Consider the following 144,179-nt stretch of genomic DNA (forward strand, 5'->3'; position numbering starts at 1 on the left):
TTCCAGACCAGCCTGAGCAAAAGTGAGTCCCCGTCTCTAGCAAAAATAGAAAAAATTAGCTGGGCACAATGGCGCGTGCCTACGGTTCCAGCTACTCAGGAAGCTGAGGCAGGAGGATCAGTTGAGCCCAGGAGTTTGAGATTGCAGTGAGCTATGATGATGTCACTGCACTCTACACAGGGGGACAGAGCAAGACTCTGTCTCAAAAAAAATGGGGAGGGGGTAGGACATTAAGAAATAAGCCCAGCTGTTCTCTGTTCTCTTCACCTTACAATAAGCACACATCACAATATTTGCTGTATCATTTTACTTCCATGTCTTTGCTCATACTATTCCCCTCTCTCCTGAAGTTTCCCTCATATGTTAAGCTTCTGCAAACCTCCAGTGTCTCCTTTTTTTGCAATTACTGTTGACATCATAGGATTAATGATTTACTCTAAACCGCCTTATATTTTGATAGTCTTCACTACATAATTCAATCATTTAGATAGCTGAAGGATCTTTGAACATCTGAAACATCCTAAAGAAGTCTGTAGGGATGTCAGATAAAGAGAATAAACTGACCTCACACACACACAAACACAAAGCTTTCCCATATGAAATTTCGTCTCAAATTACAACAAGTTTTTCAGCCATCTAGGGTTATCTTGTCCCAGGATACTTAAAAATGGCTCAGATTGCTATCGCCTCAGTGGCAGGAAACTTATCACTCCCCTTCATACCCATGTCAATATTAACAAGGAATATACAAGAAATGTTAAAATTTTTAGAAAACTGATTTACTCATTTCCTACTTAAACTAAATTATTGATCTTTCTCACATACCACCTCATGTAAAACATGTGGGTTTCTCTGACCCATGGTGATTGAAATGGAAAACAAAGCTCCTTTCATGTTACCAATGTCCAGCTATATCTAAATAAATTATATAAATATTTCTTCAAATATTGGAATTTAAAATATAGAACATATATTTTAACTTTAAAACTTTAGAACATACATTTTAAAACAGGCATTTCTATAAAGTAAAATGTGAAAATTTTTTATTCCTTACCTCCTAATTAATTCCCCAGCATACTGTGTGTGTGTAGGGGAGTGTATGTGTATGTAATATCAAATGGACTTGACATTGTACAAACAATCAGGAAATAATCATCTTCGTCTCCCACTTTTTTTCTTCCAACCTGCTCTCCTTTTATTTGAGAAGTCTTGCTTGATTTTTGGAACATAAGATGGCCTTCCTTGCCTTAAAATATAAATATTTTCTATTGTGTTCTGACAATATTATTTCATGTGTTAAGTAATTATGGACATTATTGTTTTGGAAGATGTGACAGAGGTCTAGTTTTAGTATTTGAAAGATTCAAACCTGACTTTTAAAATTTTTTAGATTTATAAGATATTTTGGTATTTGGTAGAATAAGTCTTCATCTTTTTTCATTTCCTAAGTTGATCTTGCAAAGCCAACATATTAATTATAGAACCAACTCGCCAAGTTCCATGAAAACACTCCAGAATAATTTTGATTGAAATTGTAATAAATCTATAGCTTGATCTGAAAACTGATATTTTTACAATATTTATTTTTATGAATATGGGCTATTTCTATTTTTTCCTTATTTATCATTTATAATTTTCTCAAAATGTATTTATCCATTTCTGGTTCAGTTTATACAAAGATATCTTATAGGTTTTGTTGCCATTTTAAAGGGATTTGGAGTTTTTGCATTTTATAATTAGTTATTGATGTTTTATAGGAGAATTTTTGGTTTTCATATATTGAATCTTATATCTTGCCATTGTTTGGTACTTTCTTAAAGGACCTTGAATTTATTGAAAATATTTCTAATGTTTCACAATATAATTTATTTTGCTTGCTGAAGGTTTTAGATAGAATCATTAAATTAGATATTATTTCTTTCTATTCTTTGTATGTCAAGTATTTTCATCAGGAATGAGAGGTGAAATTTAAGAAATACTTCTTTGGTATCTGTTAAAATGACAGTGATGCCTTTTTCTTGAACATATTCCTGTGTCTAGTATGGAATGGACACTCTAATTATCCAAGCCTTGGGAAATGTGTCCAATACTGGCTGACATGGAGGGAAGAGACATTCTAACCCAAATCATATAGAATGGATTTTCCACAGAAAATAGAGTCCCATTAGTCAAAGCAGAGGAAGAGTGTTGGATGGATACAATCAACAAATGTGCATGATAGTCAAAGTGTTAGAGATATACAGCAAGGCATATTATGGAGGGTCATTCCAAAGTATAAAAATTAATTTAGAGAATTAAATTAAATCACATTTTTATTATCACATAAAACAATTCATGTTTAACATTCCAGATATGGGATCTCATAAATTTATTAAACAGATAATTAATAGATACTTTTTTAGTACCTAATTGCACTGGGAACTGGTTTGGCTGTTATAATTAGAGCACTGAATAAGACACAAAAGAATTCTACCTACACAAAGCTTACAGTATTTTAGGGTACATTAATACTATTTTGGTTGCAAAAACTAGAAACTCAATTTCTACTCAAGAAAAAATGAAAAATTTGTTGGTAAAGTGGGATTTTCCATAGACTTTAGGACAAGGATGTGGCAACCTTAAAATGGAACCATGGCCTGGATTAGCATTAGGAAAATCAAAATTCTTCTCTATTTCCCACATTCCTTCTCCTCCTAGTATCTATTGTATTTTCAATTTCCTATTGCAAAGTGACTTCTGTTTCCCAGATCTTATAGGAGAAAATGGCCACCACAAACATGTCCCTAGTTTCCTTGTGACAGTCCAGGCACCCACATACTTTCCAAAATCCAAAATTGCCAGAGAATAGACCTTATGACTCAGCTTACAATCTCTGCCCCTATGGCCAGAGAAAGGGGCAAACATCAGGATCACTGCAGCTACTGCTATAAACATACAGATGTGAATAATGAGAAATTACCAGAAAAGTCTGCTGGGACCACCATCTAAAAGATATCCATTACACAAGAAAGGCAGAAACTATTTTTGTGGTGTACTTTGTGATAAGGAAAACATGGGGTCTTTAGAAGTATTCAGTGCAGAGAGAAGAAGAGGCCTTATTTTTGTTTAGGGAAAAGTGAACATCTCCCAGTTGAAGTAATGTTTCTGCTAAGTCTTCAAGAAATAAGTAGCCTATCTAGGTGTTCTAGCTTGTGATCAGCCTGAGTCTCACAGAAGAATCTGGAAATTAGAGAACTTTGTTCATATACAATTCTAGAATTAAGTCTTTTCTAGTGCAGTGCTTCTCAAACTTAAAGGTGTGTAAAGACTTCCAAGGAAGTCTTGCTAAAATGAAGATTCTATTAATATTTTTGAAGGTCTACAGTGGGGATTCTGCATTTGTGCAAGCTCCTAGGTAGTGCTGCTAATGCCAATGCACAGGCTACACTTTGAGTTACAAGTTCTAGTATATTTTAAAGGAAGATTTATGTCTTAGAGATTAATATGATGCTTTATTCCTTAAATCACAAAGAATATTCACCATGTAATGAGTATTGGATGAATGGATCAAGTGATAAGACAATGGAACATAATCAGAATTTGGTTTTTTTTTTTAAGTAAAATGTCAAGTGTCTGAAAGATGGTAAACTGAATGATTGCAGTTGATACTATGTCACATAAAATAGCTTTTCTTTAACATCTGAGAGATCCACTGTAAATATTATAAAGTAATTTTATACCATGTTTTTTTATATCTGATTTATGGCCATTTGGTGCTTTGCAATTATCTTCAGTGTCCTCTAGTCATCTTCTGAGGAAAAATATATAATCCTCTGGAGTTCACACAAACACCTACTACAATTTCCCTTCAATTTTTCTGAGCTGGATTAGTGAACCTATGAAGCTAATTTGATAAGATCAGCATAAATATATGCACACACTTGCATTCAAAGGTCAATGTTTAACAAATTGGAAAATAAGATTATAATATCTTCTTATATACTATGAAGTTCTCTACATAAAATAAGACCAGGAATAGAATAATAATGTTATTTAAGTCATTTTGCACTAACAAGTCAAAACTAATTTATAGTTTAAATTTAATGCAGTAGGTCTGATTTCCAGAAAATAGACTTCAAGCTAAAAATTTGCATGCAAGTTTTTTTTATTGGAGAATACTCCAGGGGTGGGTGTGTGTCAAAACACCCATAAAGCGGTGAAGGAAGAAGAAGTGAGCAGAGAGAGAAGTTGAACAGTGTGACAGATACAAAAGACTTCAGCAGAGCCTCAGTGGTAGTTCGGAAGCTGGCACCTCCCAGACGTTCTGAAATGAACAAGAGGATGGACTTTTGTTGTTCTGCTCATTGTCTGAAGGCAAGTATCTGGGCAGAACTTAGCTATGATCCATCAACTACCAACACTCCCAGAGGTTGTGGGAATGAGTGTTGGAATCAGACGACACAGCATCCACCACAGAACACCTCTTGCGCCACACATACTCATCATCTCTCCTCTTCTGCCCATGCAACATACAGTTCTCGACAACAACATCACTGGCCTAGTTACTTGCCTGGTGAGTGATCCATACAATCATCCCTGAGGGTCTGAGCGCTGGTACCATGTCCTTTTCAGGCTGTGACAATTGCACTTCTTGATTATTGTCTAAATAGGCCATGATAATACCAAATGAGGTCCCAGTAGATTGCCTGCATGCTATGAACATTCTCTCCTACTCTTACTTTATAAGAGCAGCCCCACCTCCTCCTGATGGTCAGGGTTAATTGCCCTGGCCAGATTAATGACTCTATTCCCTGTGCTGGTTTCTTGGTGACCAGGTAGCAACTACAGCTTAAAGTTTAAGGAGATTCTTGCTGTGTCCTCTGGTAGAAATATTCTCTCTCTGAGAGTCTGTACAAATGTAATGTATTAGAGCCTAGAATTGTGGTGATGGAAAACACATTTGTGCTCCACATGGGTCACTGCAAATAAAGCTAAGAGGGACTACTACAACTTCTACCCCTTGTTGCCTAAACCCATATATTCATATCTAGGGGATACGATATAAACTTATGGTGTATAATTATTATCTTCATGTGTGTACTGTGTTCTGAAAGATGTCACTATATCTTTTCAGAATATCATTTGCAAGTGAGAGCCCTAGCTGTATCTTCTGAGCATGTTCTATCACTCTGTCTCCCCAGAAACTCCCTGATGATATGATATGTATGGAAGGATGGCTGTTGCCAATGGTCATATGCCCACAATTCTTGTCCTTTGCTGTAAAGTTGGTTCCCTGTTTGATGTAATCTTATATAGGATCCCATAGTGATAAATCAAAAACACTATAAACCCTGGAATAGTAGTTTGGCCTAGGCCCTATAGACAGGAAAGATAAGTCCATAATGGTATTATAATATGTAATGATTTAAGTCTAGCCAAACTGCTGCCCCTTCCAAAATGGAGTGATACAATGTTGTTAATTTGCCACAAAGTGGCTCCTGAGTCTCCTTGGAGATAGGGCTGAATTATAATCTCAGCTTTGGTCTCTGTTGATGGCATGTTGGAAATTGGATAGCAAAAGTAGTTAAATCAAGATTGGTTAGTGGCAACCCATTATGTTCAGCCATTTCCTGCTACTATGACTATTCTGGTCATAAACTCATTGTACCAGCATTTGAGAGGCAGGCTGAGGGCTACTAGCAAAACCATTCTTTCTATTTGATTGGTGAGTCCCTCTTTCATAGAGAACGCAATTTAGTAGGTCCTAAAATGTGATACACAGACCTTCACATTCTGTGCCCAATCTCGTCAGTCCATCAATAGCCAGAACTTCCTATGTCTAATCTTTTAATATTTCTCCTCTAGGCCCATGAACAACCAAGCAAGCCATTTTTCACTTCCCATGCTTTAAATTCTAACCTCAGGCCACTTTTCTTTTTGTACAAAGTGGATGACTGGGTACAACTCATAATCTCTATTCATTAGAGAAGTTTCCTGCACTGTCTTTCAGCACTAACCCTGCAGTAGCAGTAGCAGTCCATTTATGGCTTGAGTTCACATACCAGCCTGACCTATCCATGAACTAAGGATAGCATTTTTTCTTTTCTGCCAGCTGTCCCAGAGGGAGATATAACCCCATACGCATGAGCTAAAGGGAGATGCACCAGTGTAACAGTGGTACATGAGATGGAAGTCAGCTTTCTTGTGCCCAGTCCTCCAACTATAATATTTCCTCAACTCAGTGCACATACATTAAAATAGCCTAAGTTCTGTACTAATGAATATTTCAATCTACAAATTACACAGCATCAATATCCAAAGATAATTTATTATTGATGACCGAAATGCATCACTCTTTTGTAATGAATAGGAATCTATTATTGCATGTTATTTTCAACTTACAGGGAAATACATTCAGTGAAGAGGATTCCTCTTAATTACTTCCCAAATGATAAAGAGACTTTAGAAATAACTATAAAATAAATGCTAACAACAGCAAGTTTTTAAACTTAACTTTTACTCATGTGAATTTCTCTGAAGTTCTTTTCACTGGAGTTTGATTTTAGGACAAATTGAAGCTTTCAAATGGCACCATCTGGTCATCTATTAGACAGTGATGCACAATATAGCAGTTGCAAAATGAAAAAGAAATGAAGCAATGTTAAAAAGTAAAGGCAAAATGGTTTCAATTTCCTAAGATTTCTGAATTGACAGAAGACTGATTTAGTGACTGTACAAGTGGGAGAATCATATTCTATCCCAGAACCATAATAAACCTAAAATTCATGTTTCAGTAGCAGAAGTGAAAGGTGTATTATGTAGTCATTCTAACTGCCTAAAAATAATACACCAGAGTCTAATAGTCTACAAGGAGCCATTTTATACTATTAAAACTATTTTTCAAAAATGTGTAGGTGTGTCATAATTAAACCAATAAACTAATTGTTAAATTATTTAAAAGTGTATGTGTCTGGGTGGAGAATGTACAGAGGTGATAGCAACCACAGATTTTAGTAACACTCATCTAAAATCTTTGTATGTACATATCTGTGACATAAGAATGAAATCACAACAGGCAATATAACTTGGCTGAAAAAAAAAAAATACAATCTAAGATGTAATAAAACCCCATGGAACAGGTTTGCTCACTGGAGCATAAGTGGATCAGTAATTGCCTCTGGCTATAGAATGAAAATTCTTTCAATAAATTAACTAAACCCTTTCCAAGTAAGATCTTTTAAAAAATGTTCTTATAGAATGGCCTTTATCAAAAAAACCCAAAACAACACATGTTGGCGTGGGTGTGGAGAGACAGGAACACTAATACACTGCTGGTGGGACTGCAAACTAGTGCAACCTCTGTGGAAAGCATTATGGAGGTATCTTAAACAGATTCAAGTAGACCTGCCATTTGACCCAGCAATCCCATTACTGGGCATATACCCAAAGGAAAAAAGGTCATTCTGTAACAAAGGCACGTGTACCCAAATGTTTATAGCAGCACAATTCACAATAGCAAAGATGTGGAAACAACCCAAATGCCCATCAATACATGATTGGATTAGTAAACTGTGGTATATGTATACCATGGAATACTACTCAGCTATAAGGAATGATGAAGATACAACATCTCTATGGTTCTCCTGGAGAGAGTTGGAACACATTATATTAAGTGAAGTATCCCAAGAATGGAAAAACAAGCATCACATGTACTCACCAGAAAATTGGTTTCCTTGATCATCACCTAAATACAAATCTGGAAACGACACCAATTGGACATCAGACTGAGATGGGGGGTGGGGGAGGGGATGGGGGTATGCCTACACAATGAGTGCATTGCGCACCGTTTGGGGAGTGGTAACACTTGAAGGTGCTGACTCGGGAAAGGGGGGGGCGGGGAAAAAATATGAAACTATTGTTTTTAACTTGCACTGTTCACTTAATAATTTATCATGAATATTTCCCATATTATTTCATATCATTGTACAAGAAATAATGTATACATTATGAGGACATACTGTATCTAACAAGATATACTGTTAGACTCTTTGATTCTGTAAAATTAAATAAAAAAAATAAAAAAATAATAAAAAAAAAATGTTCTTATAGAAAACATCAAATACACAAATGTAGCAATAGAAGTATAGTGAAACTTCATTTTTCCACTATCCAGTGTGAACAATATCAACTCTTGAGCCATCTGTTTTTCTTTTCTATACCCAACTCACTTTCCCAGATCCCTAATTATTTTTAAGCAAATGGCAAATATCACACCTTTGCATAGATATTTTAATATAAATCTCTAAAACATAACATCTCTTGTTCTAAAATAAACATAACAACATTATAGTATCTGAAATTTAACAGTAAGTCCAAATTATCAAAATAAATATCTAGTGTTTACATTTCCCAACTTTCATAGCTCGTTGTTTATTTGTTTGTTTGCCAATTACAGTCCAGATAAGATTGATGGTTTGCACTTGGTTGATATGTCTCTTAAGTTTGTTTTAATGAAGGTTTATTTTCCATTATATTTATTTTTTCTGGCAATCTTTTCTCAAAGAAATCCTGTAGTTAACCCTAGATTTTGGTTATTTCATCACTTTGGTTTTACATAATATATTCATCTGTCTCCAATATTTTCTGTAATTGCTACTGAGGCTCAATAAGATTTATGTTTTCGTGTTTTCTTTTGTTTTGTTTTGCAAGACTATTTCATAGTTGGTCATGCTCACTCCCATTAGAAGGTATATATTGCCTGGTTTACTCTCTTTTTGTCCTATTATTTGATGATCATTTCCTAGGTCCACTAATTAATTAGAGATTGAACAATGGTGATACTGTAATTCCATTATTTCTTCTTCATTTTTAACTGTTTACTTCTATAAAGGGAAAATTCCTTTGTGTCAACCATTTGGTTAAATGAAGTACAAATGGCATAGGAAATACAATAAAATGCTGCTTTCTCTCTGTTTACCAGTGTTAAAAATAATGAGCCAACTGCCTCCCATCTCATCTTCCAAATATGAGAATTTTTTATAGCAAAATTTATATTATGTATGCATGGAGTTAAACTGGATTTAAACATATTTTATGTCTTTTAGTCCACTGCACTATTCTTGTGTGTGTGTGTGTGTATGTGTGTGTGTGTGTGTGTGTGTGTGTGACAGAGTCTTACTATGTTGCCCAGGCTACAGTGCCGTGGCATCAGCCTAACTCACAGCAACCTCAAACTCCTGGGCTCAAGCAATCCTCCTGCCTCAGCCTCCCAAGTAGCTGGGACTACAAGCACATGCATGCCACCACACCCAGCTAATTTTTTCTATTTTTTAGAGATGGGGGTCTCACTCTTGCTGGTCTTAAACTACTGACCTCAAGCGATCTTCCCACCTGGGCCTCCCAGAGTGCTAGGATTACAGAAGTGAGCCACAGGGCCTAGCCTGCAGTATTCTTTATGTAGACACTCAATGACCCCATCTTTGATGAGTGGAAACCACTTTGGCTTCTGTTTCCTTTTGGCATGACACCGGTAGTCTTTGATAGATGCATTTCTTAGTGGTATGACAATATACTCCAGGCTCATCTAGTATATTTCCTGCTCTGACCTGATCAGCAATTTTTAAATTTTTTGTGTGCAAATCTAGAGACCATAGTGTGGGTATAGGATTGCTATCATTACTATGAGATTCATCATTATTTCCTGGCCTTTTAAGTGGAGAGGGCTAGAATATGTACATTATTTCATTTGTAAAGTATATCATGAGTTTACATTGATACTTGTAATTCAAATTCAAGGTAACAGTTTTATTTAACTTCATTGATCTTACATCTGTATCTCTTTTTCTCCCGGCCAAATATTTTATATTTCAATGACACCAAAAATTACCAATTTACTTTATATTCTAAACTACACACAAAATAGTTTCAGAATAATAATACACTATCACATCAATATGCTTATGAAGAGTTTAATTCTTAATTTTTTTCTTCTGTATATTTCCAGCCAGAGATGTACAGTTTATTACTATATTTTAACACCATTAGATTAGTTCTATTCTGTGTAGAAGTGAAACTAACTCTTTATTTATCTAGGCTAATTTGTTTCATTTTATTTTTAAATTTTGGGAGACATTTTTAATAATATTACTTTATGACTTTAAAATTTATGTGGTTCCAAATTCAAATCTACCATGATATATTCAAAGAAATCTAGTTTCCAACCATGTCTCTTCCAGTTTATATCATTAGCTTATTAGTAGCAACCTTTAAAAAAAATTATGATTCATCTTTTAAATTTTGAAATACAGTCATATGTATTATTTAGAAAGTGCTATTTATATGTTCTAATTTCTACCTACATACAGTGCCTTTATGTACCACCCTTACTCCCTCATTCCCACTTTTTTATTTTTTGTCATCTTTTATTTATTATTTCCCAAATATGTTTATTACAAAATGAGCAACCACAACTTATCACATTGCCAATTAGTAAGGGTTGTTCAGGAAAAAAGAACAAATAGGATATGTATATTTGTATATATTGGGAGGCCCTAAAACCAGGAGAGCCAATGGTATACTTTTGAGCCTGAGTCTATATTTTCTAAAATTTCAGAATACTATGGGGGTACAAACATTTTGGTTACATAAATTGCTTTTGCACCACTTGAGTCTAAGTTACAAGTGTGCACATCCCCCACATAGTGTGCATTGTACACGTTAGGTGTGAATTTGCCCATCCCCTTCATCCCCCTCCTACCTACTTGATTCCCAATGAATGTTACATCCATATGAGCACATAGGTGTTGAATGATTAGTTCCAATTTAATGGTGAGTATATGTGATGTTTGTTTTTCTATTATTGTGATACTTCACTTAGAAGAATGGTCTCCAGTTCCATCCAGGTTAATACAAGAGGTATTAGTTCACTATTTTGTATGGCTGAGTAGTATTCCATGGTATACATATACTGCACATTATTAATCCACTGACATACTGATGGGCACTTGGGTTCTTTCCACATCTTTGCAATTCTGAATTGTGCTGCTATAAACATTTGAGGCAGACAAAAACATACATTGGGGAAAAGATTTTATATTCAGTAAATGGTGCTGAGAGAACTGGATAGCCACATGTAGAAGACTGAAACAGGATCCACACCTCTCACCACTCACAAAAATCAACTCATGATAGATAACAGACTTAAACCTAAGGCATGAAATCATAAAAATTCTAGAAGAAAATGTTGGAAAAACTCTTCTAGACATTGGCTTAGGCAAAGAATTTATGAAGAAGACCCCAACGGCAATCACAGAGAGAAAATTAAATAAACGGGACCTAATGAACTTAAAAAGCTTCTGCACAGCCAAGGAAACAATCATTAGAGCAAATAGACAACCTACAAAATGGGAGAAAATATTTGCATGCTATACATCCGATAAAGGGCTGATAACTAAAGTCTAGAAAGAACTCAGGAAAATCCACAAGAAAAAATCTAACAGCCCCATTGAAAAGTGGGCAAAAGACACGAACAGAAACTTTTCAAAGGAAGATAAACTAATTGCCAATAAACATATTAAAAAATGTGCCACATCTCTAACCATCAGGGAAATGCAAATCAAAACCACCATGAGATATCACTTAACTCCAGTGAGAATGGCTTTTATTAAAAAGTCCCCAAACAATAAATTTTGGCATGGATGTGGAGACAAAGGAACACTCATACACTGCTGGTGGGACTGCAAACTAGTACAACCTCTATGGAAAGTAATATGGAGATACCTCAAAGAACTAAAAGCAGAACTACCATGTTGTTCTCTTTTAATAGTTTGTACCATGAACAATATTGATTTTAGCGGGTATCCTTTTTATCTCCTTTGACTCCCTCTTCCCACTATCTGATTTAAAGTAATACCTTACTACTTCAAAAAAAATCTAAAAGTCAATCAATCAATGAACATCCTACTTTTCACATAATTTTCTCATTCTCCCCCAATGTTTAGTAATTTTACAATGTATACTGTGAGACTGTATAGCCATCACATTTAATAATAATTTTCTTATAATACATCATTAAATCCTAGATATACAGGTAAATATATTCAGTATCAACACTGGTTCTCATGTTGATGGTTCTTTAATCATTTAGGTTGTCTGAACTCATAATTAGAGAGCTCAGGAATTATTCATGGGAATGATGCTCCCTAAATTATTGCATGTTCATAGAAGATTGCTTGTGGACTTTATGTTTGAAGTGTTTGGGGTTGAAAATTCACGTTTTCTTTTCTTGAGCATCTTGAATGATAAATTTTGTCTAGCAAAAATTGTTGCTTTCAAAAGGTCTGATGGCACTCTCTCTATTTTTTCTTTGTAATTGGTCTTTTTGTCTGAATGTTCAAAATAGTTTCTTTCTTTCCTTTTCTAAGTCCAGTACATGTAAGAGAATACATCTCAATGTTGGAAACTCTGGTTTCATTTTCCCAGATATGTAGATATGCCTCCCACTTAATATGTACCTTAACCTCCCTTTTAATCAGAAAAGCTTTCTGGAATTATAATTTTAAATATTTATTCAGTTCTACTCTTTTGGTTTTCTTCTACAGGAAATCCTATTATTCATATGTTCAATCTTCTTTGTGTAAATTCTACAATTTTTTTACTTTCTGTCATATTCCTTTTATATCATAGTTTCTTTTGATTTTTAAAATATTTATCTTTTGTTATAATTCTCATGATTTTATCTATATTGTTTATGTATTCCCATGTATCTTATACTTATTTTATTTTTGAAATGTTTTTTTTTCATTTTAATTATCTGACTTTTGACTTCTCCTTTTAAATTTTCTGTTTTTCTAATAATCTAATTTTTAAATTTCTAATTTATGTTGCTTTTTCATAGCTCTTACTCAGTTTCTTCACTTCGTTCTGAAATAATCACCTATATTTTTTCTGCAAGGTGTCATTCTATCTGTTTTTCCCTTTTCCCTTAAAATAATTTGCATAAAATTTAACCAAGATGCTTTTCTGTTGCTATTTTTAAGTAAAATGGGTTTTTCTATATTTTTCAGAGGGAGAGACAGACGAGAATAATATTCTGTTATCTTTACTGAAGCAATAAAAAATATACCTATGTTCTTTCTGAGTTCTGTCTCCTCATCTTCCCTCTCCCACCTTTACCTAGATATTTTCTTCCCTCTTTTCTATTATTCCTGGTCTGCTGAATTTGTTTTCTTTTCTCAACATTTTCCTCTTATGTGGACTTTCTACTAGAAAAGAGCTTTAATGTGTTCATTTCAAGCGTTCACAAGGCTCAAACTACTTCCAGAAGCTTTAGACCTTCTGATAATCCCTGAAGCCACCTGATAATTGGAGTCTGCATCCCCCTACCATTTATGCTGCTGTTCTCAGCATGAATTGGTGCACATTTCACTGAGTTCCTGATGACAACTTTGGGGTTTTTCTATTCTCAGGGCCTCCACTTGCTCCACACATATCTCACTTGAGTCTAGTAGCTGTTGGTGCTTCATCCCCAACTGCTTAGATTTTGGTACCACTTAGTTTTGCTGTATCCATTTTTCCTAAGTTTGGTCTTTACTATCCTGGTTCCTCAGTGTGTTTTTTATGAAAATTCAGGGAGATTAAAATACTACTGTTGACACCATCTCCCCCAAATCCAGCAGAAATATCATAATAAATATTATTAAAATCTTAAAATGATATAGTAAATTCCCAAGATATATATGTAGATCAAGAGTTGGAAAAAGAAGGAATTAGATTGATATTAGCAGCAATAGATTATTTACATATTTTGAAATGACAGCTTTGGTCCTATAAAATAACTGTAGAACAGTGTATTATGTTGAATGCACACATAATCACACATATATTTAATACAATATTGTTAGCTAAATTAGCAATAACATAAAAACATTAAGTTTTAAAAACAAAAATTAAATAAACAAATAAAGGAAATAAATGAGCCAATAACAGGCTATGATATCTAAGTAGAAAAATAAGTGGCTACTGGAAATGAAAGAATAAAAGATTAGATAATCTTATAGCCAAACATAGGCTGTCTCAGAAATGATATATGGAAGAGTTGCTAGGAATCTCAGAGATCTAATCTTAAACTCACCTGATGCCTAAGTGATTTTCTTAAGTTTATCTAGTGAGTACATCATGTTCATTTCTCAGTTTAGCATTATGGTGGATTGCAATCAATATAAAATTAAAATATTTCATTAATGATAGAGGATAGCCAAAAGTGTCTTTTCCTAACTACACCCCAAAGAAATATTAACAAAATGTTATAAGTAACCTCATAATTTCATATGACAACACAGTACATTTTTATGACTTTTTAAATTAATACCTCACTCTCAATTCCTAATTTTCTTTTACTTTTCTATTACTTTGTACTGCCAAATATTGGGGACCTAAATGTAAGCCAAAATGAGTTGATACAATCATTGACAAATGGTAAGAGTGAAGCTGGGAAAAATAGACCATATGTATGAAGGGAAAACTGTAAAATGGTACAACTTTTTATGACCCTCAAAATCCTTAATCGTTCACAACTACTTTGCAAAATAGTTAGATAAATTTTATGTTCCTAATATATTCGTTTTCTGAAAGCCAAAAGCACTTTCTTAAGGTTAATATGCACTTAGGGTCAATCACCCCACTGGGATAATGGAAAATAGGACCTAGTATTGGGAATGACTTTAGAAATCAAGTTGTTTTTCAAATATTACTAGCAGTATAAGCCTTTTTTTCTCCACAAATTAAAAGGTTTTGGGAGCATCAGTAAATCAGAAGAGAGCAGAACTGTGTTGGATAAATTTGACAGGAATGATTGGAAATCCCAAAATTTGACCTCAGTCAGCACTTGTGGAAGGTATCTGGATAATTATGACTGCATATTATGGCTTTCTCATAGTTTGGAAATCACACATTTAATTTAACTATTTCATGGTGCAGATGAGGAAGTTGAAGTTAAATGATTTCCCTAAGTAGACCAGTTAATTAGTAGCAGAGCTGATGTTATAATAAGGAACTTGAGTCCAATTACAGTGCCATTTGCATTATACATGATATTCTGAACTTTCCCAGAAAATATATTAAAGAATTTTACTTTTATTTTTCCATTTTGCTTATATAACTATGTCTCAGTTTGATTGATGATGCAGTTTAATTAAAGTGTTATAAGTTGAATTATTTAAATGAAGTAGTAGCACCCACAGTTTCCGAAAGACCTTAAATTAATCTTTGTGAATCAAAGAATTTTACTGACTACTTCAAAACCATATAATCATTTATCTATTTTACAAACTCTGACTTATTGTATATAAGCAAAACTTACAAATGCACCTATGGAAAAATGGAAAATGCATATGGGGGAAAAATAATGAAACTATGTGGAACAGGTATTGTCAGTAATAACCAAAAACTACTGAGGAAGTAAAATAGTTTAAAATGATGTGGCCGGGCGCGGTGGCTCACGCCTGTAATCCTAGCACTCTGGGAGGCCGAGGCGGGTGGATTGCTCAAGGTCAGGAGTTCGAGACCAGCCTGAGCGAGACCCCGTCTCTACTAAAAATAGAACGACATTATATGGACAACTAAAAATCTATATAGAAAAAAAATTAGCCGGGCATAGTGGCGCATGCCTGTAGTCCCAGCTACTCGGGAGGCTGAGGCAGTAGGATCGCTTAAGCCGAGGAGTCTGAGGTTGCTGTGAGCTAAGCTGACGCCACGGCACTCACTCTAGCCTGGGCAACAAAGTGAGACTCTGTCTCAACAAAAAAAAAAAAAAATAAATAAATAAAATGATGAGAGTCATCTCTCCCTAGTTTCTACTTTCTTTTTCACCTGAGCAGTTTATTACTTCCTTGGCTAAATGCCATATATTTTTATGGCAAACACCGGGACTGTAGTAATCTCTGATTATAATCCATATTTAATGTAAAATGAAGAAAAATATATTAACATTCAATATACTTGATGAAAATATAAACTTCGCAGGGAACAAAATATATAGCACTAATACTCTAATTTTTTTTTTATTTAGGCAAATTTTTATTTTTAAATAAATGACAGTGAGTTGGCCCTCAAAATTAGTGAAACAAAAGTTAACTAGTAATAGCTTTGAAACTTAAGTAGCTGATTATTCCAAAATAAAATATCAAAAATGATAATAATAGTAATAAAAAGATAGCTTTTATTTAACATTTTTATGGGAAGATACAGTACTAGGTACTTCATATGGATTTGTTTTATTTAATTGGTATAAATATTCTAGGAAATATTATCAGCATTTTGCAGATGAAGAAACTAAAGCTCATAGCCAATAAATATACTTTAGTCTTTATGAGCACAATGTTCAGTGTAGATAGAGACCTGGGTCAAAAATCTAGCTCTGCTACATATGAACTGTGAGACAAAAGGCAAGTTATTACATCTCTCTGAGTTTAGAATTCCTACTCCAATAATTTGGGTAATCATACTTATCTGGAAAGATTATTATTAAGAGATTATATATGAAAGAACCTGATAAATATAAGCATTAAACATGTTGGAAATAATATTTTACTGCTTTACTACTTGTATAACTGTTATTTACTAGTGTAACTCTTGTTATACTATTATTATACTTTATACTGTTCCCATTTCTATCATCAAGAATACTTTGATTTTTAGTATTTCAAATTTTTTTCTTTCCATGTAACTGAAATGGCAAAAAAGTGCAGTAATCATAATTGTAAGTAGCACCATAAGCTACTTGTTCAGAGATGACATTTTAAAAATGACCTTATTTCCAAACTGAGTCTAATCTCTTGAGGAATTAGTAGAGTATGTAAGAAGTTCTACACTGCAGAGATTAACAGCCCCTGGCCATTTCTAAAAATGTAGGAGACATTGAAACAAATTACTATTTATTTTCCTAAAACTGACATTTCCTGAAACTAGCTAATAATTGTTAGCTAATCCAAAAGATAATCACTCTCCATAATTGCCCCATTTTTAATAGTTTTGGTGAAATCTTCAGGAAAAGGTCACTCACTATCACTCCAAGGAAAGGATTCTAGGTGTCTAACAATTCTCTCCTCAGAGTGAGATTATTCTCCCCATTAACCTTTTAAATACAATTACATGAGTTTATTAACAAGAGAAAAATCTATTTGTTAAAACTCAAGAGGATTTTTATGACATATGATTTGTCATTTTAAAACATATTAATCCCACTCACCCTACATCACAACCAACCCAGAACAATATTAGGCAGTTTATTTGCCATTAGCAAGCACAAAACAAAGGTTTATTATTACCACATAATAATTTTAATGATTTTTTAAAATGTCAGTAAACTCCTATCTAATCAATTTGTCTTCCCTAACTCCATTTATCATTATTAGCAAAGGTAATAACATTTGGAATAGTGGCCTGTCAAATGCAAGGATCATTTCACTCAAAATCAATCATTACTTATTATTTCCCTATAGTATTAAATAGTATAAGTCTGCTAAGTACTTCTTACAAATCACCTAGAAATTTATATGAATTAAATTTTTAATGGTAGAATTAAATCAGTAAATTGGTCTTTGTGATGTTATGTTCATACGGTAAGTTTTTTGAACATTGAATAATATAAAAATGTTATTTTAAAAAAAGTACTTGAGCATTCATTCATTCAAACAAATACCTATTAAATGCCCAATTGTATTCAGTCTTACTTATTCAGCTTCACTTTGTATTGAGTAGTCTTCTTCCAGTTTTCTAAGCCACAATTTATAGTTATCAAAATAATTTTCCCATTTCTAAACTCCTTGCTACTATTACATTAATGAACCAATTATTTTCCACCCTAAAAATACTTTCCATATTTAAACTGCATGTCATCTTCCTCCTCCATAAGGGCAGCTCCACCTCACCATTAATTAATGGAATCTTAGATGTTCCTCAAAGACACTTTAAATATAGTCCAAGAGTGGCATCTTCCTACAGAAAATTGCTAGAATTAAGATAAAGAATACTTTTACAGCTAAAATGAATAAATGTCAGAAACTTCCTTAGAAAAATCATAAACTGTATAGAAAAAGGAATACCAGTGTGTGCTTTCCATGGGGAAATGACCAAACTATTTCCTTTCCACTTCGGGGGTGGTCACACATTTGAAGGACTCAGATACATATATTCAATGGATACCAATTTAGTGTCTACAATATGCCAACACGCTCTGGAGTTCGGATGGTAAGACAGGCAAACTTACACTCTAGATAGAGGAGAAAGATAATATACAAAAGCAAACAAATAAATGAGCATGACAAATGTAGATGACACTAAACCCTAAGGAAATTTTAAAAATTATAAAGTGCTCCAGTGTCGTGGCTACTTTTAGATGGGGCAGTCAGGGAAGTCAGTTCAAAATATGTGACATTTAAATAAATAAATAAATGTAAAATTAAACAAGAAAAGAGTAACCAAATGGCAGAAACAAATTGATTAGAGTCTAAATTATTCTTAAAATCTCCACTTTCTCAGCTGACTGCTGTGGCTCCTGTAGTCCCAGCTGCTTAGGAAGCTGAGGCAGGAAGCTCTTTTGACCCCAAGAGTTTAAGACCAGCCTGGACAACATAGTGAGATCCTGTCTCAAAACAAAGCAAAACAAAACAAAACAAAACAAAACAAACAAACCCACCATCTTTTTAAATGGATGTGCTCTCCATCCACCAGGGCTCCAAACTGGATTGAAGGTCAGAAGAGGGGCCTCAAGGACTTATGCATGATCCAGGAAATTCAACCCTGAAATTGGTGCCAGTGAGACAGATGATTTTTTTAATTAGTTAACATATTAATTTAATTAGATGTTTAGTACTACTTATTATGGGCAAAACACTGTTCTATGCATTTTATTATCAGTAGATAAGTCATTTGCCAGAACCAGGACTGGATTAAGATATCACAAACTAAATTGTTCAAAGACTAATACATTCAGCAGAGATTTACTGAACTTCATGTACTTGGCTAGCGTTAATAGGATTTTAAAATTAACCTACTCTTCATAATGATACATAAAAAAATGTTTTTGACATCCTCACCTTGACATATTAAAGCAAAAGGTTAAACGTCAGACTCATAACACTCTTGCCTTTCTTCTCCCAAAATGTCACCACTCATTTCCTTTAGCATTACTAACCACCTTGACAATACTCGCAGTAAAGCTATGACTTGCTCTCAAATACTTGCCTGAGTCCAATGAGCAGGATTCATCAATGGTTACCCAAAACCAAAACCCTTTTTGAAGGGCCATTATGATAATTTTTTTAAGTGGAAAGTTTTCCAGCATACTAAATACTTTCAAAATGAAAACACAATATTTATGAAACAGATCAAAAGTGCTTCAGAAAAATTATTACAGGGTAGTGAGTCAATAAATAACGAAAGCCTATTTCAGAAATAAAGCACCTTTCAGCCAAAGTGCTTTATGTATGGAGATAGCTTCAATCATTCTCTCCAAAGTAGAATACACTTTATATCACAGCCATTTATGATGGGAAAAATAAAATGGCTGTACTTCACTTAATACACAAAGAGTGTGTCAGATGACAAATTGTGATCAGTAAAATGCACCTAGTTTAGGATGGCAATACTCAAGCCAAAAGTTTCCTGAAAATGAGTTTCATCCTCAAATCAATTATGAGAAAGTAGTCCAAATTATACAATCAGTATAAGGACAGTCATAAGAACAGACAAAACTTACATTAAGTTAACTGTCAATATTCAGTACATTGACTTAGATATTTTCTTGTCATAAGCCTCTGTGTGTCCAAAGCAGCTGAGATTTTACTGGGAAAAGCAAAACATACAAACAAAAAGCCCAAGCTAAACAATATGGTGACTATTTATTACATGACCATAAAGCTCAAAGTAAACAGGTAAATACATATTGAACTATAGAAAACTAACTTTTAATATAAAAATCAAGCCAAAACATGGGTTTCTCTCTATTTGAATTAGACTTCATCAAGTAAAGTATAATTGTTTATAAAGAGGAACACCTTGTTTAAAAGTGCCTTTACTTATGATATGGTTGCTTTTTATATCTGCTCAGGAGATATGGTTGCTTTGCATGTCTGTTTGGATTTCATGAATAACTGTGCCCTGCAATTCTCCTCTTCTTATGTTTTGTCATTGTTATTGTACATTCTCCTGGTATATAAAACTTTCATATTGAGAGGATGATTTGCCACTGCTGACTTAACTATTTTTCTAGGGAGACTAGAAACTAGTACAGTATAAGCTCAGGTTTTTATGTCCATTCAAGAAGACTGGAAGTTTGCCATCCTGTTTTATTTTATTGTTGGATAAAATTGTATTCTGGATTCAAGTGGTTGGCTCAGGTTTTTATAAAATATTTTGATATATTCTATTTAATCACATTAATTATGTTATGATAATTCTATATAAATAGAGATATAAACTTCAAGACTAGACATCTTACAGAAATCAACCCCATTTTCTTGGTGCCCTAAGAACATGAGAAAAGCAATTCGGCATCATACTGTTAAGTATCTCTATGAAGTCATTCTGTATATGTCATAGATTATAATTTTCACAGTTATAGATTAATCCCTATATAATGACAACTCCAATAGTTTACTACTGAGTCAAGATGTTTACAGAATTATGACAAATATTTCATCAATAATTCTAACTATTGATACACTATTTCATATATAGATGAAGCATAAATTTAATCTTTCTTTAAAAATGATTTTGTTATATGGAACTAGAAATCTCCATAACTTCGGATAGCTCAGATTAGTATTTGAGATAATTCTGTGAATTCTACAAGTTAATTTTGTTTACTTATTTGCTATGCTTCATTTTTTTTAAGAGACAAGAGTCTTGCTCTGTTGCGCAGGCTGGAGTGCAGTGGCACAATCATAGCTCACTGCAGCCTGTAGCACCAGGCCTTCAGCCAGCCTTCTGCCTGAGCCTATCCAAACACTGTGACACTACAGGTACAAGCCACCATGCCCAGCTCTATGCTTCATTTTTTTCTCTTCCTACAAACTCTCTGATTTTCATTGTCTGCATCATAAATATTATTCCTCCCCACTGCTTTCTATTTTTATCCTAAATATTCTTTTTTCTTACATCAAATATTTGTATTTTCTACTATGTGTTCAGAACTGTCCATGCAGTAGTAAAATCTACTTGCTTTCTGTATTGCCATTACTAAACTTTTTCTTTAGCTCCAGTTGTACATTTTCTTATTTTATATTTTCAGCTATTTATTGATCATTAACTTCTGCTTATTCCAAAAGTTTCTCAAACTTAACATTTTAAATGAAATAAGCATCTATTTCAAGTAATATGTAAAAATAAACAGAGTTGCTAAAAATAGCCAAATATACACATCCCTTTCTAAGATACAGCAACTTTTAAAAACTCACAGATGATTTCTTGCAAACTTGAAAAGTTGCTCATCACTAGCCAAGGCATATGCTAATGGACTTTCATCTTTTCCCTCAGTAATTCATACAAAATAACATATGAGATAGAAGCAACTCTGTATGAATGAAATGATACATCATAATTATTCTAGCCTTTCTTAGGGATGCAAAAATATCAATTAATGTAATAAACCTCAAAAGTGATTATAGGAAAAAATATGTAACCATCTCAATAGTTGCATATTAGACTTATGAAAGTGGAAATCTAATCAATGTGTAAAAACATTTTGAATAAATATGATATAATTCTATATAGATAGGGATCTGTTTGTATAAAAGTTACTTTCTTCTAGGCAATTACTTTATTGTTTTTTTAAGTGTTAAATCTTACTTATAGTTTATTGATTTCTATAATAGGAAAGTCAAAATAGGCAATATATACAAAGGACTTTCATCATCTTTATTTCTACTTTTTAGTCAAGTAGGAAGGAGTGGTTAAATATGAAATACTGCAGATAAATCAAGTAAGATGCAGGCTGAGAATTAACAGTGAATTAAGTAACTTAAAAATCATGAGTGACCTTAACCAGAGAGTTTCTGTAGAGTGATGCCTTTACAAAAGAATAGGTACAGAGGGACTGGAGATAGAGAGAATAGAAATCTCTTAAATGCACATATAGTAGTAACATTCATCAGGTGTCAGGCAGGTGGGAGGGGGGTGGAGGGATAGGTATATTCACATCTAATGGGTGAGGTGCGCACAGTCTGCGGCATGGACACGCTTGAAGCTCTGACTTGAGTGGGGTAAAGGCAATATATGTAACCTATATATATGTACCCCTGAAATATGCTAAAATAAAAAAAATTAAAAATTAAAAAAAAAATCTCTTTAAAGGAGTTTTGTTGCAGAGGAGAGCAAAGACATGGTGTGGTAGTTGATAGAGGAAGTGGGATCAAGAGCAGAGTTTTACTTTTTTTTAAGATTAAAGAAATAATGGCACATTTACATGATGACTAGAATCAATGCAGTAGGATAAAAACATTAATAAAATAGGATAGATGAAAGCATTAGGTTCCCACTTAAACATCATGGCCCTCAACTGAGGTGAGGCCAGTCGACACTGTTGTGTGTTTCTCTCACTCAGCTGCACATCACATTCTGATGGACAACGTTGGGTTTAACTGGGAGATGGCTTTCCCAAGACCTTAGTACAAACTGGATAAATCCTGTAGATCCCTTGCCTTGTCCTTGCAAGTAAGAATACATTATTTATAATAGCAATAATAATCAATATAAATAACAGTAAGATGCAATATTTAACATATCAATGATAATAAAATGATAATAATAAGTGATTATTATTTTATTATCACTTACCATCACTTACCATCACTTTTATAAAGTGCTGCCTGTGTTCTAGATATTGTTTCAGCATCAAAGAACATTATCAATAATCCTTGCAAATATTCTATAGAATGAGTATTATCAATTTCAATTTTCAAAAGAGGAAACTAAAGCTTGGAGCTAGTAGACAGTAATTCTAAGTCTTTTAAGTTTTAACATCAGGTTATGTAAACTGGCTACCATGATATCAATAACACTGAACGTTCTCAGAGAGAGACAGCCTGCATTACTTATGTCCACTACACCATTTTCCTAGAGAATATCAGAAAGAGAACAAAGAACTCTGGTCAATAAATGTTTTAAAATAACCAGATACCTTTGGGGTAGGCACCATGGTTACAAAGTGTTTCCAAGTTGTTAGTAGATAACATTGTGCTGGGTGACCAGGGATCTCTGGTCCTCTTTATTTCTAGGCCAGATGCAAAGTGAAGAAGCCTCATCTCTATAAATGACTGTTTCTCTAGTTTCATTGACCTTCTGTATTTCTCTTTATCCTCTATACCAAGATATTTAAGCAATTCCAATCCAGTTGTATGACACAAAGAATTTGCAAAGGTCCCTCTTCCTACTCCCTACAGAAACAGGCTGCCATAAACAGATGGAGAAAAATCGACATCTACTAACTGAGGAGTTGCTGCTTTTCTTTCACAACCCCAGCAAAATAATCTCTTTGTTACCAGGGATTCACCATATGAGCTATGAAACCCAGCTACTCTTTCTAAAGAGAGAAGGAAAATAAGTCTCTCAGTAACTTACATTTTAAATTAGGGCTGTTTCAAAAGACAAATAATCTTCTGGAACAGTAAGATTTATCCTTGAAAGAATTTCTTCCAGAACCAAGAGTGACAGAAACTTATAAATCTTATGGGAATAAAAGAAAACTTTTAAAAAGGTTTCTGAAACCCTCAGGACATTTTCTACAGAAAAAAGGACAGGATGTTAATAAACTTACAAAGAATTTTATGAGTATATGCTCTTCTTAATATATTTTAAAGGCAAAAATATTCAATAGGGGATGTAGAATATGGGGAGAGAATGAAGTTTAGAATTATTTTGAACTCTTCTTTAATTAGCCTATAAATGATCAAAAATATTAAATACCAGTATAACAATTTCCAAATGTTTAATATACAAATATTTATTTCACTTATTTAATTTTTCTCTACTTGATCCTTTTGTACCATAATCAAGAAATAACAAAAACTGTGTTTCTGGATCTTTTTTAAAGAATCCATATTATAAAAAACTATAACATTTTTTAAAAGATAGAATTGATTTATTTCTTCCTTGGTAGTAAATTTCCAAAAGTGTTTATTTTCCCACTTATCTTAAAAAGTTAAAGTATAATGCTATATATTTTGTAAAATATATGACTCTTCTTATCTAACTGATTTATAACTCTAGAAAACATACAAGAAATCTTATGAGAGAATGCACAGGCTTCATGAAAGACACATACACACTTAAAAAATAATAAAAACACTATTAAAATAAAGTAAAGAAGTGGGGAAATAAAAGATCTTCTTATAACTTGGGTCTCTCACATGGTCCAAATGTGTCTTCCCAAAATTCGTATGTTGAAATCTTTGCTCTCAGGGTAATGGTGTCAGATGTGGGGCATTTGGAGGATCTTTAGGTCATGAGTGCAGAGTTCTTATGAATGAGATTAGTGCCCTCAACAAAAGAATCCCCAGAGAGCTGATTTGTCCCTTCCACCATATGAAGACACATTGGGAACATGTCTATGAGGAAGTGCACCCTCACCAGACACTGAATTGGTCAGCACCTTGATCTTGGACTTCCCAGCAGTGAGAAATGTGAGGAATAAATTTCTGTTGTTTATAAGATACCCAATCTATGGTATTTGTTATAGCAGTCTGAATAAAGTAAGATAGTTTCAAAAATAAAAAATTCTCACTGAAATCAAAAGCTGAAGAGTGAATTTAAAATGGTCTCACCTCATAAAAATTGATAAGGAAGAGGCAAGCTCTATTTTTAGTTGATATGATTATATATCTGGAAATGTAAATGGAAAAATTATCACAATAAATAAATTTAGTAGTTTGTTACAGAATAAATGAAGATCAGTAACCTTCTTATATTAAAACAAAAAATATTGCCATTTATGTAATATTTATTACATATTATACATATAATTTTTATATATAATGTTTAAATATATAAATTAAAATTGTTACCCATGGTAAAGACAAAGGTGGTATGGAGAGGCATACATGATAGATTTTCTTGAATATATATAGCATTAAATTTGGATCCATATAAATATTTTAAATAATTATAAACAAAATTGATTTTATAAAAGCAATTCCTACTAATCTAAAATAAAATGAAATAAATAAACTGAAATCTGTATAGATGATGGCATAACCACTATCCCAACTTAATGTAAAATTGCAGCAATTTGGGTCTATGTCCCTAGTAAAATAGACCCAAAAGACAAACACAATTTCAAAAAAATCTTAATGTGTTTTCGTTAATCATATTGGTAGTATCAATGTTCTGTTATTGTTATTGTTTATTTTCTCTTTTCTGTGTGATAAAGGAAATGAGCAGCTATACTGGCATCTTGAGAAATAGGATTTTGGTATGGGGAAGAAGATGCAGATATAAGATAAATGGAGTAAAATTAAAATATGATAGTCCTAAATTTCATGTGTGTGTATGTATAAAATATTCTCTCTATATATTCTATTTGTATCCACCGAAAAGACTTAAAAGCAACCAATCCAGGACCAATTCCATCCCTAGCACTCAGATTGTAGTCTTTAACTACAATTTCCAGTAGGGTTTTTATTTTGATATTTTTTTTTTTTTTTTTTTTTTTTAGAAACAGCTGATTCCTGAGCCTAAAACAACTTGTCTTATCAGAAAACAAAAAGACTATAAAAGATTACCATGATTTGGTCAAAGTTTTCAAGAGATAACTTCAATAGGCCAAGAGGAACTATTTTAACATCAGTAATGATAATGACACATGGATTTAAATGGTCACTATGTTTAAAACCATGAGTTTATAAGGCCATTAAAAAAAATCTCATTGGTCATCCTGGGGGATGGAAAAGAATTAAAGTCATTATTTTGAAAACTACTAGGTAAAAGAATTGAACATTAATTCAGCTTTTCTATTCAGATTATATTCTTAGTAACCAATAGCAACAGTTGATGAGGGAAGTTTCTTTTTATAGAACTATTCCAACTAACACATATAGAATATAAATGAAAAAAAATTTACGGAAGGACACAGCATCACCTAAGAAGTGTTTTTGCACCCCAAATCAAACCTGAATCTGATAAAACCTCTAGATGTTGCTATAAGTTACGGAAAATTCAACCAGCAAAGTAGCATAGTAAATTACATCCAGACATGTATTCAGCAAAATTCATGCTTGGGGACACTCTACAAAACAAATGACCTTGTTTCTTCAACAAAAAGTTGAAAGAAAAAGGAGACGGAGAAGGAAACTATATTAAAAGAAACCATCATCAATTGCCATAATTTAGGCCTTGATTAAAATAAAGAAAGAAAAAAAAGACAATTGGGGAAATGTAAATATTATCTATTATCAAATAGATATTTTATAACCTTAAAGAGTAAGTTTTTAATTATTAAAATTTTATTGTGATTATGTTTTTTTAATAAAGAGTCCTTAACATTTACTGTTATATTCTAAAATATTTGCAGATAAAAGGATCTAATGTCTGGAGTTTGAGTTGTCTTGTATGAGTAGATGAATATTCATATATATGTGTGTGTGCATATGCATATGTATATAAATAAGTACATTAATGTGCTTATCTACTTGCATGAATAAATGAATATACATAGTAAGTATATTTTATATGACAGTTGACAATTTTATTTTAAAAATCAATATAGTTAGTTAAAAAAATCTCACTTTAGTATACCCTCTTGACTACCTTTTCCAATTATTGCAGACACTATATCGGAAGCACTATATACATATTGGAACATTATATTTCCCAACTAAAAAGAAAGGTAGTAAATCTAAAAATATAAATGTTAAAAGCTTATTTGTTATAATGGAAAGCAAAATATATATGAAAATAGCAGGATATACAAATTAACACCTGCAACAAATATGAATCATATTTAATATGATCTAATATGATTTAATATGCTAACATTAGCAATAACATTAAATAATAATATATTAAATAATTAGTAAGTGATTATAGGATGTGGGATTCTTATGAAAGATGGCCAGAAAGTAAGCCAAAGGAAAAAAAAAGGTGATTCAGAAGAGGAGAGAGATTAAAGTTCTTCCTGCAGTATCAGGAAAAGTTATCAATTTTATGTGTTTATATACAATGGGGTACAAAAAGCAAAATGGCTATCAACATGTGATTTTGTGATATACACTTTAAAAAATTGTTGATTCCAGTCTTCAACTTCAAAGTTACTGAATTGAAATTTTACTATAAAAAAGTGGCCTTTGGTCTTATAGAGTTGAGAACCACTGCTTTAAATATTAATGAAAAGAATGGTTGAGTGTCTAACTCACAGGTTTTAGAATATTTCAGGATAGGGACCATTCTATTTCAAGAACCAAAAAGGAACTCATCAAAATTAGTAAGATAGGAACTGATACTGTTTTTGAATACCTCCAAAGAAGTGTGTTCAATTTAATATTAATCAAATAATCAAGTATTTGATATGCTGCTCTATTCTTATTTGTATCACTGAAATAATTTTATGACAGTTGTGACTCATTTTCTCATATCTTATTCTGTGGTTCCTGGAGACAGGATGAGAATAGTTATCTGTTGAATAACTTTTCAGAAAAAAAATCTCTGTACTTGAACTTGTTCTAATAGACCAAATTTTCTAACCTGTTGCTCTTCTATAAATCCTGAACATCCAAAATTCAAGACAGTAGAAGCAAAATGTTTGAAATCAGATTAGTACTTTATTTCATTTCTTTATTTCCTTGTGAAGTATTCTTCCATCCTCACTAGTATCATAATTCAAATAAACTTTGATATATATTTCGGCATTCTTTATTTCTTCTTGTCTACGAAAATGTTCCAGAAATATGCTACGCTCTGTAGCCAATGTCAAGCACAGTTATGCCAGCTGGCTTAATTTATTAAATATTACTCAAAAAAGGGAAAAACTAAATAAATTCCATTTCTACCTACATGTAATTGAAAGTTCTGTGAAGTGTTAAGAGTGCTATTCACTTTCATTTCTTTACGATAGTCAAATGCTTTGTACAAAATAACAACATGGGGAAAAAATCTGCTTTCACTGGTTCACTTCCCAAGTTGACATGCATAGAGTTACTCAGTTTCCTCCAATAAAAACAGCTATTGTTGCTGTTTTCACTACTACTCAGTAAATAGATTTAATACCTATGGCATTGAGGCCAACTGAACACCAGAGTTATGTTAATTATATCATTTGTCTTATCCTTACTTCAGCAGATCTCCTTAATACCTGAGGCTTCTGTGAGTACCCTGAAGTTAAAGATTCCTAATGTATAGCATCTGCTTGCATCTCTTTCTTGAACTTCATACTAGTGTGCTTGGCTTACACATCTTACCTGTATATTAAAAACTCAAAATACAAAAAACTGAATAAAAAGTCAGCCTACATTATTCCCTCAACTTCCCCTCCCATCTTCATTTAATCATAAAGCAGCAGTCATTTCCTCCTAATGTAAAAATTAAAAAGAAATAGAACTTTCATACTACTTTCTCTGTTTCCGCCTCCGTTCTGTTAATCTTTATATCAAGTACCCTGAAGTCTTCCTTAAACTACTTAACTGGCCTCTTTAATAGTCTCTGTTTTACTTGTCTCATTTATCTTTCTCTAACATCCATATCTGATTATATCACTCTGTTATTTCTTCATTGACCCCCCCCACTATTAGATAAAGGATAAAATTTACAATTTAAGCAATTTAACTTTATGTTCATGGCACCTGCATGATTCTCTTCCATTCTTGCCTCCTGGTACAATATCATCTACCAAGCCAATTGCATTCAAAACTACAGCACTGCTAACATACTTGAAGTTATCTTAGCACTCTTGGATCTCTCCTCCTTCCATGTCTTATGTCTTTATTCCTTCCACTTTTTATATCATTCGACATTCTTCAACAAAAGTGGCAGACGTTGACTCTGGATGATTCAAGCAGAAAGGAAATTTTTCTGAAAGCATATCTAATACCACATAAAATCACTGTAAAGGTCCTAATAAGCAATTTTTTTTTAAATGGTAGGGACAAAAGGAGAAGAGGTCAGAGGTTGCAATTCAGCTTCTACCTTGACTGGACCGAGAATGGCCCCTGGCAGTGCTATTCTTAGAGAATGGATGTTGGAGGCACTGTTGCTGCTACTGTCAGGCCTGGGAGGGAAGGTCTAAATGGCCAAACCCCAGAGTCCAGCTCATTCACTCTTTCTCAGAGAGACTAGGAAAATGTGTCTCTCTTGCATTATTTGCTCCTATCTCAAACGGTGGAGAATTATCAAAATACAGAACAGACATTCTGATACTAAATAGCAAAACAAATAAAACTACTGTGTTAATTTTCTATTGCTACTGTAACAAATTATTATAGACTTAGTGGCTTAAAACAACACACATTTATTAACCTACAATTCCTAGACTTCATAAGTTCAAAATGAGTCTTATTGGGCAAACATCAAGGAATCAGCTGGGCTGTATACCTCTGGAGGCTCAAGGAAAGTGCGTATTTCCTTTCCTTCTCCACTCCCCTGCATTCCTTGGCTCCTGGCCTCATATGACTCAGATCCCTGCTTTTGTCATCATGTCTCCATCTCTGACTCTGACTCCTTCTTCAACTTATAAGGACTGGATAATCAAAGATGATCTTCCCACCCCAAGATCCTTTAACTTAATCACACCTACAAACTTCTTTTTACTGTGTAGGGTAACACATTCACAGGTGTCAGGGATTAGGATGTGCACCTTTTGGGATGGCTGTTAATCTTGCCTACCACAAACAAAAACTAAAAGAAACATGATTCCTCCTCCATAAAGCCTTTCTGGATTTCCTTAGACACACTGAGGCATCTTCCTTACAGGCTCATAAAGCGTATTTTGTAACACCCTATTGTTGGTGCTGATATTGATTGCCCAGTTTAGTCTACTAACTGTGTGCGTGCCACCTTCTTCTTGCAGGAACCAAATCTGCAGGTGGTAGATACAAGCCAGAAGGGCAGTTCCTAGGGGTAGAGAAGCTGGGGGCCAATCAAGGGAAGGGACTACAGGAAAACACAGAACACCAGACAATCACATATATCATTCATCTGGTAACATCCTATATCTCTCATAAGCCCTCCCCCGGACCAGGCCAACAAAAGGAAACCACCTGGGAGTCCTTAAAGTCTTTCTCCACTCGTAGAGACTTAGTCATTCCTGTCTCTAGAATGTATTTTCGCTTTGTGTAGCTTCTTACTTTTCTGCAATAAAAGCTGTATGTGTGGAATTGCTTCCCATCTGCATTCACTCCGTCACAATAGCCCTGCTTATGACTTTTCCAAGCAAGCAAGGAGCCAAAGAACCAGGACAACAGCCCACCAAGAGGCCAGACCTGACAACCTCTGTGTCTTCAATGATGATTAAAGGACTTGACACTTAGTAGAAATTAAAAAAATATATTAGCTGATTGACAAAGCACTAATCACAATTGAGATTAAAATTACAATATTATTATTATTTTTTTTTTTGACAGAGTCTCGCTTTGTTGACCGGGCTAGAGTGAGTGCTGTGGCATCAGCCTAGCTCACAGCAACCTCAAACTCCTGGACTCAAGTGATCCTCCTGCCTCAGCCTCCCGAGTAGTTGGGACTACAGGCATGCGCCACCATGCCTGGCTAATTTTTTCTATATATACTTTAGTAGGCCAGATAATTTCTTTCTATTTTTAGTAGAGATGGGTCTCGCTCTTGCTCAGGCTGGTCTTGAACTCGTGACCTTGAGCGATCCACCCACCTCGGCCTCTCAGAGTGCTAGGATTACAGGCGTGAGCCACCGCGCCCGGCCTACAATATTCTTAAATGGAGATCTTTTAACTGTTTCTCAATTGAAATGTGTTTATTTATATTAATATTTGGCTTCTAGAGATTAGGATAGCATAGCAAAAAAGATAAGTGAATTAGTCTACTCCAAAACTCGTCATTTGCAAGACTGACAATTGTTAGTATTAAGTCATGTATTCCCCCTCTTTGAGTGTTAGCTGATGATTTATTCTCATCTGCTTTTACCTGAGCCATCAATAATTTTACTGTATATATTGTAATAAAACATGTGAAATCATCTAACTTTTCATCTTTGAAAAATAGAGAATGGTCTGAAAACTACTATGTATTATATGAAATCTGAACCCTATCATTGTGGAAAACAATATGATATTTTCTTATAGCTATTTTTATTTATAAATACTGTATTTTAAAAATACTTTGGTCATGACATTAAGCTATAGTATAAACATATGAGAACTAGATTTCATATGTACTCTTAAGTTTTTTCCCCAAGTGAAAGAAAATTTCTCATTTGTATATTATTAAAAGCAAGAAAAAATAAATACAATATCCTCACAGATTTCTGTAGGTAAGGCTAATTTTCTTTAGGTAGGTAAAGAATACTGATGTTATTATGATCTCCATATCTATTAGTGAATCTGTGACATACAGTTTTCTGTGGAAAAAAAAGACAGCTTTTCAATGAGGTATTTATTAAGTCTGTAGCATGTTGCACAGATTTCAGAATAATTGAAGGGAATGGCACACATTTGATCAATACTACAAAAAATAGAGGGAGGGATCCTGAATAATTTACCACTAACTTAAAAGAATTTTCTTTGTATGCAATTCATCAGGAGCATTAGAGAGAAATAACAGGCATTAATGGCTACAGAACTGGGCACCGACTGTCAAATTTCAAGAATAGGATTAGATTTTATAGTTTAGCCTGGCCTCACCATTTCACTCCTTTGCCAGCCATGAAATGAAAGCAGCACCAATCTCATTAGATGTATCTTGGAGCAAACAACTGAGTGAGTCACAACATGAGACAAATGAAGACTAAACTCAGCATCTCTTTGCCCATTGGTGCAAACAATCTATGGATAATAATTGCCCAGTAGGTCAGCAGATAAGCATTGTATCTCTACAAATGTGAATTTATAGCAAAGTCAATAGACAGATGTTAGTGATGGTAACTAAAGAGAAACAGCAATTCAAATTTTTCAATTATAATGGAATAAATTTAATAACTACTGATTTTAGAGAGAAAAACATTTGCAAAAATCACTTTATATATCAGCAATATATATCAGTTTGTGCCCAAACTTCAATGTGCTAATAAATTAAGAGGAAGTTTGGCCTATGCAAATTAGAAATATGATCCTTCCATAACCAGAATGGCATTTTTGAAATTTCTGAATTTGGAAGTTAAATTCTTTAGAAACTCTACTGCTTGCTTAGAAGGAGATTAAATTCTCTCTATTACCTTTATATCATACATAAAACTAACTGAGATGTTTTCACTGTCTCTTGCCTCTTTTCATTTCTTTTCATTTTAAATGTGTGTGCTTTTTAATCCCAACATTTTTGAGACAAGACTCCTATGTTCTCATAGGAGTGAAATAAAAGACAATAATGAAGACACATTTTGCAGAACTGGTGATGCAGTCATCTTTTGACTGGCATTAGACAGCACAACAGAGTCATTGTTATGTTCTAAGTTGTGCTTTTTCCGTATATGACTCACCTAAGTGTTACTTTTCTATCATTCCTGTTCCTTTCTCTAATGACGTCCCATAAATCATGAAGGGCACGTTATTAACAGACTTCAGCGAGGACATTTGACAGAGGAAGCAGTCTTCACAGAGCTCACCACTGTACTTACATTAAATTAACCTGAAAAGGATAATATTTTTTCAAATGAATTTTCTTCAGTTAATGGTCCTGAGAGAAGAAAATTATCATTTTAGGAAAATCCAGCAAAGTGGGCTTTCTTCTATGTTAAAATAAGATGGGAAAAAGAATTTCACATAAACACGGATCCCTAAAGATCGTAATGTTATATATGTAAAAAGTGTAAAACCATTGTGTATGTACTTCTTTGGCAAAAATCAACTTTCCTTTAGTTTGGGGTGCATATGTAACTAATATTTGTGATACAAGCTGCCTTACCCTTCATAAAATGCCTCCTTAGACATTACTTAAATTAAATTATATGAACTTTTTTTGAAATAGATATAATATGACTGTCTGGAATAGAGAATCTGATGCTCAAAAGTCTTACGTTATTTAGCAAAAAGAGGAGTCTTTTACCTCCATTTCCTTTGTTCTTTCCATTAAACCCCAGCAAGTCTTATTTGTACTGAGCATGATGCTCTAAAAATGAGAGCCTTGGGATTTCTATCAGGATGTTTATCACTTTTTATTAATAAATTTGTACTCAACAAAGGAACATTCTTTAATTTGAAACAGTTACCAAACTGTGGGGTTAAAGAAATTTAAAAGACTGGGGTTAGAATTCTAAAAAAAAACAGAGAAGCTCTTATTAGAAAAAAATATTCCCAATTTTACACATAAACAACTTGGATAATTTAAGGAAAAATATAGTTGTAAAGTCCTAATCTAATCAAGAGAAATAATATTGATGTCAATACTATGGATTAGCTAAACACAAGCCATTCACAACCAAATTCCACCTTCCTACCAGCTGGAAGTGTAAAATATTCACTTTCCCTGGCTGCCTTAAAAGTAGAGGTAACCTGAAAACCACTTCTGACCAGGAAATGTGAGTATAAGTCACTGGGTAGGAGTTACAGGAAAGTTTTTCAAAGGAACAGATGAAGTCAGCCTGCTTGCCTTTATTTCCTCCTTTTTCCTCATGAAATGTAGATTTAATGTTTAAAAGTACAGAATCATCTTATGACCAGAATGACAAAAGTCACATGTACAGGATGGGCCATCAGGAAAATGGAATAATCTGTCTTTGAACAGTCACCCCAGGTTCTTTATTCAATGAGATATAGAAATCTTAGAGTTTTTGAACTTGCCTTTTTATAAGATTCCTACTATTTGTAACCAAACAAAATTTTAACAAATGTAAAATCTGTACTTGAAATTGGGATGCTGCAAAAAAAGAAAGAAAGAAAATATTGAGTTTACTAAGTGTAAAAGAGGTAGGACCCTGAGAGACAAAGTCCTGCCAATTTCTGGGTAGGAGGGTGCAGATTCTTGTTATGTGAAGACAAAACATTTGGTCTAACTATAAATAGCCTGCTATAGACCACAATCAGACTCAGGTTGTAACTTTTACAGAAATAATTTTTAAAAATTCAGAATGTTGGCCCATGCCAATTTTAGCACATCCTTACAAGAAAGGTGGGCCTTCCAGATTTGGTTTATCAAATTTGCAAATGGTAAGAGAGGTGCTCCTTGTTGGTGCAACCCATGTTGATTGATTCATGTAATTTGGAGCCTTTTCAGTGTTGAGAAGATAAACAATGTATTATTCAGGATGAGGGAATCAGGAAAACAGGAGTCTATGTATTTGAACTGGTTAAAATCTGAAGGTTAATGTCAGCCTTACAGGAAATAAGATTGGGTCTCAGGCATTTCTCTTGCTTGTTAAAATGCTCTGCCATTCAAAGTGTTGGAAGTGGCTGCCAAAAAAGGAATAAAAAATTTTACCTCACTAAAAGTTCCCATTTAAAAAAATTGCATCAAAGAAATTGCTTCAAATCAAATGCTAAGAGAACAGGTATAGTAGAAAGACAAACAACTAAGCGCCAAAGCCTCTGAGAGTTAAAACTAAATATGGATAAAATCTGTGAATACTTTCTTATAGATGTGACCAAAAACAATTTGAGCACTTTACTAATTTTAGGAAGAACTGAATTGTCAAATAATTCATGAATGTAGACCTCAAGAGCCAGTGAATGTTCCAAACTAATATAAATTCCAGGCCTCCAAACAGACCAAGAGAGGACAATTTGAGAAAGCTCCACACCTGTTAGAGAGGTCAGCATCCCCAATTCCTCCTCAGATAACACTAAAGAGAATAATAGATAAGGAAGTGGCTCCCAGGAACAGAATCAAGGGCTCATAGGAATTTTCTCCATCACCAGAGCAGAGTTCTCCCTATTCCTAAACAGCAGGATTTGTTCATAGTTATGGCTATTTCCTATTCTCCCTATTTCCAAATGAGATTTTTGTTGCTTAAATCTATGATTCTCCACCACTGTATATTGTATTGCTATAGTCTTTTAAACGTATATACTATCAGACTGTATCTGCATCTGACAGAAAAACTATACATCATCCAGATATCCTAAACCTGAAGCTAGATGCATAACTGAATCATACTTTTGAGTTGTATCTCTTGAGGGTGTGGGAGGTGAGTGCATAAACTATTAAATAAGAAATGCAGTATATCTGAATATTATGTGACTAAAAGACTGTGGCAGACATGGCAGATTACTTCCCCAAAAGGCACTGCTAATCCATTTTTGTTTTGCCTGTCCCTACAATAGCAGCTACAAAGAAAAATACCCACTTTCTCAGCCTATCTTAAGGATGTATGTGGTCATGATATCCTATTCTAGACAGAGATGTTTATTGAAGCTATTTTCTTTTTTTCTTGATGGGGGAAGGGAAAGGAGGGAGATGGAAGGGAAGCGGAAGGCGGTGTTGAAGCTATTTTCTGAGCATAAGAATGAAAAGCCATAACATAATTTTTGATGTAACAGGAATTATTGAAAGATCTGGCTGTATGAAAATATACTTGAAAGGTTCCACTAGTCTAGGATTTCCGTCTAAAATTCTTGTTGTATGAGGTAAGTAAACACCATAAATATGTTGGTTACCTATTGCTCAATAACAATGCTCCCCCAAACTCAGTGTCTTACCATTCCTGCATCTGTGTGTCAGTTAATGTAGAATATTCTCATCTGGGGCAGCTTGGCAGGGGTGGCGCTGCTTGTGATGTCTTTTGTCCTTTTTTTGAAACCAGCAGTATAACCCAAGTAAACTCTTCTCATGATAATGATAGAATCACAAGAAAGCTAATAGAAACCCCAAAGGCCTCTTTACACCTAGAAATGGAATGCTTTATTCTATTGACTAAACCAAGTCACACAGGCAACACCTAATCAAAATATGGGAAACAGGCTCTACTACATTTAGAGGAGAGACTTTAAAGTAATGTCACAAAGGGCAAATGGACTAGGTGACAGTGAGTATTTGGGGTAAATAATGCAATATTCCACAGCTGATGATGCTCAGATTTTCTGTTAGTTGCACAAAAATGCAAATTTAAGTTACCTATCTGATTTTTGAAAGGGTTGAATTAGCAAAGTAAAGCAACCAGTATAATATGAGGAACAAAATAAGTAATACTTAGTATTAATATCATGCAATTGTATCTCCAACACACAATCAAAATTGAAGTCAGCAAAGAAAAAAATCCTAAAGTTTTAAAATGCAACAATCATAACATTATATGATTTGGGGTTTTTTTTTGTTTTTCTTTTAGAGACAGAGTCTCACTCTTGCCCAGGCTGGCCTCGAACTTCTGAGCTCAAGCAATCCTTCACCCTGGACCTCCCAAAGTACGAGGATTACAGGTGTGAGCCACCATGCCCAGGCTATATGATTCATTTTTCACGTTTACAGATTTCATTTTATAATGACATGATTAAATGTATTTTAATTTTAGAAAAGACACTAACATAAAACTACCATAAGACTGGAGAAAAATATTCCTGATGATTTTTGAACTCTTTTGTTATCTCCTTGTTTAAACAATAGTCATAACACACAATAGCTTGCATTTCCATTCATAGCAAATAAAGATTGTATTGATGCCCAATCTCACTATAATGTACTCCTATTGGAAGTTGAATGTTGTATTGACCATTTTTAAGTCTTTATTAAAACAAATTAATTTTAAAAACTGTAAGACAATATAAATTAATAAGTAACACAGGATTTTAATGTATAAGAAGTGTGCATTAAAAACATTAACAATTTGCAAACATTCAACTCATAAGCTTTTTTCATACTTGCCAGCTGAAATTTCTAAAATTACAAGTAAAGATTGCATATCTGTGATACTAACTGCACATTTACAGTATTAGGGAACAGATGATAACAGCAGCCATCCAGAAAACAGAATAGTTGCACATGAACTGTCTGACTCTCAGACAATCATTACCCTATTGAGTGAATCCAGGCTTCCTGAAAACACAATAAATAAGTTCACAGAGCAAAGAGTCAGCCAGGTCCTATCTCATCAGAGCAAATCTGGTCAGGTGACTGTTTAGCAGTCCAGCTGTCCAGGTTCTTTTACTAAATTAAACCTAGTTGGATTAGTCTAGAGACAGAGGCTGTGCCTGTGCCAAAGTCATTGATAAAAAGGCCTCTGCATGTTCTGGGATCTACTCAGAACTCAGCATGTCATTATTGCACATTCTCACAACTGTAGGACTAAGAGAGGCCATTGACTTGGGTCCCATGCTGTAAAGGGTCTCTCTCTGTGTCTCTCTCTCTCTCTTTGTCTCCCTCCACCCCTGCCATCTTTCTTCTTTATCTTTGTCCTAATATATACGCACACAAATTTAAAATTAAATAAAAAAAAAAACACATGGATTGGTCTGTCAATTAGGATCCAATCTGCAGAAACCAGTATACAATTTCGGACACAACCAATAACTCTACATAGCCGCTGTTGTGATGAATGCAAATACCAAAGAAAAGGAAACACATCTCCTGCACAATGTCCTCGAAACAAAAGGCAATTGTGTCCAAATACCAGGAAAGTTTGTGGTTTGGGTTGTTGCTGACTATTTCAGAATTCCAGAAGGATTTCATTAGTGGGATGCTCAGGTAAGAAAAAAGACAAATGAATTAACATATAAGCCTTCTTCTCAAACAGAACGAATATAATAGATTTTTGCAAAATGGAGTATCATTTCACAGTAACCCCAAACAGCTATTTTCTTTTTCTCTTTGTGTCCAAAGCTCGATTCTGGAACTACTCAAGAATTATGTTTCCAAAATTATCAATAGCAAGAAGATAAATATTTTGCAAAATTAAACAATTCATATTACTCTCAAATGTATACATGTGCAGATCTAGATGAACATGAATAAAGCATGTATTAATTGTTCACATTACTAAGTATATGTAGATATTAATTTAAGAGAAGGCAAAAATCATTTTATAAGTGAGTTTGAATTTTCTGATAAAAAGTTAACTTTTCTGTAATAAAGTGATAATTATAATTTATCACACGTGGTTATTTTATAATGTTTAAATATGATAACTAAAATTCATGGTGAATTTCTGAGTCTATGGCTTTATGGAATTCTTGGTAATTTCAATTTAGTGATAACTTCAGCAGAACAAACTGTCTCTAAATTAATATGAATAAAACACTACATAAAAACTTTAATGACTCAAGAAAATTATTTAATTTGGCATTGCTGTAACAAGAACACAATTTATGTGAAAGCCATTATAGCAACATAATTTTGCATGAAATAAAAAAGTTTTTCGAAATACTAAATAAATTATAAATTACATGTGTCTACTTTATCATCTATCATTCAGCCAAACATTGATTGATCAACTGACTAATACTTAAATTCAATTGTTTTTAATATTTTGCCTCAATCATATGGCTTTATATATATATGTATGTATAATATATATACATTTTTAATTTTCCTATTAAAGATATCGATTCACCAAGGTAGGAGATCGAATATATTTTAGGAGATATAACCTGATTTATAGCTTTGAAATATATGAACATTTAATATGTGGGCCTCCATTTGTATTCTTGCCTTAAATCCCAACAAAATTTAGAAGTAAATCTGTCAAGAGATTTAAATTTGAAAAAGTAGGTTGAAAGTCTTAGGAGAAAAATTAAGTAAACTAACTCAGGTTGCATAATCCCTGAGAATTACATGCATGAGTCTATAACTGCCAGCAATAATTTTGCTATATAAAGAAATAGAAATATGGGGTTTTATGATTACCCTGAGTTTCCAAGAGTAATAAAAAGAGATAGTCTCTGTCTTAGAGGATAGAATAGAAGCCCTCTTATATAAGGAACACTGAAAATCAAATATACACATATACACATATGTACTCATACATAACATCATGTATGCACACACATAAAATTCAGAAAAGCTTTCTTATGCTAAAATATAACTGTCCTAGTAATCAGAGCATACTCGCATAGAATAACTAATCTTTTAAGTCCCAGGACAATTTAAGACAGTTAAAATGTATGAAGGAGAAAAAGGTGGACACTAAGGCTCCTGATAATTTTTTTCCATTGGATTGAGTTTTTTCTCATGATGCATCTAAGACATTGATACAAATAGATTTCTAGGAAGACCCTCCTTTTCTCCTCTAGGACATACCTGGAGATTTTGAATCTTTAGAATTTTATATTAGTGATACAGTTTCCTAAATAAATATTCAAAACAGTATAGCATTTGGATTTGGAAAACTTGGTTTAAATCCATGCTTCAATATTTACTATGCTCTCTTAGTGTATTGGCTATCTCCAGCTACATAACAAATCAAATCATTCCAAAAAGGAAATAACAGACATAAAGATTGTATAGGCATATAATTGTTCCCATTTGCAAATGACAGGATTGTCTATATATTTTGCCTTTATATTTACTGTATACTGGATACAGTAATGTACTACAGTTTTGCAAGATTTACCACTGGGGAACTAGGAAAAGGCTACATGGGATCTCTCTGTTCTGTTTGTTACACTTGTACATGAATTTAGAATTATCTCAAAATAAAAAATTAAATGAAAAAAGGACTATATTCTAAAAGTATTTAGTTGAGCATATTTGATTACGTATAAAAATTGTATAATAAAAAATCCTAAATATTCATCAATATGAGGATAGCTAAATAAATTATGACATAAATATTTTGGAATGCCACGCAGCTAACAACACAAATTTGCAATCTCTTTCTATACTAAGGAAAGTTCTCCAGAAGAGTCTTATAATATATCACCATTTGCATATTTTTATTTTAAAACAATGTATATTTGTATTGACTTGAATAAAATATCTAGAAATATAATAATATCCAAATAACAGTGGTTACTTGTTAGAGGAGATAAGAAGATAGGGAATTTAAGAGGGATGGAGATATTTTAGTACATATTTTTGACATTTGATCTATAAAATTATATTACCTATCACAAAACAAAATAATTTATTGAAAATGTTCTGTCAATACCAATATTCTAAAATTAAAAACTGAATGACATTAGCACAAAGGCCCAAAGATGGAACAATAAATAAATGGAGGATCAAAGATGGCGGAGTGGTGGTGACGGCCTGAATCTGCGCTCCCGGGAAGGAAGGCATCGATCCGGACCTGCCACAACGCTAGAAGACCGCTCCCACACAGGAACAGCGGTGTGAATCCACGGAGAATCAGCGTGGGACAAACAGAGCGAGTGAGGTCTGAGGTGAACGAATATTAGGAACGCGGGACAGACACTAGCCAGCGGAGCGCGGGTCGGATACACCCGCCCCCAGCCGGGGTGGGTGCAGCCTCTCGGGAAGGCGGCTTGCCCTCCGCTCCCAATTGAATAGAGCCCTGACCCAGGCCAGCGCAGAATCACTGAGGGATACGTGGCGCATTGCAGACAGGAGGCTTTTTTGCGAAATTACCTTAGAACCTGGGGGATCTCAGCTGAGACAGCGCTTGGCGAGGAGGGACGGATCTGCCCCAGGGCGGAAAAACACAAAAGACTCCCGGACAGCAAATAGCGTTGTACCCCGTGCTGCCTCTTTCGGCAGTTCTCCAGCCGGTCACCCCCTGTGCGTGTCCTTGCTGGACAGCCCCTGGGCAGTGGCGGTCTCTGCCTGCCGGGGAGCCGGTCCCCTCCAGCCCCGGAGCTCGGCAGGCGCCATCTTGAAAGCGAGGGCGAAACGGCTCGGGAGCCAAAAAGTGCCCAGCGGCTCTTTCTGCCTGTGCTGCCTTTTTCGGCGGTTCTCCAGCCGGTGACCCCCAGTGCGCGTCCTTGCTCGCCAGCCCCCGGGCAGTGGCGGTCCCTGCCTGCCGGGGAGCCGGTCTCCTCCAGCCCCGGAGCTCTGCAGGCGCCATCTGGAAAGCGAGGGCGAAACCGCTCGGGAGCCATAAAGTGCCGAGCGGCTCTCTCTGCCCGGCACCCTCCGCTGGTCTCTGAACCAACGCCAGGAGTGCGGGATATGCCGGGGCCGTGCTCGGGGTGAAGGGGCAGAGCTGCGCTAAGGCAAAAAAAAAAAAAAAAAAAAAAACCACGAACAAGAATAGGCTCACCGAACTGTATATTTTATTCTTGGTAAATTTCTTCTGGGTTTTGTTTGTTTGTGTTTGTGTTTGCTTTTTTTGGTTTTGGCTTTTGTTTTTTTGTTTTCCCCCTTTTCTTTTCTTTTTCTTTTTTTTTTCCGGCGGCTGACGAGCCGGACAGCCCCGGCGGGCACCTTTGCCCTCTGGGCCTCTGGCTGCCGCGCCTTTTTGAGCGCGGAGGTTGGATCCCCACCACCCTCGGAGCTGTGCGGGCGTGCAGACGCCATCTTGAAATCCACTGCGAAACCGCCCGGGACCCAGGCGGGCGGGCGTGAAGGGGCGGAGCTGCGCTAAGGCGTAAAAACAAAAACATCTAATGGCCGCTCCGGACCCAGCCGAGCGGAAGTGAAGGGGCGGAGCTGTGCTAAGGCGTAAAACAAACAAACAAACAAAAAAACATTGAGTCGCTGAATTATATACCTCAGATTTGTGTATCTTTCTGCCTTGCGGTGTGGTGAGGTGCTATGTAGTTTGTTTTTGTTCATTTTTGTTGGCGTTTTTGGTGTTTTTTGGTTTGGCTTTTTGCGTTTTTCCTTTTTTTCCTTTTTTTTTTTTTCTCTTTTTCTTTCTTTCTTTTTCTTCTTTTTCTTTCTTTTCTCTTTCGTTTTCTCCTCTTTCTTTTCTTTCTTTTTTTTTTTTTTCTTTTTTTTTTCTTCTCTTTCTCCTCTCTTTTCACCTTCTAAATGGGGACCCACGGTGAGCTTCGGAACGGGCCAGGTCCCTGGCTCTGGTACATACCGGATCCTGAGCAGTCACCCCCAGGGCCGGAGATCTGCGGGCACGCAATCGCCATTCTAGGGCCCACAGCCAAGTCACTGCGGAGCAATAGGGTACCAAGAGGCTCCCTGGATGGCCCTCTCCCCTGGTCCACGGACCTTATATAGGATCCCCGCCGAAGTGTAAACACTGAATACTTCTCCAAAAGCGAGAGTGTGGAACCTGATCCCTGGGGACATTGGGCCAAGATAGACTTTTGTCCGTGGGAAATACAGCAACTGGGGCGCTGAGCAAGCGAGGTCACCGTCCTCTCCCCATAGCTAGTATCTTGCCTGCAGATAGAGTCAGAAACCTCCCCTATAGAGGAAGAACCAAAGGGAAACAAACAAACAAAGAGAATTTCGGTCTACTATTAGTGTGGACCCCGCCTGCCTTCTGAAAGACCACAACACAGTGTTCTAACTCACCAAAGCGGTCTTGGATCACTCCAATCCTCTAGGATTGGACCCATCGGAAGCAGTCCCCCAACGGAAACAGAAAAATCTCTAAACAATACACAACAGTCTCCCCCTCTTGCCAAAAGAAGCAACATACCTAGACTGTTTCACAGCCTAAGAATAGAGCACAAAGAGTCCTGTTAACCAGACTAAATCTATAAGTAAGGATCCAACGATAAATCTAGATGGGAAGGGCCCAGCGAAAAAACACGGAGAGCACAAAGAATCAAATGGAAAGCTCATCCCCAAAGAGAAATACCAGCTCCCAACCATTTGACACAAACCAGACTCAAAACACCAACATGTCACAGGAAGAATTCCAATTATGGATTATAAACAAGCTGAATAATATACAAGAATCAATGGATAAACAACACAAGGAAAACACAAAAAAAATACAGGATTTGGAGGAAAAATTCACTAAAGAAATTGAAATATTGAAGAAAAACCAAACTGAACTCCTAGAAGTGAAGAATTCACTCAGAGAGCTACAAAACACTGTGGAAAGTCTCAAGAGCAGGGTAGATCAAACAGAGGAAAGAATCTCAGAAATTGAAGATAACTCCTTCCAACTAAATAAGTCAGTCACAGAGATAGATCGAAAAAGTAAGAGAAATGATCTGAGTCTTCAAGAAATGTGGGACTATGTGAAGAAACCTAACTTGAGAGTTATTGGCATTCCTGAGGGTGAAGAAGATAATAAGCAAGGGTTGGACAAGCTATTTGAAGACATAATCGAGGAAAATTTTCCAGGCCTTGCCAATACTCTAGACATACAGATTCAAGAAGCTCAAAGGACCCCTGGGAGATTCATAGCAAATAGGAAAACACCACGCCACGTAGTCATCAGGCTGACCAAAATATCCACTAAAGAGTCACTTCTCCGAGCTGTAAGGAGAAAGAAACAAGTAACTTACAAAGGAAAACCCATCAGAATTACGCCAGATTTCTCAGCTGAAACCTTACAAGCAAGAAGAGGTTGGAGCCCCATTTTCACGCTTCTGAAACAGAATAATGCCCAGCCTAGAATCTTGTACCCAGCTAAGCTAAGTTTTCTATACGAAGGAGAAATCAAGACATTCTCAGATAAACAAAGATGGAGGGAATTCACCAAGACAAGACCAGCCCTCCAAGAAGTACTCCAAAGAGAATTACACACGGATCAGCACAAGAAAGATCCACAAATGTAAAACTACTCAAGAGCTAAAGATCAAATTCCAGATACCACAATGGCCCAGGAGAGAAAACATCACAATGAAGTTCTACCCAACAAGCTGAACAAAAAACTGTCTCACTTATCAGTTTTCTCAATAAATGTGAATGGCTTGAACTCCCCGCTCAAGAGACATAGACTGGCCCAATGGATAAAAAAATACAATCCAAGTATCTGCTGTCTTCAAGAAACTCACCTAACCTGCAAAGATGCATTTAGACTGAAAATAAAAGGATGGAAATCGATATTTCAAGCAAATGGTAACCAAAAGAAAGCTGGTGTGGCAATCTTAATTTCCAATAACTTAGCTTTCAAACCAACAAAAATAATAAAAGACAAAGATGGCTACTACATACTGATTAAAGGCACAATTCATCAAGAAGCCATGACTATACTCAATATATATGCACCCAACCTAGGTGCACCTAGATTCATAAAGCAAACCCTACTAGATCTCAACCAAATGATAGATAACAATACTGTAATAGCTGGAGACTTTAACACCCCACTGACAGTACAGGACAGATCCTCTAAACAGAAAATAAACAAAGACATAATGGATCTAAATAGAATGCTAGAACAAATGGGCATGGCTGACATCTATAGGACATTCTACCCAAAGTCCACAGAATATACATTCTTCTCATCAGCTCACGGGACATTCTCTAAGATTGACCATGTCCTAGGACATAAATCATGTCTTCAAAAATTCAAAAAAATAGAAATTATACCATGCATCTTCTCAGATCACAGCGGAATAAAAGTAACAATGATCACAAACAGAAACTCTTACTCTTACTCAAAGTCATGGAAGCTAAATAACCTTCTCCTGAATAATTATTCTATAAAAGAAGAAATCAAGATGGAAATCAAAAATTTCTTTGAATTAAATGACAATGGAGATACAACTTATCAAAATCTATGGGATGCAGCTAAAGCAGTCCTGAGAGGAAAATTCATATCCATAAATGCCTATATCAAAAAGACAGAAAACATGCAAATAGACAACCTAACGAATAGACTCAAAGAACTGGAGAAAGAAGAACAGAATGATCCCAAACCCAGCAGAAGGCGAGAAATTACTAAGATCAAATCAGAACTAAATGAAAAGGACAACAAAGAAACTATAAGGGAAATTAATAAAACAAAAAGTTGGTTCTTTGAAAAGATAAACAAAATAGACACACCTCTGGCTAGACTAACCAAGAGCACAAAAGTAAAATCTCTAATAACCTCCATTAGGAACATGAAAGGAGAAATCACAACCGATGCTACAGAGATACAAGATATCATCTATGAATTCTACAAAAATCTTTATGCACACAAACTGGAGAACGTGGAGGAAATGGACAAATTTTTAGAAACACATAGTCTTCCCAGGCTCAACCAGGAAGAAATAGAGTACCTGAACAGACCAATATCAAGAACTGAAATTGAAACAGCAATAAAAAACCTTCCCAAAAAGAAAAGCCCTGGTCCAGATGGGTTCACACCTGAATTTTACCATACATACAAAGAAGAACTGGTGCCCATCCTACATAAACTATTCTCCAATATTGAGAAGGATGGAGTTCTCCCCAACACGTTCTACCAAGCCAATATAACATTAATACCAAAACCTGGAAAGGACACAACAAAAATAGAGAACTACAGACCAATTTCCCTCATGAATATAGATGCAAAAATTTTCAATAAAATACTAGCAAATCGAATCCAAGTACTTATCAAAAAAGTAATCCACCACGACCAAGTGGGCTTCATCCCCGAGATGCAGGGGTGGTTCAACATACGTAAATCTATAAATGTAATTCACCACATAAATAGAAGCAAAAACAAAAACCATATGATACTCTCATTAGATGCAGAAAAAGCATTTGACAAAATTCAACACCCTTTTATGATAAAAACGCTTAACAAAATAGGCATTGATGGAACCTACCTAAAAATGATACAAGCCATATATGACAAACCCACAGCCAACATCATACTGAATGGGGAAAAACTGAAAGCACTCCCACTTAGAACTGGAACCAGACAGGGCTGCCCATTGTCTCCATTACTTTTCAACATAGTATTGGAAGTCCTTGCGAGAGCTATCAGGCAAGAGAGCAGAATCAAGGGAGTCCAAATAGGGAAGGAAGAGATCAAACTCTCACTTTTTGCTGATGATATGATGTTATATCTGGAAAACCCCCAGGATTCAACCAAGAGACTCCTGGAATTGATTAACGAATACAGCAAAGTCTCAGGCTACAAAATTAATATACACAAATCAGAGGCATTTATATATGCCAATAACAGTCAATCGGAAAACCAAATTAAAGACACAATACCCTTCAAAATAGCAACAAAGAAAATAAAATATCTAGGTATATATCTAACTAAAGAGGTAAAGGACCTCTATAAGGAAAACTATGAAACACTGAGAAAAGAAATATCAGAACTTGCAAATAGATGGAAAAATATACCATGCTCGTGGATCGGAAGAATCAACATTGTTAAAATGTCTATACTACCCAAAGTGATCTACAGATTCAATGCAATCCCTATTAAATTACCAACATCATTCTTTACAGACATAGAGAAAATAATTATACACTTTGTATGGAATCAAAGAAGACCCCGTATAGCAAAAGCAATTTTAAGCAACAAAAACAAAATGGGAGGTATTAATTTGCCAGACCTCAAACAATACTACAAGGCCGTGGTTCTTAAAACAGCCTGGTATTGGCACAAGTGCAGGGACACAGACCAGTGGAACACAACAGAAAATCCAAATATAGAACCATCCTCATATAGTCACCTAATTTTTGACAAAGCGGGAAAGAATATACCCTGGGGACAAGAATCCCTATTCAACAAATGGTGCTGGGAGAATTGGTTAGCCACTTGTAGAAGACTGAAACAGGACCCACAGCTTTCACCTCTCACAAAAATCAAATCACGGTGGATAACAGATTTAAACCTTAGGCGTGATACAATCAGAATTCTAGAAGAAAATGTAGGAAAGACGCTTACAGACATTGGCCTAGGCAAAGAATTTATGAAGAAGACCCCCAAGGCAATCACAGCAGCAACAAAAATAAATGAATGGGACATGATTAAATTAAGAAGCTTCTGCACAGCCAAAGAAACAGTCCAGAGAATAAACAGACCACCTACAGAATGGGAAAAAATTTTTGCATACTACACATCAGATAAAGGACTGATAACAAGAATCTATTTAGAACTCAGGAAAATCAGCAAGAAAAAATCAAGCAACCCTATCAAAAAGTGGGCAAAGGACATGAATAGAAATTTTTCAAAAGAAGATATAAAAATGGCTAACAAACATATGAAAAAGTGTTCAACATCTCTAATCATCAGGGAAATGCAAATCAAAACCACAATGAGATATCACTTAACCCCAGTGAGAATGGCCTTTATCAAAAAAACCCAAAACAACACATGTTGGCGTGGGTGTGGAGAGACAGGAACACTAATACACTGCTGGTGGGACTGCAAACTAGTGCAACCCCTGTGGAAAGCATTATGGAGGTATCTTAAACAGATTCAAGTAGACCTGCCATTTGACCCAGCAATCCCATTACTGGGCATATACCCAAAGGAAAAAAGGTCATTCTGTAACAAAGGCACATGTACCCAAATGTTTATAGCAGCACAATTCACAATAGCAAAGATGTGGAAACAACCCAAATGCCCATCAATACATGATTGGATTAGTAAACTGTGGTATATGTATACCATGGAATATTACTCAGCTATAAGGAATGATGAAGATACGACATCTCTATGGTTCTCCTGGAGAGAGTTGGAACCCATTATATTAAGTGAAGTATCCCAAGAATGGAAAAACAAGCATCACATGTACTCACCAGAAAATTGGTTTCCCTGATCATCACCTAAATACAAATCTGGGAACGACACCAATTGGACATCAGACTGAGGTGGGGGGTGGGGGAGGGGATGGGGGTATGCCTACACAATGAGTGCATTGCGCACCGTTTGGGGAGTGGTAACACTTGAAGGTGCTGACTCGGGAAAGGGGGGGGTGGGGAAAAAATATGAATCTATTGTTTTTAACTTGCACTGTTCACTTAATAATTTATCATGAATATTTCCCATATTATTTCATATCATTGTACAAGAAATAATGTATACATTATGAGGACATATTGTATCTAACAAGATATACTGTTAGACTCTTTGATTCTGTAAAATTAAATTGAAAAAATAAATAAATAAAAATAACAAAAAAAAAAAAAAAGAAAGAAAAAATAAATAAATGGAACATGAAGGTGGTCTTCTGACCAGTAGAGAAAGAATTATTCACTATGTGGTAAGAAAAGAATTGGTAAAATATTTGATGTATGGTGGAATTGAGGACTTCTTAATATCATGTATGAAGCTGAACTACAGAGGAAATAAAGAATTGCATGCAGACCCATGGAAAATCTGAAGTATAGTGTCTGATATACTATATACTATACTTATCTGAAGTACAGTGTCGATGTGTGTTTTTCTGATTTAAAGATAACAGAGCTTCATAGTTTTGAGAAAAAAGGAAAAACTCACAGAGAAAGAAAAAGTATAGTTTACATTAAAAATAGATCACAGACAAGGAAATAGAGTTCAAATATTAGACTAAAAATTTGTTCATTATTAAAACAATATTTGATTTTACAGATAAATGTGCCCATCAGTATGTGTTTATGTGAATAGTAAATAACAATTTGAGCCAAAATAATAATTAGATTTATTTAATAATAGTTTTTTCCTATGATGGAATACAATTAAGCAAATATAAATCAGTGGAAATTAAATTAAATATTTTTATGAGTATGGAAATATATAACATAATTTATATGAAAGAAGCATGATAGATTAAAAGAGCTTCTAGAATGGTGGATTTCTATGTAACTTTCACTTCTTTTTACTTTCTATATTTTCCAAGTACTTTGCTGTGAACATGTGTTATTCATACAATTAGGAGATACACCGCATCTATACAGTTTTGACATCACAAATAAACTCTTTAACAATACTCAGTGGAAATCTGATTTTGCTCCAACATGTTAGGAGCTTGGAAGTTGTCCATGCCATAATCAGAATAAAAAATATCTGAACAAACTGAAATCACTGACTTGTATTATGTCCATCAGAGAATTGAGATCAGCAAACCTGAAATCACAGCTGAGATCAGCTTACCAGGAGCAAAAGTCATTAGAGTTACCAATTGGTAGGAGCATTTAAATAGTACTTTTTGAGAAATCTTTAGAGGCTGAGTGTGGACTAGCTTGATAGTTAAAAAAAAAAACAAACCCTGCAAACTGAGTCTTAGATGGGCTCCCAAGTCCTTATTTTTGTGGTTACAAAAAAAGGCAAGGGAGGGTACCCTCCAGGAGACTCACCAGGTTCTCATTATAAAGATCTAACACAAATTTTTTCAGACCTGGTGAAGGAACACTAACCATTTTGAAATATGCCCAGAGCATTCTCCATAACAAAGATCTGTCCTCTAATGGAAATTACTTTGCCACAGTATTATCTGACTTGGAGAAGGGCAGTGAGAGAACTCTAGTCCCTTCTACTCTTCTATTTCACTAAGGGGACCAAAAAAAGGCTAAAAATTTCTTCTGAAGGTTACAGCCTAGTGACTCAAGGCCAATTAAAAACTTAAGATTTAATCGTAATTATGTGATATATATGATTAAGTATATTATAATATTTACTATATGATTAGATCTTTGTTGATCATATCATTAATCATGATTATAATTATATAATGCTTCTCCTACCCCAGACTTACCAAAATATCAGCAGGGCTCCACTATAATAATAGTGGATTATGGGAGAGAGAGAGACAGCTGCAATGCACAAGCACAAATTAAGAAAAAATTCTTAGGGAAACCAAAATAGGGGAGAAGGAAAAAAAAGAAACTAGAAGAACCTGAAGTCTCTGGCACTCACAGATATAGAAAACATTAAACACAGCCTATCAGGGTGTATATTTATCCTAATGTATCCTGTTACCTGATACATCATGCCAGATTTCAACAAAAAGTTAAAAGATATGTTAAAAAGGCAAGAAAAAGCCTATATGAAGAGACCAAAAATAGCATCAAAGCCAGATTTAAATTTTATACAGATTTTGGAATTATCAGATAGGGATTTAAAAATAATAATTATTAATATGTTAAAGACTCTAGTGGAAAATGTAGACAACATGCAAAGATGGATGAGTGTAATATAAACAGAAAAATGCAAACTCTAAGAAATAATGAAAAGGAAATTCTAGAAATCAAAAAGCACTGTAAGAGAAATTAAGAATGTTTGATGGGATCAGTAGTAGACTGGATCTGGCTAAGGAAAAAAGTCAGTGAGTGTGAAGATATGTCACTAGAAACTTCTCAAATTGACATGCAAAGAGAAAAAAGAAAGAAAAATAACAGAACAATGCAGAAAAGCATTTGTAAAAATCCAACACTCATTCATGATAAAAAACTCCCAGCAAACTAAAAATGGAGTGGGGCTTCCTCAGTTTGATAAAGAATATGTACAAAAAGCCTACAGCTAATACCACACTTAATGGTGAGAAACTAGAAGGCTTTTTGCTAAGATCAGGAGCAAGGCAATTATGTTCCCACTCAATACTCCTTTACAACATCATACTGGAAATTCAGGATAATGCAAGAAGACAATTTTTTTAAAAAAGGGAAATAAAAGGCATACAGATTGAGAAGCAGGAAATAAAACTGCCCTTGGTCACAGATGACATGAATATCTATGTAGAAAATCCAAAAAGTTGACCAAAAAATTCCTGAAATTAACAAGAGTATAGTAAGTTTGCAGATACAAGGTTAATATACAAAAATTTATTGCTTTTCTACATACTAGCAATACACATTTTAAATCTGAAATTAATATACCATTTACACCAGCAACATTAAAAAAGAAAAGAAAGAAAAGTAAATACATAGGCATAAATGTAACAAACTACATACGGGATCTGCATGAGGAAAACTGAATTGCCATTGCTCCTTTGTCAAAGATTAGTTTCCGTGATAAAAGGATAGTCTTTTCAACAAATGGTGCTGGATCATAGGACATTGAAATGCGAAACAACCAAACAAATAAAACTAGACACAGACTTAAACCTCTCACAAAAATTAACAAAATGAATCATAGACCTAAGTGTAAAATGAAAATTAGAAAACTTCTAGGAGACTATGTAGGAGAAAATCTGTGTGACCTTGAGTTTTTCTATGTGCATACGGATGTAAAACCAAAAGCATGATCCAGGAAAGAAAAAAAAAAATTGTATCAGACTTTATTAAAATTAAAAATTTCTTATCTGCTAAAGAGATGAAATGTAAGCATCAGACTAGGATAAATTATTTGCCAAACGCATTACTAATAAAAGACTTACATCCAAAATATACAACTCTTAAAATGCAATACAGTAATATTAAAAAAACTCCATTAAAAAAATGGACAATTATCTAAGTAGACACCTCAACAAAGAAGATATTAATATACAGATGGCATGTAATCATATGAAAAGATGCTTAACACCATATATCATTACAGAAATTCAAGTTAGAACAACAATCAGGTACCACTATGCACCTATTAAAATAGCTAAAGTCCAAAACGCTGACAGCCCCAAATGCTGGGAAGCATGTGGAGAAACAGGAAATCTTATTCATTGCTGATGAGAATGAAAAATGATACAGCTACTCTGGAAGATACTTTGGCAGTTTCTTACAAAATTAAATATATCTTACCAAATGATCTAGTGATCTCCCTCCTGGGTATTTACCAAATTTATTTATTTTATTTTTTTTGACAAATGAAATTTTATTTAATTTTTTTTGTAAGATATATCTTTGTTTTTATTTCAGCATATTGCAAGGGTACAAATGTTTAGGTTACAAATAGTGCCTTTGTTCCACCTGAGTCAGAGCTTCAAGCATGTCTATCCCCCAGACAGTGTGCACCGTACCCATTAGGTATGTATATTTGGTTTAGTCTGTGTTTGTCAGTGTTAAGTGTATCTGTGATTTGCAAAAATAGTGCATTGAGAAAGACAAGCCAGTGTTTGAAATGAAGAGAATTATTTTTGATTCTTAGCCAGTGAAGCCTGAGCAGCTTCCTACTGTTTTGCTTTTCTAAAATAACCATTTATTTCAATATAAAGTATTCTGATTTTTAGTGCATATTTTTCAAATGGTATTTTGGAGTCTGTTTTTCTGTTTTCCCTTTGTTTTGAACATGACCGATTCTCAACTAAGGGATGCTTCACCTTGGTCAACTTCATATCCTAAGAAATCACACATTTCCTTTTTCCAGTTACCAATGAATAGGACACAGTAAGTACTCCCAACAAAAGCATAATTTTTTTATTTATTGGCTGCATTTTTAATCAAAATTTCTGTCTACTTTTGTAGCCCACTGACTGTAGCTCAGATATAACTATTTTTTTTACATTTTTTCCCCATCTCATATAAAACTTAGAGATAGCACTAAGTACTCAAATATGCACTTTCCCGGAGCTCTCTCAAAACAAAAGGCATGTCCCAGTTCAGGTTGAACCACTACATCAGGCAAGAATTAACAGAGTAGAAGAGAGGAATCTAAAAATGACCAAAGAATCTTGTTAAAAAACCTTAGTAAGAAAAAGATCCATTCAAAATTCAAGATAGGTCAAGAATTTTAATCTAACAGTTTGTTGACATTTTTTCAAATTATGTATGCAAACTTTTAAGAAACTACCATTTAAGATTTGTTTAGTAGTAAAACTATAAAAAAAATACAATTACTTGAAAACACTAATAAAATATTCTTACTTTTCCCATCAAGAGCTATAAGAATCTCTTACAATAGTTCAACCAAAGCTATCTTAGTAGGTATAAAAATTTAGCTTTTTACACAGACATTAAAGAGATTTTCAAAAATGTAAGTACTGTCATTCTTATCTCTAGTTTTTTTAATTTTGAAAGCTAATCATTTTTCTCAAATAAATGTTTTTATGTTAAAATACAATGAGTTTATTATTTTAAAATGAATTAATAAAACATTTCTCAATTTTAATTTCTTATATATTGTGTTTTGATAGGTATAGCATTTTGGAGTACTCAATCATTTTTAAGAATGTAAGTAGGTCATGAGGCCTATATCAAGTAGCTTAAGAAGCACTGGCCTATCCCGAGCTTTCCAGGTTTTAGTTGTGAAATGATGAACTCTTTCAGGTAAAAGATAATTCTCCAACAATTTACCTAAAACAAAACTTGCCAGCAGATATGCCCCGTGCCAAAGTCATTATTACATTTCCTTCTCAAGTGAGAGAGCCACCATAAACTATATCCATTTAAATAACAGTAAAAGAAACCCATGCCGCCTATTTAAAATACTATTGATTAATTCTAAAATACTTAAAGATTACCAACTTTCAGCAAACATTTGAGGACAACTAGCAGCATGAAGAAAAATAACAACTGAAAGTAATGCCAGAGAAAACAGAACATAAATAATTTAAAAACTGAAAAACTTTATATATACACCCATATATATATTTTTAAAAACTTCTTTAAAAAGATTTAAAAATATATGATATCTATAAAACAAGAATAAGATGGTAAATAAAAGAAAATATAAGAGAACAAGGAAGAATTTTTAGAGATATGTTTGTAATATATATCATATACCATTATATATGTGATATATATCATATATCATATATATGGATTATATACAATCACTGACATTTTAGAAAGTAATAAGAGTCAAGAATTTTTCACAGAGTCTGGCCAAAAAGAAAAAAAGCAAAGAATAAATCATAGTTAAAAGACGACAGGTTTAAAGGCTAAACCCAAATAATTAAAAAGAGAAGAAAAGAAACATGGAAAACAGGAAAATATCAAGGAAACAACAGATTTCCCAAGAGAAAAGGGAAACATGAGGCTTCACTCAAGATGGTCTTGAATTTACAAATGTACCCATTCATCTCAAATGATACTACTAGTAAACTTTTGGACAATTAAACTGAAGGGGTATAGCTTGTTCAAAAACCAGAAGAAAATTAAGTCACTGTAGGTTAGAAATTACAAAGCAAGCACTAAAGCCTCATATGTGTAAAGAGGCAGAAGCTGCCAGGTATCTGACTCCTGCAGAGCAACTGGGACCTGAGAAAGCCCCCTACAGATGATTTAGAGAGAAAAGAGCCAGGTTTACAATATGAAATCAGTGGCTGGAATGGACTTTCTCCATACATAAAAGACACTGAGAATAACTATAATTATTCCCTATAGCTATGACCTATGAACTTAATTTGGCAGAAGTCATGGAGACAGCCAATCAATCAAGTTGTATGCCAATCCAGTGGCTGTCTCCATGAGTAGCTAGGGGATATCCCCACTGTCATCATGAGACAGGTGCCAGAATCTTCAATATTCTTGATTGAGCTGGAGATTCGGCAGGTGGAGAAAAATAAAATGAGAGGACAAGAGAGAGAAAAAGAGAAACATAACAAACTAAAGTTAAGCCTCAAGATGAGCCAGTGAGTGAATATCACAAAAATCTGAAAAACAAAATAAAACAACTAAGAACTAGAGCCAACAAAATTAAAATTCCCGCCAATATGAAAATAATACCTTTGAAACAATAACTTCAAGGTAAATATTTTTAAGGTTATCAAAGACATGATATATTGAAAAAAATGACACCCATAAAAGCAAATGAGGCATTATGAGAAAACTAAGGAAGAAATTATTCAAAGCTAGATGTACATGAAAAAGAACCAACTAGGTACACAGCATATAAACCTTTTTTTATAAACAAATTTAAGGAATCAAATAGGAAATATCCTCTAGCCTGTTCAACAGAACTTTTTGTAATGATGGAAAGATTCAGTATCTGCACTGTCCAATATAGTAGCCCTCAGTCAGTTCTGGGTATTGAATGAAATACAGCTATTGTGACTGAAAAACTAATTTTTTAATTTTATTTACTTTTAATTAATTTTGTTTAAATAAGCATGCATACTTACTATCTACTTTTAGATAGCAGAGTAAGATAAAATATATTCAGATAAAGAAATCAGTTTGAAAACCAGCATTCAAGAACTTGTCCAGAAAGTTGTATAAAGAGATACACAAACATAAAAGTATTGATAAGGAAGAATGATAATATGTTGAGACTCTAAAACATATGTCCAGGAGTAGAATATACGGAGAATGCTGGAGAATCAATATGCAAAGAAATAACAGCTGTAATTACAAAGAAATAGAGGAGAGTTCAGATTGAAAACATGATCTATGATTGAGAAAATAAAGACACAGCTAAATATAGCCAGTGAAACTACAGAACAGCAAAGATAAAAAGAAAAAAAAATCCTAAAAATTACAAAAGGGAAAAGAAAAAGTACTCACAGATGAATGACAGCTGACTAACAGAAAACTGTGCACCAGAAATAATATTGGTCAAAATAAAGCAGTTATATTTTCAGAATGAAGAAAAATAAACTATAATCTATCATTCAATATTCAGACATACTCTTATTTAAATATGAGGGTGAAACAGTAATACTTTTCCAGAAAGAATACAAATAAATGTATTTAGGTCCCTTATGCCCTTCATGAAGGACGTATTATATTAAAAGATCCATCATAACACAAAGAAATGGTTACTCAAAGTGGACTGCAAGAAAAAGAAGGAACAGAGAAATAGGTTATAAGTAACAAACTTTCCAGTCAAATTATTTCATGAATACTAAGGGAATCTGCTCTGTCAAATAACTTAGAGTTCTGAGAAATATAAACTTCTAAGCACTTTCATCCAGTGGCTCTACAACAGACCCCATCAAAGACCCAGTTTCCCTTTATTTCTCATTTCTACTACCCACAAAGTTGTCTTTGTTCTAAAGGCAGACCCCTTGTAAGGGTGATACCCTTTGTAGTCATAGGATGAATACCAGAAATGGATTGTGTTACATGGTTTCACTTTCACACCCAGCAGGAGACTGATAGACTTCATTTTCACTAGGATTGAACGGTCTTAATATCAGTTACTGTGCAAAGTTCCATGTGCTGATTGTAGCACATTTGGGTTAACGGGACATCTAACAGTCTCTTGAGGGGCTAATCTACTTCTTAATATGGACAGTCACACCACAACTTTTAAGGCTTTCAAATGCACTCTTTATACTGCATTGGTATGGATATTAGAGAGAAAATGAATATATTCGTTTTAATTATTAACTGTAACAAATATAACATTCAATTTCTATGGTTGAAAACAGGAGGAATTAAAATTGTAAACTATAAAAAGAAAGATAGGTGGAGTACTTCAGTAGGTATTTTAAGAATAGTTTCTTGGGTTTTTTTGTGAGCATATAATGCTGAATCAATTTAGAATTGTTACAGAAGTATAAAGTTTGATTTGTGTGTTAAAAACTTAAAGATACACATAGAAGGCTAAAAATAAAATCTATAGTTTGCAATAAAGAAACAAATAGGTAACAAAGGAAATGTTTTAAATCTACCAAAATGCAAAAAATAAAGAAGTAAAAAAAGACATGATAAATTCAAAATTCAAAAATACTTGACTGAAATATGTTCAACAATATTAGTAACCAGAATAGATATAAATATATTTAATTTACCTATGAAATGACAAAGAACACATCATTTTAAAAATTCTAGTTAGGCATGAAAATCGCATTGGAAAAAAAACTACACAGAATACTTGGAAAAACTATATCTCACAAACATTACCCAACAGGAAAGGGGTATCATAATATGAACATCAGAAAAAAATAGAATTTAAGTTAAAAAATAGTAATAAAGAAAAAGGCATACTATCAAATAGTAAAAACTAATAATAAGGAGATATTTCAACCACAAACATCTATGACCTTTACAGATGCTTACAACTATGTAAGGCAAAATTAACAGAATCAGGAAGAGAGATTGTGTAATTCACATTCATGCTGGGGAATTTTTAACCTGGTTATCTCAGAAAATTATGAATCAGAAAATCACTAAAATTTAATTATCACAGAAGACCTAAACAACACTGTTGATAAACTTGTTAAATAGTTTTATATATAACTCTGTGCTGTATAAAAACATACATTCTTTTGTAACACATGTGCACATTGTGGAAGAATTAACCATGTGAAAATTATAAATATGACAAGATGCATATAATAAACCTCACTCTCTAAATAGAATATAGTTTACCTTAGCCATTGGGATCAATTTTTAGTAAGCTGGAACTCAGGAAAAGAGAAGAGATGCAGAAAATACTGACCGTTAGTAGAACCTGGAATCCAGCATCCTGGTGTCAGGACTAGCCTGTGGGCAGATGGCTAGGAATGGACTCGTTATAGAGCAGTAGATTGAAAAGTAATACAAAGCCTGATCATCAATTGAAATTATTTCATGTTTTATTCTATAATTGTTTCTTTTACCCTCAAACTTCAGTAAAATTCTTTAAAATATAACAAACATTTCATAGTGGTGCCTTGGAAAATAAAATAGGGATGAGAACACGCACCTTGAGGGGTAATATGGATGAAACCAAGCAGACTCTAGCAATAGGTAGAAGGAAAGAACAGATGGGCCCAGGTGAGCCCAGATGGAGCAACCTGGATAGATACCACAACATCATGTTTTCAGGAATATGGAAGAGGGATGACATAGACTTCTGCCAGTTATGGGGATGAGTGCTCAAATAGTTTTCTTAGAATAATAAATGAAACAGTAACCTGCTTGATGGGGACATTCAGGTTACACTTCCATAAAATCTCTTATTTACTTGAAGAACAAGGCTTAGTAAACTCAAGGGAAGCATGTTTTGCTGTAGAAACAGATTTTCAGTCTGACATGCCTGAAATAAATTTGCCACAAGCTGTGTCTTCACTATACATAAAAGTGTACTTCTATGTCTTTGGAGAACTAAGCCAAGGACACTGTGTTTCCTATTTAAGAAAGAAATGTAGATTTCTCATTAAAAGGCAAAGCCATCATTTAAAAAGGATGAATTGGAAAGTACTTTTAAAAAGAATTCCAGGTGGTTAAGGCACTTAAAATAAGTCTAAAAATTTTTTTTGGCTTAGGCCCATAGAATTTTAATTTGATTGTGAAGAGCATATACTTTTGCTTCTTAACTCTTGCTTCCTAAGATTTTACTCTTGGGGGTACACAAGGGTAAATAACAGTGGCTCAATAAATATTTTTAACTGAAGAAAAAAGTCCCAATTTTTGTCAATTCAGGGTGACCATGGAAAGCTAATACAGTTAATGTTCAAGAACAACCAGTATGTTGATATATTTATCAATTGATTTGAACTTCATCCTTCAAGTCTATGAAGTTTATTGGCAAAGCAGAGATCTATCAACACTAGTTCACTCTTGCCTAGAACTGGATTTTCATCCCTTTAGCAATGAACCTCATCTACACAACACTTATTCCAGAGTTGTAGAATTGATAGAATGTGGATCTACTACCTGGATCCTACTAGCTGGCTTATTGCTGTTCCCCTCTTTCACCTGAAAATAAAAAGCAAGCCCTCTAAGCAGTTCCAATTTTTCAATGTAAGAGTTTATAATACCTGAGAAATACCTAATCAATACTTCTGTACACCAAGATGGTAGTCTTTAAGAGATCTCACGACATTTGAACAAGTTCTAACCAGTTTAACACGAAGTGTTTCAAATTTTTTACACTTTCTTAAATATGCCAACTGACTTCATTCTGTTACAGGCCATTATTTACACAAACTTTTCATGAACTACTTGTGAGAGAATGTGGAAAAAAATCAGTGCACTTAACCATTACTGAAAAACTATTTAAAGGATATTTTCTACTTAGTATATTTGTTCCATAGTCAAAATGTCATCACATCTGAAATGGTTATATATTTTAATTGACTTAAACAAGATTTTAGTTTGTGTGCCCAAAATATTAATTTTCTGATGTGGTGACTCTAATGAGTCATAGAAGACAAATAATATGATGCTACATCCCACTGCTCACCATAAACTTCAATCAAACAGGGACTGCTCTCTACTATAAATAGCATCCAAAGCAGTTCACACAGACCAGAGGTAATCAATATTTACGAATGAATCAAGGAATGAATGGTTCTACAAAGACCTTTCAATAAATAGGACAATATGTACAGTAAATTCAAAGTGCTGTCACATCATTAATTAATTAATTAATTAAAATGTACCCTATTGTGGCTTAATACAACAGAGCAAAATCCAAGTCCATGCTCTAAAGATTACTGCTGAATAATTTTAGACAAATTATTTAACCTCTTGATTCATACCTTCCTCTTCTACAAAATGGGGCTAATCATAAAATGTGTCTCACTTACCTAACCATTTTATTACAAAAACAAAAACAAAAAATAGACACTGACTATGAAAAAGCCTTTTTAAATTACATAGTACTAAAAGACTTAATTTAATGGTCATTTCTACCATCAAAATAAGTTAAAAGTTATTTCTATTAACAAAGTAGGAGACTTGAATAGTTGTCATAACTCTCCTAATAGCTATGTGTATCTCTCTAATTAACCTAATTATAGTTGTTACTTTATAGAAAATACATCCCATTGATTTTCTTCTCCAACAGATAATATTTCTGGTTAAGGTCACATACCTAAAGAATGAGAAAAAATGTAAAAATATATTTGATATATTAAATGCCATCTAAACTCTGGAAGTAGAGCTAACCCTTAAACAACACAGAGGGTAGGGGCAGTGACACCCTGCTATGGAGTTGAAAATCCTTATATTCATAGACCAGTGGAACAGAATAGAGAACCCAGAAATAAATCCATGCATCTACAGTGAACTTATCTTTGAGAGAGGTGCCAAGAACATACAGTGGGGAAAGGACAGTCTCTTCAATAAATGGTGCTAGGAAAACTGGATATCCCTATACAGAAGAATGAAACTACATTCTTATCTTTTGCTATATACAAAAATAAAATCAAAATAGATTAAGGATTTAAATCTAAGACCTAAACTATGAAACTACTAAAAGAAAACATTGGGGAAATGCCTCAGGACATTGGTCTGGGCAATGATTTTTGATCAATACCTTCAAAGCACAGGCAACCAAAGCAAAATTGGACAAATAGGATCACATCAGGCTAAAAAGCTTCTGCACAGCAAAAGAAACAATCAACAAAGTGAAGCGACAACCTGCAGAATGGGAGAAAATATTTGCAAACTACCCATATGACAAGGGACTAATTACAATATATAAGGAGCTCTAACAACTCTATAGGAAGAAATCAAATAATTAGATTAAAAATGGGCAAATGATTTGAATAGACATTTCTCACAAAAAGATATACAAATGACCAACAGGTAAATGAAAAAATGCTCAATATCATTAGTTATCGAGATGTGTAAATCAAAACTACAATGAGGTATCATCTCACCACAGTTAAAATGTTTTTTATCAAAAAGACAGACAATAACAAATGCCAGTAAGGATGTGAAGAAAGGGGAAACTCTCATACATTTTTGGTGGGAATGTAAATTAGTGCAACCACTATGAAGAACAGTTTGGAGGGTCCTCAAAACACTGAAAATGGAACTACCATATGACCCAGCAATCCGATTGCTGGGTATGTATCTAAAGCAGGGGAAATCATTATGTCAAAAAGATATCTGTACTCCCATGTTTACTGCAGTACAATAGCCATGATTTGGAATCACCCTATGTGCCCATCAATGGATGAATGGATAAAGAAAGTGTAGTATCTATACACAATGGAATATTATATAGCTACAAAAAGAATGAAATCCTGCCATTTGCAACAACACAGATGGAACTGAAGAACATTATGTTAAGTGAAATAAGCCTAGCACAGAAAGACAAATCTCTCATGTTCTCACTAGCACGTGGGAGCTAAATATTAAAACAATTGATCTTATGGAGACAGAGAGTAGAATGATGGTTATCATGGTGTGGAAAGGTAGTGGGGAACAGGGAGATAAAGTGGGGATGGTTAATGGGTGCAAAAATATAGTCAGAAGAATAAACAGTATATGATAGCACAACAAAGTGACTATAGTCAACAATAAGTTAGAGTATACTTCAAAATCACTAAAAGAGTGGATTTGAAATGTTCCTAACACAAAGAAATGACAAATGCCTGAAGTGATGGATACACCAATTACTCCTATTTGATTAATCAACATTGTATGCCTGTATCAAAACATTACATGTACCCTATAAAGATATACAACTATTATGTACCCATAATAATAAAAATTAAAAATAAAACACAAAAAAAACAAAACAAAACAAAAATTCATGTATAACTTTTGGCTCTCAGCAAACTTAACTACTAGTAGCCTACTGTTGACTGGAAGACTTACTGATAAGATAAACACTTTAACAACACATATTTTGTATATTACATGTTTTACATACTATATTCTTACAATAAAATATCTAGAGAAAAATGTTAAGAAAATTATAAAGAAGAGAAAATATATTTATAATTCATTACACGAAAGTGGATCATCATAAAGGTCTTCATCTTCATTGTTTTCAAGTTGAGTAGACCGAGAAGGAGCAGAGGAATGGTCTTGCTGTCTCAGGAGTGGCAGAAACAGAAGAAAATCCACATGTAAGTGGACCTATGCAGTTCAAACTGTGTTATTCAAAGGCCAACTGTATAATTTCCCATCAACAGGATCCTAGAAAACACTAATTTTTTACCATAAGAAAGAGTGTGGTGGTATAGAAGAAATTAAGGTGTCCCTAACTTACTGAGGTACTGAACACAGAGTTCAAGAATTTGGAGGGTACAGGGATAGGTCTCAGAGGGTCTTTCTTCCTCTAAATTGGATATAGTAGGTTGTGTATAAGTGCATAAGTTTTTTCACATGAGAATACTCTTCATCTTTTATCAGATGCTCAAAGGGTTCTAACTCCTGAAAGATTATGAACCACTTGCTGAAAAACAATCAGACAGTAGACATACAAAAAATAAATCAGAAAAGTTGTCATTTCAGTTAATTGTTAAACATATTTATGGGATTTGGTGTTTATGGAAAATCTTTGAATAAAATACCGCAATACTCTATTATTTATTTATTTTACACTGTTTAGTTTATCTCCTGGTAGAGAATATTGAAGAAGTATAGTCTATGACAATACACAATGTTCAACAGAATTAATTTTATAAAACTATGGAAGAATTTTAGCCAGCGTTTCTTATAGTGTCCATAACTAAAAATTAAATTTTAATGACTAGCCCAATAGCCCTTCTCAAAGTGATGTAAGATTTAAATATTGCCTAAAACGTACTTAGAGTGCTGAAGGAATAATAAAAATACAAGAAATTACTATATTAACATTTTGTGCTATATACCTTTTTTGTTTCTTATGTTCTCCTTCATAGCTTTTGCTTTGGGAGTATAAAGAAACCAATAAAATTTGAACACTAAAAAATTAAGCTTTTTCATTTTAGAAATTTCCATATTTTGAGATTCAGAGAAGTTATTTAATAAAGCCAATTGATTTTTAAATTTTCCGTCTTAAGTCATTGTGTCCTCAGGTCATATCTTCTCAATTCTGCCTTTATAGTTTTACAGAAAGTCATAAAAAATTGTAAAACTTTTTTTTAGTTGGTTTCTGTATTTGCCTCTCACTACTGTTGGAAAAGCACCCAAAGGAAAAAAAGTTCAAACTTTGCTCTTTGTTTGAAAAGCTGGTAAATAAATAGAGTGAAGATTTTGATGATTGTTTTCCTTTATCACTGACTTATTAAACACAATAAAAATTGGTAAAAAAAAATCTAGTGAATTCACAAAAATATTTATAAAAGTAGGGTGCTCTTCTTTCATTTCTCCATGCATGAGAGAGAATATTGGTGACAGAAGGTTGGCAGTTGGAGCATCTTTTTAGCGGGTTTATTAAATAAAATATTCCATAATAACTGAAAAAGGCTGAAGATTTGCTGTGCAAACACCTCAAAAATAAGATTTGAGAAAATGTAGAAAACTGTGTGATCAATTTATGACATTTTTTACTTTCTTAAATTTAGTTTAATTTCAGAAATATTTAAGGTAATTATAATTAACATATTTTCTATTCAAAATTAGCTAAGATTGAATATCTGCATTTTTCAGAAATCCTTTAGTTTCAAGGAATAGAAATTCATTTAAATTCAGATAGGTTAGTTGTAGGTTCCAGGAGAGTCTCAGCATGTTAATTTTTTTTTTTTTTTGGTCTTTTTTTATTTTAAATTTTTTTAATTCAAAATATTATGGGGGCACAAATGTTTTTGGTTACATGTATAGATTTTTGTTATGCTTGAGTCAGGGTTATAAGTGTGCTCATCATCCAGATAGTGTTCATTGTACCTGTAAGGTAGGTTTTCACCCATCCCTTTTTCCTCCCTCCTCCTGCTTGATTTCCACTGAATTTTACTTCGCTCTGTGCACATGTGTGCTCATTGGTTAAGTTCCAGTTTAATATCCAGTACATGTGGTGTTTGTTTTTCCATTCTTTAGATATTTCGCCTAGGATAATGATCTCCAGTTCCATTCAAATTGTTGCAAAGGGCATTAATTCATCCTTTTTTAATATCATGAATAGTAATGCATGGTATACTTATGCCACATTTTTGTTAATCCACTCATAAATTGATGAGCACTTGTGTTGATTACACATCTTTGCAGTTGTGAGTTATGCTGCAATGAACATTCAAATGCGGGTGTCTTTTTGATGAAATCACTTCTTTTCCTTTGGGTAAATACCCAGTAGTGGGATTGCTGGATCAAATGGTAGGTCTATTTTCAGTTCTTTGAAGAATCTCCATACTGTTTTTCACAGAGGTTGTACTAATTTGCAGTCCCACATATAAGTGTTCCTTTCTCTCTGCATCCACACCAGCATCTATTGTCTTTGGTCTTTTTATTAAAAGCCACTCTAACTGGGATAAGGTGATATCTCATTGTGGTTTTAATTTGCATTTCCCTGATGATTAGTAATGTTGAGCATTTTTTCATATGTTTATTGGCCATTTGTCTATCTTCTTTTGAAAAGCTTCTGTTCATGTATTTTGCCCACTTTTTACTTGTTATTAACCCTCTATCAGATATATAGCTTGTGAATATTCTCTTCCATTCTGTAGGTATATGAAGGTAGTACATGAACTGGAAATTTGTCAGATGCATTTATTCTCTTGTCTCTCTTTTGATCTCTCCTTCTTTTAATAGTACACTGAATTTTGCTTCCAATGCTTTATCCTTTCTATATTATATCAGGTGTTTTTGACACACACCTTTGTAGCCCCTTCTATTATTGTGAGTTCAGTAAAGTTTTACAAACCCATAATGTCAAGGTTGGCCATATGCTTTAGCCAGTGACATGTTATCAAGCAGGTAGTCTGTTCATGGTTTGGATAATCTGGCCTTTTGACTTGGCGTTTAGTGCTTCTTTAATTTGCCCTAAGAGCACATCTCAGCGACTGCCGCATTAATCTGGGCCCCAGAATAAAGACACATGAAGATACATGGCCTGAAACACATCAGAAACCTGAGTCCAACCTAGCCTAGCCCTGCCTGGTCTGTATCAGGTAAATCACTGGCCATCTGAAAACCTGCATGCAGGAAAATAATAGTTATTATAAGCCACTGAGATTTTGAGGTTATTTATGGACAATAAAAATAGACTAATAAATTTTTCTGTTCTGCTTTTGTGTTTGCTCTACTATTCTCTTTCATTGAAAAATCTGACTTCTCTGTTTACTTTTTAGCATGTAAATTGTTAAAAATATTTGTAGTTCCAAGCCTTACATGACTTTACAGCTGTACTGCATGTCCCAGTACTACTTGACTTTCTATATCTCTGCTTTTTAAGTCAAAATTTAAAAGAGAATCTGATTGATACTAAAAATAGATTAGCTAGAAATGAATCACTTGTCAACTGGACTAATAGTTCTGTCTTGACTGCCTATTCTGGGATGTAAGCAGGACAAGGTATCTTAAAATTCTCATGAAAATGGTTTGAATATAAGATAGATGAAGGATTTTCCTAATACAATGTTTAAAGTAAGAATATACATTTTCAGCTAGATTAAGTATGTCATCCCCATGCTTCAACCTGTCCAAATTTCTATTTTATTTATATATATAAATATATATACATACACACATACACACATATATATTTTTTTCAACATAAGGAAAAATCATAAACACAAAATATTAGGTCTTATAGCTTTCATGTATGTGGTCATACTCTAGGAGATATTTCTACTAATATAACACTGATAGCAAGTTGAGTTAAAAAATCAAAATTAATAGAGTGACATGAGCAAGATGGCAGAGTAGACCTCTTTTCCCCACAGAAACAAGCCAAGATGAGCTTCACTGAAATGGGTAAGAAAACCCATTTCATTTCAACTGTATCAGCTCCTCCTCCAACCCAAGACAGCTTACAATTAGAAGGAACAGCCCAACTCTCAGCTTCTCACTCAGGGGGAGAGAGAAGAGCGGAATGTTCACTGGTGTTCCAGATTTGGGGGATGCTGTCCAATGGACTAGTTTCTGTCTCACCTTACTCAGAGCACTAACAGAACCAGCATACTTCGGATGCCTGTGGGATGCAGGAAAAGAAGAGAACTCAGTGGCTTGTGGCAGTAAAGGAAAACCTGCAGTACTGCAGACAAACATCTGAGGGAGCAAGAGACCACATACTCCTGAGAAAGAAGCCAGCAAATTCCCTAATTACGAAATTACATACACAAATTCAGAGAAGACACATTTCCATAAAAGAGCTGAGAGGACTCCCAAAAACTCTAGCTGGGCTGGTTGGTGAAGATGTTTCCTTGTATAAAGCCAGTCTGAATAGACTGGGAAAAGTTGGCTATTTTTTTTCAAATGCACAAATACAACAACAACAACAAAAGTAACAAGGCACAAGAAGTAACAGGGAAACATGGCTCAAGAGAAGAAACAAAGTAAATCTTCAGAAATTGACCCTAAAAATGGTCTTTTTAATTGCCTGAATTCAAAATAATCATCTTTAAAAAGCTCCATGTGCTACAAGAGAACATAAATGGACAACCAAAGGGATTTAGAAAAACAATGTTTGAACAAAAAAGAATATCAACAAAAAGATAAAAACCATAAAAAAGAAACAGGTAAACTCAGAAGGTGAAAAATACAGCTATAAAAAAAAACTCAGAAATTTTAGAGCTGACAAATACAATATCTGAACAGAAATATTCACAAGAATGGATCAATAGAAAATTTGAACAAGCAAAGGAAAGAATCACTTAACTTGAAGACAGAACATTTGAAATTATCAAGTCAGAGAAACAAAAAGAAAAAAGAATTTAAAAAAAGCGGAAAGTGAAGAATACCAAAGGATTCAAGAAACAGCATCAAGCAGACAAATATATGCATTCTGAAAATCCTAGATAAAAAAGACAGAAAGAATATAGCTGAAAGCTTATTTGAAAAAGATAAAGGGACTGCAAACTAGTACAACCTCTGTGGAAAGTAATATGGCAATATCTCAAAGAGCTAAAAGTAAAACTACCATTTTATCCAGCAATTCTATTACTGGGCATCTACCCAAAGGAAAAAAAGACATTCTATAAAAAAGACATCTGCACTAGAATGTTTATAGCAGCACAATTCACAATTGCAAAGATGTGGAAATAACCCAAGTGCCCCTCAATATATAAGTGGATTAATAAAATGTGGTGTATGTATACCATGAGTTCCACTCAGCCGCAAATAACAATGGTGATCTAGCACCTCTTGTATGATGCAGGATAGAGCTGGAGCCCATTCTACTAAGTGACGTATCACAAGAGTGGAAAAACAAGCTCTACATGTACTCACCATCAAATTGGTATTAACTGACCAACACTTAAGTGCACATTTAGTAGTAACATTCATTGGAGGTTGGGCAGGTGGGAGAGGGGAGGAGGGGCTGGGTATATACACAACTAATGGATGCAATGCACACCATCTGGGAGATGGACAAGCTTAAAGCTCTGACTTGGATGGGGCAAAGGCAATATATGTAATCTAAACATTTGTACTGCTGTAATATGCTTAAATTAAAAAAAATACCAAATATGAGGAAGGGAATATACATCTAAGTTCAAGCAGCTCAAAGGACTAAAACTTTGAAGCACAAATAGGCACATATCAAGACACATTATATCAAACTGTCAAAAGTAAAAAACAAAGAGAAAATCTTGAAATCAGCAAGAGAAAAGCTATTCATCTTTTGCAGGCTATTCATCACTCCCTATGTGAGTATCAGCAGATTTCTCAGCAGAAACGTTTTAAGCCAACATGGGGTGGAATGATATACACAAAATGCTGAAATAAAAAAAAAAATGCAAAGCAAAAATACTATATCCAGTAAAAGTATCATTCAAAACAGAAGGAGAAATAAATACCCTCCCAGATAAACAAAAGCTGAGGGAGTTCATCACCACTAGATCTGCCTTGTAAGAATTGTTAGGAGATTCTTTCAAGTTAAAATGAAAGGACCCTAGACAGCAACACAAAAGCATACAAAAAGAGGTACACCCAAGCGCGCGCGCGCACACACACACACACACACACACACACACAAATACAGATACGTAAATGCTGTAATAGTGTTGGGTAAGTCACTTTTAATTCAGGTATATAAATGAAAAGATGAATGAAATATATAAAACTATGTTAACGGATGCAAAATATAAAAAGATATAATTTGTGACATTGATAACAAAGCGTGGGAGGGAGATATAGAGAAGTAGACTTTTAGCATGTAGTTGAAGTTGCTGATGTATTTTGGATATCTGTCCCCTCCAAATCTCATGTTGAAATCTGATCCTCATTTTTGGAGGTGTTACCTAATGAAAAGTATTTGGGTCATGAGGGTGGATCCTCATGATAATGCATAAGGTAAGTTCTCACTCTATTAGATCCTGTGAGAACTGATTGTTAAAAAGAGCCTGGCACTTCTCTTCCCTCTTTCTTGCTCCCTCTCTCACCATGTGACACATATGCCCCCCTTCACTTTCCACCATGAATGGAAGATTCCTGAGGCCCTTACCAGAAGCAGATGCTGGTGTCATGCTTCTTGTACAACCTAAAGAACCATGAGTCAAATAAAACTCTTTACTTTATAAATTACCCAGCCTCAGCTAGTCTCTTATTGCAATGCAAGTGGACTAAGACAGTAGTTATCAGTTTAAAATAGTTATAACTATATGATGTTTTCTGTAACCCCCATATAGTAGCACAAAGAAAATACCTATAGAAAATGTACACCAGAAAAACTGACAAAGGAATCAAAGCACATCAGTACAAAACATCAACAAAACACAAAGAAAAACAGAAAGAAAGAAAATGAGGAAAAAAATACCAATAAGACTCATAGAAATAAATTTAAAAGATGGCAAGAGTAAATCCATCCCCATCAGTATTTACTTTAAATGTAATTAGATTAAACTCCCCATTCAAAAAATTTAGAATTATTGACTAGATAACAGCAAGATCCAGTGATATACTGTCTACAAGAGAATTGCTTTAAATTGGTGCAACCTCTGTGGAAAAGAATTTGGAGATACCGCAAAGAGTTAAAAGTAGAAATACCATTCGATTCAGCAATAGCACTATTAGACATCTACCCAAAAGAGCAAAAGACATTCTATAATAAAGACATCTGCACCCGAATGTTTATGGCAGCACAATTCACTATTGCAAGGATGTGGAAACAACCCAAGTGCCTGTCAATTCATGAGTGAATTCCTAAAATTTGGTAGATGTATACAATGGAATATTACTCAATTATAAGAAACGACAGTGATCTAGCACCTCTTATATTTTCCTGGATTGAGCTTGAGCCCATTATCCACAGTGAGGTATCAAGGTATCACAAGATCGGAGGAATAGCCTCCACATGTACTCGCTGTCAAATTGGCACTAACTGATCAACACCATAGTGCTCACACAGTAGTAATATTCTCCAGCGATTAGGGGATTGGGGGCAGTAAACTCACAACTAACGGACACGTTGTGCACTGTAGAGAGGAAGGACAAGCCTCTAAACCTCACTTGGGTGAGGCAAAGACATAAAATGTAACCAAAACGTTTGTACCCTCATAATATTTTGAAATAAATAAAAAAATACTACTCAAAGTTATCCATACATTCATTGCAACTCTATAACAATTCCAATGATATTTTTCTCAGAAATAAAAAAAATCCTAAAATTTGTATGAAATTACAAATTACCCCATCTAATCAAAACAATCTTGAGAAAGAAAAACAAAGTTGAAAGCATCATACTTCCTAAAAAAGAAAGAGAACTGCTTTAGATATAAGGACACACAAAGGCCGAAAGTGAAAGGATGCTAAAAGATATTCCATGCAAATGATAAACAAAAGATTGTAGGGGTAGCCATACATATGTGGTAAATTTTATGTGTTTTGACCATAAATTAAAAAAAAAAAAAAACTAGAGTAATAGTATATACATCTTTTCAGGTTTGAAACAAAGCAATTCATGGCTTAAAAGAAAATAAGAAGTCTGTCTCTCCCTCAGTACCCTGCACTGGTTCCCAATCCAACATGCGTTAGCTCCCAATCCCACACTTAGATTTAGAAAACAGGAAAAGAGGGACCCTTGCCCAGAGTCCGCCTTTTAGGAAGCCTAGGATTTCACAAACACACTGACTCAAAATGTTTATTACAGAAATGGGTCCTTTCTCACTGTGATTTTGGCACTCAGCATGGGCAGAGAACAAGCCCACAATCCTAAACATTAATTCTCATTACTAATGTTATTCAAGTAAGTCCAAAAGAAATGTATGTCCACATTTATTGCCCCCAAGTCTTCAAAACAAGAAGTATATTAGTCAGAATGCCATGAAGGTTTGTGGGAGTGGAAATGGAAAAGAGATATTCTTTCTTTCAAAAGACATAAATGCAATAGATTCTCATATAACAAAGTATGGCTTCTCAGTGGTGTTGACTGTTCATTGTCTTGCATTTCTTTGTGTTCAATTTAAGTTTTCAAACATGGTGTGTGCCTAGCACACTACAACTGCTGTACATGGAGGATGGAGGATATTTTACAATATTAACACAATTCACATTATTCCTAAATATGCATATATATACATATTAGATAACTACATGAAGCATGATTCTTATTCTTTACAATTACAGCCAGATGAATATTGAATGCTATATTGTGAATAGTTTTAAGTAAAATTTAAAAATAAAAAGTTGCAGTATTTATGACTATATAACTATCAATTAGAAAGAAAACCCAAATTATAATTTCAAAATATTTAGACTGTATATCGCAGCAGCCAAAATACTTGCAAAGATGACTAGTATTCATATTATGCAACATATCGATGCATCCCAGTCAACAAAATCATGCAAATATTCATAGGAGCTGAAAAATGCATTAAAAATTCAATCTTCAGTCCTGCAGCACAATTTGTTGAGAGGAATTAAAGGTGATACATCTTAAACCAAACAGAATTCACTAAAAATGAATTCGTACTGTGATATCATTTCTATTCAAAATGCTCTCTATCATCATTATTTAGTATTATATTTGGAAGAACTAGTTCAAGTATTATGGAAAATTAAAACTATGTGAGAGGTCAGGAGTGGTGGCTGTAATCCTAGCACTTCGGGAGGCCAAACTGAGAGGATCACTTGAGGCCAGGACTTGGAGCCTGCAGGAAGCTATGATGACACCACTGCACTCTTGCCCAGGCAACAGAGTGAGACCCTGTCTCAAAAACAAACAAACAAAAAAACTAAGTGAGAAAATTAAGATCATTCCTTTGATTGATGAGCATGAAGACAGGTTTCTATGATACTGGTCATAGAACCAAGCTAAGGACTTAAAGATAAGAAGGTGTCATTTGCTGTGTTGACTGATGCTACAAACATTATTACCGTGCTTCATTTTTTTTTTTAAAAAGTCAAGAATACTCAAAAGTACCCATCATTATTTAACATAATTCTAAAAGTTCTGGACAATAATTTATAAGTAGAAATAGTGGGGGAAATAATATCTCTGTAAATTATAATTATATATTCAGAAATCCCAGAAAAATTCAGATTTGTTAAAAGTTAAGCAAAATGGCTGAGTTTTTGAAAATACACAGAAACCAAATGATTTTATACCAGTCATTAATAGTTAATAAATAAAATAAAAAAACTGTTTCAAAAGTAAATAAAAATAATAAAACATTAGAAATAATCCTAATCAGAAATGGCTGTATGCAATTTTTAAAGTTTTCCCCTTTGGGACTCCTGACTACATAAAATTTATTGTCTTCTCAAAGTACATCATCAGTTCAACCACAATCTCAATTAAAATGTGTGTGTGTGTGTGAGAGAGAAGATAATGTATAAATTTTAAATTTCCTCAGGGACAAAAATTAGTCTAGAAGAGCTAAGAAACTGAAAGTTCAATTTATTAAAGCAAAGTATCCTTTAGCAAATATTGAATCGTATTACAAATTTACAATAAAAATAATTCATTCTATTATCACAAATGACACATTATAATCCAATGCGGAAATATTAGATAAAAATAACAAATGATGCTAAGGAAAAGTGACTATTTAAAAACATAAATGTGAATGTCTGTTCACTTTAATCACTCAAATTTTGAAATTAACTGTCAAAATTTTTAAAATAAAGATGATATTGAGTTCTATTTAACTGCTCACTAGACAGGCTATATTAAATGTGTTTTTAGTACTCACTAGATAGGATATATTAAATGTGATTTTAATACAGAGAAATGTTGTCAGGTTTGATTAGATAATATTTAAAAGAGCCTTGCTATTCAAGTATCCAAAAAAGGTTAAATTTTGAGGTATGCAATAAAGATGAAAGAAGAAAATAGTATATTACTTGTATAAAAAATTCTTCCAAATTATTATACAAATGGTATTCTAAATATGGTAGGATAGGCAAGTGATTTAAAAAGAAACACACAAATGCCTAATGTACACTTGAATAAAAAAGAAAAAAAAGAAGTATTTTCACCAATAAACAGGAATGCAACTATAAAGCAATAAGATACTACTTTTTTCACTAAGGAAATTTTTAGATAATATCAGAACTTACACTCAGTGCTAATGAAGATATAATAAAATGAGCTGCGAAGAGAGACTCCACCTTCCTTAAAAGCAATTAATCAAAATATATTGTGCTTTAAAATGCTTATGCTTTTTATGGAGAAATTGTTCTTCAAAAAGTCTTATCTCCAGTAAATAATCAATGTTGTTTGTTACAGAATTTTTATGGAACAAAACTTTGGAAACAACCTAAATGTTTGAAAATGTGAAATTCTTTTACAAATCATAATGCATCTAAAGGATGGGATATTATATAATATTTAATGCCATTTTCAATAAATATTTCTTATAGTTCTATAGTTAGAAATTCCTTCTTCAAGCTTCAGTAGAGAATTTTTTCTTGCTTTTTTCAATTTCTAAAGTACATCTGCATTCCTTGGCTCATGGCCCCTTCCCTAATTTCAATCTCTTGTTTCCATTGGCATATGTTCTACTCTTCCCTCTCATCCTCCTGCCTCCCTCTAATAAGGGCCCTCTGATTACATTGGGTCCACCTGGATAATCCAGTAACATGGGATGCCATCACAAGAATCTTAATCACATTTGCAAGGTTCCTTTTTTAACCAGGAAAGGCAACATTCACAAATTTGAGGATAAGGATGTGGACATCTTTGGGGAGCCATTAGTCAACCAGTCATTATAAAATGAAGTATAAAATGAAGATGACATGTGCTAATGTGTTATGGTCTGAATGTTTTTGTTCCTCTCAAAATTCATATGTGGAAACCCAATCACCAATGTGATTGATGGTATTAGGAGGAGGGGCCACTGGGAAATAATTAGGTCATGGTAGCGGAGCTCCCATAAATGGAATTAGTCTGTCTTAATAAAAGAAGCCCCAGAGAAAGGTCTTGACCTTTAGGCCATTTGAGGTTACAGTGAGAAGATGTCTACGAGGAAGTAGGCCCCCACCAGGCATCTAATCTGCCACCACCTTGATCTTAGACTTCCTAGCCTCTAGAACTGTGAGAAATAAACTTCTGTTGTTTATAAGCCACCCAGTTTATGGTATTTTCTTATAGCAGCCTGCGTTGACTAAGACAAAATGTAATCCTACTCCACTAAATAACGGAAATATTTGTGTGATATTCAAGTTTCTCCATTTTTTTGACAATGCAAATATAATACTATTATAATCAACATTTGTTAATGTCAGAAGCCAGAATCTTTCTTAATTCTTATCTGCTTGTATTGCCTCAACGGCAGTTGTAAAATCACATACCAGAAGGATTGATTTTAATTCTACTGCATGCTGCTTATAAAAATTCACTTTTCAGGTATAAATAACAACATCTGATTATCCAAACAAAAATAAATGAAGACACACACACACACACACACACACACTCTTCCTATTGTGTAGTTTGACCTTACTCCAAATAACAAATCTGTTCTGTTCACTGTTATTATCTTCTTGTTCTAAATGAGTATCTTTAATGCTTGAAAATCAAATATGTATTTATCCTTTGCATATAAAAAGAAAACAATAATAAAGTACATTTTTAATTCATTTTCTATTTCTTCTTACCCCTTGAAATATTATCATTTTGCATTGTTCATTTTTTGTAAATGCAAATTTATAGTGACTTGTAGGAAATTTCAGATTCTATTCATCATCTTGCCATATTCATTTAATATTAACATTAATTTTATACTGGGGGCTGGGTAGTTTTTATCACCAATTTAATTATTTTTATCAAAAACTATAAATAAGCATAATAAATCAATTCTCATAAAACTTAGAAAATGTTATTTCTTCTTTTAATCATAGTCTTGAAATTATAATTAATAGTTTTTTCCCCTTTATCTATTTTTTGGAATTTGATCAATTGCTCACAAATTTTAATTTTATTGTTAACTCTAAATACCCATGTTCTTTATTTTGTATTGCCAATTGAATGTCATTCCTCAGAAACCTGTATGAAATTTCTTTACAATTTTGTGCTGAGGTCATTAAGATGATTTTCCTCTGAAAGCAGCATTCAATAGCAATGCCACAAATTCCAATTATTTATAAAACAGAAAGATGAAAATTCAGTAATATTTTACTGCTTTGAATAATTTCTTAGAGCATCCAAATTGAATTTTCTCATATCAATTGTAATAATCTCTTCCTTGTTAGATGAAGCAGTGGTGTGCCTCTGCTCTCTGCCTTTGGATATTTCTATTTCATTTTATAACAATGGCAAGCCATCCTGCTGTGGAATTTATGAATCTCTTGAATGAAAGAAATTGAAAAAATAATGGCACTCATTTGGGTATTACCTTAATTATGCAACTCATAGAGTCTGTATCCTTCACAGTTTAACCTTTTCTTTCACCACTGGTGTATCATTTCTGTGTTCTATTTTACCCTGCTTTTTAGTTTTCCCACTACATCTTTGAGAACAAAGTGATCAGAAAGTATGGGCTGACTTTTATTGTAATTCAAGTTAAGCTGGTTATGTTAGCTTTCATTGCTGTGTGGTTTGGGTTTGTTTTGAGCACATTTAAATGATTCTCCTCTATGGCATTTGCTATTTCTGTCTGAAGACATGGTGCTTTGATACGGGGGTTCTTGGATAGCTCCAAGATGTCAATTGAAAATAATATTTCAATCAAATTCAACAACAAAGAACTGACCCTGTATGCTCATGGTGAGGATTTTGAATTCCTTTCACCTTATAATTCTATTGAAAATACATTTTATGCCACATGCACCATTTCTAAGCTATTGTTCTTGAAAAAAATAGGAGATAGGATGTAAAAAAGCTATTGATCCAAGTTAGCAAGTTTGCAGATTAAATACCTCATTAACTTCATTTTATGTGTCAAGTAAATCCTTTAGATTGATTTAAAGTACTTAATATGAGGTGAAAATATTTGTATTTTTGGTGGGAACTTACTATGTTGTGCTGGTTTTCCTACAAATACTACATTTCATTATTAAATTTTAATGAGCTCATGGTAGTGGGTTCCCAAGATTTCAAATGGATTTGTAACCACCTCTCGTCTCTTGACTTGTTTTTCTGTTAGCTATTCTGGCTTTGACTACTTCAGTCATGCATTCAAGGCTCTGGGCTTACCTCTAATACTAGCCATGACACTCAATGAGCTTTGAGACCATAATCATTTGATGTGGGAACCTTGTCAATACTCAGTGGCCCTCAGATACTTCACTCAATCTCTGGTTTTGGCAAAATATTCTTCAGCCTTGAAAGTACACACAGGTCCATATTTGCAGATTATAAATAATCCCAAACTCTTAAAAAATTTTACTTATTTTTATAGTGTAAACAAGTTTAATTCTTCAGGATTCTGTATGACATTTTTACTTATAATTAAAAATCAGCTTCCCAAATTGCACTGTTTTCTTAATTTTAAAAGTAATCTACTAGGAAATATAGGCAGTAAAGTAAATCTGTTTTGAATTTCAAAATGCTCTTCTGTCAAACTTTAAAACATTAAATTGATATAAATGTATGCACTATGGGCTGTAATACACAACAATTTTATTTACTTTTCAAACTTAAATTCAGTGATAGAGAACAATATGGAAACATAGATTATCATTTATTCAATAGATATAAGCATGGACATATAAATTTACTGTGGTAAGTTTTTGCCATAAAAAAAGTGTTTGTTTTTTTTCAGTCCAGAGCAATTGTATCTATGCTTTCCTGAATACATGAATAAACTTATTAATACACTAAGTTATCAAGCAATTGTTCACTTATTCATAATATGTACGAATACTGTATGGTCTGATATTTCAAGATAAAACATTCATTATTTTGATGCTTTTTATCTTCAGCAACTAAATAGATAATTATTTAGTAGCCCTGTTGTTACTCTTTTCATCATAAAAAATACATAAAATAATGTTAGGTGGAAAAAGTCTTTTCCATCACTTCAAAAACTTAATTTCTCTAATATATATAAGAAAATATTAATTTATGTTGAAAAATTTTTTTAAACTATTTCTCTCTTAGATTTGTTTTTACCAAAGGCGACATTTTAAAAAAAAATTTATAACAGTAAACAGCAATTTTGTTATATATTTGTGTTATTCACTTATATTAAACATTAGTCCACTAAAAACTTGGCTTATGTTAAAGTTATGTTTTTCCTCTAACAGGATAATGTTAAAAATTTGAAAATATTTTGTATCATTATTTAATAGATCCATCTTTGATTTTAGAGTAGAGGAGTTAATCAGTTCTAGAATCAAGCAAGAAATATTTTTAAATGGAAAATATTTAATATCTCAATGTTAGATCAATTTGTATAATTACATTTACATCATTAAAATGAATTACTAGGTTTGTAATACCTGCATCTCTATTTTAAAAGCAATATTTAACTTTAAAAAACAGACACTTTCTAATGGATGAAACTGTATATTCAAATAGCCATAACTATTCTTCCTTATGAAATCTAAATGTGCATAAAGGCAGAGCAGCAGGCAGCATAAGGCAGATAGATAGTCAAATAGCACAGCATAGTGAAGGCAGGAGGCAGGTCACAGCTTCAGAGCAGAGCTCTCATGGTAAGGAATAGATACACACAAACAGGCAAATGAAGAGGGTCAGGGATACACAAAGCACAGCATACCAGATCATGTGCAAGTACAAAAGAAGAGTTAAAGATTAGTATAGGGCTCTGTGTAGTATTATTTTGGACTATACTAAAGCTTCCAGTTCCTAAAATATTGAGTTTGAAACAGGAAGGGACTCAGGCACTCAGAGGGTCATTATATCTCACTGATTAAGAGTAAAGGCATTATATTTACTGAAGTCAAGAATAAGCTGATGATGACTACTTTAGATTTTATTACTTAAAATGGTCCTAAAGTAACACACTGTGAAATTAAGTAAAGAAACATGCAATGAAAGTATGGCAGGGAGTCATTTTTCAATTCTGCAAATAGAAATCAATGAGAAAAACATAAAGGGAAAGCAATTACATTTACATTATAATAGCAACAAAAAATAAAGTACATAGAAATACATTTAAGAAATGTGTAGGATTTAGATTAAAAAAAACTTCAAATTTAACTAAAGAACATAAAAGAAGATTGAATAAATGGAAAGATGTACATTCTTCTTAAATAGAAAAAGCCAGTTATTATAAAAACGCTGAATCTCCTTCAACTTGTGTGATACTAACGGGAAATAAAAAGGTTTGGGAGAAACTGATAAATTTTATTCTAATTATTCTGAAGAATATAGAAAATTCAGCATGTGAGGATGAAATTCTGAAAATAGTGTACTGATGATTTGTAATAATGGCAGTTTTAAAGCATATTGTAATGCTAAAATAAAATAGCTGATCCTGCATAAATTTTGTCAGATCAAAGAACAGAATTTGGTCAATGATGAATGTGGCATTTTGAATCTGTAATGTAAAAGCTCTATTAAATAAATAGTATTGAGATTATTATCTAGCCATCTGGAAAACAGTATAGATATAGCTGTATACCTATCTCTTTACTTATGCAAAGCTAAATAAGTCTGAATGGTTAAAAGCTTTTCTGAAACAGTAAAAATAGTAGAATGAAAAATTTAATAGTATAATATAGGAGTGGGAAGCCTTTCAAAATGACACAGACCACAAAAATCATAGTGATAAATTTAACTACATAAATTTAAACTTTATTCATTAAAAATTTTGAAAAGTCAATAAATAAGCAACAATCTTGGAAAACGCATTACATAAAATTTTAAAAGGGCTAAATTTTTCAATAAAAAGCCTTTACAAAAATAGCAATGACTTTACAGAATAAGGGAAAAGATAGATGGATCACAGATAAGTAGACAGACAGAAGAAAGGCTCAAATCTCATAATTAAGGGGCTAAGTTTAAATAGCAGTGACATTTTACAGGTTGGGTACCCCTTTATCTGAAATGCTTTCAATCAGATATGTTTCAGATTTTTTATTTTTTGGATTTTGAAATGTTTGCATATACATAATGAATATTTTGAGGAGGGGACCCAAGTGTAAATATGTTTCACATACACATTTATGTTCCATATACACATACCCTGAAGGTAATTTTATTTTTCCTTTGGGGACTATGAATAAACTGTGTTGCAGCCCTGTTTTTTGACTGTGACCAGTTACATGAGGTCAAGTGTGGAATTTTCCACTTGTGGAGCCATATCAGCACTCAAGAAGTTTTGGATTTTAGAGCATTTAAAATTTTAGATTTTCAGTTTAAGGATGCTCAACCTGTATAAATAAGTATTTAATTATAAAATTCCACAAGAGTTGAGTGTGGAATATTCAACTTTAATTGCATTGAATTTAACCTAGTCTTCATCCATTAATAAACAACAAAAACTTCCAACTTGCCAGTTCATAATCAATTCTAACTTGAAAGTCAATTCTATTTAATAATTTTTCAGTCCAGGCAACTAATTTAATGACCCATTCTGATTTAAAACTATCTTAATTTAATATTTAGTCATTATCCCATTTATCTGCTTCTCAGATTGGCTTCCAAATTCCTAGGGAGAGATTAGGTGTGTTTTGGTGTCAGATTTGGAGAGGCATCAGAACTTGCCCTGTCTTCTTGCTAATCATTTGCTTCCTGGATGGGATACTGGGCAATAATTAAAATTTAAATACACACTCTCACTGACCCAGACATGTTCTTATAGGGAGTTAACCTTATTGAAAAAAACAAAACAAGTATGTCAAGATGTAAGTACAAGCATGTTAAATTTGGGCATGGTTTTATAATAGCAAAACCAAATTAAAATGAAAAATTTCCTAAATATTAACTAATAAGAAGCAATGGAATACAACACAACCATTCAAAAGAACAATGTAGACTTACAGATCTACACGAGTTGCAGCACTGACAAGATTTATAACTTGTGTTGATTGGGGAAATAAGCAGAACAATCTTACCCTTTTTTATGTAAAAAGGAGTTACAAATGCACTATATGTTTCTGGATGAAAATTCAAAGACCCAAAGATGGTGGGAGAAAGAGTCACCTTTTTAATCTAACTTTTTATTGAAAAATTAAAACTCAGAGAAAAGTTAAAATAGTTACACAATGGACAGTGCCTTTTACTAAATATTATGCTCCAAGTCTTGGTCACTTTATTTATCTGTCTCTCTGATCTCCTATATTTATTTTATATGAATTACAAGTGACATTTTCATTCCTTTTATTTTGATATACTTCCCACTTTTCTCTATTGCTTTTGTAATAAAAAAAATAAGACTTCTCTTTTATTTTAACAGGGTAATGTCAAGCTTTTAAACCAATACAAAAATCATTTCAATTTGATCTCAATGTCCTGCTGCCCTTTCTCCAAAGTGCCCCTATTTTCTGCTCTTACTACTGGTGGTCTCAGACAATGTGATATGTCCTTACCATAGATCATGATCATCTTTGCCTCATTTCATTGGGAAATTCTGAATACATCATAGTAATTATGAAAAAAATGATAATCTAATGATAGTAAGAATATGAAAATGTCATGACTCTGTTAAAGCTTTTATGCTATTAATAATCATTTTTAAAAAGAAGAAAGTCATATTATAGTTTCTTATGGCAAATTCAGAAATTAAATAAATTGGAGTGAGTTTTTCTTTGCTGACTCTTATTCATAAAGTTTTTCCAAATTGAGGATGTAGAATAATTTCAGGTTTGTCTCTCACCTTTCCAAATTGTACTCTTTCACATTTAGACAAATTTTGAAGTAATTCAATAGCTATTTTCTAGCCAATTCCAAAACTGAGCTGTAAATCCCTGTATGGCCTCTAGAATAGTATGTTCTCCTTCTAGCAAATAATAGGCATATGCAAATATATTCCTGAAACTAAACCCAATGCATGTGATTACAAGTCATTGAACTTTTAATTGCTTGTCTTGTTTTCTCCCTCCCTCCCTCCCCCCCTCTCTCTTTCTTCCCATCTTTCTAGCCTCCCTCCCTTCTTTCCTTCTTTCTATTCAGGAGACATTTTATGGAATAACCATAGTGCTAAAATCTGGGACCAGGGATGGAGCAGAGAAGTAGACTTCTATTTCTTGTTAGGTCAAACAGTTTTACTGGGGTATATATCAGAGTTTACCATTCTGGGTAAGTTTTCCTAAGCACATAATAAGCCTTTTATGATATGAAGACTTTCTAAAATGTTTGCTTTAATTATTGTTTTAAAATTAGTTCTGCTTCATTGTTTCATTTATCTCCTTCAGGGGCTCTAATTATTTATTTCTGATCATTTTTACCTCTATTTTCTTTCTTTTAATGGCTACCATCATTTTCATTATTTTACTCTTAGTTGTATCTATACTACCTTGCATACCTAACAATTTAGTTTTCATTTCTGAGATGATTTTTTTTCTTTTATTCCAATTTCATTCCTGAGTTTGGCCAACTTTCATTTCTCATTTTCCTATTTTTTGCTTTGTGTTTTTGAATTTCTGATAGATGGTATTCTTTCACATTTTTAGATGATCATTTAGTGATCTTTAGTTCATGCTTAAATTGTGTTATTTTCTGATTCATGAAGTTTTAACAAATGCCCTCCTTTTTAGAGAAAAGAAATTTGTTTTCTGATTCTATGGTATTTTCTTGTGTTTCTAGGACCCTCAATTTTCACTAATTTCTTCCTTCATTTCCTTTAATATTAAGTCCCAAAAAGCTTTTCTCATTTATGTTCAAGTCACTTCCTTCTCTCCCAAAAGTGGTATCTCCCAGGACTGCCATCTCTAATTCCATTCATTTTCAGACATTTTCCTTCAGATTTCCCAGTGCCTACTTCTCTGATCAACAATGTGCAGACCTGGTGTCAGTACTTAACTACTCAGGATGGGGCCTGCTATTTGGTAGGGCGTCAGGGGGAGGCAGGGTGGGCTGACTTTTTTTGTGTGTTCTGCCACTGATAAAACCTTTTCCTTTTTGTTTATTCTTTTCCTTTTTGCACAGTCACTGCCAGACTATACTCTGGCCCTGTTTATTTCCCTGTATATATGTAAAAAGAAGTTTATTGTATTCTCTGTCTCTGTGGCAATATATTATTATATTATAGTCATGGATTGTAGATGGCTAGTTTTCTGTCCTTATTGACCTGAATGGTTTCTGGAAGATATATGGAAAGGTCTGGATTCAGGCAGTCATTATTATCCTATAGAAAATCACAAATCTGAATTACTGAATTTTGAGCAATGTACTTCTAGAATCCTCAAATACTAACAGTTAAGCCTACCAATATTGACCTCTGTGGTCTTGAAGAAAAAAGAAGGAAGAAAAGATAATCATAAACTTTAGGTTGTTAATAATCTATCTTGGTAAGTTTGGAACTAAGAATAATCTGGAACTCTTGAAATAATTGGTAGTAATAAAGGAGCAATAAACTCAGTAATAAAGGAGTAAAAACTCCTTAAAAAAACTCCTTAGTAATAAAGCAGTTTTCAGCATTCAATGACTAGCTGTTAGGCTTTGAGACTTGCCCACTCAGCCAGGTTGACATTGCGTTTTGGTTACGCAGTCACATCTTCTGCCTGCCTGAGCCTGTTGGGAGGCCATCCTGCTGTGAAATTGTTGGCCCTAAACTACCACTTTCATCTCTTCATGTCATCTCAATAAAAATATCAGTCTGGTGACAGATCAAAGTAGATGACTAGAGGAAAAGGGTTGTGAAGAAGTTCAGTAGAAACTGAGGATGACAAGGAAATGGAGTTTTCCTTCAAGATGAGATTGCTGAGTTTTGAAGACTCAGTACTGAAGAGTAAGAATATGGAATTTTGGGTCTGACATGAGCTATAGTTAGGAAAAAAGTTACTCTTTAGAGAAAACTCTGCCCAATTCAAGGAATTATGGGAATTGGTCCCATGAGAACTTTTTACACCTATCTGTAAAAAAGGAAAGAAACAGTAAAAATGCAGACTGCATAGTATAGGCGCAAAGGGAGCTAGTTCTCAATATTTGGACATAATAACAATTCCTGTATGCACTGGTGCTACCTGGAAATGAACAGTAGATAGAGGTCTGGGTAAACATGTGGAGATGCAACACTGCTTGCCCTTCATATCACACAGGCCAGTCTCTCTGGGCTTCTTCCAGGAGTCTGGCTTCCTACCTAGACTGAGGTGACCTGCAAGAGGAGTGGTCATCTCAGCTACTAAAGTGGGAGGTGGTAGTTCTAATAGGACATGGGTTCCTCAGGTGCAACTCTGGATGTTGCAAGGGCTTTCTCAAGCAAAAGGTAGAGCAGGGCAGGGCAGGAGGATTTGCTTTGCAAAGCAATCTAAGTTAAGGAATGACTGTTGTGCTATTAATTTGCCTCCAAATCAGAACTGAATTTTTGGACTGAAGTCCTTAACCTGGGTAAATATCTGTTACATATTTAGGCTCTGCACTATCATTTTTAGCATTTATAGATTGTCTTATATTTATATTTAACTCTTCATGGGTATGATTCTATGAACGTAATAGTTTGCTTAATATTTGTTTGAGTATATAGATGTTCATGTATGTATCCCAGAAGACAAGAGCTTATTCTTAAATATCTGATTCTTATGCTTGATTATGCCATCCTATATCTAGCTCAGATCTAGGAGCACAGTAAGAATCAATTAATATAATAGTTTTTGATGTCTAATTAACAAATACATAAACTTTCCCCAATAAGTGAGGTCAATAATGTTGAAAGTTTATTTCTACCACTCAAGCATTAAGTTCAACAGAAAACACACATTGAAAACAAAATGAAAAATCAAGCCTATCAAGAACATGCTTATTGATAATAAAAATCATTGATTTTTAATTACTTGTTTGTATAAACTTACAATAACTCCTTGGAAAAATTACTGAAATAATTTTAGTATTAATAGAACAAAATGTGTATTTATAATTATATTTTCTACTTGACAAAGGTCAGAAGACATTTTGAAAACATGCCAAAATTACATTAATGTGAATAAAACTTACTAAATAAATTCTGTTATGTTGGGATATTTAAAGTTTAATACCCTGCGGTATGTTTTAGTTTCATTAAAGTCAATATAAAGAGAGAACAGGCCAGGCGCGGTGGCTCACGCCTGTAATCCTAGCACTCTGGGAGGCCGAGGTGGGCGGATCGTTTGAGCTCAGGAGTTTGAGACCAGCCTGAGCAAGAGCGAGACCCCACCTCTACTAAAAATAGAAAGAAATTATATGGACAGCTAAAAATATATATAGAAAAAATTAGCCGGGCATGGTGGTGCATGTCTGTAGTCCCAGCTACTCGGGAGGCTGAGACAGGAGGATCGCTTGAGCTCAGGAGTTTGAGGTTGCTGTGAGCTAGGCTGACGCCACGACACTCACTCTAGCCTGGGCAACAGAGTGAGACTCTGTCAAAAAAAAAAAAAAAAAAAAAAAGAAAAGAGAAGAGAGAACAAAGAAAGAAATAAAGTATTAATTTTCATTTTGATTCAAAATATGTCTAAAATTTAATATCCAGATAATGCTAGCGCTATCCATGACCTCAATTTTAATACACAGCATGCAGAGGGAGAATTCAATTGTACCATACAGATTTCATTCAACCAAGGGAACAATGAAACAAAAATGTTCTTTAGAAAAATGCCTAACAGCTTATTGACCAGCAGGGTAGAAACCACTGGAACAAATAGAATTTTAGACCTGTCTGATTTACGGCAGTCCCTTTACAAAAAGCCAGTCCAGGATTTTAAGAGAATGGAAAGGATGCAATTATATCATGTTATATCATGTTCATTTAAAATACTGTTTGTTGAGGGAAAGAAAAGCTTAAGTATTTTAAACAAGTGAAATTTGACAGACCAAATTTCTAATTTCATTTGTTCTCAATTGAAAGATTTATCATTAGATCAAAATTTAGAATTTTCACATGTATAAGTAAACATATTAAGTTTTCCAAAATGTGTTTAGTATTTATATATAATAGTTTCAAATAAAACACAATTTGGTTTTTAAAATTATTATCTTTAAAGTGTCTCTAAACAAAACAAAGCAAAATATAAGCACACGTTCTTTGTCACTGAAGAGTCATTTCCTGACTTTGAAAAGCCTCTTGATAATCAGGCTAGCTTTGAAACTTCTGAAAAATAATAACTCACAAGTAAAGAATTGTAGGCAAAATTATGCAAAGTACACTACAAGGATGATATGTGGAACCTGAATAGTCCTATTACTAAAATCCTATGCATCAAATGGGCAGAAAGCTAGAGATAGCAAAGCCACGCCTTTCTTCCTTATTTCCCTCAACCATTTAGTAGCAATGTCTTTTCTCTTTTTGTTCTGGAAAAACTTGATCTTCTGATCATATTCACCTAGTCTCTTCTCTTACCTCCTCTCCCCTCTTTTCCCTTCTCTTCCCGCTGCTTCCTTCTTCACCCCTCACTTCACACTACCTGGCTCTGCACTCTACTGGCTTCTGTCCTCTCTCCCCTTCCCCTCCCTTTTCTGTCCACACCCTGTCCCTGGGACTTTTTAAGAGACTTCTACCCTAGAGTCTTCACTCAGACCCACACAGTTAGAAGAATTATCTGCCTCAAGGAACAGTTTTGATACGCCATTTAAAAAATCTTCAATGGAAACTACAGATAAAATATAAAGAAACAACTAAAGTTCACAGCTTTGAAAGCCCCTGTTATGTGATCCTAATCTCTGTTTTAAGTTTCCCACTCCATCTTTTCTGAACACGCCCCACACCCCCTGGTGCTGTGTCTTTGCTGATGTGCGCCCTCTGCCTGTACCAAGTCTCCCAAACAGAGCCCCAGGCTGTAAGTTTCAGCTATGTTCATTGGTGCTGTTAGGAAATAAGTAGAGCAATCAGATATGGAATAACTCACCTTTGTTCACTTAGCACAATAATTGAAATGGGAAACTAACTAGGTCTGCCAAAAAAAGGACACATTAATTCATTCAATGTACCTACTATGTGCCAGTTACTGAGCACTGGGAATATAATGTGATGGACTTGGTTCTTCCCCAAATAAGGTTCTACTTTAGCTGAAAAAAAGAGATACTTAAACAAGAATTGTCTTAGACCTTCTTGACTTTCTTAGGGAAATCATAAAGAAGAAGTAATTAACCTCTACTATATTGTCAGCAAATTATCTCCTTAAAAAAGTTACTTTGACTGAAGCCCAAAGGGATGAATTTGACATCTGAAGAGGAGGACACAGTAGCCCACACACATACATATGAAAGCCTGGGGATGACAGAAAGCAGGATCTAGTCCCAGAACTGAGAGTTGAGCATGGCTGGAGCCCAGTATGAAAGGGCAGATCTAGTGAGAAATGAGCCAGGAGCTGAAGTCAGGTTAAAGGTTCAGATTTTACCCTAGAACCATTCAGAAGGCAGTGAAGGATTTAGGCATATAATGAGATGATCATTTTCATGTTTGAGAAGTATTACTCTTACTGCCCTGAAAAAATCTATCTATTCACCAAAAGATCTATACAAGTTTAGATGATAAATGACAATGACTTATTATTTGAGCTTCACACTTATGCACACATTATTTGCAATGCACCTAAAATCTAAAAGACAGATTTAACATCCTTTAAAGACGTTTTTACATATATTTTTCCAAAGGTATGTCTTAGAAGCAAAAGAATATATTTGAGATTACTATATATAGGAAATAAAAATAATCGAGTTTGTTTCAACCAATAATATGATTTAATAAAGTATGTTAATAGATAATTATAGATATTATATAAGATTAATTATTATTATGGACAATTGAGAAGTCTTCTCAATATTAAACATATACAATGAATATGCTTATGAGTTAGATATGATTTATTAGATAAAATGTTCCCTTCAAATTTCACCTTTGGTGTATATCTTTATGTAGTGTCTTTAATCAAAGAGAATATTAGAATAAATCATCATCTCATTTACTTACATGATATCATTGAGCTCTGTTTTCAAGATCATCATTAACAGAGATCAATTCTCTCTCACACATAGGCATCTCACTTCCTAAGATTTAATAATTGTAGCTGAGCATGGCAGATTGTTGGCATTTTCTAATAGGAAAGTAAGCTGTAGCCTCCCAGAAATGGTTTCTGAGCCATGTCACCAGTTTGAGAAGGTTTAGTTAAGAACAAATGAGGTAAGTCATTGAAAGCCTGTTATGTGTTCCTTGTCTCCTTCACTGCAGAAAATAAGTGTTCAGAAAACACCTTCTGTCTGTTTAAAGGCAGATCCAGGTTTTGTAGAACCTCTTTGTGAAAAAGAAGACAAAAGTAGGAACACAATATTTGATATGAAAGTGAGTATTTACTTATACCAAGAAGGAAAAGTACACACGAAAATTAACCAAAATGTGACCAATATCACAAACATTACAAAATCTAGGAGGAAACAATATAATATGGATTGATCAATCTCCTGATACATCTCCAGGATATTGTTTGGCTGCAAACTCTTTGATCAGATCTTCACACAACATTATGATATCATCTTTTATCAAGAGAAGAGAAAGATAATTTATTCAGTCTTCCAGTGTGGTTAAAAATAATTTTTGATAGCTGGGATTTGTAAAATATTATGTGTCATAATTTATAAAGAGATGTTTATTTTATTGCTTATGGTTTGGTGCTCTACAAACACAGGAACACTAGTAAATTATAGTTTCTACAATTTTCATCATAAAAGAAAAAAATGCATGGTATTTTTCTAATTTTACCCTCTGCATTTTTAAATACATTCTTTGAAGAAATTTTCATTTTAAGAAGGCATCAAAGAGACCTATTTCCTCTGCCTGAAATTTTGACATGGCTGAATGTTGTAAGAATTTTCCATAGACTATCTTCTGGTTCTATACATTTTAAGCTTCGTTACTTCTCTCCCATTTCTCCTATATTTCCAGTGCTTGGCACTGTAGCATATACCTATATAATGATCAAACCTCTGGACTTGAATGTTTATGTCAGTAAGCCAGAGGGAGTCAAGCAGGTGGGTGGTAGAAATCTTCCTAATCATTACATATGAATGACTAAAAATAATTTAACATCTAAAGAAGAGATTACAAACTGTATAGCTCATTAAATCCACGTATTCCAAATCAAGTTCACTTTGGCTGGGTCCAAAAACATTCTCATTGTTACTCAACATGAAATACATGTAATTGGAGAAGTCAGAGAGGAAAGTGATTGTATTAATATTTAAAAATATTAGTTTTTCAAAGTTTACAAAAAACATATAACCATGTGAACGCATTGTAAGTAGCATTCTCATGACTTGGTTACATGGCTCTATAATACATGAAAACTTCATGAAGTTGCCCCCTCCATCCTAATTCTAGAATAATCGCTCCTTTTCCTTGACTTTTTAAGACCTGGCAAGCTTCCCCTTTCCTCCCTCAACCCCCCACACACCTGCATTCTCTCTCTCATTCACACTATTACTCACTCGGGAGTGGTGCACTATCCCTTCTGATTGTTGACAAAAAGTCCTAACAGGGTGACTGTAAGAGTGAGGCAGCCCCAGTGTTTTGGGTTCCCACATTAGCAGACTGGAGCCAATGTAAACAGTAAAATGAAACCAGAGACTTTACCAATCAGAAACCGCCAACTAACGTCTCACTAGGGTCCTTTCACTCTAACCCAACCAAATACATTTTACTTTGTCTTCCTTCCACTTAAAAGCATCCACACTGCTGCAGCTGAGCTCCTTGAAATTTTTCTGGTTTTGTGGTCTGCCAGATTTGCAAATCATTCTTTGCTCAAATAAACACTATTAAATTTATTTTGTCTAAAGTTTTCATTTTAATATGATTTGCCTACAACATGCCCATTCTTCATAACTCGTTCCCTTATTTAAAAATTCTTATTTAACCAATTGGATCATACCATGTTTGCTGCAAAGAGTCGAATATATTCTTTCATCAGTTCTTATCTTAAATGTGACTTCCTCACTAAGTCCTATCGCAACCACTCTGTTGGCACCACTTTTTTTTTCTATCATAGGTTTCATTAATTTTTGTCACAGCACTTATCCAAATTAGTAATTATATATATATATATATATTTATGTATTTGCCAGTAGTCCCCTGGTTCCAAACAGTGTCTGTCACATAAATAGGCACTAAATAACTATTTATAGTAAAGCCTCCTAGTAAGGTAAACTTACTCAGCCCTCATCACCAAAAAAGGTGAAGTTACCTTTAGAGGGAGGAGTAGAAATGCAAGTGAAGGTGAGATGCAAAACTAGCCACGAAATCAACAGGCAACCCTGTCACAAAAGATGTCTCTCGACTTTACCATTATGTCTCCCAGCCTGTTCTCCTTGGACCAACCAAAATAACGGGCAGTAAATAACCACATGATTACTAAGATCTCTGCTATGTTCCAGATTTTCCATCCCAGCCCCAAGAAGATAAATTAGTTCCATAGATATTTAAGCCAGGATATATACCTGTTCCCAAACCACAGCTGGAAGGTTTCTTAGACAGTAATCACTCCCTTGCAATATACTATTCTGCATTTAAAGGATTGGATTTTCTGGATCCCAATTACTACATTATGGCAGCATTTTATTATATTGCATGAATGCATGAATGAACTGAAGTCAGTAAGTGTTTTTCTGTTATTTTAAAGATAACAAATATTTATGGTTAAACTAATAAATGGAAATATGAAAGAATTTAATTTTTTTAAAAAGTGAATTTAAACTCAAAGTGTTTTGAAGAAAATAAAATTATTTAACTTTGTAAACAGAAAATTAACTATCAAGTGTTTTTAAATTATCTATTTAGGAAAAATCATATTCCACACACTGAGAATTAGATGTTCTGGGAAACCCAAAGACTATTTCTATTTTTGCATATGTCTTTTTATAAAATTTAAAAAGCAAGTTTAATATTCATTAACTCATTTGAGCATAAAGACTTAATGAGGTAAGTCTACTTATATGGCAAGTAGACTCAGTGAACATTCATTCTAGCCCTATTTTCCCTTATTTACTGTATTTTAAAGCTAAAAATTAATCTTCCTAGACTGCTTACATCTAGTAAAGGCCATGTGACCCAATTCTATTCAAGGAATATATAGAGAAGTCTTTGGGATTTCAGGAAAGTGTTTGTTTCTTGATCCAGGTTCATCCTCCTCATCTTCCATTACTTTTTCTTCCACACTGGGATCCAGCCATGAAGATTGGAGATACCAAAGCAGTAATGTTGCAGCTATGAAGAAAGGGCTCACACAACATCACAAGGCTTTGGTCCTGAAACCCTTGAGATACTGAACCAAGGCCAACAGCTGCCTTCTTCTTGGCATCTTGTTGCATGGTAATAGAATACATCTCAAATTTCTTTAAGCCTCACTTTAGTAGAATAGTTTTATGGTACTTATAGCCAAAAACAATTAACAAATGATATAGTAACATAGGAATGTTACTTAACGGATGAGTAAACTGAAGTTTAGCAGTACTCAAAAAAGTTTACCCATAGAATAAGGATTACAGACTGGACCTTAATCAGGATGATAGAAACAAACAAACAAAAAGAAGTATCCCCATTCACTAGGAGTTTTAATCTAGGAAAGAAACAAAATTTGCATTAAAAGTAATATCTTGAAATTTGTGATAATTCATTAGGCTGGGTGATTAAATAGTAAAAATAGCTGATACTTTTTGAGTAGTAACTATGTGACATTCACTTTTCTAGATACTTTACATATATTAACTCATGTTATTCTCTGCATGAACTCTGTTACATAGGTGCTTTATGATGCAAAATTTACAGAGGAGAAAACTAAGGGCATGAGAGGTTAAGTGTCTTTAAGTGACACAGCCAATAAGTGACAGAGTTGACATTTGGATTCAGGCAGTCTGGCTCCAGCAATTATGCACTTAACCATTGCCTTACACTATTCTCATTGCACCGGTTATTTCAGCTTTACAATCACTCCATGAAGTAGATTTTTTTTATCCTACTTGTAAAATAAGGTAATTAAAATTTAAAGAGTTAAAAAATGAGTTTTGAAATGCAATACATGGAGCAATAATATTAACAGTTACACAGCACTTATTATGTGCCATCACTGTTCCAAGTAATTTACATATATTAACCCATTTACTCCTCATAACAAAACAACAGTCTGATGAGGCTGGAACTATTTATTATCTCCATGTTATAGAAGAGAAAACTGAACCACAGAAAAGTTAAGACATTTGCCTAAAGTGACACAGTCAACAAGTGGTGCATCTGGGATTTGAGCTCAGGAGATCTGGTTCCAACATTTGGCTCTGAAGTGCTTCAATAACAAAGTACATGACCTTCAACTCCACTGCACAAATAGTAAAGGTTGGTAAAGTTTATAGAAGAGATAGAGAACTTTTACTGAATTGTCAAGGAAAGTTTTCATGGAAGAGGAAATTTGATCTGAACAAATCTCAAAGGGACAAGAAATGAAATTGAGATTCAGAAGTTATATAAAATGAAGAAAATCTGGGAATATAAGGGTCAAGTAGAAGTATGGCATTCAATTAGATCAACTGTATTTTAAAAACCAATAGATTAACTTCTCAATTTGAGAATTAAAAAAATAATCCAAAGCTAATTTGTTCTTCCTTCACTCACCCTTGCTCACTTCAATTCTTGACTGTTACCAATTTATTCAATTTAATCCTTGACAATATATGTTCTGACTAGCAGCTTTTGGGCTCCATGAAAATAAAATGTAAAAACTATGGTTCCTGCCTTCAGAGAAACTGTAATTTTTTATACCATATCACTGTCACCAGTTGTCATGTTCACCATCTCCTCTTCAATTTTTGAATCTGATTGATTTCAAAACATTAAATAACCCAACAGATAAGTTCAATAATCATTTATTGAGCAGCTACTATCTGCTGGGACTGCAGAGCCTTGATAGAGGAGAAGACAAATAAAGAAGTAATTACATTACAATGTGGTAAAGCAGCAGCAGGATCCACATCTTCTGGCATCAGCACAGAGGGTCATGATGGAGGGGATGAAGTGTGGACCAAGCATTTAGAGAATAAATTCAAAAACTAATATTTAATTCAAGAAATATTAGTAAGAGCTTACTGTATATCAGGTATTATGCTGAGTGGTGATGACACAGCACTGAAAAATTCAGATCTGATCCCTCTCCTTCCAATGTTTATAGACGAACTGAATTAATGCAGTTCTTTTAGCAAGTTGATAGAGAATAAAGAGATAAAGAAAGAAAGGAATAAAAGAACAGGGGAAGACCATGGCAAGGGATTTGGGAAGCCACAGAGTTTGTTCAACCTCTGAATCTGCAACTTTCAAAAAAAGGGAAAAGCTACAAGAAGAAAGCCTTGATGAGAGGAAAAAACAGGGATCAATCATAACATCTGAATCCAATAAGTTTTAGAGTTTAAAAAAGGTCAGATATCCAGATAAATCTGGAAAGAACAAGAAAAATTGTGTATCAGAGATGACTAAAAAGCACACTGGATTGATGATTCAGAGGTATTAATTTTCTTTAGGAGTGACAGTTTAGGTCTTCCAGCTATGCCCTATAAGCTAAAGTAGATTTTTTTTTTTGGTGGTGCCTATGGAGCAAGTGTTAGAATCCAAGGGAATATGGTGTATTTTACTTTACAAAGTTGTCTGTGAAGAAAAGCTATACAAATTGGATCTCATTTTAATTGCTCTTATGGAATTTGTAACACGGAGCTATAGTTCTATGAATCCATTTAAAAACAAACAAAAAAACCCATTTCTAATCAGAATGACTTCTTTCTACTTTTTAATAAATTTAAAAGTCATGTAGAAGTCTTTTGCAGATACTGCAGTGAACATGTTTTGCTTTTTAAAGTACAGTGTTAGAACTTGTGTGGGATTCTGTGATGTTAAGATATAGTTTGAAATTTTTTATCAAGATGGCTTTGTAAGTGTAGGCTTTAAGGAGCCCCCTTTGCTCCAAATACATAGAAATGACAAATAAAATATAAAATAAGTCAAATATATACAGCAAGACTCAAAAAGGGTAAACATCTCCATAAATAAATATAAAACTACATTGTCAGCTTATATTATGGTCTACTGAGCTATCAGTCAGAAGCTGGTACAGGTGGCTGGGAAGTCTGTTCCTCCTATAAAAGAGGTTAAAGATACTCCATTGGAGTATTACCCTCCTATAACAGAGGGTAAAAATATTCCCTCAGAGTATTACCCTCCTATAACAAAGGGTAAAGATACTCCATTAGAGACAGACAAAATTAACTAGCTCAATGCAGGATCTGGGCCAGTGGGAACTCCCATTAATTCTCCTGAAAGAAAGGTGAAAAATGTTGTTACCAGATCTACTTAGAATTCCAGTTTATACAAAGCTACACACCTAACTAGAGGAGGAAAAGAAAACCATAGGTAAACCTTCTCAAACAGCAACCAAGCCAAGCTACCCAATGGTTCAGTGTTTGGATGTCAAGACAAGACAGAGTTTTGCTGTCAGTATAGGTATGTAAACTCCTACAGAGCAACCTTACAGCTCATACTTTGGACAAAATACAAAAACAACTACCAGAGGATACTGAGTAGTAAAAAAATCAAGCAGAGTGTGGAGGAGTCAAACATTGAGAGATGACCAACATGAAAATGGTTTCCATTTTGTACTGGCCTTTTCTTGCTGGTGGGAATTTCAAGGGCAGCTTCCTGGGAGGCAGCATGACCTGCTTGCTTCAGGACAGGCAGCCTTGTGTCAGGCAGAGTAGGGGAAAAGATGCTCCAGACAGGCTGCAGTGGAGGAGATAACAGCTCTTATAAGCTGAAGCCATGCACCTATGTCCCCAATGACAAAGCATAAACTATTCTAAGATACTATAGTGAATTTAAAAAAAAATCAAAAAGTGGGATCAGTATGCCATGCTTCAATTATAATGTGTTAAAATATGACACTATAGAAAAAAACTTATGAGTTAATCATAGAAATTCAAGACAAGAAAAAAATAGTATCACATGGAAAAGATAAGATGAGAGTGGTTAAAAGGAACAAAATAAAACACATTGGAAATAAATTTTTAAAAGATGCATCAACTGAAATAAAATCCAGATTAAAGGCAATTGTCTTGCAGAAATAAGACAATAGTAAATTAATATATTGAAATAAGACAAGAAAAATATAAACATAACAAAAAACATTAAATATGAGATATAAGACATGCAAGCTAGAAATTAAGATCCAACCCACGAAGACTAGATATTCTCAAAGTCAGGTCAGAACATTTAACAACTGTTGTCCACACCCCGACTCAGCTCCAGTATGAGAGTACAGACAACCTACAAAAACCCAAAGTAACCATCTCAGATCAAGGAATCCTCTCCTCACCCTCAGCCTATTATATCCTTCTATGGTAAGAGCAGAGCAAATGCAGGCCACAATATTGAGCCACATCACCTTTGTATCATTCCCTGGATTTTGGTTCAATTTAGTATTAATAATATCTCCCTTAAATTCTTCTAAAATGAAAATTTCCTTTTTATGATCTGCCTAGTTTTGTTTGTTTGAATTGTGTTGTCCTAAAATTTTGGCTCTTTAAGTTGGATGCTGCACAGAAACCCTGGATCCTGGACACTGCACTCTAGCTTTGGCCCTGTGTTGCCTTCATTTTCTCTGTGGGCAGGGAGAAGCCCTGTCTGTGGATGGTCGTACTTGTACCAGGCCTGAGGCAATACCTGAAACAGTGATTCCCAGTCCCCATCATGGCTTGCCACTGCTCAGTTCCTCTCCCCAAGAGTTGTGTGCCCAACTAACCACATATCACATCTCTGATGGCAATACTTTTAGAACTTGGAACACAAGAGTTGCCTGCTCTGCCCTCTGAGTCTCACTGCCCCCAATTCCTAGGTTGAGAATATTCTTCAAGTCCCATTACAAGGTCTGAAGCAGCTGTAAATGAGGAAGTTGCCCCTACTTCTGGGTATCCTCCACTAATGAGGACCTCGTGGGTTTTTTGAATCCTCTGCCTAGAAGTTCTATATTCAAAGGCACAATATAAAATAAATATGTGAGGCCATTAATGATGATGAGCTAAAACAATGCTAAAGACATATTCTCCCTACCCCCAAAAATAATAGAAACAAGAGAGCCACAAAAAATACGGTAGAAAAATTAAAAACACAATATTTAATCTAAAACAAATTGAATACATTTTTAAAATGAATTCTCAGAACCCTTAATCAATAGGAAGAAAGTTAAAAAGCAGTTGTACATTTAACAAGGCATGAAGAAAACTAAAAAGCATCCTCTTTTTCAGGCAACAGATAAATATTACGAAGTCTGGTTATATAATTACCTGCACACATACACACATCCAAACACACAACTAAATCTAAACAGAAGAAACCACAGTGGTCATATTTATTTTTTGTCCATAGTTGAATAAATAGTTACTAACAAAAGATAATTCAACCCACTAAAATGTTTTTAAAAGGACTGTCATAAATACCCATGTAGTTGAAAAGGAAATTTGGGAAAAAAATAAAATGGAATGGAAAGTGACCAAAAAAATACTCAGAGATAACTACAAATAATTGATTTTTATTTAAAAACTAAAGAATTTATAATAAAAATAAAAAATAAAAATTAAATTCTCATGAAAAATCCAGAAATGTAAGAAGGCCAAAACAATAGCAATATAAATATAATTTAATCAAATTAAAAATGCAAAATAGGAAAAGTTTGTGAAAAGAAATGCAAGGGCTAACATTTTGATTGTACAGTAACACTAACAAAAATTTAACCATAGTAATAAGAGAGAAAATATGCAGACACAAAAAACACAGCTGCATACATGTAATAGATAATTTTTTGAATAAATACCACCTAGCAAAATTTATTGAGCATAAGCCTGAATAGGTCACCAAAAACCATATAAGAAAATGAAAGCTACATAAGACAGTTGCTTTATAAATATTTTATTAGTGCAGTGAAGCTTACACCTAACTTCTTTTGAAATTTCAAGAAACTGATAATTTGTTATAAAATTTGTCTCAAAACACCAAAATACATAGTAAAGTATCAAATATACTTTATTTGTTAAATAAATATTTGCTATCTGTGAGTGAGACATCATTTTAGGCCTGAATATACATGTGTGAATATAATTGACAAGATGTTTGCCACCAGGAACACCTCTCACATAGATAGATAGATAGATATTCTCCCTTTCTAGAGACTTCAGTTAAAAAAGGGGATCCCATCCTCTAGACTGACTCATCCCCACTCCAGGGCATTTGTTTTGCCATCAATCTATGAGTAGAATTTAAACCACCATTTACTTGGAGAGGAGCACACTTGTAGAACCTCAACTTTTATTCTATGGAGAAAGAGGATGGTAATAAGTACATCAGCAAAATTTATGATTGAGATTCTTGCTAGAAATTTTTAATTTGGAAAAAACAAAACTTTGATTGGTATGTGGAGAAGGTGTTTTAAGGAATCAAAAGTAAAACAAAGAATATAAATTATATGGCTATTACAATAAATAAAAGTGTCATAAACTTGGACATGGCAGTAAAGATGAAGAGAGATAATAGAGCTAGGATATGATTTTAGAGTTATCAGCTGACAATGTTGAACTTGACCTGAGCCCTGACTTTCCTGAAAATAGGGATGGATAAGAAATCTCTCCACTGTTTTGTGTTCCAGAAAATGACTTACCTCAAAGAACTATTCTTTCTCATAAGCCTGAGAAAAGACTCCCTACCCTGCCTTTCTCATGACTGCCACAAGACTCTCAAATGACTCCTTTGTGACAAGACCAGGTTCAGAACTTTCCCTTTATCCCTGAACTTGCTGAATAGGCCAAACACACATCCTTCCCTTTCACCCCAAGCCAACTATCTATTCCTTTGTCTCCTCAGTGATTAGCTAAGATTAGAATGCAACTATCTAGTCACAGAGGTAAACCTTTCCTATTCAGCTGATTGACTGAGAGCTTCTCTGATTACAAAACAATCCCAACTGAAATTTGTTTACTCCTCCCTATGAAAGTCTAGGACAAAACTACCCAACCGAGACACTCTGGATCTTTGGATATATTGAGACAGCCTAAATAAAATCAAATCTCTTCACCAAAGACAAAGTTTTTGTCTTTGACACAGCAAATAGATAAAATATTAGGCAATGAGACTGAATAAGGTCAACTAAAGAGAGTTAAGAGGAAAAAAGAACCCAGGATAAACCCACAGAATTAGAATATTTAGACATCAAGCACCAGAAAACAAGGATGAGTAAAAATGACCAGAGAGGTAAGTAGAAACCTAGGAAAAAACGAATGTGAAAGAGACAAGGAGATTCAAGAAGACAAGAGTCTTCAACAGTACTAAATTTGTTAGATAAACAGCTGAGGACCCCCAGGTCCTCCTGGGGACAAAGCTGGCACTGCTTTGGGGGAGGAGGGAACACCCTACAAATCTGCCAATCAGAACTTAGTGTGTCAACCACTGCAAAAGAATGTAACTCTCAACTGTCCATCAAAGTGGTTCCATGGTGACATCTGAACCACAAAAAGAATGGCCCAATCCAGGCATTATAAAACCAGACCCAGACCATAGCCAAGGCCTTTTTGCTACTACAAGGGGTCTGGTTGTTATCTGTGGCATATGTATCTTGCTCTGTAAACCTATATCTTGCTCTTGCTCTATGATCTTATCTTGCTCCCCCTCAATAAATTTCACCTCATGCTTACCTTACTTTTGTGTGTCATTCTTCTGCCAAGAGCTCACCAAGAACCAAGAACACAGAACAAGATTGCCAAACCTGACAGATTCTTTAGAAATACTGAGTGAGGCTGGGTAAGGTGGCTCGCACCTGTAATCCTAGCACTCTGAGAGGCTGAGGCGGGAAGATCTCTTGAGCTCAGGAGTTCCAGATCAGCCTGAGCAAGAGCGAGAGCCTGTCTCTACTAAAAATAAAGTTATCCAGGTGTCATGGGGCATGCCTGTAGTCCCAGCCACTTGGGAGGCTGAGGGCAGGAGAATCGCCTGAGCCCAGGAGTTTTAGGTTGCAGTGAGCTACAATTGATACCATTGCACTCTACTTTGGGCAAGACAGAGCAAGACTCTATCTCCAAAAAAAAAAAAAAAAAAAAGGAAAAGAAAAAAAGAAGAAATAACGAGTGAAACGAGGACAAGAAATACCCATGGGATTTAGATGGATGGAGATCACTGACAATACAGTAGTCCTCTGTCATCGGCAGTATCGCTATTTGTGGTTTTAGTTACCCATGGTTAACTGTAGTCTGAAAGTATTAAGTGGAAAAGTCCAGAAATAATTCATAAGTTTTAAATTGCACACCATTCTGAGTAGTGTGATGAACTCTCACACTGTGCCCCTTCATCCTGCTCCGTCATGAATCATCCCTTAGTCACTTAGTATCTGTCTCTGTTATCAGATTAGATCGACTGTCACAGTATTGCAGTGCTTATATTCAAGTAACCCTATTTTACTTAATAATGGCTCCAAAGCACAAGAGTAGTGACGCTGGCATATTGTTATAATTATTCTAGTTTGTTATTAGTTATGATTGTTAATCTTTTACTATGCCTCATTTATAAATTAAACTTTATCATAGGTATGTATGTGTAGGAATAAACATAGTATAATATATACAGGATTCAGTGCTATCCACTGTTTCAAGCATCCACTGGAGATCTTGGAATGTATCCTTCACAGATAAGGGTGGACTACTGTATTTACAAGAACAATTGCCTTTAAGCAGGGCAACAGAAATGAGTTGAGTGAAAAGAAAGTGAGGAATCTGAGATGAAAAAAGTGTTGCTTTTTTTCCTAAGATGGGAGATACTAGGAAATATTTATAATGTAGGAGAAAAGGATGACTACAAAAACAAAGACTTTGGAAAATAATTAACATTTATTGAGTCCTTTTGTGTGCGTGTGTGTGTGGGGGGGGGTGTGTGAGGGAGTTCTGGCAGAAGTGAATTCCTTTATTTATGTATTTTTCTGTTTGTTTTAATTTCAGAATATTACAGGAGTACAAATGTTTTGGTTACATAAATTGCTTTTGTATTGTTTGAGTCAGTTATGTGTGTCCTTAATATGGCCCAGACACTATTCTTTATTGTTGTCATTTATTCTTAGTTCTTTTCATTTATTAACACACCTCTATTAGAAGAAAATAGGACAGAGTTTCCGTAACTTGATCACGAATTAAATTTCAGTACATTGTCTCCAGAGTCCATAAGTATGACCATTATGCTAAGATGCCTCTCTTTACATCTGAAAGCTACAAGGAATACATCAGTTAAGGTTGAAATACTTGATATATTCCTAAGAAAATCAAGAAATAAGCAACTTTGACTGCTGGCAAAAATCTATTTAACTTATCTTCTAAAAGTTTAAGCCATTGCAATAAAATTTGAAGCAGATATATAAATGTTAGAAACATCAAAATTTCATTATTATAGGCAAAATAATTACATCTCCAGAAAATTCAAAATAATTCATTAAAAAAATCCCACAGAAATTAAATGCCATTCATAAATTGTGCATACAAAAATTAATAGTGATTTTCTAATAATTAATCAATATTCTGTTGAAGACATAACACACTGTTCATAAGGGCAAATAAAACAAAAAAAAATTGTAAGTAATATTAATGAAGAACATGCCATACTATCAAAAACACCTACAAAAATATTCTACTTTGAAATTGAAAGATCTAGATAAAGAACTGGCATACAATGACGGTATTATTGAAATAGCCATTCTTTTCAAATTAAAGTACAATATCAATATAATTTTAATCAAAATTTTAATGTGCTTAATTTTGCAATGTTTTAAAATATAATATTAAAATCAATCTGAAAAAACAAAAAATATGGAAGACAGGTTTAGAAAATTTTATAAAAGAAAAAATGAGATTGAAGGAATACTGTATCTCCCAGATAGAAAGTACACTATGGAATTAAAGTAAGTAAAATGTATTATGCAGGCAGACTAATAAAGCCTATTTCAGTTGATAGAACATAATGGCCATTTATAACTTCAAGGAGGTGAAAAAATGTAACATTTTCTTGTGCCTAAAAGTAGAGAGCAAATGAATTTTGCTGAAAACAGTAATGTCAACTATACATATTTTAGCTCTACCATATTAGTAAATAAATATATATCAAAACAATGAGATATCTATTTTCATATTTACAGTTTTAAAACAGTAACAATAAATTATCTAAAATTGCAGAGGACTAAGTAAAATGAACTTTGACAAACACTGTTAATGTACATAAAAATTGGTAAGATATTTTAGGAAATTTGGCAAAAATTTCAAGAAATTTTAAGAGTCCAATAATTTTGGATCCCATAATTCCACTTCTGAAAATTTATCCTAAAAAGATTACCAGGAAAAATAATAATCATAACATCATATCTAAATGGGTAAACTGGGAACAACCTAAATATCCAACATTGAAGAAACAGTTAAATACATTAATGTATATCCATAGAGTAGACCATCATGATTGAAAATGGTGCACAAAAAAACTTTTATTGTAGGAAAATATGTGGGCCACAAGTTTAAGTGAAATATATAAGATATAAAATATTTCATTTGCTATCTCACCTATGTTAAAATATGTATTTCTTGGGGGAAAAAAACTAGAAGAAACCATTTCTGAATATTAATGGAGTTTCTCTTTGGGTAATAAAACTATAATTTATTTTCTTATAGGCATCAGTATTAATTTTTCTTATATTCTATAAGATATATATGTTACCTTTATAATTATAATAAAATTACTTTTAGAAAAAAAATTATACAAGTTAAAGGGAAATCCAAATTATCGTATTTTATTCAAACTAATACCAGCCACTAGTCCATGATGATCTGATAGTTCTCTATGTCAAAGACCTCACAATACTACATGATAATCCTAAGATATTTCTAGTTACAAATTATAAATTATGTTATTACTTTATTTTCAGATTTTAAAATGTCATTTTTACTTCAAAGAGTAAATAAAATGATGAATAAATGTGATGAATAAAAAAGATGAAATAATGTGCCTACATGCAAGGGCAACTACATTTGAAAATTCAATGTATATTTTAAAATACATTGCTCAAATTCCAAAGAGATTCAATTTTAAACATAAATATCTACCCACTTAGAAGTTCAGAATAGCTTTTAAGGTAATAATCATCACATAAATGATGATAAAACCAAATTTTAAAAACTCAAAGTATACAAGTTAAAAATATTTTTAAAAACTGAAATATAATTGATTATTGATGTATTATATTTTTAATTTTTTAACCTTTATAATGTTATTTTTTTTATTTCAGCTTATTATGGGGGTACAAACGTTCAGGTTATACATATTGCCCATGTCCCCCCCATCCCCCCCCCGAGTCTGAGCTTCAAGTGTGTCCATTCCCTAGACAGTGCACATCACACTCAAGTAGGTATGCACCCATCCCCTCCCCCCACCCCCATCCCCCCCAGTCCGAACTTCAAGCGTGTCCATTCCCTAGGCAGTGCGTATCACACTCATCAAGTAGGTATACACCCATCCCTTCCCCCCAGCCCCCACCTCTGTCCGATACCCAATTGGTGTTATTCCCAAATGTGCACTTAGGTGATGATCAGGGAAACCAGTTTGCTGATGAGTACATGTGGTGCTTATTTTTCCATTCTTGGGATACTTCACTTAATAGAATGGGTTCCAACTCTCTCCAGAACCAAAGAGATGCCATATCACTGTTATTTCTTATAGCTGAGTAATATTCCATGGTATACATATACCACATTTTGATAATCCATTCATGAATTGATGGGCATTTGGGTTGTTTCCACATCTTTGCAATTGTGAATTGTGCTGCTATAAACATTCGGGTGCAGGTGTCTTTTTTATAGAATGACTTTTGTTCTTCTGGGTAGATGCCCAATAATGGGATTGCTGGATCGAATGGTAGGTCTACTTGAATCTGTTTAAGGTATCTCCATATTGTTTTCCACAGGGGTTGCACTAGTTTACAGTCCCACCAGCAGTGTATGAGTGTTCTTGTCTCTCCACATCCACGCCAACATGTATTGTTTTGGGACTTTTTGATAAAGGCCATTCTCACTGGAGTTAAGTGATATATCATTGTGGTTTTGATTTGCATTTCCCTGATGATTAGAGATGCTGAACATTTTTTCATGTTTGTTATCCATTTTTATATCTTCTTTTGAAATATTTCTATTCATGTCCTTTGCCTACTTTTTCATAGGGTTGTTCGATTTTTTCTTACTGATTTTCCTGAGTTTTAAATAGATTCTTGTTATCAGTTCTTTATCTGATGTGTAGTATGCGAAAATTTTTTCCCATTCTGTAGGTTGTCTGTTACTCTCGTGACTGTTTCTTTGGCTGTGCAGAAGCTTTTTAATATAATGTTTATTTTAAATGAAATAAGTGTGTATCAGTACCACCTATGGTAAGAATATTGAAATAATGAATTAGTATACCATAAAAATTATAAATTACTTAAGAATTTCTGTAGGTTTTATATATCGCGTATAAACTTATATGTATAAAATATTAAATGCATTTGTTTTACAAAGAAAATTGGTTAATACTGTTTACATAATGGTCAAACCTTTTAATCTTATTTTGCACATAAAAGGGATATTAAATATCCCATCTGAGATAATTTGTATTTTGTTATTCTTGAATATGAGGATAATATGAAAGTTAGGGAGGAAACTAAAAGTTATTAAAACCAAGTACGTGTCATTCTCTGTACTAGTTACTTAATTTTCTCTAATCACAAAGAAAATCAGTTCCACTAGTGTAATATTTCCCGTGTGCCAGGCTCCATTCTAAATCCTTTTACATACATCACGCCATGGATTGTTTAGTATGAATGTTTCTAACTCAGGAACATGTAGGTTCATGAGAATAATAAATGTTATGAACATTGACCACATTATGGTAAAAATATAGCTGCCCAAAGTTAGGACATGAGACAGTGGGAAAGCAGAGACGCTAATGGTGCAAGGGTGATCTTTCCATTTTATAAATGAATAGTCCAAAGGTAAAAGCTATTGGTGATGGAGAAAAACTGGAGTTTTAAGTATTCCATTTGAAATTAAGGAGAGAACTATATTTAAGTGAGAATAGTTGCTGGGGAAAGAAGGAAAAGGAGGTAATAATTAATCTAAATATGATTTCTGTCATTAAATAATGTCTAAGATAGATTAAAAATACAACCATATTGATAAGAATATACCTATAATTGTCAGAAGTTACAAAAACAGAAACAGAAGTTATTGCTTCTGTGGAACCAAGGTGGTGGAGGAAACAGGAGGGAGCAGAAATTATTTGGATTCAGTATTATTTAAATATTAATCATGTGCATGTATTTTTAATAAAAATTTTGCTAAGCCCACCAGCCTAGGTAGTATCTCCCTTCATGAATCTCTGTACCATAATACTTATCCTACAGCATTTGGGATATATATTTCTCCCACTTATACAGGCAACCTTTGAAGGCATGGACTTTAGGGACTGACTTATTCTGAAAGCGTTCAAATACAACACAAAGAAAATAAGAAAACGTTTTAAAAAAGAATTAATTAATTACTAATTACTACAAATCTAGAACCATCAGGAGTTAAATAAGGGAAATAATTTTAATCCAAGAGTATAGCAAAATCCCATAATCTGCAGTTTGGAAACTTTTTTCTAATATACAATGTGTCAAGAAAACCAGATTCTATCATGGTGTTCACTAGTGTTTAATTTATTATTCAAAAGAAGCTGTCAAAGTGCTTGCATATTTAAATACCCATAACATCTTACTATCTCCTCAACCTCAGAAAACAAAACAAGATAATAATTTAGTTGATTGGCATCTAAACAACTATTCATTATTTTGGCTATTTGCTAACTATGAAGATGCAGTAATACGTTCTACTCCTAAATGCAGTTACTAAATAAACAGGGGGGAAGGACTAATTCAAGTAATTAATTACTAAATCAAGTAATTTCCTGTAGCCTCATTTTCTGCCAATAATGATTGAAAAATATGAATGCATGTCAGGGAAGCTACTCCAAAATTTATCTGAACTGTATTTATTTATCTGTATCCTGAGGTAGATAACACTTAAGTTTTACAAATATAAAATCCTGAAAACTAATAAATATATAATATGCTTTTTGATAATATTTCTCATAATAAATTCATAACTTATATGTGAAGTTAGGAAATAATTTCATTTCAACCATTTATATTGAGAGTAAAATGGTGTGTAATGTTATGGACATGGTAAAAAGCTGAAAAGGCTTTTTTTTTTTTTGGCTTAGACAACAGAAATTTATTTCTCACAGCTCTGGAGTCTGACAGTCTGAGACCAGAGTACCAGCACAGTCAGGTTCTGGTGAGGGCTTCTTCCTGGCTTGTAGACAGCTGCCTTCCCACAGGATGGAAGGAGAGCAACTTCTCTGGTATCTCTTCTTACAAGAGCATCAGTTCCATGGTGCAGGTCCCCACCCTCATGATCTAATCTAACCCTAATTACCTCCCAAAGGCCCCATCTCCAAATATTACCACACTGGGGGATAGGGCTTCAACAAATGAGTTTGGGAGGGACACGATTCAGTTAATAGCATTAGGTATCAATGTATGCTTATGACAATATAATTTAAAGCTATGATTCAGACAAAAGTTGAACAAAAATATTTTACATAATATGTTCACATGATCTAATGCCAGAAACTAATTTTTTAGTTGTTTTTTTAAAATTGACATATAATAATTGTACACATTAATGGGGGTACATAGTAATATTTTGATACATGTATTCAATGTGTAATGATAAATTCAGGGTAATTAGCATATCTATCAAATCAAACATTTATCATTTCTTTGTGTTGGGAACATTCAAAATTAAAAAGATTTTTTTGAGCAACAGTGCTTGTTTCCCAGATAAGACCATGAGACCCTTGCTGGACCCAAACTTCAGTGGGGTAAATATTTACAAATAAACTACACATAGATTTAGAGATTTATATCATAACATATTTTTAAAACTCATAATATTTTATTTCTAATATTTTTAATATTTTAAAACTACAATATTTTTTTCAGTGTTTGGAAGCATAGAGTCTACATTATAGAAGCCATGAGAGAAGGAATCTTATTGGCTGAAGGGGTTCAGTCTTGGGTATTCTAATGTTCAGTTTCAGGCAGGTCATTCAGTTATAGAGTCCAACTGCCCATAGGGAAAACACATCCAAATCTTTCTGGAGAAACTGTAGGTAACTTTTGTCATTTTGGAGTTGCTTAGTATTTGAACTCTCTGTCTACGGTTAAGGGAATAAAATATTGTTTTTGTTTTGCATAAAAGACCAGGTACTTGTTTCCCCACACTCCTTGACTCTATAGACTTGGGCAATCAGAATCAGATGCTACCAGTCAGGGGATGAGTCTGAAGTGGCTGACACAAAGAAGCCAGGAGAGCTAGGGTCTCATGCCACCACCAACACCCAGTATCTCTGCCCACTGCTGGCAGAGGCAGTATGTATCCAGGTGTAGCAAGACCACTTGCAGCAAGGAAATCTGACTGGTCCTATGGCCAGAGGTGGCTCTGTATTATTCTGAATGACCTTCCTTAGTCCCTAATTGACTTCTTTTAAAAACAGCTTTATTGGGATATAATTTATACAATGTAAAATTCAGATATTTGAAGATTACAATTTAGTAATTTTTAATATATTCACAGTTTACAGCCATCACCATGATCTAATTTTAGAACATTTTCATCACCCCAAAAGAAACCTTGTATCCATTAGCTGTCAACCCTCACCTTCCTCCAATCAAACACTAATCTCCTTTCTGTCTCTATTGGCTTGCCTACTTCAGATATTCATATAAATAGGTTATACAATATTCAGTCTTTTGTGAGTGGCTTATTTCATCCAGCATAATGTTTGCAAGGTTCATCCATTTGAAGCATGTGTCAGTACCTTACTCCTTCTTATTGTCAAATAATTGTATGGATATACCACATTTTGTTTTTCTATTCACCAGTTAATAGACATTTGTGTTGTTTTCACCTTTTGGCTATTATGAATAATGCTGCTATGAACATTTGTGTCTACATGTTGATGTGAAGAGGTTTTCATTTCTCTGACTATATAGCAGTGGAATTGCTGGGCTATATGGCAATTCCATGTTTAACTTTTTTAAATTTTCTCCTGTTTTATGGTATACAATGTAATGTTTATATATATATATGTGAGTACATATATATACACACATTCATATAGAGACCATGAAATAATTAAATTAAGTGAATTAATATATCACTTCACATACTTACTAGTTTTTGTATGACAATATTTAAGATCAATCTCAGCAATTTTCAAGTATAAAATACACTATTATTAACTGTAGTCAACATGCTGTACAGTAGATGTGCAGAATGTATTCCTCCTGTCCAACTGAAACTTTGTCCCTTTAACCAACATCTCTCTACCCCTTTTCCTACCTCCAGCCCCTGGCAATCACCATTCTCTGCTTTCACGAATTTGACTTTGTTAGATTTCACATAGGTGAAATCATGTGGTATTTGTTTTTGTTTGTATGTTTTGTTTTTTGCCAGGCTTATTTCACTTAGCATAATGTCCTCCAGGTTTATCTGTATTGTTACCAATGACATAATTTCTTTCTTTTTTAATGCTAATTATATTCTATTGTATATTTATACCATAGTTTGTTTATGCATTCATCCATTAATGGATACTTAGGTTGATAACATTTGGAGGAACCCTCAAACTATTTTTCCAAAGTAGCCACCCTGTTATACAGTCTCACCAGCAATATATGATCATTCCAATTTCTCCACATGCTCACCAATATTTGTTATTATGTGTCTTTTTTATGATAGCCATTATAGTGAGTGTAAAGAGGTTTCTTTGTGGTTTTGCCTTACCTTTCTAATGATTAATAATGTTGAGTATCTATTCGTGTCCTTATTGGCCATTTCTATATATTCTTTGAAGAAATGTTTTTTCACCCATTTTTAAAATTGGGTTATTTGTATTTTTATTATTGGGTTATAAGAGTTCTTTCATGCTTTATTTTTTTTTTATTTCAGCATATTATGGGCATTCAAAAGTTTAGGTTACGTATATTGCCCTTGCCCCCCCATATTATTTTTGAATTATGTTCATAGTCTTCCCATCAATTCTTTGTATGACCCAATATTCTTCCATTAAATTGCTCTTCCACTTAATTTGAGCACAACTGCTTTCTGTTCTTTGCAACCAAGAACCAGAGACTAACTCAAGAGATACATATGTAAATTTGTCCAAACAAAATGTACATTTGATTTAATAAAAGTATATAGGATAAATGAAGGGGAGTATATAAAATTTAAAGGAATAACAAGTGAGTGGGAAGTGAAGGAATAAACAGTGACTGTAGAATTTCTTTAATTCATTTTGATGGCAAAGAAAAACAGAGAAATAGAATAGTAGTTTGAATCATCAGAAAGTTTGTTTACTCAGGGGAAGTATTTAAAGAGGAAGAAGCTATTGGACATGAATGTATAGGAGCAGATAATTAGTGAAGGAAAATATTTAAGGAGGAAGGGGAGGTAGGGAACAAATCAGCTTTGGAAAGGAGGAAGAATACTATTTCTTAGGGATAATGAAAAATAATAATGACTTATAGGAGGAAAGTAAAGAGATTCTGAGGTGGAGACAGGACACGCAGAGGGCTTTCAGCAAACAGCTGTGACACTTTCCAGAGATAGAAGGAATGTTATGTTAAGACCAAGGATCAGAGTTTGTATGTCAATGTAAGTAGGAGAGCCACTGAAGTAGGAACAAGGTGGCAAGGCAAAGGGAGGCAGGTTGAGAATTTTCCAGCCAATATTATATTCTAGCAGTAGTGAATTCAAGAGTATTTCTATCCTTCCACTCAATTTTCTGAATTTCTCTTTCCTTTCTCTCTTGCACCTCGTTTAATAAAAATGCATCATAAGGGAATAAAAGCTTCAGCAAACACTCAAACACATGGAACGTTAAATATATATGATCATTGTTCTGGCTTGTTCTTTTGAAGTCGTTCCTTTTATGCTTTCCCTTTTCTTGTTATTTCAGGGTATACATTGCAAAACATAAATACTATGATGCAAACTGAAGTGGATTCCTTTTGGAGGTTAAAATATAGTTTTCTAAAAATGCCCATTTAGTCTTAAGTTTCAGAGATACATTTTTTTTTTTTAAGCTGCCAAGTTTATCTGGCTTAAACAGCAAGCTTGAAGTGATTTCCACATGCAATTATAGAGTTCTTTTCTATGTTTCTTTCAAAATAGATATCTCACTTAACACCTTAATCATTGGTGTATTGTTGTAGTCTTGTACTGATAATTTCTACATATTACAATGCTAGCCAAACAAAATTTCTCAACTACACTTAGGTCAAGTTGCTGACTTTTTCTTTTACATAATCTATTTGCCTATCTTTTTTTTTATATTTTGGCATTGTAAAATTCACATAGAAAAGGCCTAAAATGATATCCTTGGTTAGAGATGGAAATTCTGAAGTCCTGCATGTAAATCACCATAGTGATGGTTATATTATACTACTGAACAAGAGAATAACAGATAACCCATTTTATCATCCTTTTAAACAGAAAAAGATACAATTCCTCAGCCTGCCTTTTCAGTAGATGCTCTTTGTTCTTTTTATATTTGCTTATGCATTTTCCTTAGTGTATAAAATTAAAACCATATCTACAAATAAAAATGTAATGGATAGACAAAGGCCACATGAGCTTTAAAAGATATAAATCAAAATACTTTTGAAAGAGGAAAAGTGCTACATTCACATTTCTGTGAAGTTGGGGCGTTTATACCCTACTGAACTCTTCAGCTAAAGTAAGCCCTCCAGGGGATTTCAAATCAGTTCAAAGTTATATGGTAAAGAGGAAAAGAAGAAAGAAAAAGAAATGGGTGAAATTCCTTCAGTTCAATTTCATTATTTAGCATTTCAAAGATTCCATCTATTCTCTTGATTAAAACTCTGGTTTCATCAAGTTTATGGATTTGTCTGAACCCAGGAATGTGCCCAAATTCACGGCAAACATTTATGTATCCAAAATTAAGTCAAGAGACTTAATTGAGAAATCTTTCAATTGAGAACCAATCTAAAATCTATTCAAATGTAGACATAATCTATATTTAACCAATCACATTATAGTTGGTACATGGAGATGAGGAACCCCCTTCAGGCTAAGAATTTGTGACCTGGCAGTTCTCATTCCAGCCCTTCAATTAACTACTTATTTGACATTCAATAATCACTTTACCTTTCTGGATCCTTGTGTCATCTGCCATACAATAAGATAGAAAGCTGAATGAAATTGAATGTATTTTCTATTTCCAAAAAATTCTAATGATCTACTCTGAAGATATTTTTTGTGAAGATTTTTTTCATATATACTTCTTTGGAATATTTATATGAAATATAACATTAACTATGTATAATGTCTGATAGGTGCATATAATGATAGTATATAATGTATATCATGTGCATATAATGATTGTAGCAATATGTACATGTACACATATAATGAACATTTCCTATCTGTAGAATTATACAAATTAATTACCACATCAGAATCTAGCCATTTTATCAGAAGATATGAATATTTCATAATTGATAATCTGATATTTGATAAAAGTTAGAATTATCACTATTTTTGTATGAAGAAACAGTTTTTGACACTGCAATTTTTTATGGTACATCAGTTAAAATTAAAATTGTGCTCTTTTGCTTACTACTATGTCATTTTCCTAAGAAGTACTACAAAATTCCTTAGTTTTTAAAATAATATTATGTTCCATTTGCTCACTGCAACATATCCAGTTACTATCTCTCCAAACTTTAATCTATCAACGAGTTGGGAGGTATTTCATTTTTTTACAATTTTTCCTATTCTTCATTGGAACAATAATTTTAGAGATAGAAAAAAGAAGTTAATATTGGGAAAGCTGTATATTCTGTAAGGATCCAAGCTGGCGATTAGGAAGAAATTTAAAACAAGGTATTTGCTAGGTCAGTTGCCTTTCCCAAACTTCCTATTCTTTAATATTGAGTAAATATTTATTCTAATATTATTTACTGTAATTTACATATTACTAAGACTGAACTTAAGGAAAAGCAGGATAGCATTAGCCTGGAAAGTATTTTACAGAACTCTAAAGGCCCCTAACCAAATATTTTTTGACCATATTAAAAGACTTCCATTGATGTCTTAAATTCCACTAGCAAATATTCAATCTGGTGCATAATTTAAAATGTCTTCTCTATTAAAAAGTACATTTCACAAGAGAAATAATACAGGTAAAATTTATCATTTATGTCAAACTAATGTAAATGGCATCGATATATTCTTTCTTAAATGTCAACTAGTTAGAAACAGCTAAATTTTGGTAACCCAAAAGTAATTTTTAAATGTTGCTTTATGGGGTATTAGATGTTTTAGAATGTAGTCACTCACAGTGACTCATACCACTCAAGCCTATAATCCTAGCATTTTGGGAGGCCAACTCGGGTGGATGGCTTGAGACCAGGAGTTCAGTTTGAGACCAGCCTGAGCAAGAGCAAGACCTCATCTCTACAAAAAATTAGCCATGCATGGTGGCATTCACCTGTAGTCCTAGCTACTCAGGAGGCTGAGGCAGGAGGATCACTTGAGTCTAGGAGTTGAAGGTTGCAGTGAGCTATGATCATGTCACTGCACTCCTGCCTGGACAACAGAGCCAGACTCTGTCTCAAAAAGAAAAAAAAAAAAAAGAAGCTGCAGAGTGTGTCTCAAGAACTTCAATAAGAACATCTCTATCTCTATTTTCTTCTAAGACTTGGTTTGGACATTTGTAAATCACCTGATTAGAAGATGGAGAATATATTTTGAAATTTGTATGATGCTAATGGAAGACAAATTATCCATGGAAGTGGGCATAGAAGTGGAGGAAGGAAGATCTCAGGAAATAAAGAAACAATGTAGTAAAATTGATAAATAGAACAAAGATCAATACAGCAAAAAGTCGGAGAAAGGGCATTGGAGGGTCTAAGAAATAAAATGCCTACTTTATGAATTTGTTTAAGTTTGCACATGACAAATTATGAAACAATGTCTCAATCTAAATCTCCAGGTTACAGTTGGGGCTCACTAAAGTCTAAGAATGACTGTTCTAGTTTATATTACAAAATTATGTGACATGAAAATTATGAAAAACTCTTCACAATCACAGACTGGCCATTTAAAATTAGTATAGAGTTGGGCAATAATTCAGCACCTTTTTAAAATAGTTTAACATCTAATCTAGCTCCTATGTATGAATATTTTTGTATTTTATTGAAGCCTTCTGAAATGTAAGATTAGCTATGAAGGTGGCTAAATCACTAAGTCAATCTTACCACAGTAATTTTTACTGTGTTTTTATTTATCTAGTGTGAAAGTAAGAATAATAAGTACATTAAAAGTTATTTATTCTCTCAACTTCTTGATTGATTCATTCAGGTTCATTCGGTGAACATTTAATATTGGTTGCAAACAGGGTAGATTTTAATCTTAAGGAAAGATAAGTAAGGTGTAATTTTAGGGAGCCATCAAGAAGTTTTCAGACTAATGGACATGAATAAGCAAATAAAGTAATCTCAATGTGGTATATGATTTATATTATCATTTCATTCTCTAAATCTCTGAGTCAAAAGATAAATTAATAACATGGTAAGTACTAAAAGATACAGCTTATTCTACCAAATTCTAGTTTGAACATAATAGAATTTTAAGTATATGATTACAGGTTGTGTTTTTCTGTCATACCAGAAGAACTTACTTAAACCTCTAAATATAAGAAGAAAGATAAATTGTATCTTTTACAAAACAAAGAGGCATTGCAAAACCTAGGTTTTTGCTTTTGCCTTTCAACTTTTCAGTTACTCATTTATTTATGTCATTAAGAAACATATATCTTATATTCCATATTGCACATAATAATAAAGTAGCATATAGTCCTAGTTCTGTGGTTCTAAATTGGGATGATTCTTCCCCCAGGGGATATTCTGCCCACACATTTTTGATTGCCACAACTGGGAGGAATGTTATAGTCACCTAGTAGGTATAAACCAGGGATCATGCTAAACATACTATAATGCACAATATATTCTCCAATAACAAAAAGTTATCTGGCACAAAATATGAAAAGTGCTGCTTTTGAGAGACTCTGTTCTAGCATTTAGTACTAAAGTTTATTATTTATCAGGGATATAATTAAATTTGCCTAGAAATGCACTAGAAATTAAAAACCTAGTGGCTCACACCTATAATCCTAGCACTCTGGGAGATCAAGGCAGGAGGATCACTTGAGCTCAGGAATTTGAGACCAGCTTGAGCAAGAGCAAGACCCAATAACTCAAAAAAAAAAAAAAAAAAAAACAGTAGGAAAAACTATCTGGGTGTGGTGGTGCCCGCCTGTAGTCCCAGCTACTCGGACTGCTAAGGCAAGAGAATCATTTGAGCCCAGTTTGAGGTCACAGTGAGCTATGATGACGCCACTGCACTCTACTTACGGAGACAGAGTGAAACTCTGTCTAAAAAAAAAAAAAAAAACCCTCTATACAGTTAAGTACAAACAAAACCTTTTCTGTGTGGTAAGAAATTGTCTATGTACACTAATGAAATTTTACCCCAAAGAGAAAATTCCTCATGAGGTGTTTCCTATAACTAGTTGACTAAGAAAGAAGAAACTCAGGTCTGGTGATCAGATAGTTATGCACAATATGCAGACATCATCTGAAAGCAGACAGCTGTAGCACTATCTTCCTTTTCTCGGACATGCCAAAAAAACAGGGATGAAAGGAAATTAGTGTAGTAGGCTGAACTTTGGGCAATCCACCTAATTGTTCATTTTGCCTGGAAGGAGAAATAGTCAGATATAATAATAGTCTACAATGACTCTCGAACTGTGACCAATGGTTTGGCTATATGGTAAGTGGTTTGGAAAAAACATGATTAGAAAACTGGTGACAAAGAGATCTGGGGAAGAGATATGCGAACAGAGGGTGACCTCATTCCCAGACACTCCTGTCATTTCCCAACAAACTCATGAACAAATTGACCCCGCTTGGTAGCAATGGAGGTTATCCATGAGTTAAGCAACATGGACTTCCACTTACCAAGGCCAGCCTGCTATAGCCACTACTAAGTGCCCAATATTCCAGCATCAGAGACCAATACTGATATGGACTGATCAGCCAACTACCTAGTGGCAGGTTGATTATATTGGACAGCTTCCATCGTGGAAGGGGTAGTGCTTTGTTCTTACTAGAATAGACACTTATTTTAAATAAGGTCTTACTCTCCCTACATGCAATGCTTCTGCCAAAACTACCATCTGTGGACTTACAGACTGCCTTAATTACCATCATGCTATTCCATACAACATTATTTCTGATCAAGGAACTCACTTCATAGCAAAAAAGGACCACAAGTATGGAATTCACCAGTCATACCAATGAGGGGTTGGGAAAATGTCCTCCAGGGTATTGTATGTGCTCTAAATCAGCATTCAATATATGGTGCTGTTCTTGCCATAGCCAAGATTCATGGATCCAGGAATCAAGAGTGGAAACAGCAGTGGCACCACATACTATTACCCCCAGTGATTCACTAGCAAAATTATTGCTTCCTGTCCCCATGACCTTAGGCTTTGCTGATCTAGAGGTGTTAATTTCAAAGGGAGAAATGCTTCCACCAGGAGACACCACAATGACTCCATTGAACTGAAAATTAAGACTGGCACCCAGCCACTTTGGTCTCCTCATGCCTTGGAATCAATAGGCAAAGAATTACTGCCCTAACTATTATAATACCATTGATCCTGATTACTCAGGGGGAAATTAAGCTGCTACTATGAAATGAAGATAAGAAAAAGTATGTTTGGAATACAGGAGATTCGTTAGAGAATCTCTTAGTATACCATGTCTATGATTAAAGTCACTGAAAACTATAAGAAACAAATTCAGACAGGGGACCAGGGGGGAGGAGATTCACTACAAAGGAGAAAAGAGCACTTTTTTGAGGGTTATGGAAATACTCTAAATCACAGTTGTGGTGGTGGCTACACAATTATATACAACTGTGAAAATCCATCAAATTGTACACTTAAAATTAGTGAATTTTATTTTGTGCAAATTTTACCATAATACAGTTCAATTAAAAGAAAAATTGTTCTATGACAACAAAGATACACAAACAACATTAAAAAATGAAAAGTAGACAGGGAGAACATATTTGCAATGCATACACACAATAATATATTTGTGTTTCAACTGAAAAAACAAAAACAAAATTCTTAAAAACGCATTTATTTACTTTTTTATTCAACAAATAGCTTTTTAACATATGCCATGTATCAGGCAAACTTTCAGGTGCTGGAGTTATGTCAGTGGAAAACAAAAATACAAAGCATCAGCAACAAAAAACATCTGCCATCTACTTAAGGAAGACAGAAAATTAAAGATATAAATAACTTCTATGATCTTGATTGTAATAAGTCTCAGCTATGTCTGGCTCATTATGATGACCATATAGGTTTTCATGGAGTACATTTTGTTATTAGCCTCATTTGCTGCACAAGTTTTCTATCTATACTGGGTTTTTCTCCCTTTTTCTCATCTGCTTTTAACTTACATGAAGTTGTTTCTAAGCTGTAACGTAGACATAGATAAATCAATAAACCAATGTAACACAACGATAAATTTAGATCGTTTCTGATTTAGTTCTAATGAAGTCCTAAAGGCTGAGGATATAATATGTAGCAAGTACCTCCATGTTTCCAAATGAAATAGCAGACCATTACGCAAAAATTGCCAAAGTGGTGTTTCAAAACTATTTTTGTGATTATTAGCCTAACACGTCTCTCAATAGTATAAAATGTTTGAGGTCAAAGAACTGGCCTGAAGATCATTTAAAAATGTGCTCTATAAAGACAGGCTTCCTCTCAGAGGCTGGGTTACCTCAGCAGAAAGGCATTTTAAGTATCAAGGGAGGGAGTTACTTTGAGAAATAATTTGGATTGCTTAAACATTTTCTCTCCTCAATCATGGAGCAGGAATTCTTCCCCAAAACCCTATGCTGAGTGAGAAGGGCTTTAGGGCATCATTCTGACAGTTCGATATGTGTCCCATGAAGCTTGATGAGGCCAAGAGGCTAGTTTTTGGCTCAATACTGGAGGAGAGTGAGAATAAAAGGCTCTGAGTGGATTATCTGTTGGGCAGCAGGGTTCACAGAGGTGACCGCTGCGAGATCAAGCTGCTACCCCACTGCAGGCTCCTCAGAGGTGTGTGTTTCCCACAGATTGAGTGTGGGCCCCGTGCGAGGGAGCCAGCATGGGACCCATTTTAAAAGGCCCCACAAAATGCTGGTGGGTAACAAAACTGGCCAGCTGGAAGAGACACAAGGGGTAGAGATGGTTATACTTGCTAGTACAGTTATATTCTGATGCCAGTATAGTCTGGCAGGTGTTCAAAAGTGAGAATGCTTTTATTATGTTGTACTTTCACAGTTTCTTAGAGACCCTCCCACTGAGAACAAACTGAAACTACCTAAATGAGGGCAAAGCCATGACACCTGCCAGCTGCCTACCTGCCCCCCTCAGCTCGGCACCCACAGTACTCTGCAGGCCTCCTTCTGTCCAAGTCTCCAGGCCACTGCATGACGCCCAGTTTGATGGGGTTTATTTTTAAATATCAGACCACCTCTTCAAAATCAGCCTTTTTACACACTTTTAAATGACAAAACCAGTTTTCGAACCACTCTCACTAAAATTTCTGCATAACTGTTCTAGGGACCCAAGAATAGAGGAGAAGATCCCACCTATTGTTTTGTTCCTAGCCTTTGGAGCTCAGCAGAAGCCAAAGGACAAAGAAATTCATTTTTAAATTGTGCTAATAAACAAACAAACTGAGATATTTAAAATGTTAATGCTGAAGTAAGTTAACACCAGAGAGACAATATAAAAGAAAAAAAATCAACAAAGTTTGGATATGGGGAAAAAGGAAAAGTAGGAGTCAAACGTTATTATAAGGATTACAGTTTGGGATGTTAAAGGAAATAATAGTTGGATTTCTGGGTGAATATAATAAATTGTAGTCTTTTGTTCACCTTCTCTTCACACATCTCACCAAAATGCAACAAAGAATTAAGAAGTTAATAACTTATAAAGACAAAGAGAATGACACAGAAGACAGTCGTATTAATAAATGTTATGGTCACTGCAAATGTGGGAGGTAGCCCACCCAGGTTTGGTTTGGGTATTGCGACTGATGATATCACATACTAACACCAAGAGGGCATAAAAGGTTTATTGCTTATATAGTGGTCTGAGGTCTCTGGGGAGAGTACGGCAAGTCTCTCAAGCCAGTCTGAAATGGCTTGAGAGAATGAGGAAAGAAGACTGTCCTAGGTTTTTATGTGGTTGGGTGGGAGACCACCTTGAGAGTTCCCTCGTGCATGGGCAGGGATTTATGTGGTTTGAACCCCCGGACAGCACCTAAGGAGGGAGCACCCAGGCCTTCTTATCAGCTTGCCCATGTGTGGACATAAGGGAAAGAAGAAGGGATAAGGCTTAAAAGCTATCAGCAAACATCAAACAATGGAGTCACGTTCCTCATTACAGTAGACATATTTCAATAAATTTTTCAAACAGAAAATAGTTGGAAGACTGGTAAATAATTTAGCTGAAGGGGAAAATAGAACTATTTTCAAGCAGAAGTGAAATTCTGATTAAAAGTGAGGAAATTTGAAATATAGAAATCCTGAGAGGCACATAACCTAAACTATTCAGACAGGAGTGAGGTTTATACTTTCCAGTAGCAATTTGTTGGAGCCAAGGACCAGCAAGCTAAAGCTTTTGAAATGTGGAAGGAAGATTATTTCCAAATTTCTAATTAACTGCGAGAGCAGAAAAAAAGTGATTTTCAGATATTCAAGGTAAAACAATTTATTTACCATGCTGACTTTTCTTAGAAAGCTCCTGGAAGGGGTGCTTTCATTAATTTAAACAAAGAGAGGTCATAGGGAAAAATATATCTTCTAGTCCTGAAGAGCAACAAATCCCAGTCAGAGTTAGAAGAAGGAAATGCTCCAAGAAATAAAAGGAAGAAGAAGAAGAAGGAGAGGGGGAAAAGGAGGAGGAGAAAAAAAGGAAGGAGGGAAGAGCCAGGAAGGGAGGAAGGGAGGGAGGGACAAAGACTGCTGTGCTTGAGCATTTTCCAGTCATTGCACATAGGAGGGGAAAGAGTGATACCACCACATAGAAAACTAAGAGAAGGAAAAGCTTGAGAAATTATTATCACCAGAAAAAAGTTCCATGAGAAAGAGAATACAATTATTGTACACTATTTGTTTTCATAGCAAATAATATTTACAGTCTTATAGCAATATAAACATTGTTGCTTTAACAAAAAATTATAATGTAATTATAATGGAAAGCTGGAAGGAGCAGAAGTAGGAGAGCGGTAAAAGAATGCCAGATCCTCAGCTACCATATCAGAGTGCTGGTACACATAAAAAAGCATCATTAAAATAGCCTAATATAGTTATGCTTCACTTAACAATGACAGACCACGTATATACGACAGTAGTCCCATAAGATTATAATGAAGCTAAAAAATTCCTATCACCTACTGTCATAGCCATTGGAAGGTTGTAGCACAATGCATTACTCATGTATTTATGGTGATACTGGTGTAAAAAAACTACAGAGCTGCCAGTAGTATAAAAGTATAGCACATACAATTACATACATACTTCTTGATAATGATAATAAATGACTATGTTACCAGTTTATGTATTTACTATACTTATACTGTTAGAGTGTACTCTTTCTACTTATAAAAAAATAATTACTGTTAAACAGCCTCAGGCAGGTCCTTCAGGAGCTATTCCAGAAGAAGGCACTGTTATCTTAGGAGATGACAGCTCCATGTATGTTACTGCCCCTGAAGACCTTCCAGTGGGACAAGATGTGGAAGTGGAAGACAGTGACACTGATGATTCTAACCCTGTGTAGGCCTAGGCTAATGCATGTGTTTGTGTCTTAGTGTTTAACAAAAAAGACTAAAATTAAAAAATAAAGAAAATTTTAAATATAAAAATGATTATAGAATATAAAGAAAATATTTTTGTACAGCTGTACAATGTGTTTGTGGTTTCAGCTATTACAAAAGAGCTGAAATGTTAAAAAAAATTAAAATGTTTATAAAGTAAAAAAGTCACAGTAAGCCAAGTTTAATTTATTATTAAATAAAGAAAATTTTTTTTATAAATTTAGTATAGCCTAAGTGTACAGTGTTTATAAAGTGTACAATAGTGTACAGTAATATCTTAGGCCCTTATATTCACCCCTTTCATGGTAAATGTCCTATACAGGTGTACCACCTTTTTTATCTTCTATACTGTATTTTTACTGTACCTTTTCCATGTTTAGGAACACAGATACCATTGTGTTACCACTGCCTAGCATATTCAGCACAGTAACACGCTGTGCAGGTTTTTCACCATATAACCTAAGTGTGTAGTAGGCTATACCATCTAGGTTTGTGAAAGCACACTGTGATGTTCGCAGAATGACAAAATCACCTAACGACGCCTTTCTCAGAACATAGCCCTTAGGTTAAGCTATACACGACCGTATTTAGACGTGCGAAGGCAGGAGGGTGGAGTCACCAAGATGGCGGAGTAGGAGATCCCGGCCTTTATCCTCTAACAAAAAACAAATAGAAAGTTATTCACAAACCAAAGTAGCCCATAGCAGACTCAAAAGCCCATTTAAAGAATCTACGGCCACGCAGGAGAACGAAAAAAGAAAAAGAAAAAAAAGCGGAGAATGTTCACACAGAAAGGATTGCTGGTGAGACTGGCTTACCTGAGGCACCGGGGGACGGCCAGGAGCGTAGAAGAAAGTCGAGGCTTTCCGGTATCAGCCACATGGCAGGAATCAGCCAGGGTCTCCAGCTTTGCAGAGGACACCAGCGCCTCTTGGCACTGAGGTAACCAACAGTCGTTCCCACCAGGGACGGACCGTGAGAGGGAGACCTGGCTTCACACCCCCGTCCCTCAAGGAGCAGCTGCCGTTGAGCCGCACCTCCCCCAACCGCTCACGTGCCCCAGTCAGCGGCCGCAGGTGCTGCTCGGTGTGAGGCGGGGGCGCTGTGGCTGGCGCATGCTCCGGCCTAGGCTCCGGAAAACGGAAGAAAAGGCGAGTGGCAGGTGAGACATGCTCTTTATCGTCTGAGGGGATACCGCAGAGTCAAAAAGCTTGGCCGAAAACATGGCGAGCTCTTATATATGGCTCTGAACAATAGTAGCAAGATACCCTGGGAAAGCATTGACACATGGGTTCACATAGGAGATAACACCTAGGTTACATAAGTATGTGGACTCGTTGACTCATGCCTTCCGCCTCCCCCCCACAGGCCGGCTGGTGGGGGTGGGGGGAGGGGGGATGGTCAGAGGAGGGAGGGGGGCTGGGCGGGGGAAACACTGCCGCAGTCATCTTAGTTTGGCCTAGAAACCTATTTCCTGTACAAATGCATTTTCCCTTACACTTGGCGGCTGCCCACACTGCAGCCTCCGGCTCTGTGGCAATACTGGGCCTGCTCAGGTCTCACCGCGCAGAGCCATAGCAGTAAGGGGCTACTCTACACTCAGGGCGCCTGAGCCAAGAGCGCGAGGCGCTGCCCAAGCTCGGGGCACCGGCTCAGCCATATAGAAAGCTCTGCGCCACCCCGACTCCAGAGTTGCTCTGACTCTGTGTTCACGGGTGCTGGCATTGGCGGCTCCTCAGGCTGCTTCACAAGCCTCCCTGCCTTCCATACTATTACCAACCCACAGCAGCAGGGGTACAGCCCTGGACCCCAGAGCCCCCGACTGGTGCTTCAGGCCTCAACTCTGTGGCTGCTCTATGGGCACCACTCAGCAGACGCAGGTGCAGTGGCATTTTTGTTTCTCATAAATTTGCAAACATTGAAAGAATTATAACCCAGGTTTTTTGAGAGTGTGAGACGAGAAACTTCTGGTAGAACTTAGCAAAATATTTCCAAAGATTTTAAGACATGAATGTATTTTTAAAATCCAACTTGACAATATTTACCATACGAAAAAAATATTAGAAATATACAAAAAACGTTATTCTTTATGTGTTTTCAGAGGATGGGCACTCTTCCCATTTTTTTCTTTCTGCCATCAGAGGATGGGGATTCTCTATATTTTTGTTTTCTCCTGTGATTTTTGTCTCTCTTTATTGTTAAACATTGAAAGATCTATAGGATTTTAAAAGGCCAAGCATGTGTTCATCATTATGAAATTCTTGTGAGATCATTTATTGTGAAACAGTTCTCCTGGTTAGTGAGATTGCAGTAGGAATGTAAATCTCTCTTCCTTCTGACATCCTCTCCAGGATTTCAGTGGGGTTATTGCATTTGTATTGAGTTCATTGCTCCAGAATTTTTTTGGCTAGTGTTTTATAAGCTTCTGAAAGGAAATAGAAACTAATAGTCCATTAAGAAGTGTTTACTGTTTTAGATTTACATTAATGGTCAATTCTCACGAAAGAAAGTAGCATTTTTGTTTTCTGATTGAAAACAAAGTTTATGCTGTGACATATTAATCCCCAGTCCTCGCCAATGAAAAAATAGATATATACTTATTACACAACAGAATTTCAATATTACAATTTAACTATATAATATGACTACTTTAATAACATAAAAAACAAGTGTCTACTCATACTGAAGTTGTTACAAGTGTAGCACCTCTCTGCTTATTGGGCATCTGCTTCTGCAGGACAGAGGCAATGTCTGCTCAGTTTTGTATCTACTGTACATTATATATAGTCATAGCGTAGTTCTTAGTGCCTATATGCTAGTAAACATACATGGAATAATTATTTTTGTTATTGTTTATAGTGTCACATAATAGTAAGTTTCAAGAAGCATGGGAATGACTGGTAAACAAAGATAAATAGTTGCTATGTTTTATATCATCCTCAACACCATTATTGATGTTATAAACATCAGTTTTCCTGTGTTCCTTCCTCTTTCATCTCACTCTAGAAGGTACAATGCTATCAACTCTATCTAATAATAAAAATAATTAATAATTTAATGCACAATTATAAGTGCCAGACATTATGCCAAGCATCATAAATGTATTATTTCATTTCATCCTTACCTCAATCTTGTGAAGAAAGTGTTATTAATATCTACATTATACACATAAGAAAAATGAGATTTCAAAGAGAAACAGTTACCAATCAACACTTATGTGCACAGATGGAAGTAAAGCTCAATGGAAATCATGCAGCAGGGCGGGGGGAGGAGGGTATGGGTGAAATCACACCTAATGGGTACAATGTACATTATCTGGGTGATGGGCACGCTTATAACTTTGACTCAAGCCATACAAAAGCAATCCATGTAACAAAAACATTTGTACTCCTGTAATAGTCTGAAATAAAAAAGTACAATAAAAAAGAAAGATAAATTAAAAATCAATCAATCAGTACATAAATGAGAGACGGTAACTAAATCACCCAGTATTAAGTGTCCAAGCTGGGAAAAAACCCAACATGTCTAATTACAAAGGCTGTGTTTTCCACCTCTACCCCAAACCACTCCCTGTATTGTGTATTTTCTATTATAATTCCATATTTTCCTCTGTTTTCATTGCCATGAGATGCAAGCCTCTATCATTGCTCCTCTACACCACTGGCACCAATTGTTAAAGGACACTTCCTAATAATCAAAATGATCACAATACTATTATTAATATATACCAATGTGAAATAAAAAAATCAGATAAAATCCACATTTCTGCTTTGGCAAACAATGTCTTTTATTATCTATATCTAGCATACTTTTCCAGCCTCTTTTTTTTATAACTCATCTACATACTACATTTCTATCTGGCCCTGCAACATCTACAATATGCTACATTCTCATTTTATCTCTGTAAGATATATATTATTATTATCATTTTACAGATAAGGATACTGAAGTTACTAGCAGGTTAAATACATTGCTCAAGTCCCCTTACATTTTAATGGAAGAACCATAATTTTAACCAAGGAGAACTTTGATTCCCAATCCTATATTCCAAGCCAGTCTACCACAATGCAAACATTAACTAAATATTTTTTTCTTTAGCTTTATCTAGTTTTAATCCTATCATCCAAAACACCAGGCTCCATATCCAGATATTTATCAATAAGTAAGACAACGTAATTTATCAGATCACCACATCTTACCTTAATGTTTCCAGTACCATTGGAACTTTCATTGCCAAGTTCGTCGAATGCCCATTTGCATTTACAATAAATAAAAACAATGTTACAATAAAACAAATATAATATACTTCTGCTTTAATTGATTTTCTATTACCTAAGAATTAATTTACAAAATAAGTATAATTAGAGTATATTTTAACAAGATACAGGAGCAAAGAAACACATTAGTTACAAACATAATCAAGAGCACAATCTGTTTGGAAGAAATCAAAACAATTTTTTATATTATCTATTTTTTTATGTTAATCTGAACTGAAGCTGAAAACACATTAGATGTTTTTTTCAAACAATAGCTTATGCCAATGTTTATTATCCAGCTTCCTTGGGCACCAACTTAAAAAACCATTTTATCTTTGGCATAAAATTTGATATGTTGTTGTAAAAGATTAATCCAGACCAACAAAATATATTTGCTCTCATTATTATATCTTTATTATCTTCTCTATATATGGTGTTTAAAATCTAATACTGAAGTCTTTGTGAATGAATGCTCAGCCAAGAGATTCTGTGTAAATAAAAGTTGTCAAGATTATAGTTATTTTGGGTGATGGGTTAAAGTAGTTGATACATTCTCTTTGAATGTAATAGCATCATAAGAGAAAATATCCAAGAAATTATATTAAAAATGGACATAATCCAAGTTATCATTTCCAAGAGAAATTCACTAACTTTATATGATGCCTCTTCCAGTAACTAAATGAAGAAAGCACACATAATTATATAATAGAAATGATGTAATGATTAATGGTTTGAAAGGAATAAGAGAATGTGACTCATCAACAAAGATACATTTTAAGGAAAGAGCAAAAGGTGGATTGAATTAAAGGGCTATAATTCAATAGTTGTCATTTCTGAAGCTTAGAAGAAAACTTTACCATAAAAAAATGAAATGGTAACAATGGTTGCTGATGAAGTCAGCTGGCACAAGCTCAGTTTGTTTTTTTCTTTTTGAATGGGAAAAGAGAAAGTAAGAGAGGGAAAGAATGTGAGAGAGGCTGTATGTAGTAAGAGATTAGAAAAGAGAGGGAAAGGAAGATGCATTTCTTGTATGGTAGAGTTCTTATTCAAAATAATTTTGGAATAGTCCTCTTCTGAACATATTTTCTCAAAGACCAAATTTGAAATTCATCTGTAATCTGTGGAATACGGTGGTACCTCAAGTCTATTTGTGTAAACTCTATGCATAATTGAATTATCAAGAAGGGAAGTAAAAAAGGAGCTAACTACAATTGTAAAAGGAGAATATGGGACCAATAGTATCTACAAACTGCTTAAATTCTGTTTTCAAAGATAAGGTGTCCTCCATTTATAATTTGGCAAAGTCTAAGCCTCGGTCACAATAGTAGGAATTTTATGATTCAAGTAAGAGTTTCTTATATTCTTCCTCTAAGATCTACCTGACATTATTAATTAGCATTTTGCTAAATAAAAGTTTGCAAGCCTGAGCATATCATTTAGCAACTAAAATGCCTCCAGCAGTTTAGTATGTAAATGTGTCATAAATAATTTTTGTTGACTACTCTAAAATTAATGCTATTCTATGTATTTTCTTTTATGATATAGTGCCCCTTTATTTTCATAAGACTTTGCTGTGAACTAAGACAAATCAAAAATGAAAACTTCATAATGGCTTAAATTTAGATACAATGCCTGTTGGGAGTGGAAATAATATAACATTTGGAGAGATGAGTCAATGGCATAATGGATTGCAGACCCCCCATTCAACATGGCCCTCTGACTCTCTCTCCTTGATTTATTTATCTCTGTAATTACACTTTCTAATATACTGTGAAATGTACTTATTTGCATTTAGTATTCTGTCAACTCCCTCATCATCAATTATAGAATGTATGAGAGGAATATATTTGTAGAATGAATGAATGTTTATAATAAACAAAAGTATAATTGAACAAGTCATTTCTCTCTTTTTATTAATATTTTTGGGCTATAATATGGACTGAATATTTGCATCTCCCCCATAATTTATATGCCCTAACCCTCAATGGATGGTATTTGGAGATAGGGCTGTTGTGAGAAAATTTGGGTGAGATTAGATCATGATGGTGGGGCACTTATGAAGAGATCAGTGGATTTATAAGAAGAGGAAGAGGCCAGGCATGGTGGCTCCCACCTGTAATCGAAGAAATTTGGGAGGCTAAGGCAGGAGGATCACTTGAGGCCAGGAGTTTGAGATCAGCCTGGGCAACATAGTGAGACCCCCATTTCTACCAAAAAAAAAAAAAAAGAAAAGAAAGAAAGAAAAAGAATAAGAAAAGGAAAATCTCTCTCACACTCTCCCTCTGTCTCTCTCTCTCTCTCTCTCTTTCTCTCTCTTATTCTGATTCTATGGGCAGGCACAGAGGAAGGGCCATGTGAAGACACATGGATAAGTTGGCTGTCTGCAAGTCAGGAAAGAGCCCTCACCAGAAACTGAAACCTTAATTTCAGACTTCTCAGTCTCCAGAACTGTAAGAAAGTAACTTTCTCTTATTTAAGTCACACAGTCTGTGGTATTTTGTTATGGTAGCCCAAACAGACTAATATAAGTCAATAAACCCAAACTATATTAGTTGAGAGTCAATATGTACTTGATGTGTCAATGTGTGTGATATGTGTGATGAATAGTATTCATTAGGTTGAATAATATTCTTATCTTTGATGAAATGCCTTGGTGATCTCTTAGTAAATTTCTGTTCTGCTAGAGACATTACATGAACAATCATTATGTAAAAAATCTTTAACAACAGATTTAAAGTACATATTTTCTCTGATTTGTTTATGGAAAGAAAAAAAATTGAATCAAAATTAAGGGAAATAATTTGTATTCATGTTTTAAAATTTACTGTATTTTCTTATATTTAGATCAAAATAGTCACTAATTTAATGCATATTTATATTTTTATCGTGCCATTTTTGAAAAGTTTTCATTTAAGAACATGGTGTGATATTTTTAACAATCATATATAATCAGAAAAAATTACTTGAATTTACTAATTTCAAAAATAAAATGCATTAACAAGGAAAGGAGTGTTTAATATATATTCCAAAAAGATATTCTGGGTTTTATTTATGTGTAAATAAAGTTAATATATAAATACTTTGAAATTTTTATCTAAATATGAAAATTGAAACATAGGAAAGTACATATTATATACCAGATATAACCATAAAAATAATAAAATCTCTTCAGGAGATAGAAAAGGGTACCAAGTGAAAATTCTTTAAAAATATGAACTGGAAAAATCCTTTCTTTTTAAGTTCTTTTCTTTCAAAGAAATATATTTTTAGGCTTTGATAATGGTTAAATATCATTCTTGCACATAAAACCATGTTCTTGGGTGGCAAACTTAAATGCTTCATAGACCAGTAGGGTCAAATGATTTTCTTTCCTTTTATTTATGATTTGGTTTTATAAAAGATTTGGGGAATAGAATTCATCATCATTATATTTTCCAAAAGGGATCCAAGGTAGAAGTTGAGATTAAACACAGAGCACAGTTAACCTTCATCTTGTTTACCATGGTATTATGTGCTCTGATTTAAAGGCTATGGTAGTTAGTGGTGCTTTTCAGGGTTATTCCTGGTTACCTTCTTTCTGGGACATGGTAGAATTTCATTTACCCATCCCTGTGAAGTTAAATGTGGCCTTGTGACTTCTTCTGGAATTATTGTCACTACCAGGGATAAAGATTTTAAGTGTCAGCATGTGATCCCCCATGTTCTCTTTCCACTTCCTTAGCAATTAGTAACATTTCAGATACCAATTCTCCATTATCCTGCATTCTGGAGTAAGGATAACATAGAGCAGAGCCTTCAGCTGACTCTCAGTAGATATGTAGAATGTGAGAGAAATAAACCTTTGCTATATAAAGCCTCTGATATTTGGGGATTGCTTGTTACTGTAGTGTATTCTAACCTGTCCTGAGTAATACAAAAATTGTTACATTAAACTGTGTACTACTATTTAAGAAAATAGAGTATGCTATCTTAGCTTCAGGTTTAGCTTTCTGTCAGCAAGATAACTATCATGGTATAAATGAGAGTGTGGTGCTCATCAAATCCTTCCAATTGAACTCAGGGAAAAGAAACACTGGAAAGTATCATTTTTCTTACATCAAGAAGGTGAAGGAAACATTCAGATAAAAATATTCAAAAGAGAGGCTTTTGCTGTTGACTTGCATGAGTTGTAGAGGGCTCAATGGAAGATTTTCCAGAGATGGGGAGAATAAGACATGGAGTCAGAAAAAGTAAAGTACAGAGCTAAATGGGAATTAGAGCCTGAGTAATGAGGAGTAATAGGTGTTCTGGCTTTCTGTGGGTTTTAAAATGAGGAGGAACATAAAATATTAGAGATAGTCCTGATGGTCTAAGGATGATAATTTTGGAAAGGCTGTGAATATTGAGGTAAAGGAAGGTTGTGGTGTTTCTAGGGATATATAGGATTCTGACATTCACATATGACTTCTGTTAATGGAAAACTCATGGCTTCCGAAGAGGAATCTTACTCCAGCTATGCAGGCATTTTCTAGATACCCAGAAACAGAGGTCTGCAAAGAGGTGATTCTACCCTAAGCACCTCTCAGCTGCCTCTTGACTTCTGCTGAAAAAGCCCTCTGTGCTCCTTTAGGGGCAGTCTTTCTCCAAGTATTAATACATGGTCACTATGCTAATAGTATATTATAGTTCTCCCCTTGTGACATTTCTTTCTACCTTGTGTTAGTAATATTCGCATACAAGTTTTATTTATCTTAATGGACAATAGGCTTCTTGAAGGACTATATGACTCTGAATCATTTTAAAACTTGTCATTATATAGCATGTGAAATGTGATAGACAGAATATTCATTCTTTAATTCAATCAGTATTAAGTGCCTATTTTGTTCCAGGTACTGTGATAAACACTGAGAATGCAAAAATGAACAAGATGCACTATATGATCACAGTAATCACTAAATTGAAATCTAGTAAGGAAAAGAGATACATAAAATGGATTTAAAATATTGTATGGTGAAAAACTGAATGAACAGAGCACAATGAAAACACATTTGGAGTATGGAGTCCAAACCAAACTGGGAGGTCAGAAAAGGTTTCTGAGACATGTTAAGTTGTTAGCGAAATGAGAAGTTATCCTGATAGAGAATGTATTTGTGTAGTAGTAGTAGTGAGAGTAGTATCATGGTAGTAATGGTGGTGGAGTAAGATTGGGCAAACATATCGTGGAATGATGGAATGGTGGTGCCGTATGCAAAGGGCTAGAGATGGAAGAGGGCATTAGTGACTCAAGAACTACATGAGAAAGGAGTCTTGAAAGGTTATGAAAGTCTTTTTATGCTATCCTAACAAGCTTAGGACTTTTATGAGGAAGTTGGTGTAGAATTTTGTGTTGGATGTGACAGAATCAGATTTGTATTTAATGACAATCACTTTTGTATCCATTATTGGAATGAAATAAGGAAAAGGCAATAGCAAGAGGATCAATGTAGAGGGTAATGTCTGTATAAGTGTTATTTAGAAACAACTCCAATTTCCAGGGGTACTAATTTATTGAGAATATTCCAATTATATTTGTCAACTAAAAGGCATGTGGACTTAAGTGAGTCACCTTAGACTTTATTACAGCTTTTCTCTTATGGCTATTTCTGTTTAGGGTTGTTGAAATTAAATTACAGGGGTCCAAGATAATCTAAAGAATAGTTGAACCTAAATATATAACATTGAGACTAGACATAGGGATCCTATCCAGTGAGCTTGGAAGAAGTCCTAACTTAATTGTGCTATGTGACAGAATTTTAAACAAACAACTCCCCTCACTCAACACCAACATTCCAGTTCTGAACTTCATCCACACTCAGCATTTCACTCCCCTTTATCTCTCTTGGTTTACTCCCTTGGGTTTTTTCTGGGAGTGCATTTCTCTCCCACCAAATTTTAATATATTCTGAGATCAGTCTAATTTTTAGGTCCCATACCACAGATACTGGGACATACTGGGTTCTAAATAAACCAGACATACTGGGTTCTAAATAAATCCTGTTGCATAAATAAATAGGGAAAGCAAAGTGGAACATTTTCAACCTATTTGAAAATTTTCTTGATGATTCAAGCAGTAGGAGTGTTTTAGTTTGCTCAGGCTTTTATAACAAAATACCTTAGACTAGGTAATTTATTAATAACAGAAATGTATTGTTTACAGTTCTGGAGTCTGGGAAATCTAACAAAGTCCCAGCAGATTTGGTATCTGGTGAGGGCTCGCTGTTTCATAGATGGCACCTTACTGTTGTGTCCTCACATTGCGGAAGGGACGAACAAGCTCTCTCAGGCTTCTTTTTTATAAAGTCACTAATCCCATTCTTAAGGGCAGAGCCTTCATAACCTAATCACCTTACAAAAGCCCCACCTCTTAATATAATCACCTTGGGGGCTAGGTTTCAGCACATGAATTATATGGGGAAACAAACATTCAGACCATAGGACTCATGCAGAGTCCTTCTGAGTAATGACAGGAAACAAATCATTACACAAATGAAAGCCCATCACTTGTTAAATGGAATTGTTCTAATTAAAAAATGGATAGCTGTAAATTGATTTCTGAGAGCATACTGTTTTGGATGCACCCATGTGAGATAAAGAAAGAATAATTGGATCATTGGTTTGTCTGAAACGTTGCTTGTGGAGATCTGTCTGAAAATATTGCCCAGTTAAATGCCCTTGTTAATTGTGTTAATTTGAAATGATACTTCTGAATTTTAAATAATACAATATAGTAAGTAATCAAAACTACTTGTGATTACGCTGGGTGTGATGGCTCACGTCTGTAATCCTAGCACTCTGGGAGGCCGAGGCGGGTGGATCCGGATCGTTTGAGCTCAGGAGTTCGAAACCAGCCTGAGCAAGAGTGAGACCCCATCTCTACTAAAAAAAAAAAAAAAAAAATAGAAAGAAATTAGCTGGACAATTTAAAATATGTAGAAAAAATTACCTGGGCATGGTGGTGCATGCCTATAATCCCAGCTGCTTGGGAGGCTGAGGCAGGAGGATCACCTGAGCCCAGGATTTTGAGGTTGCTGTGAGTTAGACTGATGCCACGGCACTGTAGCCTGGGCAACAGAGTGAGACTCTGTCTCCAAAAAAAAAAAAAAAACCTACTTGTGATTAAAATGAATCTCTATTTTGTATTTTAATATATACTAGCCCTTTAAATGAAATCTGAAATTCTTTTTTGAGTGATAGTGAATGAGACCTGAAGTCACAATCCTATGCTTGTGCAAACATTATTTTGAGCTAAGCCCATCTCAATGGGTTGTAGAAGGGAACTATAAGAACAAAATACTATCTCTGAATCTTAGTACCACTGGAATACATTACACTGTATTAAATCACCCTCTGGTTTTATAAAATGTAAACAAAAAGTAATGAACTGAGATAAAGTCAGACAAAGAAAAAAATGTGCAAATCCAAAAGCACAAGGAGAAAGTAACTGCTTAGAACACTTCAGGGATAAAATAGGTATTGTAAAAAGCTCCTATAATCAACAACTATTTTTCTGCATGATCATAACATTCACATAGGTCTCTATTTTCTACTTACCATACTCATCTCTAAATGCACCACACCTTCTCTTGAAAAGCCGCTCTGGACATGATTGCTGCTCTAGTAACAAACACCAAATTCTGTAATATTCACACAGGAAATTTCCTCCCAGTGTTACCATACCCACCTAATTTCTGCCTACATCCACACAGCTGGACAGGACTGGTGAAAAACAGAATCTCTCTGACTGACCTCACTTCAAATTTATGACTATTAAATCAAGGGGCTCCTCACTGCTGTACATAAGTATATTATAATCCCCAAACCATACTTCTAGATGGCTATTTCATACTTTCACCTCTCTTCTTGAATACTCTCATTTATCTTTATTCTCAGACCATATTTTCTATTTATAATATAAAAAAGCAATGAGAAACTCTCTCAAGTTCCTACCACCATATCTACCCACCAGGAGCGTCAGTGCCCATTTACCTCAATAAACTCTCCTGGCTTTTAGCTATGATCAGTCCCTCCATTTTTGCTCAATTTCCTATCTCCTCTTATCTGCCTCAGGATATCTCTTAAGCAGTTCTTGCCTGACTCTCTATAACATCAGTGTTTCCTTTTCCACTGGATTATTCTATAAGCATACAAGTATGTTCTTATTTCTTCATCTTAAAAAAGTACCCTGTCTTTCACTCACTTTCCTCTAAAGCTACCTCTGTATTTTGTCTGCTCCATTTCTAGCAAAATTTCTCAGAAGAATTAACTGTGCTTGCTGCTACAGTTTTTCTTTCCAGTTCTCTCTTGTACTCACTCCAATCAGGCTTTTGCATATCTTACTTAACATGTCCAAAATTGAGCTTTGAATACTGCTGAGACTTCCATATGTGTTGTTCTTAAAATCTTTCCCATCTCATTTCTCCAGTTGCTCAGTCCAAAACTTTTGGAATCATCTTTTATCCTTCTTTTTTTTTTCCCACCCCACAGTCAATTATGCCCTTAAAATATATTTTTAAAACAGACTCATCCTTCCATCTGCACTCCTACCAATTTGGCCCAAGGAATAGCATGTACCTTCACCTGAAACCTGAAACCTTGCAACACCCACCTTATTGGGCCCCTTGCTTCTCCTTTTGCCCTGTGTCAATCTGTTTTTCACATAGTAGAGAGAGCATGTCAGTCTCTGCTCAACATCATGCAATGGTTTTGTAAGTACCTCAGAGTAAAATGAAAATTCTATCTTACTAGGCCCACAAGACCCTCCGTGAACCAACCCCCTCCTGTATTTACATCTCTGACATTTTCTTCAGCACTGCAGCTGCTCCCTCTTTGCTCCAAACGTTGTCCTCTCACCATTTCCCCAACACAGCAGACATGCTACCATCTCAGAGCCATGTTACTTATGAGTCCCTCTGCCCAGAATGCTCTCCTCAGCTTGCTCCCTCATGTTCTTAGACTGTTGTTCTACTCAGCAAAGCCTTCCCTGACTACCTCATCTAAAATTCAAACCTGCCACCCCACATCTCATCTTCTTCCCCTGTTTTATTTTTCTCATATGTAGGTATCACTATCTATTATACTATATCAACTATCATAGGTAGATAGATAAAGATATAGATATGACCTTATTTTTTAGACTTAGATATGCTTGTAAACTGGCTTTTTAGGAGAAAAGACAACCTTTATTTGTAGCATTTGCTGAATTCCACAGTGTAGGTACTCTAATCATGACCAATATCAGGCTACAAACATGATGTCACTGAACACAGATATGTGAAGACATGCTCAGAGTCAGCTCTTGTGACCTGATGGGAGCTAGCTTCAGCATACCACTGCTTGTCTATTTCTCTTACTAGATAGAATATAAGCAACATAAGGAAAAGCATTTGAGTCATTTTTTTTTCACAATTCAATCCCCAGTGTCTAGAATAGTGCATTGTACATAATAGGAGCTTGATAATATTTGTTGAATGAATGAATGAAGAAGCCAGGAGAATTCAGATGAAAGTATTCTCTTACAACTGGGAGGAAACAAAGAAATTCAACACAGCAAATGGCACGTGACCTGGATCATAAAAATCAAGGAGACTCTGGACATATGAAACATATGGGAAGGAACTTCAGGGAGAGAGATTCCAAGTGGAGGATATAGTAAGAGTATGGTGAATAAATGGTGAAAAAAAAGGTAGTTTAATATAACTGGACCAAAGAGTATACACATAATAGAATATAATTTCATTCAGCTCACTCTGAATGATCACTACAAACATATTTACTGTAATAACTCACAAATCTTACTCAGAATTTTCAAGTTGAATTTAAAAATGCTGTAATAAATTTCAATATACAATAGAGCAGTTGTGACTAAATTATCTCCTAGCTAGGATTTTCCCCACATTGTTGAGGGAAAATGTCTTCCAAGAAAGTGAAAAAGTCTACAAATAAACTGAGTATATGAGACCAAAAAAGCCTATACATTTGGAAGAAAATTTAGAAGTGATAAAAAATACTGAAAGGGATAAATGTATAAAGGACATAGCTTGGCACCTACATCTACTGTCTGCGTTATTTTGCTATGTGTGAGAAGATTTTAAAAATTGTGATAGTGTTGTTGTTTCCATAAAGACTCACCATGTTTCTCAAGCACAAGATGATACATTTGAAAAACTAGAGAAACATCTTGTGCAGTGAATTGATAGCCACAATAAATGTGGGATGCCATGAAGTGCTGCATTGCTATGGCAGAGTTCTTGGCAGAGTTCTTAGACATCTTTGAGGATCAGCAGAAAGTACTAAAGAGAGAGTGGATTTGATGAAGGCAATGAGTTTTAAATCAAGTTAAGGATGGTTCAAGAAATTTGCATGGCATGTAAACCTACAACATGTGTACAACTTGGATAAAGAGCCTTCAACTGATATTGGAGCTGCAGTGGTTTTCCCAATGAATTGCAGAGACCAAATGGCAAAGGTGCTGATAGTACAGTGCAAATTTTAAATCTTACCAAAACTTGGCTTTTTTGTAAGTGAATGACTTCTTATATATTTATCTCAGAAGATGGGAACTAATGTGCCAGGACTTGTTACCAGGTGAGTTATATTGATAAGGAACCTGAGTTGTATTAGAAAAATATCAAGGCCAGTCTTAACCTTTGGAAAGTTCATTCTCCTCTTCCTCTAACCACATGAATCATATATTAATACAGTTGCAGAGAAGTGGGAAGAATAATAGATAATCTCTAGGTTCCTTACTGAAAAGGATATTAAGACTACATTGCATAGGTTCTTGAATACAAAACAGGTTGAGCTTTATTCTTTAGATACTAAAGAGGTTTCTTTAAATACTAAAGACTAAAAGTGTCCACCTAAGAAAGTGATGTGGTAAATTTTGTGCTTTTAGAATATTTTATCTGGCAGCAGTGTCTAGAAAAGATGAGAAAAGAGAGAGATTGAAAATGGAGAAAACAGAAAGCTAATGTTTTAATATAAGAGAGAAACAATAAAATCCTGAACTAGTAAACTAGCAGTGGAATGGAAAAAAAGTCATATTTAAAAGCCATTGTTTGTTTGGAATCTATATAATTTGGGAACTGATTGAATTTAGGAGGCAAAGATCATGCAGCATTTCAAAGTTTGAGAGAGTGGCAGCACAATAACTTTAATATGGCAACCCAGGAGGAGAGGTAGGTTTAATAATTCAATAAATATTTATTGAACTGTTACTATGTGCCAGGCATTGAGCTAAACACCATGGATTAATAGATGAATAAGGCATTATGTTTTCCCTTAAGTAGTTTGAAGTTTATTGGGCAATATGTGAAGTAAGATGAAGAGTGAGATTTTAGAATGAATTTGAGTTGCCAAGAGATCCTCTAGGAAGAAATGTTCAACAGGTATTAGAAATGTGAAGCTGAAAATATATTTAAGTTTATTATCCCATTGATATTCTTTACTTTAGTATAATAAAAAGTTTTCCCTCCATAGTTGCAGCTGTGCCGTGAGATCACCACTAGTATAAAGCTTAAGGAATCAAATTTTATACTTTTTTTGTTAAAGTGTCTTGTTAGGGAAAAATGAAAATAAAATTGTTTTAACATAATTTATCATAATGAAGTTATTCTGGGTCCCCATTGGGTTATAAATTTTATTATGAAAGATCTGACTTTGGAAAAGAAAAGTTACAGATGAAAAAAGAAAAATTGAGCATGTGATCAGGAAAAAAATGAAACTGCTTGCAATTTTAACCATAATATCCTGAATTCTGTTCTGTAAAATTGATGAACTCTATCTCTGGCTGCTTATCTGATTAATCCTAGTCAGACTTTACAGGGAAAACAAAATGGAAAAACTTGCCCATTTTTAAGAGGGCATGCCTGCCATAGATGTCAGAATCTTCACCAGCCTAGAGCAAAATGACCATGGTCGGTTTGTCTCTGTAGTCTCAGTATCACATTTTTGCCACTGTAAATATATCTCTGACTTCAATCTGCCATTGTATATTAAAGTTGCCACACATATATTATAAAAGCATTGGATATAGCTTCAAATATCTAAACTGATGTTAGACTCATCTATAGTGACAATTACAAATATTTCTCACTGTATATTTCCTGTTTCTCACCCAATTCTCCCCTAGTGTCACTCAGAATTTGTTATACAGAGCAATATTGGGAACCTCTAAACTAAAGTAATAGTTGAAAAAACCTTTTTGGAAAATACCACAGCTATTAATAGATGTATACATTATTTCCTTGCTATATGATCATTTCTTTTCTTTAGTAATGAAAATTCATGCAGTGGGAATCAGGGTGTTTCATTCTGATATTCACCTTGTTAGGCACACTCCTCAGCATACCATTGCAAGTGAAGTGGGACTCATCTTGTTCCACACACACTAGTCTCTTGGAATGAGAGGATTCCTGCTCTGGGATCTGTTGACTTGGCAAATGAAATTAAGGGAGAGACCTTATTGAAATGTTTGTTTAGAAAACAAAAATGTACAAAATATTCCACATATTTGTAAATTATGATGTTTTTGCTCTTTTATCTTAAAAAAGCAACTTTGGTGAGATGTGGCTCCTGGTTTACTCTAAAGTAAAGTTTTACAGTGTTAGAACCGGTTCCCCTCGGCCCCAGGAACAGAGAGACAGAGTCACCGAGGCTGCAAAAAGGCCAAGGAGTTTATTGACTAGCTCGAGCCAGGGTCCAAGTCCCAGAGCACCAACGCAGTGGCCTCTCCACGAACTAGGACCCCGCCCTGGGGTAAAGGTTAAGCTTTTATACTTTTCTGTATGCTAGTTTTCACACGACACGTTAGTCTGCACATGACATACTAGTCTGCACGCGACACACTAGTTTGTACATGACATACTAGTCTGCACACAACATACTAGTCTGCACACGACACACTAGTCTGCACACGACATACTGGTCTGCACTCCATCCACCTTTAGTTTATTTGTTCTTTTAGAAATGGCTGATCGCATTGACTCCTGATTGGTTGACCCTAAGCTTCGGGCTTTTCGCGCCGGCGCCAGTTGTAGTTAACGTCATTTAGGGGAAGAGGAGGGTCTCCGACAGGGTGGGGGGGGGGCTGTTGTTGCATACCTTCTAGTTTTTGGCTACAAGCGATACTGGGAACACACGCCCTGCACAAGCTGTTCATGCGCTGATCATGTCTTGCCCTTCTTATCTACTTAGTTGGTTGGAGGGCCCCTGGACTCTCCAGCCCTTTATCAGGAAGTAACTTGCGGTTACCTCCCCGGGGCCTTGTTTTCCTTTACTTTAGTGAAGCCTGCCATGGCTCCACTTACGCTAAGCACCAAGCCCGCAAGCCATATATACAGAAGCAGAACTAGGCTGTTAGCGTCTCACATCCAGGAAGCCTAGCCTATCATGGAGTTACCCTTGCTCTTATACCTGTTTTTCATTCTGATTAACTATATTTATCAAACAACTAAAAGCAAGCACAGTCACAGAAGCAAATAGCATCAGTTAGAATCAAAGAGACCATACATTTTCCTACTATCAATTCCTGTTCTTCAATAGGTTTAAATGTGTTATCTATATGATATGATATGAGCTACATATAAGAGCTCTACATATGATATATATGTGTGTGTGTGTGTGTGTGTGTGTGTATATATGAGGGAAGTGAGTAAAGAGTTAGATTCCAATAAAACTTAAAGTACAGTTTGGTAAGTGGCTTTAGACAAACTTTAACAGCTCATTGATTCCTATCATTATAAACAAGTAATGGAATTTTCACATTATAATCATGGCAGCCTAGCTAGACCTGATTCAACCTCTTCTAATTTTCAATTAAAATATCCATAAAAATTCATAAAAGGAGAGAAGCCAGAGCCACAATTTGGACTGACAATGCCTAAAAATCATATCCCAAATATCTAGTGAACGACAGCTAAGTGCATCACTAATTATGTTGAGTTATTTAAAATGCATTTCTGAATTGCACATGTTCTACACTCTTAACCAGATTAATTTTAACTCTAAAGAAGGTAAAGTGAGGCTTTGACTTACACAACTGCTGGATCCTTGCTTCAGGGCCCAGGGAATGTGAGGAATGTAAACTCAAATAGCCAACCCTTGTTCCACAGCATGGGAACAGACAGGAAGTGTACCTTTCATTCTCTCTATGCTCTACCTATTCATGCTGACTCCAAAAAATATTTAACTACTTTTTTTCCCCTAAACATTCCTACTGACAGTGCAAATGTGAACAGCAATAGAGATGGTGTGCTGAGAGGTGGTATACTTCACTGTGAGACGGATTGTAGCACTAGAAAAGGCATTGGGGTGAGAGGAACAATAGGAAGTGTCTTGGGAGAATACAAAGTTAATATGGTACTGTGGCAAAAGATATCAATGAGAGAGACTGAATATATTCACATATGATAAAGACAGCACTGCAAATAGAGGGAGAAATGAGTGAATAGTTAATACAACTTGTTAAAATACTCAGATAAATAACAGGCAGACAGACAAGGAAGGAAGAAAAGAAGGAAGGGAGAGAGGAATGGAGGGAGAACAATTGGATGTCTTTTACATGTTAAGCGAAAGTTTAGATGATTTATAATTTACATATATGTTTATTAGTTTTTCCTTTGTTTTATAAAACAAAGGAAAAATTTAAAAATAGAGAACACATAGATAAGTAATATTAATACATATTACTTGGATTTTTATTCTGGACACTATGCCAAATCATTTAAATATACTTTTCATTCCTCATAAGTATTTATAAGCACATTAATGCCATAATAAATCATAACCTAGTGAGAGATTACATACAAAATAAAAGAAGGGTTTAAACTTAGGAAATGTTTTAACATTACTCATCCTTTTAGATCTCAAAAAATCTTATATTTATTTCCATGGATATTTAAAATTTGGAGTTTGGCAAAATTAAACGTAGTAAAATAAGAATAATAAAATATGTCTATCTTAATGCCAAATGCAGCATTATGCTTCCTGGGAAAACACTAGAAGAAACTCCACTAAATTCAGGAACAAGATACCGGTGACATTTATCACTACTAGTATTACCATCGATTAATCATAAAAACTACTAGAAACTAGCAGTGATTGCCTCATTTGCTATTTTGGTTGAGGAGATGCATCAGCACAGATGGAGATAGGGGTGTATGATAGATTTTATTTATTTATGCTTTACAAATATTTGTTATTACTTTCTAGAATAGGATTATACTTTCCTACCCTATTGACATCAAACTCCATCATATATTTTGCTTTGGCCAATAAATCATGATGAAAGTGATGTTGTTCACTTCCAGGTAGAAGATTTAAGCAACAACAATGATTAGTTTAAAGATTATTTTTCAAATCATTAAGAAAAAATATTCTTTTAAATAAGTGATGATGTAGTAACAAGATAGCCTTAGAGAGAAAGAGAACATTGGATTCACTCCTCACAGCAACCACCAGGCTAAATTACCAATGTATCAGAGATATGAATGTAAAAATTGAAGTAATGTAAGTATCTAAAATTGTCAAGAGCTGAGCTGTAGAGAACTGAGCTGCCAGGTATCCAGGTGGTAAATTAGGACAACAGACCAAAATGAAAGTAACAATCTAGCCTTTATGCACTCACTGAGATATTTTAAACAAGAAGCTAAACAGGAAAAAGCACCAAAAGCACCAAAAGCACCACATTTTTATTCTTCCCCTAGCATTGTCCAGGGCCAGAGTCAGGGTCAGACAGATCAGTGCAGATGGAGGGAATCATCTCACTGCCCAGGGAGCTCCAAGCAAAAGGCTCCTGCCTTTGTATAGCCCTGGGAAACAGGGGAGGGAGAGGAGAAAGGGCTAGAACTGGAAAGGTACTGAATGTTGAGTCAGAGGGGAGAAAGTGTTTTCAGGGCCTCCTGATGAGTGGTATTGATGACAGAGGCATTGTAGAAAGTATCTAGCCAAACATGCGCCCCACCCTGACCCACCCACACACCAATGAGAGAATCACAACTCAGATCGTGAAGGTCCTGCAGCAAAGTCATGCTACTTGAAGTGGAGGATTATAATAAGCCTTTTTAAAAACACCTCCTGGTGTGCTACTAGAACCTAATTGAGACAGAGTGCCTGATCATGGGACACTAAATGAGTAGACAGCCAACTTTGCCATATTCATACAAGGCAATGCTACTCAACAATAAAAAAAAAAAAGAATGAACTACCTTTACAAAACAATATGGATGGGCCAGGCGCGGTGGCTCACGCCTGTAATCCTAGCACTCTAGGAGGCCAAGTCAGGTGGATAGCTCTAGCTCAGGAGTTCGAGACCAGCCTGAGCAAGAGCAAGACCCTCATCTCTACTAAAATTAGAAAGAAATTAGCTAGGCAGCTAAAATATGTACAAAAAATTAGCCGGGCATGGTGACGCATGCCTGTAGTCCCAGCTACTCGGGAGGCTGAGGCAGAAGAATTGCTTGAGTCCAGGAGTTTGAGGTTGCTGTGAGCTAGGTTGATTCCACGGCACTCTAACCCAGTAACCCAGGCAACAGAGTAAGACTCTGTCTCAAAAAAAAAAAAAAAAAAAAAAAAAACATATGGATGAATCTCAAAACTTTATTCTGAGTGAAAGCAGATAGATGCAAAATAATATATATTGTAAAAGTCCATTTATGTGAATTTCTAGTACTGAAAAAAATAAATTTATAATGTTATAAATCAGATTAATAGTTTTTGGGGGTTGAGGAAGGAACAGACTGGTTCTAAAAAAGCATGAGGAAGATTTCTGGGATAATAGGAATGTGCCGTATCTTGCCTGGGGTAGTAATTATATGAGTTTTTACATTTGTCCAGGCTCATCAAACTGAACGAGTAAATGCCAGCATTCTTTTGTATGCAATAAAATTGTTTTTAGAAAGGACTCAGAAACCAACTTGAACAAGCTCCCACTGGCAAACAATAGGAGAATTTGAACATTACCCCCAGACTCTAGAGTTTAAACCCTCTGCACCTCTCACCCCTTTCCCTGTGGTTTCAGGAAAGGTCCTGACAGCAGGTGAAAAGGCATGCAGTGTGCTCAATGTACAATGCTGCCAGGTCCAATGAGTCTGATTTCCCATGGAACTGTCCCCTGCATTGGCAGCTAAAATGAGAGCTGGATTAAGCCACTTTGATGCCACAGCACCAGAAGCATCTTCAGCAATGGGGATGCTAATATCAGTACACCACACATAAAGTATTCTTCCCCAAAATTTCAACAAGAGTATGACTAAACTTTTATACCTTAAACTAATCTCTGGATATAGTGATCAATTCTAGGAAGGGAGAGAGGGAGGAACAGAGGAAGAAGGGAGATGGATAAAAAGCATTTATCAGGCATTTGATTTAAACTTGAATGTTGACTCCATATTTAATGATATTTTAAAATTATTGTTAATTTTTCAGATACTAATTTTTATTGGTTGAATTTTGTCACCTCAAAATTCTTATGTTCAAGTCCTAACCCCCAGTACCTCAGAATGGGATCTTATTTAGAAATTGGGTCATCACAGATGTAGTTAGTTAAGATGAAGTCATATAGAGTGCAATGGGCTCCTAATCCAATATGACTGGTGGTGGCCTTATATACAGAACTCCATATGAAGGGAGGGAGACAGACGTAGAGGGAGGATGATGTGAAGAGAACAGGGAGAAGATGACCATCTACAAGATGAAGAGAGAAATCTAGAATAAACCCTTCCTTCACAGACCTCAGAAGAAACCATCCCTGACAACATTTTCAGAACTAAGACAAAACGTGTGTTGTTTAAGCCACAAATACACTGATGAAATGCACAATTTTCTGGAGAAAAATTAAGTGTCCAAAAGAAAAAATCATATGGCTAGGTAATGAATAAATGCTAATCACTGATCATCAGGGAAATGCAAATTAAAACCACAATGAGCTATCACCTCATGCCTGTTAAAATGGATATTATTGAAAAGATGAAAGGTAAATATTGGTAAAGATGTGGAGAAAAGAGAACCCTCACACACTCTTGGTGGGAATGTAAATTAGTATAGCCATTATGAAACAGTATGGAGGTTCCTCAAAAAATTAAAAATAGAACTACCACCACATGATCCAGTAATCCCCCTACTGGGTATATATCCAAAGGAAATAAAATCAATATGTCACAGAGATATCTGCACTCACATGCTCATTGCAGCATTATTCACAACAGCCAAGGTATAGAGTCAGCGTGTGTCCATCAACAAATGAATGGGTAAGAAAATGTGATCTCTATACAAAATGGCATGGTGTTCAGCTATGAAAAAGGATGAAATTCTGTCATTTGTGACAACATGGATGAACCTGGAGAACATTATGTTAAGTGAAATAAGCCAAGCACAGAAGGATAAATTTCGCTTACTTCTATGTGGAGTATTTACAAAGTCAAGCTTATAGAAACAGAGAGTAAAATAGTGGTTATGAGAGGCTGGTGGAGTGTGAAGGGGTGGAGGGAGGGATTGGGGAGTTGCTGGTCAAAAGAAATAAAATTTCAGTTATACAGGAGAAATAAGGTCAAGAGATCTGTTGTACATCTTAATGACTACAGTTAATAACAAATCTATTGTATAATTGAAAATTACTAAGAGTAGATTTTAAGTGTTCTCACCACAAAAAAATGAATATATGAGGTAATCCATATGTTAGTTTGATTTAGTGATTCCAAATATATAGATATATCAAAACATATGCGAGTATGTGAGGTAATCCATATGTTAGTTTGATTTAGTTATTCCAAATATATACATATATAAAAATATCATGTTTTATACCATAAACATACATAATTTTTACTTTTCAGTTAAAAATATAAATTACAAAAAGAATAATAGACCTATATAGATAAACAATTATGGATAAAATTGAAAAAAAAAGGATTTTCTTCTTAAAAGGATGTAATTTGTGGAATAGTTTTTCTGGAATATCTATTCAAAATTTCATAGAACCATAATTGTCATTCTGTATAAACTTTTCCAAAGTGTGTAAAAGGCATGACTGTACCAACTCATTTATTCATGAATATAAATGATATTAAGGATTCTTAGGTCAAAGGACAATTCCTCCTCTATGCCTATATTTAAGGAAATTATAGGAGCAAATATTACATCCATTTATGTTCTAAATACTTTGCATAGATTAATTTATCTAATCCTCAAAACAGTCTTTGATTTATGTACTATTATTATCCCCATTTTCTGATGAGAAAACTGAGGTACAGAGAATTAAGTAACATGTCCGATATCACATATCTCAGAAGTAACTGGGAGTGGAATGAGAACATGGCAATGTAGCTCTGTAGGCTATATCCCTAAACACATTGTATACTGCCTCCGTATCCTATTTTCATTGTAGCGTACATATAGGGTATAAAAGGTGGAAAAAGGAACACTTAAGTGTACAAATATCCATCTATGTAATGGAATAGTATCAACTTACCAGAATAATTTTTAATAATCTTTAATGATATGGGAAAATTATGAACAGGAAAAACAACATAAGAAGATACGTTAAAATTAGCTTATTTTGCATTTGGAGTCAATAAAACAATAAGAAATAAGAATAATTTGATTAAACATTTTAAATAGGTGGAAGACCATGATTTCACATAAGAAACTAATGTTTAAAAGAGTGATTTTCATAAGTAAAGTAAGTGAATTTTTTATAAATAAAAACTTTTCCTCATAAACATTTTGCTTTTCCTTAATATAAAAAATCATGAATAAATATTATTATAAACCCTCTATTTAGCAATAATCCCTAAAGCGACAGTACAGTCTATTGTAATGCAGTGTGGTACCTCTTACCTCCCTTATCCCCATTCTCACTTTCTCCCCAAAAGTCTTTAGGTGGTGTGTAGATACTTTGAAATTCCTGGAGCTTATTAATTGTAAATATTGTCATCTGCACTAAACCAACATTAAGGTAATAAATTTGACATAAAAGCTATATGAAACAAAAGGTAAGATTAGCAAAGTAATGTAGTTAGTATATTCCTCTCAGAACTCCGTGTGACAGAACAGACTATTAGAGCTTAAAAATAATACCCCACCCCCAAATGCTATATATGTTCACACTTAATGTGTTGTGGGGAAAAATATTCTCTTTTCTATAAAGGCTAACATACAATTCATGCTTTTTAAACTACTGAATTTAAAAGGGAATAAAAGGCAGACTGCATTTGCAGTACTATGGAATTCCAAGATGTTAATGTATTAATAGCACTCAAAAGGGGAAGATAACTTCCTTTGAATACCCCTTTCACTATCTCTTCCATTTCTCCTTTTTTTGTCTTAGTCAGTTTGAGCTGCTACATACCACAATACCATAGGCTGGGTGGGCTTAAACAACAAGCATTTATTTCTCACAGTCCTGGAGGTGGGAAATCCAAGATCAAGTGCTAGCAGATCTGTTACCTGGTGAGGGCACACTTCCTGGTTTGCAGATGGCCATCTTCTTGTAGTATTCGCAGAGAGAGAGAGAGCACACTCGAGAGCGCACTCTCATATCTCTTCTTACAAGGGCACTAATCACATCATGAGGGCTCCACCCTCATGACTTAAGGCCATATCTCCAAAAAGCATTACATTAGACATTGGGGTTTGAACCTAAGAATTTTAGGGGGACACAAACATGCAGTCCGTCCCTCATCCTTGGTATGAAATGCTGTTGTGTCACCCACTGGCAGCTGAGAGGCAACCCCTTTTTTATAAGCAGAAAGTGTATATATTTGACATTTTTTAGCACTGTTTATACCCATCTCTCAACATCATGTGTCATGTATCCCATCTTATGGATAGGACTTTAACAAGGAAGCTGAAGGGTCTAAAAAATTTCAATAGGGTATATGCCACTAAACAAAGCATTCCTCCACTCTTCCTCCTCTCTTCCCATTCCCCCACTACCCACCTGTATTTATTCCAAAATAAATGTCAAAGCAAACTGGAAAGAAAATGGAATTTCCCAAAATAATTTTTCTAAGCACATATCTAAAAAAGGAAAGACTTTGGTGAAGTGAATAATGGTACGTTATGGAATAATTATTTGTTTATGTGTTTGTGTCTATGTACATATGTGTATGTATATAGCAGGACCTTGAATAATGTTCTTTCATTCAACGTTGTTACTATTAATATTATAATATTGATTAAAAAAAATAATTTCCTAGCCAGGGCTACTGTCTGTGTGGAGTTTGCACGTTATTCCCGTGTCTGCAAGTGTTTTCTCCAGGTACTCTGGTTTTCTTCCTTATCCCAAAGATGTGCGCATTAGGTTAGTGGTGTATCTAAACTGTCCCCGTGTGAGTGAGTGTGAATGCTACCTGTGAAGGAATGGTGTCGTGTCCATGCTAGGGCCTATCTTGTGCCCTGAGCTGCCAGGATAGGTCCCAGCCACCCATGACTCTGAACTGGAATCATTGGGTTTGTAATTATCTTACTTGTTTTTATTATTTCTCTTAAATGTGTGTATAGCTCACATTTATTTCAATGTTTAATATTAGAAGTGTTTTGGTCCTTATTTCGATATTTAGTTATGTTTTGTGACCAGAAATATACCGTAGGAACTTCACTCTTGTTTCTATCAATTGGCCTGTACTAAAATTGGTTTCCTCATACATCATTTTGTTTAAAGTTACAGTTTCTAAGAAGCTATGGATTATGTTAAGTGGAGACTTAATGTATATTAGTTTAGGACATTTCAACTACAAAGAAATAGAACCTCATCCTTCTTTCCTCCAAAAACTACCTCTGACCCCTAAATAACTGCCTTAAACTATAAATTTGGCCCCAGAAATGGAAGAGAGGCTGCTGAGGACTTTAACAAGTTAATCAGTAAATAATAAATACCTTCTTATTGTTTTAAAATTAACTTTTCAGATAACATAATTACAAAATAGAGTTTATAATCTTCCTTTTACTTCCTACTAATTCATACTCTAATCTGAAATCAGTAGTAATATAATTCTATTTTCATTGAGGTATAATTCACATAGCATAAAAATCACTCAAAATACACAATTCAGCAGTTTTTATTATATTCACAAAGTTGTGTAACCATCTCCACTATCTAATTCCAATATAATTTTATCATCCCCAAAATAAATCCCATATCCATTAGCAGCTATTCCCCATTCCCCTCTTCACCAGCCCCTGGCAACCACTAGCTCTGTGGATTTACATATTCTAAGCATTTCTGATAAATGGCATCATACAATATGTGGACTTTTATGCCTGGATTCTTTCATTTAGCATAATATTTTCAAGATTCATCCATGTTGTAGCATACATCAGTAATTCATTCAGTTTTATGGTCGAATCACATTTTATTATATAGATAAAACATTTTTATCCATTCATCAGTTTGTAGACATTGGATAATATCCACTTTTGGGTTAGTATGAATAATGCTGCTACTAATATTCATGTACAACATTTTGTGTGGATGAATGTTTTCAATTCTTTTCATTCGTTTGCATATATACTTAGGATCATATGGTAACCCTATGTTTAAGTTTCTGAATAATTGTCAAACTATTTTTCAAAGTGAATGTAGCATTTTATGTTTCCACAATAATGTATGATGGTTCCAATTCATCCATGTCCTTGCCAACACTTACTATACTTTATATTTTTGGTTACAGTCATGTCATAAGGTGCAAAGTGTTAGTTCATTCTGGTTTTGGTTTGCATTTTCCTATTGATCAATGATATTGGACAGCTTCTCATGTATTTGTTAGCCATTTGTGTATCTTCTTTGGAGAAATGTCTATCCAAATTCTTTACCCATCCTTTAAAATTGGCTTATTTGTCTTTTTATTGTAGAGTTGTAAGAGTTCTTTACATATTTTGGGTATCAATCCTTCATCGTATATATAATTTTCAAATATTTTCTTCCATTCCTGTGGGTTGTCTTTT

Source organism: Eulemur rufifrons, chromosome 29 (genome assembly GCF_041146395.1).
Source record: "Eulemur rufifrons isolate Redbay chromosome 29, OSU_ERuf_1, whole genome shotgun sequence".
NCBI classification, from domain to species: Eukaryota; Metazoa; Chordata; class Mammalia; order Primates; family Lemuridae; genus Eulemur; species Eulemur rufifrons.